The sequence below is a fragment of the Buteo buteo genome, chromosome 2, assembly GCF_964188355.1.
Source record: "Buteo buteo chromosome 2, bButBut1.hap1.1, whole genome shotgun sequence".
NCBI classification, from domain to species: Eukaryota; Metazoa; Chordata; class Aves; order Accipitriformes; family Accipitridae; genus Buteo; species Buteo buteo.
In genome coordinates this window covers 73,191,950-73,334,150 of record NC_134172.1, presented here as the reverse complement: position 1 = coordinate 73,334,150, position 142,201 = coordinate 73,191,950, and the positions used below count along the sequence as shown (strand labels likewise).

Below are 142,201 nucleotides of genomic sequence, written 5' to 3'. Positions count from 1 at the left end.
TCCCCCCCCTTTCCAATCTCAGCAGTCAAAGCTTAAAATGTCTACATTGAAGCTGATCCAGGGATTTAGCAGCTTCTGGCTTCACGGTCATTAAAATAACAGGGCTAGTTAATAAGAGGTGAATGGGGTCCCAATGGAGCGTGAAGCGGGGACTGCAGCTAATCTGTAGGAGCCAAGCAGGCGGACCGCGACCAGTGGAGCCGGAGGGGGGGGGGGGGGAAGGACGACGACACGGGGGGACACAGCCGCTTTGGGAGAGATCAGAACCCGGGGGCACCTCACGGAGGGGGTGTGGGAGATGCTCCCGCGAAAGGGGGGGACGTGGGAAGCACTGCCCGGCTTCTCCCCCCCCCCCCCCAAAGCAGCTGCTACCTGCCGGCCGGCTCCTCCGCATCTCCCGGAGCGGAGCCTCGCAGCCCGGACCGGTCCGACAGGCTGGGGCACTCGGTACCGCGCTCCCGCCGGCGGGCTGGGGGCTGCCCGCTTCGGCCTTCGGCTCCGGCTTCTCCTGCCCAGCTCCGCCGGGGGGGACACCCCGCTCTCGTACGGGGGACACCCCGCTGCACCGGGCGGCTGGGGGAGGCGAGGTCGTTTCTGCCAGCCCCTTTTATTTAAGAGTTCAAAAGACTCGGAGGAGGGAGAATTAAAATTCGTACCTCCAAAGGAAGGGGGAAAAAAAAAAAAAAAAAGCAAACCGCGGGCCTTCGGGAAGGGGCAAATCCCGCCAGGCGGGGAGGCAGGAGAGCCGGGCGCCGGCTAGAAGCGAGCGGGGAGGGAGGGAGGGCAGCGCGGCTCGGGGGGGCGGCGGAGCTCCGCGCTGCCCCACGCCGGACCCCCCCCCACTCCCGACCCCCTCTCCCCGCGTTTCTCACCTCGCAGTCCTCTTCGTACTTGACGTTATCAGCTAGTTTCCACAACATGGCGTCCAGCGTCCAAACCAGGTGTGCGGGTGCCGAAAACAAGACGAGAGCTCAGCCCCCCCCCCCCACGGAGCGGTAAAATCCACGTCGGCGCTGGGGAAGAGGAGCTACCCCCCGGACGGAGCTCTAGTTGGCAGGCATGAAGGCAGATGACGGACTAAACCTCCCCGCTAATGGTCACTCGGGTTTTTTTCCCCTGCCCAGACGCCCTTAATGGCAACAGGATTATCATAACTCCTCCCCAGGGATGGCTCCGGAGCCGCGGCCGCCAGCCACTCAGGAGGGAGCGCGCAGCTTCAAGCCACTCCTTCCGCGCTGCGCTCCGCGCCCGCGGAAGGCTGGGGAGGCACCACGGAGCCGAACCCCCCCACACCCCACCCCACCCCCTTCAGCGCCCCCGGAGCTCTCTGTCCCACGGGAAAGGGGTCATGCGTGGGCACCCCCCCCCCCCGCACCCACACTGCGAGGAGGCTGCCCCAAAAAGCCCCCCGACGTGTTGGATTTTTTTTTGAGGGAGGGGGGAGCGGTGTCGGGTGTTTCCTCTCCCCCCCCCTCAGGCGTGGGAGGACTTTGCTAAAACCCGCGTGGGGAGGCGCAGCGCCGGTGCCCCCCCCACACACACTCGGCGGGTCCCGGCGGCTTCTGGGCGAAATAAAACTCGGGAAAAGTCCTCGTTGCAAAAGCGAGAAAGTCCGAGCGCCAGCCTGAGCTCGATTTGCATAATTGTCAAGAGTTTGAATTACTGATAACAACTTGCAAGCTACCAATGTTTAAGGTATAATTTACTTAATTATCCAACAAGATTATTGCAGTTGTGTGGAATCCCTGGTGGGTAAAGCAGCACTGATTCAGCGTCCCCGATTCGGAGCTGTGTGAATTGTGCCACTGGTTCCTCGCATCGTTATTATTTTATTATTTTTTTTTTAACGAAAATCCCGCCCGCCTAATCTTTTCGCGCAAACTTGGGGTTGGGGAAGCAGGTGGGAGGTGAGACAGGCATTTTCGGACGCCGTGAGCACACTTTCATCTTAGCTTAGAAAATCCTTCCCTGCCAAATTGCTACCTTTCTGCAGCCATTTGATCTATGCAGTTATGCGTGTCAGACAAAATGAACATCGTTTTCAAAAGCAACGACTTCTCCCAGTGTTTTAAGGTGCATCCGGATCACTGCTCATTTACATGAGAGGAGCAAGTGTTTGTTTATTGTGGCAGGGACAAAAGATGACCCTGGACAGTGCTGGCTGCGGAGATCTCGGCTATCTCAGTGCCCGGGGACGAGCAGCCCGAGAGCTGTTATTAAAGGCCCGAGATAGACCCACGTCTCGAGATTTAAACCAGTTCATTCTTCCCTCGCTTTTTTTTCCTAGGGATTAAGGAACAAAAATAACAAGAAAAATTAAAAAAAAAAAAAAAGCAACCACAAAAAAACCAACCCAAACGCAAAAAAAAAAAAAAAAAGAAAAACACCCAAAACCTCCATCTGACTAAATGAATGATCTAAAAATAAAACCGAGGAGGACGGGGGTGCTGGAAATAACTGTTGGAGGTGTTATCTGCCTTATCTAGCAGGCAGGTGCTGATTTGCAGCAGTTGCATTAAGCCCATCATCAGCAGGGACTCCGCATTATCATTTTTGGTGGAGTCTCTATTTATTTTTTTTAAACGACGGTGTTTTTCTTCCAGGGATGTTTCTTTGAAATGCAGTTCGCAGCGATTATTAGCGAGTGTGCTTGCGCTGCTCCTGGCGTCATTAAGACTAGGAATCTAAATAATAAAAGACAGGGGGAGCTTAAAGTTCATTTGTATTAAAGGGACAAGATGGATTTAGAAAGAAACGAGGAAGGGAACCGTCGAGCTTCCCAGGTTTGGGATCAGCTCTTTTTCCTTCCAGGGAGACCCTGTATTGTAGCAAATTTTTATCATAACCTCAGAAGCCAGATTTTCCTTCTGCTCGGAAACGTCACGCTGAGGGGCGACCGTGATTTTCTCATTCTTGAGAACTGTCAAGGTCTGAACACCTTGGGTTTGTTTCTTTTGGTGGCCAAAACCACGAAGACGAATTCAGTTTCATTATTTGTCGTATATATAAATAATATTTACAAACAGAGGCGCGGAAGAGGATGAGGGATTTATAAGAAATTACCTGAACAAGGCGACCAAAATAAGCACTTGGCTTCCTAGAAAACAAACCAAGAAAGCAGAGAAGAGGCTAAACACTTCAAGTTTTTGAGACAAACTTTCCCGCACGTCCACTTGCTCCTCGGTCTCTGTTGGCAGCAGCAGCAGCTGCCAGGGACCGGCACAGGGCTCCGGGGGGAGCAAAGGGCCGGCCAGGGCAAGGCAAGGCGAGGGGGCTGCCCACCGCCCCCCCGAGGGGGTCCCCGGCCCCCAGCGGTTCCCTCCGCGCCCCGGCGGCCGCCGGGCAGGTGATGCCGGGGCCGAGCGAGGCTCCTGCCCCGGGTGCTTCTGTCGGGGGATGCTTTGAGTAAATATCTGGACAGGTCGGGCCTTTTCTTGGGGGGGGGGGGGGGGGGGAATAATACTTTTTGAGGGTCTCCCTCTCCGAAGCCTGGCTTCCCGCAATCCTCTATACGCAAAGTGGCAGGGAAGGGGGCGGGCTGGGGGCCACCTGCAAAGGACACCGGCGGCTGTGCCCTCCCACGCCCGGCGAAATTCTCCCTTTCCAGGGAACTGCCGGGCACAGGAAAGGAGCAGGGAGCCAGGGCTGCTGCCAGGGCACGGTACCTCCCCGGACACTCCCTTTGAGACGCGGGTCAGAGCTGCGCAGGAACCGAGGAGCAGCCAGGGAGGTGGCTCCTGACAGGTGGCAGCTTTATTTACTTATTAAAAAAAAATAATAAAAAAAATATGGTGCCCTTACTTTGGGGACATCCCCTGTTTCCAAGGAGAAGTGGTTTCTTGCTTGTTGGGGGCTTAGCTCCCCCGCACACCTCTCTTTTTACGAGGATGCAGTTTCCCATGGGGGACCCATAAAGCACCCCCCAGGTGTGAACACGCTCTCGGGAGGGGAGCCAGAGCCCACTGCCGAGCCTCTGTCACATTCAGTAGTTTTCCTATTTGGCAGCAATTAAAAGAGAGCGTGGGGATGCTAATTAGTTACATCCCGCTTCCTCTCAAAAAATTATTTAAACACACACATATCTGTATCATTAATGAGACTGCAGCAACCTGTCCGGATTGTCGCCTCGGCTCCTGCAGAGCTTTTACAAAGAGGAGCTGCTGCCCCGGCGGCCCCGGGAGGTTTCCCGTGTAACTTCCACACCGCGGGGAGGGGCGGAAAGCGGCGTGTCCCACCCGTTCCTGTGTGTGTGTCCCCCCCCCAACCCCATCCTCACCCCACGCAGCAGAACTCACCCAGGCTGCCGCAGCCCGGAGGGGCAGCACCCCACGCTCCCCCCCCATCCCACCACCACCACCACCCTCCAGCCCAAAGCCTGGGGGTGCGGAGGGGGGGTCCCCGGGGGGGGGACGGGACACACACGGGGGACCAGTGCAGAGGTACGTACTTGCCAGTCGATCCTCCCCAGCAGAGCCATGGGGCGTGCGGCGCCGGCAGCTGCCTCCGTGGCGGAGCCGCCGACACCTGGGCGCGGAGCGGGGCGCGCCTGCGCACCCCACCCGTGCCCTCCCGCCCCGGCTTGGCCTCCCCCTTTCCCAAACCTCGGCCCCCAGAGGCCTTTCCCCCAGCCCCGGGGGACGAGGACACGGGGACACGGTCCCGCCGCCGCGGGGCTTCGCTCTCCGTGGCCGCCTCGCAGGGTCCTTCCCGCCCCCCCCCGGCGGCAGAGCCGGGAGGTTTTAAGGAGGTTTTTTTGCCGCTGCCCCGCCGGTTCTCCTCCCTTAACGGCGTCCCCCGGGGGAGACGGAGCCCCGGCGGGGGCTGTGGGAGTGCCGGCCCCAGCACTTCGCCCCCCATCCCGGTCCGCAGCTTGTCGTCTCCCCCCCCAGCAGAGAAAGCGAAGATGACGGGGAGCGCAGAGGGGATGCGCCGTCAAACATTCTTCACCTGCCCCGCTCCCTGCCAGCCCCTGCTTCTGCAACAGGCGAGAAGAAAGCGTGCCCACACCGCGGCTAGTTTTTTTTGTTGTTGTTCCCCAACCTATTAATTTGCTTAATAAACACGATTCCAGCTATGTTTTCTGCCTGCTCCTTCCCGATGGAGCTGGAGAAGCGGAGTCCTCTGGCCATAGCGTGCCGTGAGCCTGCAGCGGAGAGGACGTGTTTAGCAATTCACGGGCAGAAGTGACAGACTTTGACACTAGGCGCTTTCGGGCCCTGGGTTAGATCCTGCATGGCATGTGGCAGAGGTTCAGCAGCGATGTGCAGCTGCCTCGGGCTCCCGCAAAGGAGTTTCTCTGGCTTTTGTACACGAGAAGTTTTGTCGAGCTGGATGGTTTGCGGCAGGAGACGGATACCTGGGAGGGAGGGAGCTCACACCAGCCTGCCTGCAGCCACAGCGTGGGACAGGGGTGAGGAAGACCAAAATTCCCAGCCTGTCCCTGTTCTTGAGGCAGGGGGTGACCACAAATGTGACTGCAGCTGCATTTACCTCCATCTCCTCATTCATAAAACAAGGGTAATGATCCCAGTGCTGGCGAAAGCTGGGTTCCTATCAGATGGGGCCAACGGAGAAGTGGGAGCCGTGGTCCCCAAGACCTTTGCATCTCTGCCCAGTGATCCTGAGGTACCTCCCCAGGGCTCTGACATTTTGCCTGCAGTGGTGTGATCACTCCACTCTGGAGAGATGCTCTGATTTTTTTTATTCCTTCCATTTTATGTCCATTAGGAGCAGCAGTGCCATGAACTTCATTGCTGTTAGCCAGAACGTTGCTCCAAAGGATGCCGTTGCTGGACTGTGTGTAATTGAACTCAGTTCGTTAGTGCAGGAAGCAGACTCCACATCAAATAAAAAAAACAAGAACCAAGATCAGAAAACAAAACCAGTCAAAACACCACAATGCTAAATGTGAAATCAGGATTCATATATTTAGTTAGACTCTTTTCTGAAAGCAAAAAGATAAACAGGCTCTTGGCACAATATACATAATTCATACTTTAAAAAATAAAGCCTTGGTGCATTATACGTTCCTACAGCTAATTGCTCATACTACAACAAGAAAAAAAAAGCCCCAGTACCACAAAAAGAAAGAATCCCATAGGCTAAACCAGCAGAAAAGCAAGTATTTCAAATACAGACACAGAAATGAGCTGAAAAAACATTGCTCAGCCCAGTTCGGGCTGTAGGTAATAAAAATCCTTCAATATGAGTCTCCAGTTCCTTTTGCCCCTTTAGAAAAGGGAGCAGGCATTATCACTGAGCTATACTTGCACTGTAAAAACATCTGCCATGAGATGCTCTCTTTATCCTTTTCTCTGCTTTCAGGGTATATGCAGCCTACACGACACCTGAAACGATGCACTGTGTTTTAAGAAAACAACTGCTGGGCCACAACGGTGATGGTTTGGGGAAGATTCTTCCACTGACGGAGATGGGCACCAGGTACAAAAGGACTTTTCCATCCCCAGCTTTGAGGGGTCCTGCAGCCTGTGCACCGTCAGGGAATCAGTCAAGTGTGGTTTTTTAAATATCCACTTCTCCATGTACATGCATACATACACACGGACATGCACAAGCTTAAAATCCTAATAGATAAAGAATCTAAATGCTTTCAAAGATGATTTTTGAGCACAATGTAAAGGAGTTCAGCAGAGATGCAGACGGTACCTGTACAGTAGGAAAGGAATTTACAGAACAGTCAGATGCCTTATTTCTAGTTACCTTTCACTCTTCAGTCATCTTAAAGGCATGATGAAATCAGTAAACTGACCTCGATGTCAGGGAAATGGGTCGTGTGAGTTGAGGCTGAGGATTTTCCCTGTAGGCAATTTAAGTAAGTAAAGAAAACAAATTCAGTTACTCTTTTGCTTCCATAGTCCAGTCTCTTGAAACCTCCTAATCCCTCTAAACAGCCAGCCTTCCCTGGAGTCCTCCATCAAAGCTTGGCTGGACAAAATCTGACATGTATCACATATGGGGAAAAGCTCAGAGGGACAAAAAATTTAGAGACTAACATAAAACTCTCAAACTCTTTGGCCTTTTTATTACTTAGCAGCATACAAGGACACTCTCTTCCCTTCCATGTCCCCGTTAAAAGATTACCGCAGGTGTTTGCTTAATTGCGATGCATTGGAAAATACAGAGGGTTTGGTGGCACCACATTTCCTCCTTTGTGGTGTTTCTCCATTGCTGGTATGCTGGTGAGCTGGAACTCTATTAATTACATGGCAAGATGAAGCAGAGCTGTTGGGGGAAAAAAAATTGAACTGCTGGCAAAAATTACATCAGTCAAAATTCTACACCTAATGCACTCTGTCATTTATGATCATGCTAATAAGGCACCAGTGAAGGGCTGTCAGCATTATAAAATATCAGGTGCCAGCAAATACCTCCAAATTCTTCCAAACCTGCTCCAAGCTGCCTTCTCAAGGACTTGATTTTGCAGGTGTATCTGCAGAGACAGTCCAGGATGATGTTGCACAGTTACTGTAGCAAATATATGGAGGGTCTGGAGTTTTTTTAACAGATCTATTTTTCCCGTGCAAAATTATTTACAAAACTTCATGCAGCACTACTGCTTCAAAGGCACAAAGGAGATACTCTGAAGTGAAAAAATTTGCACTACTTAGAAGCCTCTTACCTATGTTCAGCTAATTGCATGCACGTATGATTGCAGAAGGACACAGACATGGGCTGTCCAGATGATTTTTCTTTTACTAAAAACCTGCACTCTTTGCCATTCAGTAATAAAATGGAGGCAATACATCTTAATTTTGGGGCTTCCAACTTTTCCTCTGTCATCCCTTTTCCTCTCTACTTGCGGGCATGCACCCACGCTCCAAGATGTGCCATCATTGCTGTTGTTAACAGTTTTGCACAGGAACACCATTGTGATCAGGCAGCTATGGCTCTCCGAGCCTGATCCCTTTTTTTTTTGCCTATGCTACATTTCTACCTGCTGGAGTAGTGAAAAGCGCCCAGTATGTATCAGTCCAGAGAAGGCGAAGTGCTGTATCAAAGGTATTTGCTAGATTTTCAACCTCTGCCATAGCTGTTTCAGGAAAGAGCCAAGAGTTCCTGTCCCATGGAATTAGGAGCTACAGTCCAGACCCCACCAGGTAACACAGTTCAAGCAGCTTTAAATCTCCTACTACTCGTACAAAAGTCTGTCACTGGAAAGCACTAAGTTATCATCTACCAATGCAAATGGATTAAAAAAGCAGCTGTCAGTAACTTGGTAGCAGCAGTTTTATGCTGCATGAGATGTCTTTTGCCCACACCACTGCACCAGACGTGGTCCATCACCCTGTCACCAAAACAAATTTACAAAACCTCCAAAGCTGACTCTAACCACATGCTTGGACTAACTCAGAAGATGGGGAGCTGTAGGTCCACACCTGTTCCACATCAAATTTACGCTGTTAGACGACTTGGTGGTCCAGAGAGCTGAGATTAATGACCCTGGGAGCACAGTCTGGGACAGAAGCTGAGGGAAGCCTCGGAGGGGACATGAGAATAGCTGCTCCCTCCCTCCGGGGCACAGGGAAGTTTTGCTTTGGGGAGCCATGGGCCAAGGGTCTGTCGAGGAACGAGAGGGAACTTGGAGGGCAGTTTTTAGAGTTGAGAGTCGTATCGGTGCAAGACAGATGGTTGCCTTTGAAAGCCAGCCCTGATGCTGAGAGGAGAGGAACGAGGCCACCACTTCCTTGTGCTGGGCTGCATTAGAATTGAAAACAATCACAGCAGCGAAACAAAACCAGCTCAGCTGAACAGATGCAAATCCAGCGGCAGACACGGGCTCAAACCAGGTCAGGCTGCACCCATGCAAATTACGGGTTACCCCAGAGCGCGCCGTGTCCACGCCGAGGGTGTGTGCTGGTGCGCTGCCAGAATGACCTGAACTCCAGCCTGGGTCCAGGCTGTCGGACAATGCTTGCCCCGGGGGGGAGAGCCCGACAAACTGCCCCGTGCCTGCACGGCAAGGCTTGCTCGCCCCTCGCCAAGTGCCAAATGCATCTCTCCTTGGAGGCTTTGCCCATACAGCTACACAGCAAAGCTGCAGAGAGAAGACTAACTAGCCCGAGGGGAGATTTGCCAGTACAGCTAGCCCGATAAAGCACTCCTCTTGTGTAAACACAGAATACACCAGCTAAAGTGCTCTTCTGTCAGCATAGCTTATCCCAGCATAGTTTTGCCAAAGGAATCCGCACTTGCGTTTCAGCGAGACTGTAAATCTGTTGTAGCGTGGTTAAGAACCGCTCAAAGCAACATCACCGCAAACAGCACAAATCTCTTCACCAGTTCAAGTTTGTTCCAAGGTTTCCAAAGCACAGTGTTGTTCTGGTGGGGCAGGTATCATCTGCTTTTTCTTAGCCAGCCTATAAAGCCACCGCAGCCACCACGGTGGCCAGCAAAACATGGCCATGAGGCCAAAGCCCCCCCAGAGCCACCAGTTCCCTGGGAGCACCCAGGCTCCTGTCCATGCCCAGGGCACCAGTTGCCACTTAGGCCTGTGGCGTCTTCCAGCAAAGCAAGCCAAACCTCAGCAATGCCTTCTGGAGCCCAAACCTGGCCCTGCTTAATAATGGTGGCGTGTCAAGAGACACAGGGAGGCTTTGCCATGGATGGGAGGGAGGGATGAGTTCACGCTTCGCTGCCACAGCTGTTGGCCACTGGTGGCTTCCTGGGGGACTGAGCAAAAGAGCCCGGACTCTTGACTTGTCTAGACAAAACTCTTCACTAAGTGGGGAGGGGAAGGGTCTGAGTACTTGCTTTTTTAAATCCTGAGCCCTCCCTTCCTAAAATCCATGCCTCAGCTTCTCTGGAGAGCGTGTTATGCCCGTGAGCCTGGTCAGTAGCGAGGACCGTACCTGCATGCAAGCGGGGGGGAATTTACATCTTCAGCAGTCGCAGACCGGCCGGACGTCTGCCACGCTCTGCTGGTCTTCGCCAGCTCTGCACTACCTATGCACGTAGGCAGCACGCCGTCTTCCTGTCCCAAAAGCTTGGGGATGCGGTATTTCTTTGTTTATAGTGCGGAAGCAGGAAACGTGGAAATGTAAAGCATATCTACAAGCTACAAACACCTCCAGCTCACCCAGCCCCTGCCCCAAGCTGGCCAGATGTGATCCGGCAGCTCCAGGAGCTCTTGCAGCACCCGAGACACCAATTCCCTACCGGAGCAGGCACACTGGCTCCGGCAGAGCAATGGCTGGCGGCCTCCCAAACCCGCTGACACATCGAGCCAGTTCAGAGCAGGCACAGAGAAAGCCTGGGTCTCTGCAGACATGCCCAAAGGGTCTTGCTCAACGCAGGAAGGCTGCGACGGCAAAGAGCCGGTGCCGGCTCTGCCGAGACCTGGGCTGCGACCGCAGCCTCATCTCGTCCCTCGGCCGTGGAAAGTCCCTGGGCAGAGGCTGTGGGCTGTATCACGCCGCTTAAGCTCTGCAAATGGATTGTGGCACATGGCTCCCCAGGCACACAGCTCGCCGGCGGGACTGGACCATGCCAGAGACCTTTAGGCTCCAGTCTCAGGACAGTCTACCTGAAGCATGCAATTGATGCTCCTTGTAATTTTACTGGAGCTGGTGCCATTGCAAATGCCATTCTTATCTACCTAAGTACAGATCCTCTCTTGAATTGTTAACAATGTTATGTAGCAATTTGTTACATAAGCTCATTAAGTTTTCTAATGTATCTATGTTAATAGGAACATAAATATGGAAATCTTAATTTCAAACCTGTTTCTGAAAGCATTAGCTGGAAAACTAGTCTGAGAATAAGCAAACATGACCCAGGAATACCCAGGGATTTATTCAGGGTTTAGGTATCACTGTGACAGATAGAGCAGGCATCGGGGTGTCAGGATGCCCAGGTTATGCTCCTCGCTGATCGGCTCTGTGACCCTTCAAAAGCATACTCTCAACAGAAAAACTTCAGTTACTTTGCACCGCCCTTAGCCACACGACAGTGACAGGCTACTTTTATTTCTAGTATTTTTTCTCTTATTGCAGGTGCATGATTAACACAGATAAAAGGACTTTGGTTCTCCAAAGGCAACAGTGACATTGACTGCAGCCCAGGTATCCCTCCAAAATGAATTAAAATGGCAAAATGCATTAATAAGGGGTTTAGCTGTATTTCATCCATATTAATTTTCTGCATCATTTACAGTAATAAATGCTTTTTCAGTGTATTCATGTTTGGCTTGACCCATTTAATTTGGTGGTGTAACATGGGAGAGAACATTTACACATCTCCTGATCCTGCCCCAAAAGGAACAGACCAGTTACTGAGCTCTCAGACCAGGCTCATCTGCTCTGGTCCCTCCACGATAGCTTCACCAGGAGCAGCTGTATAAGCTGTATTCATTATATAGGCACACGAGATACATTTATACGGCTATTGATACATCACCACAACACTCTCAGTGCCTGCAGATGGAAGTTAACGTTAAATTACAATGGTATGAAGTTAGCTGCTCTGTATTAATTCTCTGTGTAAGGCTGTGCTGCCAGAAGATGCCAAATCCAGGCTGAAGGCATCTGGGTGCCAGATGAGCAATTCCATGTCCACATGGAAACAAATTCCCTCTGATGGTTCAATTTTATTATTTTTTTTTTAAGAGGTGAATTTGCTGGGGTAGCGGTGAAGCGCGTACTAGAGCACGACAAAGCATCGTGCTGTCGTACGTGCTCCACCTCAGCAGAGATAAATTTGTCCTTGCATTCCTGATGCTCATCAGATGCGTGGTGCTGGATGCCGTGGCAGTGTGTTCGGATTCACTTGCAGCAAATGTGGCCTCAGGCTGCTCTTCTGCGGGCAGCTGCACCAATGCAGCTCACCAGTGCCAAGGGGGGCGAGGGGGGGCTTCCTCTTTCACCTCTTCCTTCTCCTTTTTTTTGGGCTCCCAGCAGCAGGATCCAGCTCCTGGCGCTTGTGTGTTGGACCCCTCCAAGTATTGTTTCTGTTGTGTGAATTTTCTGCCAGATTAGTGACTTAAAGAGGCCCGTGGAGACCAGCAGCCAGCTCCAGCCTTCAAGCCCTCTTAGTCCACAACCGTTTCAGCATTGCTTTTCCACGGCAGCCTCCCAGGACGCTAAAATGCCCTTCCCTCTCCCATTCCCTTCCTTGTCAGGTAGAGAGGGAGGCTGTTTCTAAAACTCAGCCTTTTTCACAAGCCTTTTGACGTGCCACAAACACTATAAAAACCCCTTGGGTAGGGTGCGTCCCTCCTGAAAGATATTTATGTATTTTTATACGTGTAGGGCGCATGGTTGGTGGCAGGCTGTCGTGCCCGGCGGTGGGTGAAGGGCTGGGGATTTCTCCTGCTCTCTCTCAGCCCCTGCCAGGCCAAGAAGACCCCTTGGCTCAGCCCAGCCTGGTGTTGATTCAAGCCAAGGATTCATCGTCCCAGCCCGAAATGGGTGACGGGGAGGGAATGGGCCGTTGGGAGCCCTTTTCATCCTTCTCAGCTTTTCTAAGCTCTTTCTGACACCGTGGCACTGGTTGGCAATACCTGACCTTTAAACCCAGCCAGCTGTAGCCCATTTGCTTGTGAAAACTTTCTACTGGGTGTAGGGGAGGGCATCCCACTGCCAGCCTTTCACATGCAGATGCTGCCAAGTGCTCCGCAGCCCCCACCTCGCCAAACGGCCCTCTTGGGTCATTGAGACGGATTGGGAAATATTTCAAGTTGTTAATTAGGCAATAATGACCAGTGGGAAGGGCATTTCCTGGCTGTTAACCGGAGACTCCTGACCTGGAGGTCAGTATCAGTCACCCAGGAATTATTAAAACACGGAGGAGGAGAAAAACAGGCCAAGAAGAGCAAATCCCTCAGCTTTTTGAGGGTGAGGAGTGCTTCTCCATTGCACAACCCGGCAGGGAAAGGGCCCGTACCTGCGCCTCACCTGTACCTGGGCTCAGGCTGCAGCTCCCCGCGGCGTTCTGCTCTCTGCCCCTCTCTTCCAGTTACTTTCATTTCCCAATTCATCCCTGCGGTCATGAAGAAATGGGACATTCAATATTCAAGGATTGGGTGGTTTTTTTAATTTTTTCTTAATACGGCTAAAACGCGAAGACAGAATTAGCAATAAACTGGGCTCCTGCTGGGCCTGTGCGTACTAATCCCTCCCCACTTCTAAAGGGAAGATTTACACCTACTCTTCTGGTTTAAAATTGGGACCTTTCTCCCATTTAACCCCGGTGCTTGCTCTGCTCTCCCTTACAGGTGGCTGCATTTCAGTACAATGGCTTCGTCGGGTTAATTAAACTACTGTGAATTACTGTATTTCCTAAGGGGTGACCATACGAAATACTGCGTGTGTGTTTCTACAGAGAGAAGCACCCAAGTGCAAACTACCTCTGGTTAGAGGGTTGCCAGCAACGCACTAACCTTTTCAGCCTGGCCCTGGGCCAGAACGCGCGGGCCAGGTCTGAAGGACAAGTAGCAACAAAAATTAACATCCCCATTGCCCTACTTATCCACACAGAATTTGGCAAAGGAACACCGCTCCAAATACACTTAGAAGCGAATGAAGAGCCAGAAGGGAGAAAAGAACCAGTCGAACTGTCGTGGGGTGTGAAACCCCCTCTTTTCCTTGCAGGGAGGATGCTCTTGCTGCCTGGGAGGTGGCCCAGTCACTTGTATTGATGCTTTGAGTCACCAGCTCGTACAACAGCAAAGGGCCAGAAGCCTGACACTGCGGCTGGGGGAGCCTCCCTCCCTCCTCCAGCCCCTTCGAATTTTTCTAGGCAAAACTCCTTACGATTGTACCTTGGTAAACACAGGCACTAAAAAGAAAAGAAATAAGAAAAGCTTATGAGCATGTGTGTAATTGTTAAAGGCAGAGCTGCTGCAGCTGTTTGCTCGTGTGTTAAGTTGTCTAGAAAGATTTGCCCATTCCTGAGGACCTCCATGGGTGACTGCTCTGAGACCCCTTCAGACTAGTAGTAGTAAGCGGTCATACACAGGCTATTAAGTTCTAGATAGGATATTTTGAATTCACATGCTTAAGCCAAAGTAGCTTTCATGGTCAAGACTAGCTTTTGGCTAAGGAAACAGTGGGAAAATAATGATATAGAGGAAATTGTCAGGTTCAGAGCTTTGAACATTTGGACTTTTGGGGGAAAAAACCCCCCAAACTTACCCAAAAGCTCGGCCCAAAGTTAACAGTCTTTTTTTTGTTGACCTATCCTTGGCAGATCTGCAAACAGGCAAGGATTACTGCACCCTGCTAGAAGCAGGTAGAATGGGGCAGCACAGAAACTCCATCCTCAGCAACCTCGGTGAGAAGATGACAACCCATGGATCCTGCAGCACCCTCAGATTTGGCCTGCAGCCTTACCTACAACATTCCTGAATTTTTCCCATGCTCCCAAACTAAGCTACAAGCTTGGACAAAGAAAGAGATATGAACTGGGAGAAAGTCTCACCTCCATTACAAAACAAGCAGGTTAGCACTGGGTACCACAGCAGCTCCCTACCTGTGGACAATTGGACATGTGTCCCTCGGAAGTTTCTCATCAACTAGTAGCCAAAAATAATATGGAAAAATTAACCCATTCAAGCAAGCAGATTTTTTTTTATGTAGTATTTCCTATTCCTTTTTGCCTGAGGTATGCTCTGAACAGCCCTGTTTAATACGCGCCGTATCCAAATGATCTGTCAGATCATCTCACCTGGATGCGGGCACGAGTCAGGGTGTTCCTCTCCTTTCCTGTCCAGCTTCATCTCCCATTCCCAGAAAAAGCAGGTAAGTCCTGTTATCCTGTCTGGTGAACCCTGATTATTTACTGTGATTTTTCAAGCCAATCATGATATGTTGGTCCCAGAAATACTAGAATATGAGTGGCTTTTCTGGAACACTTCTTGGGGATCAAAATTCACTCACTTATTTTCCCCGGGTGATATTATTCCCCTGGGTGGGTGTGTTAAACCAGCAACACCAGCAGGAGAATTAAAGGACCTGTTATACTCTGGTGCAAGGAGGTTTTCCCATTCTTCATGAGGAGGATAAAGCTCTTGAAACTTATTAGGAATCATACAAAGCAGGATTTCTATGCGGCCTAGATTGATGAGCTAAATTATGCTACCTTTTAAAAAAATTAAAAAAAAAATCACAAAGCGATCCACACCCAGCACAAATCAGGGGACTAAAGGCTTTTAACAGACAGTTGCTGCTTGTGAATTCTTTAAAAAATATTCCATCCTGTCTCTACAAAAGGTTGGTGAGGAATTTACAAATGTCCTAATCCCCCTCTAATCCTTTAAAATGCCGAGCTGTGATCGCACATGCTGTTTTGTGATTATGTGTCTTCAAGGGCTTGTTTAGATACTTATTAAGAGATCCCAACTCATTTTTGTCATAGAAAGCCAAAATTGCTTGATATGTTTTCATTGCAATTCACATTCTTCTGAAAAGAAACATCAGGTCTGCTTGGAAAGGCAAACCATCCCCATCCCGTCCCGTGCCACTGCCACAGCCTTTGGGGACCACCAGGAGAATTTCTCCATGGAGGAGGCCACGTACTTCAAGGCTGTTGAAGAGACAAGCAGAGAAATGCTCCTCTCCTTGCTCTCCGCCTCAGCTGCTTCTGCTTTGCAAGTGGGGATAGCAATGGCGCATCTAATTTTTTAAAACGTTTTAAGACCTACATAGAAAAAGCTCTAGAGAAAGGCACAGCGTATTATTAACGTTGTTTGGTGGTGCCTTTAGCAAGAACTTAATGGAGACTATGGCTGTTTTAAGTTGTGTGTGATATTTCTATGTGCGCAGATAACCAGGGCAGAGCTGACTCTTAACTGCTCATATGTGTTTAATTAGAGCTGCATTTTTAATCCTTTTAATTTGTATCTCTTTCTTAATAACCTCAACTTGGCAAAGGTTGAAAAGGAATAAGTTTCATTTGAATATTGGGTAAAACTTGGTAACAGCAGAGCAGATTGTTTAGCAAAAAGGTTACAGCATGTTCTTTAAAGACTATGGGTAACAGTTTGGCTCCATTAAACTCTGTAGCTAGCTAAGCCTAGGTTTTCATCCTTTGAAAATCATTTCAGAGAAGCTTAATAAAAAGACACTTGAGCTCAGTGTATCATCCAAGCTTGCTATGGGAAGTTTAACTATATCAATGGGGTGTTATTTGCCTGTAATCTCAAGGCAAGTAAGATCACAGCAACATTGATTAGTTTTTGCAGCACAGTTCTGAAATCTTAATGCAATCATGTTATAAATTCATATTTAACTTTTGCCCAAAAGGAGAAAAAGTCATTGCAGACTATTGCAATACCTGCTGATGAAAGGAAACATCCTCAGAGGTTAAAAAACCCTACAGGAATGCTCCAAGCTGAATTAGTGAAAATAGTTTCAATAATCTCCAAATCTTGAACCCAGAGCTAATAGAGAGGCATGACCCTATTTCACAAGCACTTGCTGCTTTGTTTCAGATAAATTTGAAATTTCGTTTCAGAAGAAAAGACTTGTCATTAAATACAGTGTAACTTTAAGAGGAGAGCAAATAAAATCAGCAAGTTTTAGTTGTAAATACTATCATGAATTTTACCCAACGTACTGGTGGACCTCAGCCCCTGTCAATATCATAGGAAGACAGACCAGCTTCCTCAGCGAGAAGACTTCTGGTTTAGAAGGAACAAGGCAAAGAAATCACATAAAAACACAGATAAAACCACAGTGCCTTTCAAAGTGACATTTCAGATGTATTGTGTGGCATAATCTGTTTCTTGACACTTTTGCTGTGCCATCAAAATCCAACATTTTGGTGTTAAACATGACCACACTGGAGAACTGTCTGCGCTCTTCAGACGACAACCGTTCAAGCTCCATCTAGAATACACAATATTTGCTGGTTTCGGTGTATCTGACTAACTACTAATGGAGGCCAGTTCTCAGCACATTTAACTCTGGTGATCTCCAGACACTTTCCAGGGGATGCTAGGGATCACCACAGAGTGAATAAAAGTTCATTTTTCTTTGTTATCATGCACAGGTCACTTAGAAATAGCCCATGAACCCCAGAGGCTGCTGTAGCTGGCTGGAAAGCAGCAGTGTAGCTTAAAAAAAGGCCAAGTGTAAAAGCAATGGCTTAATTTGTGCTCTGGCAAATCGCAACATCCTTATCCTCAGGACAACTATCATACCAACAGCAGCAACACAAGCTTACAAATAACGTCATTTTTCATTTCTGAAGAGGTAAGGAGATAGCCCAGTTCATAGACAATCCTCAACCCAAGTCGCTGCGCTGAAGCTGCTCACCACTCCTTCACTTTTGCTATGATTCAATATGAATTCTTACTCCGGATGCAGAAGGCTTACTATTACTTTCAGACAGCGTTCCCTCCCCTGTGAGTGCCAATGCCTATACTTAAATTAAATATAAAGGCATGTCTCTGCATGAAACTTGTTGCAGCTGTTGCATATCTGCATTAAGTGATCTTCAACAGTCATTGTGTGAGCAGCATGTCTGCACCACTTTGATTCTCTCTGACTACTCCAATTTTGCCTCGGATTGTTGTGGCCACATAGCACTGGGATGTTTTGAAATCAATAATCGGTGCTCTGGTCAAACTTCTTGCTCAACATTGCTCCATGTCTGTGCTCTCCGTGTTTGATGGGATATTTCATGCTGGGTATTATATGATACTTCCCAGAAGGCATCAGAGTTCTCAGACAAAATTATATAGTTTTCATAACTCCTTTTGTTCATCCCATCGCTCAGTTGTTTTCATATGGACCATTTTCTGACATTGTTGAAGAAGAAGGATAATCCTTGTAATCATGAAATGCCACCATCCTAGAAAAGCATGCAAAGCTTACCACACCAGTGGAGGGTTGCAATGTCTTTGTGCAGAGGAATATAGGGCTATTGATACTTGCAAATACCCTGCTTCCACTTCTCTGAGAAAAAAAGCTAACTAACATGATAGTGAGAGTTCAGCTGTCGAGGAGAACCTTTTATCAAAGAGATAAACCTCAGAGGGAGATTTTCACAAGATGACACGCTGCTACAACACGGATAGAGGCTGGGACAATTAATATACTTTCTTAGGAGGTAGCAGATAGTACGATCCCATCTGATGTCCTCGTGCTGGAGTGCAAAATAGTTGTGTGACAGACACAGAACCTTCAAAATTACACATTTACATGTGCAGGGGGCTCAGAGCTCTGTTCTGCCTTTCTAAGTACAGGTGGTGGTAGTTTGCCTGATCCTTCTGGAGTGAAACAGCAAAGGATTTCGTTATTCTGGTTGTTTGGCAGTGGAGAAGTAGTCCATCTCTGCCACAGTTGCACTGACAAGCATATCCCCAAGAGAAGTATCCAGTGCAGAGGTAAAACTGACAGCAACGTGGGCTGTTCCTCCATCACACCGGCACTTGCTCCTAAGGACGTGCCTACGTCCTTTCTGCTGTTCACCTTTTCCACTGTACTTCCAAAATCTGTACTGCAACTATCTAGCCTTGTAAGTGATACGAATTGTTTGAATACCTACCTCCTTTGAATTCCTTTTCTGGCAATATTATTTAGACTAGCATTCAAGCCAACATTATCAACTACAGCTGAGTCAGAACACGATGGCAGCTGTTAGGGAAGAAACACGAGAGGATGACATCTATTCACTCGCTCAGCCAACAATGCTAAACCCACTGCCTTTTCTCAGGTTGGTTTGGTTGGTTGGTTGTTTTTTTAAAGTAACTCAGTGCTGGAAACTCTCACAGAGACAGCCTGGCTTCTCCTAGTAACAGCAAATTCTGCAAACTTCCCAAAGTTTGACCTGGAACTGCCCTGACTGAGCAGCACCTCTACCCGAGCGGTGACAGTGCCTCGCAAGCACCGCAGAGCAGGGGCAGGCGCACAGCTCCGGTGAGCCAGCGAACCAGCCAGAGCAAACACGGGAAGGGATCTGCAAGTGCTCCACATCTCCAAGAGATACACAAACTCCTACTTTACTGCTAAATCAGCACAGGTGAAGCCCGTTTCCAAAGCAGACTGATAACACGCACGCAAAGACGTTAGAGTTTGCATCAAGCATTGCTTCCAGATGCAAACCTCTTCAGTTTGAGTGAACACAAAACAACCTACAACACCGGGAATGGAAGCTAATCACCACTGACTGCGAGAGGTATGGGCAGTCCCAGAAAAAATGCAAGCTGCTTTCAGTGGCAACGTGACTTCCATCAGGATGGCACGCTGCTAGAGTACACGGCCCTTCCAGGATTGTGCCGTGCCACCTCGTAGCAGAAGGCTGTTTGCTCAGACCTCTAATGCCAAGAGAAGATGGAAACAAAATTTACCAGACTGTACCATGACCAGTTGTATCACACGTGGTTAACATGAAGGAAGGTGATAAAAGCAGAGCAAGTGCCTCCCTCATGCCAAACTGCCTGAAATGGTCTGAAACCGTGCGCTGATGCCAACAGCTTTAGTAGGATGTCAACCTGGCAAGCAAGCCAGATCATTGTGCCATCTTCTCAAAAAATCCTTCTCTGCCTTTGATATGTTAATCCTGCATAAGGCAAATTCTCCCATTAGAATATAGTCCATTCTGGTCTCCATGCAATCTGCATTATCCAGTTCAAAGTTAAATTAAAAATCCCAACCTGTGTGAATGTTGCAATCACATTATGAAATCTGTAAATCTATTTTTAATGTCTTAATGCTGCTCTAGTTGAACAAGGCAAATAGACTGCTGCATTGCATTTGCTTTACGCTTTTTTAGATTCTCATGCACTAGTTAAATATTCACTCTGCAGTGTTTGCATTTCCAGTACTGCAAGACCCTAAAATAGAAGACAAGTTTTTCTTTCCCTCTTTTGTTTTTAAAATTCCAACTACGGGCAACTTGACTTGGGGATCTCTCCAAATCAAACGTGGAGTGCTAAACATTGCAAGGAGAGCTGCTGAAAATGTTTCAATGCAATACAGATGCCAGAAAATATGATTTAAATCCCAAATATGCCACTATTTGCAGTGTTTTTAGGGGTCACAGAACCAAATATTTAACTTCAAATTTAAGATATATTAAATGTTAATTCTGTGAGTAGTTTGTTTTTAAGAAAGAAAATATTTGAACGTAGCTGGAACAACTCAAGCAATGGGCCCAGCTCAACTATCCTAAATCAACATTTTACAGAACATTACTTTGGGGAGTAGTTTGCGCTTTTTATTCTGATCTGGAATGGAAACAAGCTCTGAAGCACTGCAATTTTCTGTGGAACAAACCCTCTATTTTCTGACCAACTCTTTTTGGAAAAAATCAGTGTATTACAGTCAAATAAATCCTGCTGTTTTCACTTGAGTCATTCTATTAGAAGACAAGCAATGTCTCTCCACTGTCTTCTCCCTCTAGAAATGTTTTCCTGCTTTTCGCAGTCCATCTCTTTATTGCTACTACTATTTCTCCACTCATAATTACGATGCATTCCCTAGTATTAAGGGCATACAAACTACATACGCATGAAAACAGCTGAAAAAGGAAAGGACAACAGATTTATCCTGTGATGACAGATTCTTCAGGGCAGACACTACAGCAAACTTCACTATAGCTACCCAGATCTTTCTGCAGTCTGGACCCCTGTGCAATGCTATAACGTCATCTACTTACTGTTACACGGAGTTACGGGACATCAGTGCGTATTTCTGTAGGTGACAGAAGGGGAAGCTTTAGCAATATTGTCCTTATCTATGGCCATTTATTGAGCTTGGGAAATGGAGATGACTTACAGCACGGTTAGGGAGTTTCAGAGACTTTGGGCGGCAGGGAAAGCCACCAAGAACGTTTAGAAGGGAAGAAGTTCGGCTTTGGATGCGCGGAGATGTCACCGCGGGCTCCGCTCCGCGCTGCCCGGCTGGGCGGGGCTGGGCGGGGCAGGGCGGGGCGGGGCGGGGCTGCCGCCGTCCTCAGGGGCTCCGCTCCTCCCGGCGCCCGCAGCCGTTACCGGATCCGACCCCGGCCGGTCTCTGGGCTGTACTTTTGGTGCCACCGTATGGATAACACGACCAAGTGCAGCTCGGGTTTAGTCGCTGCGGAATTTTGGCGCAAAGCCGGAGGAAGGGGGAAAAAAAAACCCAAACAAAAAACCAAAAAAACCAACCCAACCCAACCCCAAATTCTTCAGGAATAGGTACACTGCAGTGACCAAAGCTCCTGCGGTTCCAGCTCAGCAATTCGTACTTCAATTCGAAGTTGATGCGTTTTACAGCACCAGATCTCCCACCCAGGGATGCGGCAGATGCGCCTATGCCCGCTCCCTGCTTGGGAGGCGGCATTCGCACCCGAGCACACCCTCCTATACATTTACAGGTACTTGTTCTCAGGTAGTTGGTGTGCGTGACACTAAATCTTCACCCATTCAGTCGAATTCCAGCTCTTTCCTGCGGTTTTTAAACGTAGGAGTGCCGGGATGGTTCTGCCTATCGACCTTGCCCTGCGCAGCGGGCGGCAGCCGCTGCAGCCAGTCCGACGGGTATGTTTGAGAGTGTTTAATGATTCCTTAAAGAATGGAAACATGCAAACCAAATGAGCTATGAGTAGCTTAAATCTCAATGGGGAAGTAAATGGCTACAGCTTAAGAGATCCAACCAGCCCAGCATGCCCGCTGCTGACCACAATTCAAATGCAAGCAGATTCTGTTTCACCGAGTTAAACAAGAGTGCTTGTTCAAATATTAGGAAAGCCGAGAAAAAACGTTCTTGGAGAAACAAATCCTGCTGTGCTGGATCAGCTCCAGGGACTAAGTAATCCGGGATTCTGTCCTAGGAGTCACCAGCACCAAAAATCTCGGAGAAAGGTGCGAGATACAGGCACCTCATCTCATCTCCGAACCGCAGGGATGTTAACAGTTCAGGGGAACATTTACAATAAATATATAAGAACTAGGTAGCCTTAAGTGGGCACGGTGAAGGATTAGAGTTCAACTTCCTAAGCTTGAACAGATAATGCAGTTTTAATGATCGAGTTTTCGTCTTCGTTAGTGTAATTTATTGGCCTCAGTCAGATCCCAGCAAGGAAGAGGAGAGCCAGCTTCAAAGGACAGTTATGGGCTTACTAAAAATACATGTCATCACATCAGGAATACCACGTTTTCACAAGTAACACATAATGCAAAGCCTGACTGGCAGCTGCTGCTCGAACAGGCTGGGAGCTGGGACATGGCACTCTCAGCACTGGATGTGGGGGGGAATCGTTGGGGGTGAGAAGAGCATAGGCAGGTATTGCGGTTGGCCTCGGCCACTGCTAATCATCATTTCCATTCATAAGCATAAAAGAGTCAAGTATTCCCACCCCCCCCCACCCCCCACTGCCATTTAAAAAGTATCTGACCTAATTATTACTATCCCTGTTGTGTAAATTCAGCACTTTGTCAGTCTGAATAAATGTACATTAGCCTTAACATGAGTTAAACAAGTTTAAACAATGAAGGAAGCTTTGTAAAGCTCCCTTGCTTTTTAACTTATTTGACACCACACTAAAGAGCCCATTTAGACTGAAGAGTTCAGCACATTTTGGGACCCATTAAATACCCAGGTTGAGACTAGATATTCCCTTTTTCTTTTTTTAATTTGTCCTACCTAGTTGCTAAAGTCAGCATAATTGAGCAATAAGCTGCTTTGCATTTCTTTAGCTTTGTAGGCAAGTTGAAGAAAGCTACACCCATCCCGTTCAATGCAGCCCTTTCAATGCTAATAGGGCAAACCCCACTTATCACTGCAAAGTGGATACTAAGTGATTCCTCAGAATTACTTTTAATTAAAAAAGAGGAAACTCATGGCATTAAAATGTGACATCCATGACTATTAAGAAAATTTACACTGTCGAATTGTTTCTATTTTAGGCTAACAACCCACTTCTTCCCAGAGTCAAGTCAGCCTTTGACAACCCACGAAAAAGCATTCCTCTTCTGTTTACAAATTACTGACATCTTTAAGTCTTAAGACATCCTCATGCAGTGGAGAAATAACTTACATGGGAAAGAAGGGAGTGAAAGATTGGACATCCATCCAAGATCACAGAAGGAAGAGGGAAACACCTTCATACCAGTAACATGGAAAAGCCAGAGATTGAACGTCTTGATGTTCTCCGCTGTGGATACAACTCTGCTGTTTAAAAACCACCACGCAGGAAGCAAAGTAAATAATTCGTACAGTGACAAGCTACGAGCCTGTCCTGACTCAAACTGCCATCAAATTCAGGACGTGGCCTGGAAGATGGAGAATGTTCAGCTGGGTGAGGCAGCCTCTCTTGCCTGCATAACAAATGCAAATCAGCCCCAAAGAGCTAACAGCTGCAAAACCAGAGCATTGATCACCCTCATCATTCCCTATTCCCTGCTCTCCGGACCACCATCAAGCAAAGCACTGTCGGATTTCTGTAGGCAGCAGAAAGGAGGAGGCACATGAGAAGGAACAAGGGAAAAACTGGGGGGAAAAAGTAGCAGTGTGGTCTGACAGATGAACGCTTCTAGAAGGGGAAGAGGTTGTTTTTCACAAACTCACTCCCTTAACTTTTGAGAAAACCTCTTAGACATGTCACAAATACTACACCAAGGTTGAGTTCTGCTGGATATGTTACAAAGAGCTGGTAGGGCAACATTTTAAAAAGAGAATTTTGTTTTACTCGATGTCATAGTGAAATCGGTTCTTCCCTAAAAAAGATCTGTGGTCAATCTGCAAATTGAATTCTGTCACTGACCTGTAAGAGATGTTTTAATCCACATGAAGTTAAATGTTTGACAAAACCACAGCTATGAAATTGTACCTCCACAGTAACTGGGCAGTTGGATGGATATTTAGATTAAAGTCCTGGCTTATAGGCAGAATTCCCATCAATTGCCGATGGATTAGAATTCCGCTCCACTTGCTCATTTTGAAGGTTGATAAAGTTTAAAACACAAAAAACCCAACTCAATTATAATTTCTAGCTGTCAGGAAGGAATTATGTCAGTTCCGTCTTACAGAAGGAAATCTGCGCTGTCTAGCAGTAATCAGTTCCATATTTGTGAAGCCTTCCAACAAAACACTTTTTGTCTATGATTTGTATTCATCTTAGGACATACTGATTTCAGACCCTCTGTGGATTGTAACGTATAAACAGCCCTTTTATTTTTAAATGCAACTAAGAAACTATTTGGCAGGGTCACCGCAGTTCTGAATCTGGAGCAAAATATGCCAACTGCAACTGGCGTCTAGGCTGCAAAGCAAGCAAGACAGGACACTTAAAGACAATTGTGTTCGTTCAGTTTAGCTAAGAATAGGACATTAATAAGAAATATTTTACTCTAACAAGCATCATGTTTTAAAGGGAACTTTAAGCTTTTTTTAGTCAATTTGACAGGCATGTGATGATCTCATGGCATGGACGTTGGAGACTGAAGCAGAGAGGTTCCAAGATTCCACTAAAATCTCCCAACCATCTTTGCAAACCACATGCATATTCCCACTGCATGCCTCTCAAACTTTATTCCCATTAGAGAGAAGATAGTTCTATGATTACTTCTAAAAAAATAGTCGAGGGAAATAAAATTTAACATATCCTTATAGAATGAACTCTGTCCCTCGAAGCTTACTATTCACTAACTACAGTTTTATCAGCAGGACGTCACTAAATACCAGTCTTTCCAGAACAGATATTACGCCTTCCTCCTCTTCAACTCTGCCTTCCCAATGGCTGTTGGGGGTACTGCTTTTTGTTGGAAGGCTTTTAGTCTAATTTTCTAGAGATTCAGGGCTGCTACACCCTCACTTGTACCAGCAACGTTATAAAACATTGTTTAATTTCAACTAAGATTCACAGAGATATAAAACCCTTGAAGGCACACCATTTTTAGAGGTCTTGGGGGGAAAAAAAAAGCCTAGAGAGACAAGACTTCCAACAGCAATGCCCTTACAAAGGGACAGGCTGCAGAACTGCCACTACCTGCCAGCAGGCTGATCAGCACACACCTCCTGCCTAACTGCGAGTAAAAACACATAGGAAGGAGCCGACGGTACCAGCAACATGGTGAGGTCAGGAGATGCGCAAAGAATGGAGGTACTAGAGGTTAGGGAGTAAAGGAGGGAAGTCCCCTTTTACTGCGGCGTGCAGGAGCCAGGAAAGAGCAATCCACCCCAAACCCACCTTTGCCAGCTCCAGGATGCTTGGCGTGCAAGGCTCAAGGTGTGCCAAGTTCACTGTTCTCCGCGAAGACAAAAAGCCACAGCGTCAGCACCTCCGGTCCTCTTCGCACATCAGCGCGTGGCACAGGCGAACACAAGGTGGTTTATGGGCTGCAGCAGGGCGTCGTAGCTGCTGCGCTGCGTCTGAGGCTACAGATACTGTTACGGATCACTGGGGACAACGGGAAAAGGTAGTTTTTGGATATCCCGTGAAACAACATGAAATACCATATCCAATTTGGTGTGATCAGGGAATAAAGCTGCAGTATTGAACGCTGATCTCCGCTGAGTCCGAATGTGTGAACACCCTCAGGTTTTCAGTTTTAGAGGTACCAGTATCGAAAGGACTGAATGTTCTGCAAGTGTGCAGAAAGACAGACAGCTCACAGGACTGTAAACCAGGATATATAACTTTACAGTCCCTTTTCACTAGTGCGTATCTGGGCCAGGTTTCATGACCAGCATTTGATTATGGGGCTATGGGAAGGAAGTTGGTGAATTTCAGTCCAGTTCCCAGTAGGCAGGTTCCACACCACAAAACATGTCCCCCTATTATACAACTGACACTAACTGAATCCTTTTTAAGCTCTTCAGAAGAGAGGCCAAGGCTTGAACATCATGGAAACAAAACTAACTGTTCTGTGAACTCAGAAGAGAGACACATGGGTGCAACGCTGTGGGAGACTTATGTGGCATCTCAAAAAATATAGGTTTCAGATTCTAAGACTTCTGCAGTCTTCAACTTTCACCAACATTCAAATTCACCTACATTAAAAGAAAATTAAATTGCCCTCCCCCACAAAAAGCAAACCACAACAAAGCAAACATCCTCCAGCAAACTATTCTCTTGAATCTATTAAAACTTGCCAAGTCAACGTTCCAGTCTCAACTGCCTAACCCAGCCTGCCAACAACAGAAGTGTCAGTTTTTTGCTCCTCTATTTTACATTAACAAAAGTCAATTGTGGCGATGAATTGCATCACATGCCAACAATATATCACATTCCTTCACAGCTGTTTTTTGTAACGGGAAGGAAAAGACCTCATCAGTCACTGACAACACTTCTATAAACCATAGGCATGTTAAGAACTCCATCCACAAAGTCAGGATGGTAAATTACCAAACAAAATCCTAACAAAGTGGCACAGCATGAACTATCAACTCCAGATAATAAACCCAAGTGTATATGAAGCATCTGTACATTATACCAAATCACGGTAGTCATTAACTTGTTTTAATAGAGGAACAGCTCAGATTGAAAGGAAAAAAAAAAAGTCACTATTACACCCCAATGAGCAGGGAAGCCTGTTAGCAAGTCAGCAGGCTGGACTTTGCCTAACATTATCAAGAAAAGGGAATCAAAACTGCATATTATGTTTTCTCATATTCTTTAGCAAAGTAATAGTTAAATCAAAAGCATTATGTTAATTCCCCTTAGGAATTATAACTGATTTAAATAGAAGAAAAATGCACTCCTATAAAACATTAATAAGACTTTTAACATGTATTGTTAAAACAGAATTAGACTGCAAATAAAGGGCCTACTATAGTATATCTTTCAGTGCAGTGATTTCATTATCTGTAACTAAGAACTAATAGAGGATAATAACGAAGAGGAAAAGAATACCGAATGGGGAGAACAAAGCTGAATACTAGACATGCACACAAAACGTGGCTGAATGCTTCCTGGAAGCTCAAGTAAACCTCAAACTGTCTGATGTGATGTATATATGCATTCACATGTTTGGAAAACAAAAATGCTTACCACTATATAAATTCTACAACAAGCCAATTTTTAATTATACCTATCAAAATAATAATAAAATTCTAGCAATTGCATTAACATGCTTGAATCATGGAGACTACCTACGCAAATATAAACACAATATTTGAATCTCCAATTAACTATTGCCAATTATAAATGGGGACACTTTTAAAAATAAGTTATGAGGATAATTAATAATTTTCACACACAAAGGTAACAATGTAACATCATGCAGTGGTTTTAAAAGCCTCCTACTTTCCGCATTTCTATTCTGGTTAGTTTGTGCCAAGATTATAAAAGCTTATTTTAATTTTAAAAGAGGAAGAGAAGAAGGAGAAAAGCTTCCATCCCTCCCTCTGGTCATTTCATGTAGATATTATTGGATTCAAATATTCAGCCACCAAATCATTGCTATGGAACATTAACATTTTAAAAGGATTCCTGCATTTGGAAAAAAAAGCTAAGAATGAAGGGGCCAAAGGAAAGCCCATAAAAAGTTATTCTGTTCTAACACCAACAAAATAAGCATTTGTATATCTGTTCAACTGAACATGAAGTGTTATGGTCATATGACAAGAGCAAGTTTTATTTAAATCAACGTCACAGGGATAAAAAGCATAAATATAAAAGCAAGACTGAGTGACATACTGTGCTTAGCATCTTTCTGTAACAAGCAATTAAGTCAAAGAGTTGTTTGCTGTTAAGAATTTTATGTCAGAAAATAAAACAATGTGTACTACAGTGTTGTAAAAGCAGCACATTTCAGTTGCCCACAAAGTGAAAGAGAAACGTTCTCAGAAACTAACTCCAGCCTTGCAGCGTTCCCTCCATCAGTCACCAATGGGTTTGACTCGCATGACACTGGTGCTCAATCCTTTCTCCCTAAAAAGCCAGTTAAGATCTGCCTGCTCCTATTCTGTCATCACCTGTTTTTCTCTCACCCTGTGCAAATGCTCGTATTTTCATGTAAGCTGCTGAATTCAAAATGGAAAATTGCTCCTTCAGAGATGTACACAGAACCTTACCGTTTCAGCAGAAAGAGTAAGGAAACTCATACTTTTGTTCCACTGTATTCTGACCCTCTGACAAAAGAAAGCAAGCTTTGACCCGATACTTCTAACTTTAAAACACACACCCACAAAGAAAATTCCTAAAACCTTTTTGGGAAGAAAACAGCCTTACTATTACAGGCTCATTTTTATAGATAATGGTTTAGAAATGAATACTCTGCTATTAAAAATAGGCTACAACAATATGTACAAGAATGTTGTACAAACATTTTAATTATTATGCTTTCATATATTCCATCTAAAGGTAAATTACTTGAAAATACCTACAGAACCTTTAAGAAACATATACTAGTTTTACTGAGTGCCCGGTTAGCTAGTAAAAAAGAAAAGCATTATTGCTCTTTTTACTGTCAGAAAGTTTCAAAAGGTTTGAATTTCTGTACTAATACGTTGAAAACTATAATTACAGTTGTGGCAAATAGCAATAGAAGACGACAGTAGGCAGATCCTTCTACCCTCACTCCTACTACTGAGGATGCTAGCTAGCGTGACTAAGAATGACAGCATCTAACTGGGAGAAGAAAAGAAAAATTTTTGTGCAAATAATCCATCATTTTAGAATTATATCAGCTGATACAACATGGGTTCTGGTGATCTATTTTTTATTTAACAGAAACTGCGACTAACACAAGTTCATTAGCTATTCACAAGTTTATAAACAACTTATGAACTGAACAATTCCACATAACATCAGATTACAACAAAAGTTCTGTATCAGAGTTGTACAGAAAAAGCCTTAGGGAAGGAAAGAAGTAATGAATGTTACAATCAGGCTCATCATTGTTTCAGAAATAGTATGCTGTGTGAGTAATCCAATTGGAACACTCTTCCTTTGAACGTTTTGCTGAGCTGTGTGATGTAAAAATAGATTTGTACGCCTCAGATTTCTCCTCACTGTCTGCAATGGATCTCTTCGTAGTAGTAGAAGAAGCCTTATTGACTTTTCCTGGTACAGATGAATTTCCATTATCTGATAGAGAAAAAGGAATAGAATGAAGCATGCACAACAGCTTACAATTAGTAAGTATTTAGATAAAGATGGAAAAAAGTATTTAAAAAATGTGTACACAGATGAAGTATATACACTTCTTCAGGGCTATTGCAAATAAATCCCATGATTATACTCGACAGTAAACATGTTCCTAACAGCAAACATGTTCCTAGCTTTTAGAATTTATGCTCAAAATGCATTTAGAAATCTTGGAGAGAGAGGAATTCTTTCCTACTTGTGTAAATCCCTTGCACTGTAATTTAGTATTGACAACATTTATTCCTCTAAGTGAAAAATGGCTCTGAACTCTAGTCTTAAGAAAGAAACATGAAAGTATTCCACCACCCTGAAGTATTGTTTAGAAATTAGCTATCAAATGACAAAAGCTAAACTTGTGACATATTGTCCGTAGGGAATCTATCTCCTCCCTTTATTCTTTGCAAAGTCATTTATGACCAATAACAATGGTCTGCTTCATTTTCCATCTGGGACAGGAAAATGCCCATCCCTCTGTTTCTGATACTCTCTCAGTGTATTATACCTACTGCTACAAACCCGCCCCCCTCCTTTCTAACAACTATTTAATCTTGTCCAAAGTTGAAGGACAGTATTTTAAAAAGCATGTGCCAAGTCTCTTGTGCAAAGAAATTAATACATAGATGTCCGCAGAAACTCTACACATTTAGTTTAACTTGGGCACAATGGCATGTAAAGAGCTAGTAGAGAGCCTGTCTGAAAATGCACTTAACTGATTTCTGCATGTAGTCATAGGAATTATATGTGCAATCCTAACCATCATAGATCAGACCCTTTTTATATTTGGAGAATGCTGCTTTTAATGCCACCAATAGTTGTCTGGAAAGAATTACCAAACACTGGATTTGAAAGAATGAATATGTATGCTGCAAGTCCAGAAACCTTAGGGTGCCATGTTCACAAATTAACTCCTATGCTACTGGCATTCCTCAGCCCACGGATTTTCCTTTTATTTTCCCTCTCAGTCTCTTGCTGGTCAATATAACTGCTGCCAGAAACACAAACCCATGACCTGACATTTCAAAAAGCATATTTTTCTTTTACACTCTTGAAAAAGAAAAATACATCAAACATTATTAGAATTACTAGGTTCCTAAATGTCCGAGAGCAATTATAATCGTCTGGAATGAAGTATTTTTAAAAGTCTATCCTTTAAGAAAACAGACAGTAGGGGGCAGGTAAGGCATTTCTGACGGAAATTCTCCCAGCTTCTCACATAGTCTGTCTACAGTTCATCATTTAACTATTCTCAGATTCTTCAAACAAATTATATTGACTTTTTCTGTGGCTGTAATGTACACGATTGAATACTTCACAGAGAAACCTCTGACTGACTTTTAAAGCGTACCCATTCTTATAGTTCCGTATGAAAACATCAGTATGAATCGGAAACATTAAATAACATAATGTATATTACATAAAGAGAGGGCACCATCCATTGGACTAGATGATTGCCAAGTTTACTCATAGCTGCACGACTTCTGTAGCTACATGTACCTACATTAGTACATCCTGAAGTTATATTCCACTGCTCCCAGTGACACACAGCAAATTAGCAACTAAAACGGAGGACTAGAAGTCAAGACATCAGCTTGGGATATTTTTATACACTTCATTGAAATAAACTGCCATAACAGATTTCTTGACCATTTGTACTTCAGGAAAACAACTACTAATTTTCCTCACACTACCTCCTAGTCAATAAAACAGATATACCAAACCCTTGACTATATCACTGTGTGAATAAGAATCCCTAATCTCATTCATTCAAATTGGTTCCCACCAACTTAAAGCAATATTGGAATGACATAAACAAGTACATCTGGCTTGTTTCACAGTGACAAAAAATGTAACATGGTGAAAAGTGTTTTATTATTTCTATTAGTTACCTGCATCACTACAGCACTTGCCAGTCACAAGCATGAACACAGACCCTGTTGTTTTAGGTATTTTGTGGAAGTATAACAATAAGTCAGTCCCTACTCTCAGAGTACAGGATGATGGATAGCAGATGGGACAAAGGCAAACTGGGTAGAATAAGGAGAAAACGGACAAACTGGAGCCCTCACAGTTTCTCTACGTCAGTTTTGTAGATTTGCAGATTGTAAAGCAAAGCTCTGTTTTATTAAAAAGTTAAATTGACTACAACTTCTATTGAACAAGGAGATTTGTGCATGTTCATGAGGCAGCTTCCTACTCCAGCTTGGAAAGACAGCCTTTTAGGACAGACTTTTGAAAGAGGGGATTCTTTGAAAAAGTAAGCTCCCTTGAAGACAGGAGTTGACCTTTTATTACTGAGAAAGATTAAAAAAAGGAAGTGAGAGGGTAACTTCTGAAAACTATAGTTCAAAACAGCCAGAGAAGGATCTCTCCTACAATATTTTCCAAAGCAGAACTATTTGTTCACATTTTTCACATTTAGATTAAAGAATAAACACCAACCTGAACTTTTGGTGAAGATAATCTGCCTCTTTTCCCCAGAGCTGGAACTGATACAATCCTTTCCATTCTTAGCCTTTGATGGACCTGGAGACTCTATGTAAGAAACAAAATGAAATAATGAATCTGTTTCATGACTCAGAAGGCTGCACACAATTTGTAACTGTGACATTACCTTCAGCGGTATCTTGCTGAGAAGCTGATTCTGCTGGCTTACATTTCTTTGATTTCTGAAACAACACAAGCAGAAATCTGGTAACGTACTGAAAGGATAAACAATTCCCAACTTGTATTTGATAGACACACAATTCCATTTAGTACATTTTTATGTCTTATACAGTTGAACTCCTCCTTTCATAATATTGCTCCACACTTTTGGTATTATTTCTACATGGAAAAATAATAACTTTGGTAACCTTAAAGGTACCTTAAAGAAAATCGTGCAGGCCAAAACCAAACTATCTGGATACGGTATTTTAGTTTGTATACTTTGCAGGGGGAGTGTGTGTTATCATCATTAAGGTAACCTGATACACTGAACCCACACAGCAGGACAGTAAATTGCACGACATTAAACAGGACACAGTTAACTCTAATCAATAAAGATGTTTTTCAATAAAAAATTCAGAATGATCTTGCATCTCATATCCACTTTATTTTATTTAGTTAAGAAAAAAATCCCTCCTGGGTACCTTTCAATAACTGGGCCTTTTGTTGCAGGATTGCTTGGGAAGAAAAGATGCCAATAGTTAATCCAAAATTCTTAAAAACATCTGTGGACCAGATTTTCCAAGTTAATTTATGTTTGTCTAGATTAAAAAAAAACAAAACAAAACAAAACCCCCAAACAACAGCAACAAGAATCCCATTACTGGCTCTGATTATATAAATGCCAAACTGAAAAATAAAAGATGTATTAAAACAGTCATTGGTGTTATTATCACAAAAGATGACTCTGTATACATTCAGAATGGTGTAGGTATTTCAAGAAAGCTACATAAACTGAAAAAAAAAAAGTGTTATAAAAATTAGGAGAACCCATGCTGCCTAGCATATGATTCATGCTTCAGGAAAAAAATGTCGTACCACATGTTGCTGCAAAGCTTAGCCAGAAGGTGGCGGCAAAGGGTTACTAGTCTAAAAGCAAACTTGGCTCTCATGGTGCCCTTCATTGGACATGAAAGACCTCTTTTCAGGGTGCTTCCACCTTATGTTATTATGGGTGGATTTACAAAGAAAAGCTACCTCCCTCTATCTGAATTATGAGATGTTTGTAAATATATGTATGCATATATATTATACATAATGCCTATATATTATACATATTTAATCATGGGCATATATGGCATAGTTGAGCTTGAATAAGTTTTTATACTAGTGCTAGCTGCATCTTCCTTATGCTTTGTCTCATTGGTATAAAGAAAAGGAGTTTGTGCTTCCTGCTCCAAATACAGTAGGTCCACTTAGACTGCTCCCCTAGCTGAAAGGAGGAACTGAGGAAGAGGTTGGAACAACAGTGCCAACAGATCCCAAACTAGAAATTGTCTTCTGGTGCTGGGACTGGAGCTCACAGATCTCACATTAGAATGAATGGTGCCAGTGACAGCAGAGGAGACTGGTTCTAGCTGCAAAAAGATCAGCTGGTGCAGCAAGGCAAGGCAGTATTAAAAAAAAAATAAAAATCAGAACTTAAGGATGAAATGCAAGAGGTCTGCTGAGAGATTTGCAAATACTGTACCTGCCTGTAATGTAAGTCTCCACTAAACTAACAAAAAATATTTGCATATTCAACTAAGGCATACAGATACCTAAGATCAAGGCATGACTTCCTTTTGTCTGCCACCACAAGGGACCGCCGACACCGCAAGAAACAGAAGTGCTCAGCACAATTCATAGAATCATAGAATCATTTAGGTTGGAAAAGACCTTCAAGGTCATCAAGTCCAACCATCATCCATGCCCACTAAACCATGTCCTGAAGTACCCCCTCTACTCGCTTTTTGAATACCTCCAGGGATGGTGACTCAACCACTTCCCTGGGCAGCCTATCCCAATGTCTGACAACCCTCTCAGTAAAAAAATTTTTCCTAATATCTAACCTAAATCTCCCTTGCCTCAGCTTGGGGCCATTTCCTCTTGTCCTATCTCCAGCCACCTGACAGAAGAGACCAGCACCCACCTCACTACAACCCCCTTCAGGTAGTTGTAGAGAGTGATAAGGTCTCCCCTCAGCCTCCTCTTCTCCAGACTAAACAGCCCCAGCTCCCTCAGCCGCTCCTCATCAGACTTGTGCTCCAGGCCCCTCACCAGCTCGGTTGCCCTCCTCTGGACACGCTCCAGCACCTCCACGTCTTTCCTGTAGTGAGGGGCCCAAAACTGAACACAGCACTCGAGGTGCGGCCTCACCAGTGCCCAGTACAGAGGAACAACCACCTCCCTGCTCCTGCTGGCCACACTATTTCTGATACAGGCCAGGATGCCGTTGGCCTTCTTGGCCACCTGGGCACGCTGCCGGATCATATTCAGCCGGCTGTCGACCAGCACGGCCAGGCCTTTCTCTGCCGGGCAGCTTTCCAGCCGCTTTTCCCCAAGCCTGTAGCATTGCATGGGGTTGTTGTGACCCAAGTGCAGGACCCGGCACTTGGCCCTCTTGAACCTCATACAGTTGGCCTTGGCCCACCGATCCAGCCTGTCCAGATCCCTCTGTAGAGCCTTCCCACCCTCAAGCAGATCGACCCTGCCTCCCAACTTGGTGTCATCTGCAAACTTGCTGAGGGTGCACTCAATCCCCTCATCCAAATCATCGATAAAGATATTGAACAGGGCCCAACACCGAGCCCTGGAGAACAACACCACTTGTGACCCGCCGCCAACTGGATTTCACCCCATTCACCACAACCCTCTGGGCTCGGCCATCCAGCCCGTTTTTCACCCAGTGAAGAGCGCACTTGTTCAAGCCATGAGACGCCAGGTTCTCAAGGAGTATGCCATGAGAGACAGTGTCAAAGGCCTTGCTGAAGTCCAGGTAGACAACATCCACAGCCTTTCCCTCATCCACTAGGCGGGTCACCCGGTCATAGAAGGAGATCAGGTTGGTCAAGCAGGACCTGCCTTTCATAAACCCATGCTGACTGGGCCTGATCCCCTTCTTATCCTGGACTTGCCATGTGAGCGCTCTCAAGACAAACCGTTCCATAATCTTCCCCAGTACCGAGGTCAGGCTGACAGGCCTGTGGTTCCCCGGATCCTCCCTCCAACCCTTCTCGTAAATGGGAGTCACATTGGCAAGCCTCTAGTCCTCTGGGACCTCCCCTGTTGACCAGGATCGCTGATAGATGACAGAGAGTGGACTGGGAAGGACCTCTGCCAGTTCCCTCAGTACTCTTGGATGGATCCCATCAGGTCCCATAGATTTGTGAGTGTCCAGATGGTGTAGTAGGTCAATTAGGTGGCATTTCTTTATTGCACAGAAGCTGGGGACAGCACAAGCTTTCAGAGTTTTCCAAATTATCTGAACCAAAGCTATAGGTGCTTTGTTAGGGCCACCTTCCTAATGAAAATCAAGTGCAAACAACCACTATTCTGGGGGCTGATTACTCATCTGCTGAGATCGGCAATATTCTATCATCAAATTATCTTTAAAATTCTTTCAAACATTTAATTAGAGAATACTGAAAAAAAAAAAAAAGAAAAAAACCAACCCCAAAACATCTGAAGAGACAGCATAAGATTTACAGTATTTCTCTTATGCCAGAAGCTCTAGGACACAAAGTGCAGAGGCTATGAACAGAGAGGAAACAGAACAGCAGGATTTCTATAGGTAACCATCCTTTTGTTGTATTGCCCAGGCCCAATGATGCTGTCTTGGCACAGATGAATAAAGACCCAATGATGAGAAGGAATCATATGCTCGCTGGTAAGTAAACAAGTATTCGTTTCAAAATAATCTAGGAAAACATTTGTATGCTATCTAATCCTACAGGCAGACAAAATCAAGCGCAGTAATAGGGGCGAGATGATCAACCTCCACCTAAAGTCTCAGTTGCTGGAAGTGTCAGACAATGATGATTCATGCTCTTGAGATTCAACTAAATCTGTCTGCACTCTGGATTGAGTCACCACTACAGTTTTTGCTTACTTTGTCATCCTCCAGAACAGCAATGCCAGTTCAGAAAAAAATAGCAATGCTGAAAAACATCCCATGTGCAGAACTGTCATTGACAGTACAGTACCACAGAACAAGTACTACTTCACAGAGTAGTAGTATACAGTAGAGTATATAGTAGAGCTGCAACAACTTTATTTCCATGGCATTTTGCATAAAAACAAAACAACAAAAAAAGAGAAATGAAAAGACCTCAACAGTACGGTGGAAATTAGCATCGCCAGTAATCACTCAGGAAATGACAACATTTCCAAACAGTGGTCTTTCAGAATCAGACCAGGAACCTACATATCCCAATACTGTGTTTCTGACAGTGGCCAGTAGAGGATACTTGGAGATCAAAAAACTAATAACCTGCCATCACAATAAAACAGGAACTACCATATGAAATACAGGGAAGACTTTGCTCAATACTAGAATTGACTAACACAAGCTCTTTGATTCAAAAAAACCCTAAAATACAGCTGTCACACTGTCCATTTTACCCATAGCATTGAATTTGGTGATTTTCAGAGCACTATGCACTGCTGGCTAGTCAAAAAAAGTTTCAGTACATACAGCTTAAATATGCCATTAGCAAATATGCACACAATCTCATTAAAAGTAGCACTGAAGTACAACACAGCTTACTGAATAAATGCTCCAGTCTGCATAAAGATTAGCAAAGCTATGCGATCTAAGAGCAGACTGCATTACAGACAAGAGTTCTTTTAATTTTAAACAATGTATAAAAAGATTACCTTTTCTAATTTACTTTTAAGTCTTCTATCTTCCATTCTTTTCTTCAATACTTCCACATCTTCTTTATTACCGTTAAGGATAATTACATCTTCCTCTTGAAAGGGAACACCACACTTCAAGGAAAAAAAAAAAAAAAGCACAAAACTAGTATTTTTTTTCCAAGATCTTTATGCTGTTGAACCTTTTTTAGAATTAACACTGTGTGTAAGCTCTCCAAGGAGCTCTCCAATCCTTTCCCTTGGTGCTGTGTCTTTTCCAATAGTTCTTTCTCTTTTAATACTGTTTAATATGTCTTGTCACCTAAAACATTGAAGGGAAAAATCTCAGTTGTTTTTACCACTGAGCAAAATAATACTGATTGACAGCATCCCTCTTCATGAAAAGGAAAATACTCAGCGTCCTAGTGAATTGCGAACTTTTGGTAACCACATTTAAAAGCAGCTTGCATATCAATCTGTGCAGCAAATTCTAAAAGAATTTCAGAAATATGAAAATACTTTGTTCTTCTTCAAAGCCCTATTCCATGCAATAGGGCTATGGAAATTGCATATTTATATCACTACCAGTCCCTTATAAACAGCACTCTTAACTAATTCTTTCTCTTTAAAGAAAAGGTCCCATTGTATATTTTCTGTTCATGGGTTCCTTGTTTTACTAGCATAAAATGTACAGTGACTAGATTAAAAAAGTAGTCCTAACTAGAATCTACTCAATTTTCTGAACCCCATAGCTAAGAAACAAAACTGATTTTTTAAGTTACAAATGCATTTGATTAAGATTCAAGCATTATGCCATTCTACTCTAGAATTTGTCTTTCAACTTAGTAATACAAGAAACAACAACTGATAGGAGCAGTTCCTTTACACTGACTAGGAACACCACCAAAGTTGTTACTCCTCTATGTGTAGAACAAACAGCACCAGGAAAATTTTCTCCCAAACAGCTAGACAGGAAAACCTCTTTTGTTTGGGTTGGGATTTTTTTTTTTATTATTTTTTAAATTACTATGGGGATAAAAAGGTATCATAAAAGTGGCATTATTCATTAACCCAGCCTTCCCATCTCATTGTCCTTCATCTGATTTACTGAACACTACCAAGTTTCAAAGTACATTTATAAATTAATCTGGATAATGCATGTAATGTACTTCATGTAATTCCACATTTGTTTTCTGGTTGAAGATGCAGATGTTTCACTGCGCACATTTTCAATCATTTGGTGAAGCTAGCACATTGACTGTTTTCTTTTCTAAGATCTCAATTTCCTTAATTTCCTTTTTTTGTTGTTATTTTGTTAAATCCAGAAGAAGCTTTCTGTTAATCTGCAAGATTAGTTTATAATCCCGCCTCTGTTATTACTCTTCTGTTTTCTAAACAAAGGTTTAGAAAGGTTACGTATGTATTTGCAGTAGGAATTAAACAAATGAAAGGACATACGGACAGTACTTCGACTACAGTCTGCTCAAGTGATGAACACAGTTTAAAAAATGAATCTGAACCCAAGTGGTCAGAGACATTATGAAGGAGAAGCAAGGGTTATAGAGATGCATATTAAGTATGTCAGGCAGAATAAGTCACACACGAGAAATGGGTGAGTAGCCCAAATTTTTCCATTGCTACTCAATGAGCTAGTGTTAGAAATACCAGCTTGGTATGGTATGATCTCAGACACTTGCGAGTGAGAAGTCTAGAAAATCAAGACAGATAATCCATCTTCATACTGCGGCAGGAGTGACTGGCAGCTGTCTTGATTCTGAAGCAGCCCTACACATTCATTTCTAGTGGGATGTTTTCCAAATACAGCATGAAAGACCAGCACCCTCCTACAGGCCAGTGATTTAAAAAGTAATTTCTGCAATAATTTTTTAAAAGATATTCTGTTAAGCATACAAAAATAAGTGGAAATTTCCTCCAAGTAAAAGTTTATGTCAAAGGACTCTAATTTCAATAAATGTTGCATTTTGAAAAAAGCAAACAAATCCAGGTTCCCATCTGGAAAACACAGGTGGAACTGTTCTAAAATGAAAAGTATTTACAAGAAATGGGGAAATAAATACAGTGTCCTCTTTCCATTCACTGAAACAGATAATTTTTTGCCATGACAACAGCCAGATTATATTACAGGAGACCAAACCCTTCTAAACATACCTTAAGTACAGCAAGTTACAGGCATAGAACCAACTCCACATTCCCAGGTGTCACTAACTCCAGTAGGTATGATTTGTTGTTGCATCATACATGTGAATCAAACATTTTTTAACTGTTGATACTGTTGGATACAAAGCTTTAATTCTGATTTTTTAAAAAGCTCAGTAACCCTTCATGCAAAAAAGGGAAGATTTCTATCTCAACGTTTTGAAATACTGAGATAAAAAGCAGAAGGAAATTTCAGTTTTGCAATTTCAGTAGGGTTGTTCCTTCACATTACGGTGTTCTGGGGCAAATTTTGTTTTATGATTATCACAGGGTCTCCCATTGCTGTACCTTGTTTATAGTGGGACTTTAAATACATACAAAGGTACTTGTTGTAGTTCCTTGATGTTTTTGCAGCACCTAGCAGTTTTTGCAGCATAAGACATTCCTAAATGAGATTGAACTTTAAAATTACTTTGAAACAGACAAAAGCACTGGAACAGCAGCTGGCAGATCTGAATGCAAGATTCAATCTGTAATTAGCGTGGGACATTAACCAAAGGAGATGCTGGACAAGCGGCTTGATTTTTGTCTAAAAGCCCTTTCAGGGTCCAATTATAAAAGCATGTTTAAAACTGCTTATATCTAAATGGCTTCACATGCTTGCATCAATAATTATTTAAAGGGTGTGCAGGTATGATCAAAAAGTCTTCAAAATCTGATACTCAGAATTATGCACCCTACATATCCCATGTGTATGTACATAAATACACATACAAAACAGCTTTACAAAAAACCAAAACCAAGAACCCAAAGAATTAAAATCATTAGAACAATAAAGGTATTATGAGCTGTAAAAGACATATTAGCTTAGGTGTAAATATGATCTTTTAAACAGACTAGCAAAAGAAATAGTGAAATCACTTTTCCCAATAATGAAGACCTTTTAAATTTCAAGTAATTTTAATATAGTAGGATAGCTTCTTATCTTTCTTAGAGAATAAAATACAAGAGGTTTTTTAGTAATAATGAAATCTTGGTTTAAGATGATTTCCTGAATTCTAAAGTTCATTGTTCTTCTTAAGTTTCAGCTACATAAGAATATGGTTGTACTGTATTTCTTGCTGTAAACTACTTTTGACAGTAATTTTTTTTTTTTTGTACAGCATCTGAAATGTAGTTCCATGACTACTCCAGTCTTAATATAATACAAATAAACAACAAACATGTTTTCATATCTAAATATCTACATCAATGTTACAGTTAAATGTCTTATGAGAAACCTGAAACCTCTTTCCCAAATTATCAACAGTAAGTTAACTCCTGCAGTCCTCCTAAATATGACCACTACTAGGAAATGCATAATGACATGAATTCTTTTCCAAAACAATTCCCACCAGATTATGGAACATCTATGACCACAACCTGACTGTCCCTCTTTAAACAGGTTAGTATTTAGAAAGAGGATTGAACAGACATCCTATTCAACCAAGGACCATATCGGCATTCATCTACCAGCCACACAAGCTCGTATATTAAAGATTGTCTCTTGTAACAGTTAACTAAAAACATGTTTTAAGAGAGGTACTCTTCCAGAGGTTTATTCATTATAAGTTCAGTACTGTAAGATTTGATGAACACAATTTTTGACATTGCCACCCTACTCAGACATACAATAAGTCAAAGAGTAAATGATAACTTGGGAAGAGTGGAAAGTCTCCTACACACTAATTCACAGAATGTGAACTTTTACTCAGAAGTTGTAGCACCTACTACAAAAACACTGTCCAAGCAGAAGCCTCTATTTACAGAGCTTCCCTTACAGTCAGTGATCATTTTGTATCTGCCATACCTGCAGCTGTGCCTTAATTTACTTTGAGGTTTTTTTCTATTTATTTCTGACCAGCACACTGTTTTCATCTGAATGCGTCCAAAATACAACAGCCTTCTTACTCATTTCTAGAACCCCAAAGCTTCCTAATTCCAGTAAGTTTAAGCTGCTAACTTTTCACTTATTAAAAACCCCAAGAACCTTTATAACAGTAGTAACACAGTAAACATTCAGTTTCGGAAGAAGATATTTCATTTATTATCTTTTAAACTTCCAGCTACTAGAAATGACCTGAGGCAATTCTTTGCTATACTTATTTGCTGCAAATTGGAAAGTTTCAGCAGGCAAACAGTTAAGAACTGGGGGAGGAGGAGGAGGAGGAGGAGGAGGAGGAGGAAGAGGAGGAGAGGGCTCGTTTCCTTTCCAGTTCTCATCATCCAGCATGCTCCGTTAGCAGTGCAGAGGTTAAAGCCTGTGAGGTAAAGCAATACTATTTATAATCATCAGCAATATACTCTACATATTTGAAAGTCTGATTTCAGCCCTTTAAAGGCTGTCTCAGAGTGGCAACAGAATTTGGAGAAGCTCAAGTTTTCTCTCATTATTGTGAAGCAGAGGACATTTCTGAAGCCAAACAGCATTACTGCAGAATAAATATGCTAAGCATTGCAGGAAGCCAGACGAAGTCTTAAATGAAAACATTCACGTTAATGTTTAACCCCTTTCACTTATGCAACATCTCCACACAAGCGACAGAATGAAAAATGCTGTCTGAATTCTGCTGAAGGACAATGGGACTCTCTATTTTTATTATGCTGCCGTCTCCTGGCTAATTTTGTATAAGGTAAGACTGAATAAATTAGATTGTATGTAGGACTTCAGGTTTTTGCTTTATCTTTATTAAAACACAAACACATTTTAATTTTTGTAAAGTGACAAATATTTTCACTTCGGAAAGACCATTTCACTTAAAAAAATACTCAAATCTGCAATTTTTTCTTTTTTACTTTGTCATAGACGTACAGTAGGATGGAGGTCATTACTACTACTGTTGTTTGTATTATAAAAATCACAATACTTATAAATACTTGTTATGCTCTGTTGCAAGCAACTTAATTTTTTTACAGCCCTATAACTTAAGGGTTTAAATAGCTTTCATAGTATTTGTTTTAAATTGTTATGAGGTCAAATACACAAGGAAAAAAAAAACATAACAGGAAAACAAAAAATAGCAAAGATGAACAGCTAAACCTCCATATATCTGTTGAATATATATCAGTAAATGCCAATGCAATACTTTTAAGTAAGAATGATTTAAAATTTCTAAGGCAGTATTAATTTGGTCCGATGATAAATTTTTTTCTTTTACTTGATCCATGTCACAACACAGAAGCACGCTCGGCATACCTACTCAGGCTTAAGCAAAAAGCAAAGCAAAGTAAAAAGCAGTTAAAAGCGCTGATTTTAACATTAATTTTCTAAAGGACTGAATTAGTATTCACTTGTTCATAAAATGTCTACACTAATGCCTCCATAAACACCTGTCAGACAAAAAAAAAAAGACATAAAAAGATTTGGAAATAAGGCGTTAATGCCTTTTAACCATTTTATTAGAAGATGAAGTATTCCCAAGTCATTTGTTTCACTGAATTATGAAGTCATACAGACTAAATTTTATAATATTAAGCAAATAGAAGGAGTACAGACAAAACAGAATATTTAGAGGTGCAATGATGCAGTCCAAAATCCTATGGCAGGAAGAAACAGTGAATTGTAAAATGATTTGTTACTATGAAATGCACAGCAAAGTATATAGCTAATGGCGTCTTGATGACCTGAGATATTTCTTCACAGGCTTATTTTCAGGCATAAACATAATTCCACTTTTCTCTAGAGTTTATCTTTTTAATTGAGGTGGAGGAGCTTAGGCTTACAAAAACAATTTTCTGTTAATATCCATAAATGCAGCCACAAAGGTGCTTGAAAATCCCTACAAACAGGTTGTTTTTCAAAGAACGTCAAACACTACTCTCAGCACTCCTAAAATTAAGACAACTTCATCCTCCAGATTCAGAAAACCTACCCATAACATAGAAAAGGTTGAGTTTCAGAGAGACATTCCGATAACAATAAATGCCTATAACAACACCCCTGCATAATAAAGCTAAAAGGCAAGACTGGGTTATGCCTGGACAGTGGATCTTCTCAACAGTATGACATCTTGCTCTTCAAGGGCAGGAGGAAATACGGTAGCACAGTCCTTGACAGCAGACAATAGCGTAGGGGCTAGAGGCTTCTTCTAAGTGGCAAATTTCATACACAATGGGACTAACAGCTGCAATTCTAGGTCTAAATCCGATAAAATACTACCAGAAAGCCAATGCTTTCATTCTGTAATATACCCTGAGGCTATAAGATGTCAAATTCTGTTCTTGTAGGCAAGACTTCATCATTTAGTCATTCCCCAAAAACATGTTAACACTGGAGAAGGAATTGTTTCTTCTTACCTGATAATGGGGTGTTTGTGTACTTTTATGCTACCATATAAAAATAGCTTCTAGATGCCACACAGTTCGATAGGAAAAATCCATAGTAAACACTTAACAACCCAAAACCTATTATTGGAAGGGTAATAAAAATTTAAGTGTATGAAACAGATTGTAGCTTGGTTCCCTAGGGAACTATCCTTTGCAACCTGTCCACAAAGATGTATTTAAGGAAAAAACCTGATGAGTGCACTCATTCTGTACAGATGTTCTATATTCTAAGCAGGTATAAAGTCCCAAATATTTCTATAGCTGCCCAGTGTCTTCAGTGTAATTCTTATGTCCAGAATGAACCTTCCCCATGACATACCATAGAGATCTCATCACGTTCACTAATTCAGAACAACCTCAATGCTCCTCCGGTAATTATTCACCCAGAATAAAACAGTTTTTCTGACTCCAGGTCCACAAACATCAGTGCTTCCCTAACAGACACTCCCTCTCCCCAACTTCCGCTATAGGGTACATAAGGGCCCTTATGCAAATCTATTCTCAGGTCTGGTAGTCAGCTTCAGCAAGCTACAGCACTCGCGTATTTCATTTTTACTGCGAAAATCCTGGCTATCACCTTTCTATGGCATTCCTTTTCTCCTCCATTCCACACAATATTGAAAGGTTGACATGGATTTGATTTGCTGAAGCTTTTCGTTCAAATGGATGACAGACTCACATCAAGCTTGTTTATGCAGTAAATGTATCCCTTAGGAGCTGTGAAGAAAAAAATATCCTCCTGGGACCTGATTTCCTAATATTTTTCTTTGGCCTGTGCATTCAATGCAGACTGAAGAGCACTGCTGACAGAACACACAAGCAAAATGGATGAACCCTCCACCTAACATACAACTCTACTTTCTGGAATGCTAAGTGGAAAAGAGGCATTCTTCCAGCATGAAATGCAGTGCTTACCAGTAAGGACAATAAGATAAATACATTCTTTCCCAAGAGCCTAATACGATTTTTAAATTGTGATAATATAGAGTATCCATTCTCTTGGTTCAAATTCTGTATGCTTAGTGCTTTTTAAATTCTGTGCCTCATTTCTACTTTAACTATAGTGCCTTCTTTATTTTCAAGCTTCTAAGACAGATGCATACTGAGTTTTCATTAAAAAAGTATTTTCCATTTCTTTCTAATGAAAACCAAGAGCCTTCTAACCACAATAGCATTCCTATAAAGAAACTACCTTTATAAAAATATGCTTGTTCTCTGTTCCTATGTAAAACCAAATATGTTGTGATGTTGACAGCTGCAAAGCATGAACTACAGGTGAAATACAAATTTTGTTAAAACCAAATTCATTAAATAAGAGAAAATTAATTTTCTTTAAAATAAAAATAAAATCTTTCTTAATTTAACTGTTACGCTTAATGGCAGTTGATGGACCCTTCCTCCAGCCCTGATATTTTCTCTAGGAAGTTCTATACCAAATGCTTCAAGGATAAAGACTTCATGTAATTGCTGTGGGATTCAGGACTGCTGCACTCATTCTTCTGACTTTTCAACAAGGTATACATAACATAACAAAAAAAAAAATCACAATGGAAAAAAGCCTTTGTTGATAGTGATGTAAATACACAGGTAACTCTTAATGCTAATACTGGCAGTAGTGTAGTTATCTCAGGCTATGCACACATGCTAAAAATAAGAAATGAGCGTTGTCCACATGTTCCGTTTTCCAAAGCACTAATACAAAGATGTCAGAGGAAAAAAAAAAAGAAAAAAAAAATCTCTCAAAGAGTTAGAAGCATTTACTGACTTTATAAGGATAAAAACCAGTGAATTTTGTGGATTACGTTTTAGTCTCTTCTTTTTGTTTATTTAATACACTTTCTGCTGATTTAATTTACTGAATTCTGGTCCTCTGGCAGAACTTAAGGTTTCCAAGGCCTTAAGGAAATATCAGCAGCAGCCACCCCTCAGCACACAGTGCTCACACACCTTTCCTATTCTAAAGCTAGCCCTTGACCAACCTATGGCACTGTGTCACCTACTGGCACATACATTGCCTCAAAGTAGAAGAAACTTCTATCTGATGGGCTAGGCCCCCACTTGCTTAAGTAATGAAGTGTACAAAGCCATTTTGGGTTCTTTGGATAATTTTGTTTGTCCTAGAAAGACTGCTTTGTGGCTCTGCAAGTACCATTTTCGGTGGCTGAGTACACTGCAGCATGAGCAGGAGTACAGAGAGTTCCTCCTGGTAACTGGGAAGAGAGTAATCTCAACATTCATAAATGCATCACTAACATGTAATCTATTAAAAAGTCAAAAAGGTTCTCTCCCTCTCTTTATCTCACTTTTCCTTTCAGATAATCTGAATGCTTAATTGAACTATGATGAGAAGACAGTATCTGGAAAATAAAAGATGAACCCACTTGATGCAACAAAATCAGGATTTTTAGTGTGCATTGCTGTCTGTATGTTCATCTACACTTTTATCTACCTAAAGGATACGCTTTCTGAAGAGCCAAATGAACAAAAATTTAATGCAAATACAGCAGAGTGTGGTTTTTACCCAGATGAACTTTGTTCAGCTCTTTTTATGGGGAAAACTGCTGCCTTTAAAATTGGAAACTTTTGTCAGAATACCCACCAACCTAAACCACTCAGCTGCATTCAGACTTCATGCAACTGCTCCATGGTTTTGAAGACTCTGCATTTCATCACAAGACCACTGTCAGATGAAGAGGGAAATTTCTCATTGGCATACATTATCACAATTCACAAGGAGCTGGAAATGTTTGTAAAGCTGCTAAGAGCTATTTATATGCCTCAGAATATTTACTGCATACATGTTGATGAAAAGTCACCAAAAGATTATAAAGCTGCTGTACAAAACATTGTTAATTGCTTTGAAAATATTTTTATTTCCTCAAAAAGAGAAAGTGTTGTTTATGCAGGATTTTCAAGATTACAAGCCGATATTAATTGCATGAGAGATCTAGTTCGTTCCAAAATTCAGTGGAATTATGTTATTAATCTATGTGGTCAAGATTATCCCATTAAAACAAACAGAGATATTATACAATACATCAAAAGTAAATGGAATGGTAAAAATATGACTCCTGGGGTAGTCCAACCACTTCACATGAAACACAGGACAGAGGTTAGTTACAGAGAATATGTACATTCTGGAATGTCATACGTGTATCCAACAAAGAATATAAAAGCTAAACCTCCATATAATTTGACAATATATTTTGGTAGTGCCTATTACATACTCACTAAAGAATTTGTAGAGTTTATATTGACTGATGCACGTGCAAAAGGTTTGCTTGAATGGTCAAGAGACACGTACAGTCCGGATGAACACTACTGGGTCACACTGAATCGTTTAAATGGTAAGATGTATGTTATTTCTACTATGAATAACCCCTGGACCAACAGCATTGTAAGGTCTCTGACACGGAGAGCTACTGAGCTCCAGTTCAGAGCTTAACACCACCACCTAATTGAGTTGCATTGCATAAATATAGTAATTTCTCCAGCCTTGATGCTGCCGTTTCAAAAAGTCACATCTCCTGATGGCTGAGAAACAAAGCTTGACTCCAGAAAAGTACTACTTATGGCGCAGACCATTAGCTACAAGGCTAGAAAAATGTTGATTTAAAAAGAGTACCATTTTTTTGCTACATGAAAGCTCACGGTCTCAAGGAATAAAAAAAGCAATAAAACTGAGAATGATGCCTGTTCATATGATGTAAATATCTGTAAATAAATACTTAATGTGGCTACATTTAAAAAGTCTTCAGCAGTGAAAATTTTCCCTGTAATAAGTAGAAAGAAATCTTATCAGAACCTTGTTTTTAAAGATGCTCCAGGGGCTACACCCAATGCAGACTGGGAAGGAAACATACGGGCCATTAAATGGAAAGATCAAGAAGGAACCACACACAAAGGCTGCAAAGGTAATGTGAATTTTGATCATGAATTCAAATTTGATTCATTGACTAGCATTCATTGCAAATTATATATTATGCTTTAAACTAGCTATGAAATGTGCCTCAGTGGTCATATATATTTTATTTTGGGAGTATCAAGTAAAACAGCAAGCCACCCTACTACATTACTCCACTGTATACAATCTAAATAGCTTCCGATATATTCTTGCATAGTTTGTCACAGTATCCATATACTGACAACCGTTCTTTCAACTTCCAATTACCAATGCATTAACTTGACTGATCAGTTTTCAGTGAAGAGTAGGGGGTTTACTTGACAAGCATGTTTGTCACTTTCATCAACCCTGGGTTAAATCTCTTCAATTTAAAGAAGGTAAGATAAAAAGAAGATAGAGATAAAAAAGGAGAATAGTGCTGACCATGTGTAAAGCATGCAAAAAAAAAAATTTAAAATATGTAACTGTATAAACTCAGCACAGTGAAGTACTGCACGATTACAGAGGTATCCAAATAGAAGTAGGAGATCAGAACTTCAGCATGCCCAACTACAAGACACAATATTAAGCAGAGCAACATGTCAATGAAGCAGCTGGAGGTAACATGCATTCACTTGTGTAAAATATAAAATCAAGCCCTCACCTTTATCTTTAAAATCTAGCTTTATCCTCCAGATATATTTCAATGATCTTGTATGTGAAATCAAAAGGTAATTTTTGTTAGTAACACTACAGAGTGAAACTGGTTTTTTAAATGATTCTGTTCAGCTTTCTGCTGTTTTCAGATACCTTCAATTTGTCTTTGCAGGTCATTACATCAGAGACATTTGTGTCTATGGACTAGGGGATTTGCAGTGGATTATTGAATCACCTCATCTGTTTGCCAACAAATTTGAGCCTGCAACATATCCACTTGTTACGGACTGCCTAGAGAGACGCTACAGGCTTAAAGTACTGCACCAGGCAAAAGTCCCAATTGAAGATCACTGGCGTTTTCAGGAAGAGAACTACTTCAACATGAAGCTGAATGTTTGAGCTTAACTAACATCTAAACAAGTGTTCAAAACACTGATAGAAACCATTAACGTTTTTAGCCATAGACTTCACTCTATGCATTACAGCATGAGAGTAAGCACAATACTGTACTACCAGTCTGCCAGTGAAATAAAGTTTTTATTTATTACAATAAGATAAAGAGCAACAACTACTGATGGGTTGATTCTCAAAGAAAATGACATGCCTAAGTCTATAATTTATTGAAGACATGGGGGAAGTTCATAACCAAGTGACTTATTTAACTGGAAAAATACATATTCCTCATGTCTGCAGCCAGAAAAAGGACTAACTGGTATGAAAATAATAAAATGGAAGCAATGACTGAACAAAGATAAAATATGAAGAACACAAGTTAATTAAAGTTATGTCTAGTGTATGTCTTATGAAATAGATTATCTTGAGTAATGGAAGTTCATGCTAAAATTTCAGAGCTTGTAGATAAGCAAGTGAAAACCAGTTTCAGACAGTCCATTTCACTGTTTGTTTTCTTGTTGTGTTTTTTTTTTTCCATGGCCAGCTGCATTTCTAATTTCATTGTGTAGCATGGCAACATCACTCTTGCACTACTCAGGCTTTGCTCCTAATGAAAAGGGTATGTGTGCCATGAACAGTAGCAGGGATCCTGCAATGCATGTTTACCTTTAAGTCCCTGTTTCTGAGTGTCTGCAGAGGTTTAGGGCAAGGAGACATGGGAAATTTGAGGCCAGGGAACAAAGGAAAACTGAGTGAAAAGCCACCTTTCAATCCCAGTGTACCTGACTGAGGGAAAACAGAACTTCCCTGAACCTTGCAACAGTCTGCAGCAATCAGAGAGAACGCCTAGCAGCAACCAGGACAAGCATCTCATTTCCCAAACCCTCTGCAGACCAAATGCAGCACTCACTGGTCTCACCGTATGCCTTTCAACACAACACAGCACAAACACAGGCAAAACCAGGGAACAGTAATAAAAGAACAAGGATCCAGCCCTTTTCCAGGCAAGAGTTGCTCTTTCCTCTTCAGGACTCTTACAACCAAAAAGACTGGGGGAATATAAGGGAACAGAGAGGATATAGGTGGTAGTTTTTCATACAATATGACAACTCTTCCACGGGATTAAATAAATGTCTTACAAGACCATCTCTACAACCTGTCTCCAGAGGTCTTTAGTTAGGTGCTACTGACAGAAAGAGACTAGGAGAAACCTGAATTGTGAGATTTCAGACTGTTCATCCATCCTCCTTTAGAAGTATGTTAGCAAGAATGCAGATGGAAGTTTCATTCCAGTAAACCCAAATAAACTCCCAATTATTTTGCATGAACTCTGATGGGAACTAATAAGATATATCTTGTTACTTATAAGCTGACTTGGTTAGAAACTACAAATTATAAATAAATGTCTAGGAGCAATTTAAATGTAAGCTTCAATATGCACCCAAAATATCACTCAGTTTTTACAAGAAAACTGACTTACAGATTTAAGTGTTTTTCCCCCAAAAAATCAAATGAATCAACAAATGACCTAACAATAGAACATGAAAGTTTCTTATTACAAACTTATTCCCAGGTTCCTGGAACTGTACTGCTCATTTTCCCACACGAGTTTCTTGGAAACATAATTTCTTTCAAATGAACTTTAACCTAAAGACAGACCATCTGGTCCCTATTTATTTACAGAAACTTACAAATGCAACCCAAAGGCCTGTACTCAGTTTCATGTACAATCCAGGACTTATCTTGTGGCTAAATATTGCTGGACATGCTTTTTTTATGGAGGAAAATAAAGGGGAAAAAAAAAGGCAAGAAAAAAAAAGGCCATGCAGCATGCTCACACCGAGTTTGTTGACAGTCCCTCTGAAAACCATTACTGAAGCTAATGGGTCTCTGTCATGTATTAATCATAGCAATATTCATAATTAATTTATCTCCAAACCACACCCAATCCACTGTAGGGCATTGCCAGCATTTATCCACTCCATGTTCTCTTTTAAAACGTGAATGGAACGTTCCTTGTTACAATCATTGCAGCAAATCCAGTATGTAGCTTTCACCTTTCGTCACCATCACACAGAACTATTGTTGTGTATCGCTTCTGAATTGAATTAAAAGGATAAATTCAATAGCAAGGTGCTAAATAACATGGGTTTGTTTTGGAGAAACTGAACCAGTCAAACTGGGGAAAAAAAATCTGCACAAAAAGCCCTCTTAAAATACAATTTAGGTATGACTTTACCCACATCAATCCAGGAAAATCATTGGAATGTGATCCTCCTTCCTTAAAGGATTTAGTATTTTAAACAAAATTTTACACACATAAAACCCCCAGGAAAATCATAATTAAACCACTTCATTCTCAATCATTAAGAAACAGTATTCTACTCATTGTTCTGAGTGACCATAACCACGTTATATTCTTGAATGATTTTTTACTTCTAACAACAGTAAAAAATTAAGTAATAAAACTGCAGAAGCTGAGAGCATTTAAACATACATAAAAAGCGTTCATTAAGTTCTGTATGCGTTACCATGTTATGAGTAGATCGATCACAACTTTTAGATCTCAGCAACCAATGTTTACTAACTTTTGGTGACTGTTGATCTAAGAGCATATAGTGTCAATGTGACCTTGTTCAAAGAAACACTATGCTCTATAACATACTGCACACACATTAACTGTATCTGAAAGATGTATGCACAATTTCTATTTCAAAAAGCCCAAGGCACATGTTTAATAGCTCTGTATCTAAGTTAAACATTTGATCAAGTGTTTTATATGGCACAGACTTTAATAGTTAGGATACTATTTCAAGTGTGTATTAGAGTCTGTTGACTCTGAAAACAATTGCAAAATAAATTTTAAAGGGATACAAGAAATTACATTTTTAAAATGTAATCTTGTCCTTAACTTCCAGAATGACTACCCGAACTCCCAGAAGGACTTCCACCACAGATTCAATAACCACTACCCTGTCTCCAAACTACCTCTAGCGTACTATTACACCAGCAGTTACTTCTCAGACAGGAGAGTCAACATAAAAAAAATGGGTAATGGTGCCTTTTTCAACCTCCCAAAAGTGAAGTTAAATAGGTGGCATACACTGCTAGGTGATTCTTTTATTCCATCATTTCTAAAAGCATAGTTTTTGTCAAATAGCAGACTTCCAAACAAGCAGGCACCAAAGATTGCCTATGCAAGAATCAGGAAGCCAGTTAGAACAGAAGTTCCAAAACATTTGATTTGTGCCCCACCAAAATCTACAGACCAACATAGATTAGCACTAACTTATAACCTTCAAGATATCAAGTACAAAAACAATGAGTAGAAATGGTCTTGCTTGTTCTTTTAATTTTAGTAGTCTGTTGGAGAATTAAACACAACAATAGGTGAGAACATCCTACTCAAAAGTGCAAAGTTTAAACTGACAGTTTTCACATCACATATAATTCCTCCTGAAGAACAGGAAGCAGAAGGCAGCAGAAAACTCCTGATCTTCAGGGCTTCTGCTACATCACCAAACTCTGTTATCTGAAAGCAAAGTTGTTTCTCTGCCTGCCGATTTAAAGTCCTATGCTGCACATTTTAGCATGTGACTTAATACTGATAGTTCAAATTTTCTCTTCTTACTGTACAAAACCTCAAAAATATGGCTCAAATGAAATACACTTGTGTAAAAAGGTATTGGAAGTTTTATTTGTATTCATTGTAAACAGTTGCTGTGTTTTAGACAAAGCTCTTTTTCAACTCTTTTCAGCCTAAATAGTTAGAAGCTTCAAAATTTGTCCCAAACACTTCATCTAACAAGCTCGCTCTCCAACATAAACCTCCACTAAAAAATTCTCATTGGTCTTTCAAAAAATCTTTGGCCAGGAAGTTTTATATTTTGGCAAGACAGTTCAAAGCATTTACCATTCGGGCAGTAAGAGACAATTTCTCTCTCTCAACTTTGCTACAGTGTCTGACTGTTTGTTTGCCTTAAGAGTTTTCACATTCTAATGCTATTTTTAAACTTGAATCCTTCAGTATACTGCTACTTAAGATGTGAAGCAAGAAAGAACAGTTTACTTCCAAGGGAAGCAAGTCACTTAAAAACAGGCCTCACACATTAACTACAGTTGCGTTACTAAAAGTCCTCCATCCATGACAGTTTCCTCTCACATTCTTGTGTCTTTCCCCAGTACCAGTACAGTCTTTTTAACAATTCCAGTAAAAGCAGATAAATATATGGGGATTTAATACTGTCAGCTCTTCATGTAAAGTTTCTGTTGAGGCAAAGTATGGTTTTTTGAAAGAGAACTCTGATAGAAAGACTGCTTCATCCTCCCTGTACCTAGACTCCATAATGCCTTTCAAAATCTAGTACTACAGCAAGTACTGTTGAGATAAACCAAGGAATGCTGAATTCTTCATCTATTTCCTTGAATTAGACAAAATCTGCATATGCATTCAATTTTTCCTAAACACTTATTTCATGATCTGCATATCACTGCACAAACAGATTGCTCTACTTCTTGTATGAGCTGCCACAGAAAAAACTGCGAAGAAGATCAAGCAGTGAGACAACTGTCTGTGGGACTTCTCACAAAGTGGTAAGCATTCCCATGAGCCAAGCCAGAAGGCATGGAAAGGAAGCAATCCTCTGCTCTGAGCACAGGAAAGTAATTTTGTACAGTTTCATGAAGCACAACATATTGTGATATGCATCTTGTAGTATGTAAATACACATTCATTATCTAGTTCAGATAATCTAGTTTGAAGTATATGAGCATGAAGGTGAGGACTGCAGAACTGTTGTTTGGGCTGCTGGATATCTGTATTCTCTGGTGAATGTTTTCACTGCACCATTACAGCATCTGTTTGACAAAGTCTTTTGGGAAGCCGTTGCTGTTTACAATTTAGCAGACTATCAAGATTGCTCTGTAGGCTCACGGGCAAAATTAATGCACAATAGCAGCTTGTTTTGAAAGAGCTTTCCTGAATTTCACAGTAGTGGGGAAAAGAACTGCCACACAGCTCCTAGATTGACACTTCTCCAAGTTTACATCCGTGCTATAAAACTTGTCCCCTGGGATGAAGTGAAAACACAGATGCTGCTAGCTGAAGAGAGACTGAATACACAGCGTAAACAAGCAAATACAGCATTGTTCTTTTTGAACTCCTCTCATCACGTCATTCTCCAAAGTCACGTAACAATGCCTCCGCACACGCAGACATGGCAGGGCACACAGGGCTTGGCATCTGGGCACACACTGGCAGACAGAAGGTGGCAAGGCCATGAAAAAAAAAAAAATGCTGTGGCCCACATGGATCCCACAGGTTGCATTTCGGTTCAAAAAACATATTGTAATTCTTAAAATACAGTAGTTAGCACCAGTAGAAACATATGTATGGCAATCCACAACATTCAAACATTCTGTAGTTTAGAAATTTTTTGCATTTTCAAAAAACACGTACCAGAAGAAGATTCTATTTATTAATAAACAATTTCTAATCTTAGCATATGTACAATACACAACACTTCATTTTCCTCCTTCTTCATTAGTTCTAGTTCATTTCACTGCATGCCCCATTGGTACATAAAGATAGAATGTGCTGGGGGAATGCTGCTAATTAATGCTTTGGATATAAACAAACTGTTAGCTACCAGAAAGCATGGCAACCAGTTCCTCACGATCCTATTCAGAAGAGTTCTGGTCCCCTTCTTGATTTTGAATACAGAATGAGAACATTATCAGTATATACCCAAAAATCTACCAAATCACTCTTCGACCTTAATCAAAGGAAATCTGGACTAAAACACATTCTCCCAGCTGGTTACCATTGTCTTTGTGCACCAAAATCCAATAATGAAATGATGACAGACTAGACTGTGTTATTATCCACCTCATTATCCTTCTGAATACTGTGAAGAATTCACATATATGTGAAAATAGTTGCTTGCAAATATGAGGCTATGATAAATACTGATTATTAAAAAATCCAGAAAACACATGGTATTCATTTAGTTTTTATAAGATTACCAGACTGGCCAAACCATGGACAAAACTTTTAATTCCTGCATTTAATAATCAAGTTACATCCACCTATTAACAAAAATTTAGATGAAAACAAAAAAACTCATTAAAAATAAATTAGTATCTGCCAACAGCAAAGCAGAGCCATTAGGACTAAACTGGTATTCTACAGAACAAAATTAGCACTGAAAGTAGCAATATGAGGCTAAACCTAATTAACAATATTCCACATCACCTGCAACAACTTACCAAGAAAGTTTTTCCTTCACAGGTCTTGTTTAATACAAATGTTCTATCCAATATCAGGGTGTTTGCTGAAAAATAACTCTGTCTAAAAGTGGCAACTATACCACAAACCTCACTGGTAATAAATAAAAGTAGTGATAGGAAAAAAAAAGAGTATTTGCAACTTTTATCATTGCCCCTAGCTACAAAGAAACTGATATAATGAGATCAAACCAGCACTGTAAAATGAAATGCAGTCAATTTCTACAATAATTCATGTAATTGCTGAAAATTCTATGAAGAGTTGCTCCCCCCCCACCCCCAAAAGACGACAGTGTCCTTTAAAAATACAGGGATCAAAACATAAGCTGAAAATGTAATCAGTTTCAACACATAGAGCAACATTGATAAAACACAAACCACATGCTTTCAGGAAAAAAAACCCAACCAAACCAAACTAAATACCCAAAACCCCAAACCAAAAACAATCACCCTTTTTTTAAACTGAAATTATAACCAAATATTTGAAAAAATGAAATTTCTAAAGTAGTTACTGCAAAATCAAACTGTCTTTGAGAACAAAAATACTCATATTTACAACTACTTAGTAACACGTTTTTATTTAAAAAGGCCATACAGAATTACTTCAGGCCATCATAAAACAAAACTTTTACAAGTTCCATTTCAATTTGCATCTTCACGTAAAAAAAAACATTTTACTATAGTGGGTGTGAATGCAATTGTACACACAAGTATGTACCTGTATCTATATATCTATCTGTGAAGGTCATACATGACCTCACTGCTACTTAAGCTGAAGAAAAACTCACCTTGTGACAAACTTCTGATTTAATTTCTTTGAGAGCACGTTCAGAGAACACACAGCCACAGTTTCTCAAGAAGCAAAACCTTCAAAGAAAAGACATACAATCATTTTTAAGAAACCCGGTATCTAAAAGATGTATGCGCAGTTCTGATTTGTCACAGAAACAACACTGCAATGGGCTAGCAGGACACAGCCAACTTTCTCCTTACAAATTCTTGCAGCTAATCAAGGTATCAGCACCTTTAAGTAGGCATTATGTATGAATTGAATGAAAAATATTGTGTACATTAAACCACAACACGTATTTTGTTATTTTATTCTCTGTATAATTCAGTGTAGTTTTATGACAATCTCTCAAGGGGATCTTAGCAAAACAGAAGCTCTTGAGATGTTTTTGTACATTTGCTACAGGTCCACACAGGCTTCTCTGGAATCATCACCATGATCTGTTTTATTACAAAGTTACACTATTTGAATGGTTCCACCTTGCACCAAGCTTATTGGTTTCACTTACTCTGACTCAAGCTCTCCAGCAAAGCTGTAACAAGCGACCTTAGCCTGAGTCTGTTCTCCCACATCTCTTCTGTCCACATAGAAGATTCTTGCAAGACTATGTGAAGCAATTACGTGCAGGGTTCATGTAACTTCCCTTTCCTGAGAGGTACTGTTAATCCTTTCCTGTCCGTCACCCTCAACTGAACTGAAAAATACTAAGGTGGCTCTGGTGAAAATAGGTTTACTTTTCAGGTTGTCTCTTTGATTCCACCTGAATATCTCCCAGCTAATCACTCTCTGAAGAAAGAAATACTTTGCAACTATTAAGCTGCGAACCCAGCCTCTTCTCACTCATCAGGGTTAACATGCATAGAAAAAGAAATTGCTAATTTGCCCAAACCAGGATGCAAAGAAATGTCCTTCCTCAGCCCAATAAAAACGAGATAGTATTGCAGGATTAGAAGAGATATACAATCCATCTCCATTCTGATCCTAACACAGGGAGAGGTAGAATTGCTTGATGTGACACAAAGGGAGGCCTCATCCAATCTCCCGTGGTTTAGCCCCCAAACAACTTTTAGTCACTTTTTCTCTGCAAACATAGCCCTCTGCTCTTGATTATACACATAAATTCATTTAGGAAAGGGTTAACTTTTTATCTTTCCTCTAGAACATGAAATGAAAGGACCCTTAGTAGTGTCCTGAACTCCCTCCTTCTGAAATGAGGACAAATATTCCCCAGAAGGGCTTGAGTAAGTACATGATTTGCAACATTATCGATTCAAGCATTTTTACCTGCTCTATATTCAGTTTAGCATAGTACTTGCTTCCAAGAGCAAAATCCAGAAGCTTACTGACCTATGTCTTCCATTCATTTCCAATCCCACCACAGGGCATATAAAGCGTGCAGACTGGATGTCATCATATTTGTCACCTTTTATACTCTCTTTGTCACCACTCCAAGCTGGATTATCTGCAAGGTTTAGTTCTGTTACATTCTGAAAAATACAAATGCAAGCCTTAAGCTGTTTACTAATGATTTTTCAGCCATAACATTCCCTAAGATTTTTTCATTGTGATTTACTATTTTTAACACTTTTAGTATATAGTGAGAACACAAACAGATTGAGGTTTTGTAGCATCTTTTACTTTTCATGATGCTCTTTAATATAAGAGACAACCTGTTTACCTTAATGCTCTTGATATGTAATGCAGCTTCCACAGGAGCTTTATCAGCTGACTTGTCCAACAGAAATTCAATGATAGCATCTTTATTATACAATCTGTAACATAAAATTCTTAGTATCATATTTGATACTCATAACATTCTTTTATTTAGAAATTAGTACCTTTTAATATAGCGGTCTATATGGAAACATTCATACCTGCCTAACTCACAAGCTACAATTGGCCGACGTAATTTCTCTTGACTCAGAGCACAGTAGTACCATCTTGCCACCAACTCAGCATTTTTGTCAACCTGAAGGAAAAAAAATACTCGTGATTTTAAAATAGCTTGTATATTTGCAAATTTTTTGAACATAAAATTCAAGTAATACTTGAAGCATTAATCAAATCCCCAGGTCTTACCCAACCTACTTTCTGCATTCAAAGCTAATCTGTAAAATAACTTTAGCAAAACCTTTTAGCAAAATTCATGACCAGTTCTGAGGGTCTACCTCTATCTATTGAAAACATTTCTGCACCTCAGGACCCATCTTCCTAACTCTAACTCAGTTTTCTTATTTTTTGCCACTTCCACCTGTCCCCTTCCCTCTTTATTCTTTTTTGCTCTTCACATGTTCTCCACTACCCTCTTCTCTCTAGTTCTACATCTCATCCCTGCTTGTGTCAACTACCAGTTCCACTCCCTGCAAGGAACAAGATAACAAGAAAAGCTAACCTAGGGATGTCAGGATGCTACCTGAACCTCCAGCCTAAAACCCATGAATTTTATGACAGATTAAGCCATAAAAGAAAGGCCAAGGTTCACAGCTACCCTGATAGCCAGGTGTGGGGAAGAAGTGGATTTTATTTACTTGTTTTACATCAGCAAGTATAATTTGCCTAAGTTTTCTGCCACTTCCTGCAAGATTTTTCCCAATCTTCATACACCTATCCACACACGTGACACCACTGAATACCCATTACCCTAAAACATTCTAAAAAGAGAGCCCAAGCAACATTCAGGATGCAAGCAGATGGAATGTAGAAATGGCCAACGGTCTGGTCACACTATTAAACGACCTATGAAGAGTGTTACCGGCAGACACCATAACCCTAGGTGAAGGAGGCCGCTAAACCCCATGCGTGCAGCAGAACGACTTAGGTCCAAAAAAGCCCTCCAGAAAACAACGGGATCTCCACTACAGCTGCCGGCAGTGCCACAGATAAGTCACCCTGCGGCGGTACCGGCAGGCCCGGTGCCGCGCAGAAGGGTGTTCTCCCCTATGCTGCCAGCAGCCGGACCACCATGCCCAGCTCGCAGGCACTACGTGACGGGCAGGGCTAACCAGGCCTCCGCGGGGCCTCTCTCTCTCCCCCCCCGGGCCACGGGCCCACGGTGAGGGCCCAGGCTCACAAAGCCGCTCCGACGGCCCCCGGCCGCGCTCCCCGCAGCCCCCTCCGACCTTCTCGACTTTGCGGGGCCCCTTGACCAGCTCGTGCCGCTTGGGGATGGTGCCGCCATCGCATCCCATCTCGCCGCCCGCAGCGCTACGCTTCCGCGTCCGCCCCCCCTCACACGCCGCACACTTCCGGAGGAGGAGTGAAGTACTTCCGGCGTGCCCTGAGAGCGTCATCGCTGTGCCATAGCAACCAGCAGGCTGGGGGCGTGGCTACCAGCGCACGGGCGGGAGGGGCGGGGCAGGGCGGGCGAGTCCATCGGGCCGGTGCCGGAGGGGCGCGGAACGTGCCACTGCGCGCAGGAGGATCCGCAGCGCCCCCACCCGGCGCCTCTCCCCTGCCTGCCCATCACCCGGCCCCGCCACGGCCGCAAGAAAATTTCCTTTTTTTGTGAGGAAAACCCCCCACGGGACACCCACTTTGGGGGATTTGTGGCCAAATGAGGTGTTCCCGAGTTGGGCCGGGGGCTGCCTCCCGCTGAGAAGAAGCCTCTCGCCCTTCCCGCCCTCCGCCTGGGCGGTTGAGGCAGGAGGGGGCGACGGCAGGTTACGAACACTCGGAAACGCCGGGAGCGAGTTTAATACAAAACATACAAAGCCAACGGGAAATGCGGTTACTGCACTTAACCGTGCGAACAGTAATATTTACAAATGTCGACGTTTAAATAACGGTGTAAAACATGGTGACTGCCAAGTGAAAATAAAACCGAGAGGAAGATGAGGGAGCTGGTTTTTCCACAGACCACTAAAGCGTGTGCACTGTTGCAGTGCAAATTAGCTCTAACTACTCACAAAATTGTCCATTTTCAGGGCAAAGACAGAGGTACAACACTGCCAAGAAAGGCCAGGCTTTGAAATTTCAGATAAAAACTTTTAAATAAATTAATTATGAAGAATACAGATAACACGGGCGTACAAACGATCTACCTGTGTGGTTACAGGGCCTGCATCGTTGTATTGCAGATCCAGCAAACGTGGGGATAAAGTTAACGAGCTACAGACCAACAGAGTAAGGACCGCTCTGAGAAGCCCTGGGCAGCCTCGCCAGCACGGGTGCTCCAGGTGCCCAGCAAGAAATAACGTCACCTTTCCAGTTTGTAGGAAGAGCTTGTCCAAAGCCTCTGCACATTCAGCGACTAAAACTGTTTCACTTGGAGCAATGCTCCGAACGGCTTCAGGATGCGACAGAGGACGACTGAGACGTGCTGCTCCCCGTGGATTTATCAGGAGCCAGGAGTCCTCCAAGTCAGTTTTCCTCTGTGCTCAGATACGGGGTGAAGCATTTCCCATTAACATCTAGGCTACACGTAGTACCTGCCAGATTTTGTCCCATAGTATATTTATCGCAGTTATACATTAAAAACAAAAGTTGGCTTTGCAGCTGTTTAAAAAAAAATTGTAATTACAGATTTTGAGTAAAGTCCTCAGGAAACAATTGATGATGGGATATCATAAGTTACAGAACATTGTACAGCAAAATTTAAAAAGAGACTTTACATACCCGAACAGGAAAAAAAAAAAAAAAAGGAAAATATACTTATCTGACCTATATAGAAATTAAAAAATAAGAAATCAGCCAGATAATAAAGTAATTTGGCTCTAATACACAGCAAACATTCCTGCTCAGCCACTAAGATGATGACATTTCCAGGCAGGATCTGAACAATGGAGAGGTACAGATTTAATTCTACAGATCCTCTTCTGCATATGCTGTTGTGTGGATCTTCACCTGCTAAAGGTGCACCAGCACCCAGGGAACTGCCCGGCATGAGTTCTTAGAGGTGACTGAAAGTTGGTGTCGCTGAGCTGCTTTTGCCCCCCTTGGCTGCCACATGCCAAAGGAGCAACAACAATGGAGAATTTGTAAAAACAGCAAAGTGTCTTTCATTCCATCATTGCTCTAAACTGCTGTGTGTACTTAGACAGCTCCTCAGTTTGATCCTGAAGTTCCCTCATAGCATCTTCGTTTGGATATTGTATTGCAGCATTTTTGGTGGCAAGAGCCAGATTCTTCAAGAGGCTGCAAAACCGGCTGCTGCTGTGGAGAACATCGCTCCGAGCATCTCTTTCTTGAGTTTCCTGGCAGAGAGAATCCACTAACTTTTGTCCCACCATAATGATCAATTTGCTGTGGGATATGAAGACTTCAGGTGGCTGGTTGTTGCTCAGACTATTAGTAAATACACCAATTGCCTTGTGAAGTGCACTGAAACACAGCTTACAGTGTTCTGGGAGAGCGATTTTCCTTGCAGAGTCCTGCTTGCTTTGATTTACAGTCTTTTTTGCAGATGGCAAAACCTGGAAAAAGGTTAAAAAAAAATAGACTCAGGTTGGTGGCACACTGATTGTTTCTTTATTTGCTCTACCCTATATTCTTCACGTTTCTTCACTTACAGGAAGTTTTGTTAGTTAATAGTCTCCAACTTGCTCCAGCCCAGGAGTCTTTTAGAATCATTTCTCCTTCCATAAAGTACTGGACTTCAGAGTGGTATTTTCTCCCAATTGCCTTTTTTCCCTAAACAAATTCCACTGAATGTGATTTTAATAATGAGTAGCACACAAAGTGCTGTAGCTAAACACCATCCTTTATACAGTCTGGATTTCAAGCTTTCAGATAGTACAAAACATTCAGACTCGATCTGTAATGGTGCTGACTTCATGAGGGTTATGAATGATTAAAACCGTACGATAACAAGAGAGTCAATCCTTTTACCAGTGCATGACAAGATATTTTGAAGTACTAACTCTCCCAGCCTTATCCCAAATGATACACAAAGGCAAGTAAATAAATAGTATGACTTTAAACTAGAGTGGTTTGTTACATTTGAGGAAAATAGATGTTTTGCATGGGCTTTCAGCAGTAATTCTAAGAACTAGTTCTGGTAAAACAAACTATGACAAAACAAGCAAGCATGGAAATTTTAGCAAGCATGAAAACCAGGAACTAGAAATCCTCATAAGTAAGAGTTTTCAAAATCAGAAATACCTTTGGTTTTGAATCCGTACTTTTCTTTGCTACTTCTTTACCTGAAATGATTTTCTGCGCCTGTTACAAATCAAAATGAAAGCAAAGTTGAAATGGTTTACATAAAATATTTAAATATAAATGTGTTTTTTCTCTTATTTCAGGGGTAAACAACTCCTTGCTATGCAGCCTTCATGTTACTATGGACAGCAATGGTACATTTATTAGAAACAACTGTAGTTTTTTTCCTACTAAAAATTTAGTGTGTGATCCTGCAAGATCTAAGACTGAAAACAACATCAACAAAACATAACATTTCTCAAATTCTAAGGACAAGCCAGCATTTCTTTATGAAACGAAGAGAGTTATATTCTTACTAGACATTTCAGTAAGTCTAAGGAGAATGATTCTAACAAACATCCAAAATTATTCTAACAAATGTTATAATTCACAGTAAGAGTTTAATTTGTGAAATCAAAATCTTTTACAAAAGCATGCTTTCCAATATATCTCAAGTTAGAAAGTTATCATTTCTTGCATAGTCGTATCAGAGTCAAACAAACAAAATGTACTGGCAAGAAGAGAACTACTAGTCAGAAGAAACAAGTTGCTAACCCCCAGCTAAAAGTGGTTTCTCAAATGAATTTAAACAGGCAAGCTAAAATTTTTTTCTCAGTGCTGGCTGCCTGGGTAAATTCTCAAATGCCAGTTCTCTTTATTACTTAAAATTACTGATCATTCTACATGTGCCATCTAGGACTCACAAAATCCTGAATTCATGTGAAGTCTGAAAAATAGGAAGTAGTGCAAACTGAATTTGGCACTAGTGCAAAGATAAAATAGTGCTATTAGCTTAATATCTGCAAATGATCAAGAACATAGATGGTAAAATCCAGTTATACTAACCTGTAACTGAACATAATCACAGTCCTCAGTAGCATCTTCTTTTGGTTTCTCAGGAGAGACCTGACTTTGGTTAGGTTTATCAGGAGTATTTCTTTGCAGCAAATCTATTTCTACTCTTCTTGGCACTGTGATTTGTTTTGCCATTTTGTATTCTGGGTTCACTTTTGATTGCTTCATTTCTTGTTCCTTCTCATTCTTTCTGAAGAGGAGCTTTCCATTGGCAATGATGATGGATACAAACCTCTTGATATCATCTGGAATCGTGCGGGCTACCATAACAAAGCGATCAAGGTCATCTGGGTTGTTCTGAGGTTTCCTGAGGACCAAAGCCTCTAGTGACCAGTTGCAGTTGTTTAGAGCTTCTCTTGTTTCTGTCAAAATTTTGAATGAGTTCATAAGAATTTCCAGCTGTTTTTTAATTCTGGTCTGAAGGTTGTTATCAGTGAGGTAAGAGGCATTTACCTTCACAAGTTGAGCAAAGGCCAAGAATTCTCCCACTGATACTTTTATGTGATCGATTGCCCTATGGATTTCTTCAATGCTTTTCTCTAGGTGTTCTTGTAATCTCCATTTACTACTCACAAAGATCATTAAACTTGCAACCGAGCTGGATACACTGTGCTGCAGTCTAGTCAGTGTCTCTATGGCTACTTCAAGGTCCAGTTTAATTTCTTTGGCAGGCTCTTCTGATGTTGACATAGAAAAAGACTCAGCAGAAGAGTTTGAGGATGTAGAGAGTGTACTGCTTCTGCTATCCACACTAGAAACAGATAATCTGTCTTGTTCTAATTTGACATCTCTTGAGAGCTGCGGAGGAGCACTGTATGCTTGGTCTCCAGAACTATCGCTGTGTTTTTCCATCTCTTTCTTGGACTGCACAGCAGTGGGCAAACCTTTTGGAATATCATAAACATTCTCTTCAGAGATCTGATTCTCAGCCTTTGGAGCCAGGAGACTTGGGGGTACATCACAGCTACCGTTTTGTGGCAAAAGGAGCACATCCCGTGAGGATGGAACATCATAAAGATGGATATCTGGAAATGTTAATTTCCGTTGTGTTGGTGGAATATCATATAACTGTGGATTTACAACTTTGGCTTCAGTACTTGTTGTCAGCGCCTTGTACCTAGCTGGTGGTATATCGTACAGCACCTGGTTCTCTAATGAATGGCCAGAAGGGTTTTGTTTTAATCCTGTTTTTTCAGGTGATACTGGAATATCATAAATCCATTCTGACTTTCGAGGATTTGGCAAGGTATTGTAATGGCCCCAGCACTTTTTCTGAGATTCATTTTCTGAAACATCAGATTCTCTTTTGGGAGGGACGTCATATAACTGCAACAGAGCACACAGGATTCATAAACCATGTTTTTAAACAAAAAAAAGAGAAACAAAACTGAATTCTCAGAGCATGTAAACGCATGCAACTCCAGTAATGTCAATGGAACTGCACCGCAAAAAGGCTAGCCCATAAATTTTAATTTTCTTTCTGAAATGCACAAGCTGCACATATGAAGGTTAAAATATTTTGCGCACAGGTGATTAAATTGTACAGCAGTGTTCTCAGTTAGTGAAATTCTATAGGCTGTTCCCTGGCTCCTTTGGGGTGGGAAACTCATAGTTTTCTGGAATGGCTACAAGTGAAATGCCAGTTTATTAGTAGGCAACGTTAAATACTCAGTTGTACAGAATGAAGGAGGCAAGACTTCAACAGCCTCTGCGTAAGAAAACACTTGATTTTTCCGGTATCCCCACCTCCATTCGTATGCATACCATGACAAAAAAATAAATCACCAACAGACACCGCTGACTATTCTCAAATAACTGCAATGAGTTTAAATTTTTACTTGATACAGGTTTGCTAAGATAGATACAGATCTTGCCCAGTGCCTTAAAAATACATGTGTGTACAGCTGAAGCCTAAGCTGGAAAACACAAATGCAGGACCACTTCTTGCATAAGAAAATCCAGACTAATACTAATTGGCACTTCAGGAGAGATTGTACTTGGATGCTTTACAAGCATAAAGCACAAGCATGAGGGAGTGCAAGGAACTATAGGAGTGTGCAGCAGCAAGAAACAACTGAAGGTACTGTTATGTAACAAAAATTTTAAAAACAACTGGCCAGGTCAGACTTCCCTGGTTGCAGAAAATGTGCATGAGAAGGGGAGCCCAGACAAGGGTGTTTCAGACCAAAGCCAGAATTTTCCAAATTGCCCATGAACAAAGAATTCTAAGAAAATTTGATTTTTGGAAACAACGATAAACCGTGTCTCTGCAAGGAAATCTGCTCCCCGGCTGTTGCAGCTTGTCAGTACAATCGCTAACAGCCATGAAGATGTCAGGAATGCCAGCTTCAATGAGTAACTGCTCATATGCCAGCACCCCAGTTCTGGGTAGCACCAGTCCTACTGTCACTGCTGAACAGGCTTTGTGCAAGACTGGTTTCTCCAGTCGTGGGGCAGCTGTGAACCTACAGCACTTCTCTTTAAATCCACAAAAACAGGAAGCCTCAGATTTCCTGTGCTGGGATGGTCTGCCCCAAGATCCTGCACCTCAGCCCTAGGCATGTGTGCTAAGGAGCATGTCAAAATTCTCTTGGATCCTAAAACCATTCAGGAAACCTGAAACATTTGGCACTCAACAAATTAAGAGTTTCCATCAAGGCATTTTCTTTGTTGTGATATTTGAGATCAGCCCTTTCTTCAAGGAAGGTACTTGTCAAACAGCGGGGAAGAGATGGGAAGCCTGACCACCCCCCTGCTCCCAAAAGCCAGGAGTGCTCCACTCCCAAAAAAGGCACAGGGAAGTGCTGCATGGAACGGGGACAGTTAGTTTCTATCTGCTTAAATATTACAAACAGACATTCAAGAATGTAGGGTATTGAGTCTGCTTTTCATGCTGTCATAAAAAGAAGTTAAGGCAAGAGATCCTGTTGCCTGCAGTCTAAAAAGCAAATGCAAACCCAGTGGTAGTTATAGTCCTGGCAGGTACCCTGACTATCCAGGAGCTGGGTAGTACTTGTCTCTTTAATATGAAGGACAAAGTACTGCACCGAAGATGCGCTGGTCTCGTCCCCATGATCACCTTGAGGGAGGTTCAGCACACATGCCCAACGTCATAGTAATGAGAGATTATTCTCTTGTGTCCAAAAAACCTTACTTACGTTGCCCACTAGTGAGTCTTTCCGGATAACAGCTCCTGCCTTTTCTGGGCTGGATGGGATGTTGTAAAGCTGCTTCTGCTCTTCCTGGAAACACTCAGTGGATCTGACCAGCACAGAGCCCTTTCGTGTGGTGGGTGGAGTGGCACTCCTCTGGTCAAAGGGAAAAAAAAACAGGTTGACTTCAATCCTTTTTAGAGCCCACTGAAGACTTTGGTGGTATCAAAGGCTTTTGGGTCATATACTGCATCACTCCTGGTTTGGACAGCGTGGGTCAAACTCAACCTGACAGAGAGCTGCTGGAGCACCTTCCCGCAGCGCTGCACACGAGGGCGGTGGGCACTTGGTGGTGCGAGGCAGCCGCCACCTACACGCCTGGCTTTGGGTCTGAGCAGGGATCACCCCGCTTATACAGAGTGGGCAACACAAAGAAGTTTGTGGATAACTTGATAATAAGTGAATTGGAGTGGGCTCAACCCCGCGCTGCTAGGAGCTGCCAGGGAGCGTAAGGTGCTCAGGGAGGCTCTGTGGACGTGCTCCGGTCCCACACACACCTACGCGTGGTAGGTGACGGGATGGGGCTGGGGCCTGGCATCTGTCCCATCCTGGTGACCTGCACAGGCTGCAGTGAGATGTAGAGGAAACGTGGTGACATTCACGCTCCCTAGGGAAGGATGGTATCAAGAGCAAGATCGTGTAACAGGACACTTCAGCGGTAGATGCAATCATGTGTTGCCCTTACCCTGAATGGGTCATGGTTACATGATCTAATCCCTTGCATGTTGTTGCCCAGTAGGTGGGTGGGGTAGGTGACATTTAGTTTCTTTTTGAACATGCACTAGTGACTCTTCTAGAAACATCTTGAAATCTTCCTGATCAAATGACACACAGACAAAGCAAATTTTCCAATGGATAAACCAAGGCAGAGTGGCTGACACTCTTGGTACTGAGAATTCATCTTTTCTCTGGAACTCATTAATAGTAAAACTGAAAACATTTATTAGAAACGTACCAAATTTAAGACACATTTCTCTGAATGTCTAACAAATTCAAAAGAAAACTGCTTTAGATCTTGAACTTCCCTAAAAATATATGGTTTTCTGCCAAATTTTACAATAAGCAAACAGGGAAAAACTAGAATTTACCTTAAAATCTATTCTGAGGTCCTACAGGGTCCCAACTGCATGGGGGGACCATGGCAGGACTCACCTGCGTGAGTAAGGACTCCCGGCGCTGTGTGGATGGAACATCATACACCTCACTCCTGATATTTGGGACTGAAGCCCGGCATGCTCTTGGGAGAGTAAGCAGGTGCTTTTAGGGAGGAAAAAACACAATAATGAGAAAGCTGGAGTGAGCAGTAAACTCAGGACATCTTTGAAAACTCAGTTAGCTGAATAGGCCACCGTTAGAGTAATCACTCTTAAGTAATTAAAAACCTTTCAGCTTTTCATTGATGGTGATAGACAGGAACTGACCTTACAAGCAGGCATGGTATTTTTTCCCCATAATTCTCCTTTGATAGCATTTCTGCTTTATTTCAGATAAGATAAGAAATGGCACATATAAATCAACCTGCTTTACCAACCAAGGGAAGGAAAAGATTTGCAGAAAATCCAGCTTCAGTTATCACTTAAATCTTTATACTGTCCAAAAGCAGAACCACTAAAAAAAGAAAGGGGGGAATTTCTACTTCTCCAGTCTCACAGAGCCATTAGGTCAAGCCTTATTTATGGGGAGTACTAGCAGCAAGAAGGTACAGGCTGAGATGCATTATTCAGTAGTTATAAAAGACTGACTCATTTGGTAAGGGTAAACATAGTTACCTTAATGTCCTGTCCAGCTCCATAAACAGAGAAGACGGATATGGGAATTACATTATTTAGGTCAATTGCAGACTAGTTCTCCTGTTTGCTTTAAACATCATTTTAAGAGCTATGACCAGATCTGTGGGACAATTAGTTAAGATGCCAAAGTATGAATGTTGGGAAAGGACTTTTTTAACAACAACCCCCAAAACATGGAGTTTTGCTCAATTAGCATGGGTTTAGCCTGGCTTTCCACAGCTGGTTTATAAATGGAGTATTGTAAACTACTGGCCCACAGAAACACCACCATGTTACAATAAATTATTTAAAATTGGAGGTAGCATTCTCCATCAGGTAAGTGATCGTTGCAGTGATAGTGTAGTGTAGCCTAAATTTAGGGGAAATATGGTAGAGGAACAAGACTCCAGCTTTACAACTGCTTGCTTCATCTTTGCAAAAGCTCTTAGCTCTCATCTAAAGAAAGGGAACGAGGAATGAACATAAATCCCCTTAGTGCTCTGTGATATGAGCCCATCTTGCTTGCAAACAGGGGCAGAAAAGAAGAGACTTTCCTGAGTAGAAAGGGTAAAAGATAAGTGGTATCAGGAAAGCCATCCTTAGCCCAGGTCTGTTTTCAGATGGACAAATCTTACTCAGCATACAGCAAAACCAAAACTCACCGAATATCACATCTTACTATTTTTTAAAGTACTTTCAGTCACAGTAAAGCAAGGAGGTGCCCTGTGTCTTAAGCAGAAGTGACAAGGCTTTTCTAACAGGGTGAAAGCACACAGATTTTGAGGGATTTAGTTTTGGTTTATTGCTTTCAATCAGCTCCCTCAAAGACTTAGAGTGGCTTAACCCAGCTGCTCAGAGGACAGCTGAGTATGCCAGGAACTTTGCCAGTTGTCCCATAGGATCTACGCAGGGCGTTCTGGAGCGCTGCAGTTTGTTCTGCACTCACACAGGCTGTTCACCCCTGAGCCTCCGCATGCATCTGTGTATGGCTTGTAACCACCTCGGTACAGTTGGTGTAGTAACAGCTGTGATGTTGTGCAGGAGGCAGTTCAAGCAAATCTGAACTTCTAAATAATAAAAACAGGCTAGGACATTTTTTTTTCCTTTTTTTTATTTCCTCTGTTAAACAAGCTTAGGTATATAAACTCACAAAATGACAGAGACAGGAACAGCCAAGGAGCTCTTCTGTTGGGCCATTCATTCAGATAAAGAATAATAGATGACATTCTCAGCCTGATTTGCTGGCACAACACAGACAATTTCTATCAATCTCACATTCAATTTGCAAATGCCTTCTTTAGGCTTAGGAATGTGGAGACAACAGATCACAGCAAGTGCAAAAGGGTCTTTCGTAGCTATTACTCAGTTTGAGCTTGCAGTTATGGTAACTGTACACAAAGGCTGAATGTGCAGCTGCAGTGCTGAAAATTAGGTTTCAGTCACCAGAGATGCACCAATCTCATCCATTTTCCAGCACCCATTTGCCACACAGAAGGAACCAGTACTTTGGTTTCCGTAACTGTCCTTTTTGGCACAATGGGATGAAAGCTGACTGAGTCCCATAAATCAAATGATCATTAAATCTGCCTAAAAGGCCATACAGTTCAGGGCTGAATTTCTTTCCTTTTCCATTTTAAATTAACATTTCTAACGTGAATTTCATACATGGAACAAAGAGCCACCCAGTTCTGAAGAGCTCATGGGACTGAACAAAAACTTGCACTTCAACTCCCTCCCCACCCGCTCTATTTACCTTTCATTATAAAAGATTCCCCATTCATTTTATGCTGCAGAAAGCACGAGTTTTTGATGTTAAGACATTTGATGCAACATTTAGTCAAACTACGAGTTCCACGTACATGTTTCATTTGAATGCCAAACACAAAGAGCAGGCAGAAAGAAGAGGCCAGGCCAGGCAGCTGTAACGAAACCCTGGAAAACCTGGTTTGCAATTCTCCTCCTTAACTGGAGGGACTGGCGGCTGCTCTCATCCCCTACACCCTGGTCACTGTTTCAGCAGCAGCAAAAACAGGCTGGGAGAGAAATTGGTTCAGACCACACAACCAAGCCCTGTGCCCTCCAGCATGTCTAAAGTAGGTGCTGCTGGTTTGTGCAAGTGTAGTGACAACCTTGAGTAGCAGAAGAAAAAGGTAGCAGCACTCTGAGCTTGCTGAGGCACTGGAAATAGTAGAAACTAGACCAAAGGCAGCAATCACACAGCAAAGGGTGATTTGTTTGTTTGTTTTTTAATTACAAACTATGTTCCTGTGCAGATGGATGCAAAGACCCCACATATGGCCAGAGGACTCTGGATGGATGCATGCTCTAGACCATCAGAAGAGCAAGTTCTGTGTCTTGTTATTTTAACTTTGGGGTAGGTTTGTAAACCATTTCTAGATTCTTCCAAACAAATGGTATATTCTTTTACTTCCTGCCCTATTTTACAGCTGCTTTAAACTGTCAAAAAAAGTGAGGGACTACAGAATATAGAGACTCTCATCTGTTGCCCAGAGCAGCATTTCTCACATAATGCTATAAATTGTAGTAGAATTGATGGCAGTTTCCTAAACACCATTTATTAGAATGGCTTTGCTGCAAATTCCACTGAAGTGCTCAGGCCAATAGCCTTTGTTATTTTCCCACTCCCAATGATTGTTTTAATAACAACATTAGTTACTGTTATGGCTGTTTATATTCTTACCTGGTTTGTTGAGCTTTGGGTCCTTTCACTGAGCAGCTGTGCAGCCAAGGCTGGTACACGATATATTCCTTGGGCAGGTAGGGTAGAAACCTTAGCTGGAGATTTAACCCACCCCTCCATCTTCTCATAGGTAGACGATGACACAGTAGGCTTGGGGACGGAGGGAACCTGGTAGATGTTTTGTTGGCCTGCTGGTGACTCCGCAGAGTTGCTCCGGGTGGAAGGAGGCAGCAGGACAGCCTGAGAGGCGGCAAGGAGCTGGAGGCGATTCGCGGGGGCCAGGCCCTGCCTGCCATGGAGGGAGCATTTCCACCAGCCCTCGCTGCCAATGACGTTTTGGTCCAGAACTGTCAGGATGTCTCCTTTGCGGAAGGCCAGCTCATCGGAGCACTCTGCCTTGTTGTCATACAGCGCCTTCGCCAAGGTATTCTGGAGAGAGGAAAAACACCAGCATTGCACAGTTACACCAACAAGTGTTAATTAACTGTTTCTGGTTTGGTGTTTATCTCCACCTTAATTTCAATTTAATTCAAGTCCACCCGTTTTCATATTAAACAACATTTCTCAGAGCATTGGTTTCAGAGAGTTAAATGTTTGCAGCCTGTGTCTGCTATGTTCAGTGCAGTAAAGAAATAGGTAATAATAATACTGCAATGTATTTCCTCATCACCTTTTCCCCTGATGCTCTTGAAGAGCACTGCTAACATTCACTACTTAGACTTACTACATATGAACATCCCTATATGAAAAATAGGTGGGTTTCCCCATTGGCATTCTGTGAATTGTCTGAAGCTGCAGAGAAAATGCATCAACCATCCAAAAATAAAACTCATGCTTTCCTGCCTGCTACCCAATTTATCCGAGGACTTCAACTGCACATGAAAAGGCTAATTATTGCTTACCTGGAGGGGGAAAAAAACCCAAAACAAAAAACAAACCCCAACCTTGCTTATTTTCCTTTAAACTTTTTCTTTTCTCAGAGCCTTATGAAGACAGACTTCTCAGTAATGTCAGTGCTAAGGGGGTTAATAAGTGCCAAGTGGCAACACTGGTGGCAGAAATACTGAAGAGCAGCAGTGGGCTGCAGTACTTGTGACGACCAGACTCCAGCTAGCTGTGTCCATGTCCACCGCAGTGTGAAGAGTTGGATCCTACTGATTTAGAGCATCCCAGGCTAAGATTTATGGGACACATTAGCTCAGGGAAAAATGTAATTGTGCACACAGTGACACCAAGCAAATAGCTCTGCTGTCTGCTAAGTCTTCACAGCAGGTCAGTGCATTCATGAGCTTATCTTCAGGTAAGCACACCTGAAACAGCGTCTGTGTTTCTCTCCGTCACACAGACGTCACCTGTATCTGAATACTGTCATCTCCAGTATATCTTGCAGCATCTTCATAGAGTGCTCTTACTGTAGTTTTTTTTAGACCGGAAACCAAGGAGGAGTAGAGTAAGCAACTTTCCTGAGTTCACAGGAAATCTGTGAGATAGCAAAAATTCATATTTCCCAGCTTCTTCACCACAGGGTAGCCCTACCTGTCTCGGCTGAAGCCTACAAATTTCTGGCAATCATGAGTGTGTAGGTCACCACATTGTTTTTTTTAGTGTATTTATTTAGGGCATTTGCTTACTCATTACAAGATGACAGTTAAAAGAATGGAAAGTAGTAGCAGCAGGTAGCTTTATTCACTCAAGGCTTTTGTGCAAAGGGTAGAGCGAGCTGTGGACATAGTGTTTTTCAGTAGAAGATACTATTTGGTTTCAGCTTTAAAATGAGACTGACTGCTTCCCAGTCAGTGGGACACTGGCTGTGTTTCGGCATTAGTTTCTTATCAGAAAGTGCAAGTAATGTCCAAAGAGATAGTACCCAAATAGGAAACGTGATGCCTTTTATTTTTGTCCAGAGCATTTGCTGAAAAGCAACAGCTGGCTTGAAGTTGCAGCAGAAGAAAACCAATTTGTCAGCTCAGCTGATGAAAATGGCCTGTTGTTAGCAGCACACATTTCTTTGTCAGGGTGGCCATGAACAATGGCCTTTTTATGATACATGGGCTTGTCCATCAGCAGCTGCCAGAGATGGACAACAGTCCCATTTACCTTATGTCGTAGCCTGGTTAAAACAGTCTTCTTGCCTTGAACATTGGAGTCCACTTTCTATTTGGACAATGCCAAATGCTCTGAACCACCTGTGTTGAAGTCAGTCCTGAAGGAATCCCACCACAGAGCGCAGCCTGGGGTGGGCTTGGGCTTCACGCATTATTGCAATTGTTAAGAAAAAAGAAGAAAGAAGGAAACAGCCAACTTTTCCTATTATTCATCAGCAACTCTTAACATTTGACCCCTTGTTGTTGAATGCTGTACAGACACACTGAAAGACAGACCCTCTTCTTCAGCCTGAAGAGAATGGGCAGAGGGACACTCTCCCTCTTTTGCAAACAGGCAACTGAAATGTGAAGAGCCTTATCCAGGCACACGCAGGAAATCAGTGGCAGAGCCAGGAAGCCTGCACTCAGGAACTGAGCCCCTGCCCAGTGCATTAGACAACAAGACTGTCCTTCCTAGTTGCACCAACACAAATAAGAGGAAACGTTGGTTCGCGGTATGGTTTTAAAAGGCACCTAAATGTTGACATTTCCCGACGTAAGTCTTTCTTGTGGAAATACCATGCTAAACACATTGTTGGGCCTAATTCTATTATCAACCAATGTACAAAACAACGCAAATTTATTTTCAAATCTCATTTGTTTTAGAGTAAATATGATGATTTTCACTAGGTCAGGATTTGGCCTGTAGACATCAGTGAGAATTTCTGCAAATAGTAACTGTAGACTACAACCTAAGTTATGCAGAGTGAGGAGATAATCCTCCCGCTCAGCAACATTTAAACATGACTGCGACATGTATTAGCAGGATAAATTATTCCAACTATTCTCTCATCTCTTTTCCTAAACATTGCTATGTCTGCTTTGCTGCAAAACGAGTGAACCATGAGAACAGCCAGGTCAGTGAAAGCTACAAGGAGGTCTATGCTCCATTCAACAGCCAAGCTATTCCACAGAAAGGCTGTCAAAACGCAGCTGACCAACACTTCATTTGGCAAAGTCAGATGAGTATATTCAGGGGCACCCCCACTAAATAAAAAGTTAAATTTTAAACTTACACCATGAAAGTCAAACCTTTTCAACAGAGGGGTCTCCACGCTTGAAGCATAGCACACATTCCTTTGGTTTTGCCAGTAAAGCTGTGCAAACATCCAAGGGCAAGTAGCCCACAGCGAGATACCAATTCAAAGCTGAACACAGTGGTTCAAATTGTGAAAGGTGGTCTCCAATTTGTAGAGCTCAAATTAGGGCATGTGGGCTCACCCCTGTGGTCAACACAAATACCCAGGCACCTTTGAAATCATCTCAATTGCAAGCCAAGCAGGAGATTAAAAAAAAAATAATAAAAATCATAGGACACTTTGGGAAACCTGACCTAGCTAGAACAACAAATCTGTTCATAGATTACCTAATATGCCATCCTTAGGGATGGAACTGAAAAATTTAAGACCTTAACTAGAGAAGTCATGGAGACAGGCCCCAACCTCCAAGACTATAGAACATGAATGAACTGGAAGATTATCAGACCTCTGCAGGTCAGCGGAGCTCTCAAACAGGAGGGGGGAGTGGGAAAAAGAAAAAAAAAAAAAAAAGACAGAAGAGCAAAGTTTCTTCTATCTGAGGCAGCGCTAAATTAAATTTCAAGTTTCAGGGCACACAGTCAGTACTATGGAGTTGGAGAGCAAATCTTTTCCATCCACTCTCAGTTTCAGTATTGCATAAGTGCACAGCAACGTAATTCGATTTTTCATTATTTTCTGTCAGGAGTACCAGCCCATCACTGGCATAATAGGCTAGCCACTGGTACAGATACAATTCCAGGTGACAGTGAAAGGCATTAGTGATCTAACTGGCTTGCAGCCCTTGGTGATATTTTTCAGTGCATTTTAAAAAGGGTAGAGAAACTTAGGAAGGTATTTCAATGAAGAATTCTTATCCTTTTGACTTGGAACTAGTCTCTGAAGGAATTTATAAGAGGTAGAAACAAATGTAACAGAGTATATTAGTATTTGTAACTAGCAAACTACAGGAAGGTAGGTCCCAGGCAAAACTCTTTCAAAAGACAGCCTCTTGTTGCAGTGTGATATGAGGATGAAAAAAGAAAAAAAAAAATCCAAACCACTAAGACAAAAAAAAAACCCAACCACCAACATCTTCCCTGAACAGACTCTTCTGTGTAATTTCAGCACCCACAGCCTGGCAGAAAGTTGCAGCAGTACATTGAAAAACCAATACGAGCAGCACCACACCACTGAAGTAACTAATTTCTGCTGAATTCTAATCTCCACAAAAACACAGAAGAAGCAACATTTTCACAAGGTGTAAAAACAACATGTCAAACACGTCTGCCTTTCTATTTTGTTCTGTGTTCTCCTTTGCTCCTCTATTTATTTACAGGTCTAGTAAGTCCCCTTTATTTCTTGTTTCCTTTCCAAGGAGTCTGGTGCTCACCCAGCTTCTCAGGACCCGACTGCACCAGGTGTGGAAGAGACTGTGAGGCATTTCTTTTATGCAGTGTTATCTCCAAAGGAATGTAGGCAATACTGTTCATATAAGCTCCATTAGTTTTTAGGAGTCCCAGCTGTGGATTCAACAAGTATTAGCCCAGAATGCTGAAGCAAATGTTGAAGATCAGTCTAATACTGGTAAAACAAACTATTAAACTCACAGCAACACCTAGTATCACAGGTGCTGATGCATTTAGCTATTTTATAGGATATACATACAAGCAAGCATTGAACTAGCTAGCTTTGGTACTGGAAAGTGCTGTAGTTCTGACAGCAAAGAGCTTGCTATAGGTTAGCTGATTTTCTAGTAGAGTTTGAAGAGGTACTGAATCCATAGCACTAGAAAAAACCTGCTGGAGCTACTGAGCTGGGTCAGTTATGAAAGCTAGATTGGTTATATCCATGTTCCACTGAAATTAAACTCCTAGCAATACTCCCATGAGGAGGGTATGGCCACGCTGAGTAGACCAAAGCACTGCAAGGTTGGGTAAGGAACCACCACTCTCCCATCTGTGCCCTGTCCCTTACCAGCATCCAGCCCACAGCCAGCTCCGCGTCCTACAGGCTCCATCTGCTCACGTTAAGAAATGCCAGATCTCTCATTTTTTGAGACACTTTTAAGAGACCTCATCCCAGCCAACTGATTTTGCTCCTACTGTTATTGTAATCACAATTTTATAGACAAAAGTTACAGGAGGTTTATGGCAGGTGAGCGCTTGATCCAGCATCACAGATAGACTTGGTAGACCGTAGCCATCTCCAGTTATGTGGCTCTGGCTCATCTAATGTGGGGCTATTTGTCAGAAATGGGGCCCTATCTACACTTTCAGCTGTCTAGGACATATGTGAAGAATCACTGTGGCAGCCCCTTTCTATCATGTAAGCAGAAGCATCTCTGACCTGCCATTAACTATAAACACGTACTGCATTCCCAGGATCGCAGAGACCTTACAGGATGCTTAGCTAGGAGGAGGCTGTGCTTTGGGGCCAATGGGATCTGCATTTTTTCTTTATTACCAGAGGAGCGGAAACTGGCTGTCTAACACTATCATCCACAAAATGCCATCTAGGGCCAGCTGTGTAGAGTTCTTTGTTATTTTAGGCAATCTCGTTAATGTGTCCTTACAATAACCAACATGTAATAAGTACTAACACAACACAGATGAGATCAAAGTGTTTTTCCTTCTTGGACATTTGTTGCTTCTTCCTCATCAGCAGCCTGAAAAAAAAAATCTCCTAAGACAAAGAACATCTTAAAAGCCAGTTCATTGTCCCATGAGAAAGCACCTCAGCAGACAGTGCTGTTGCTCTCCTCTCACCGAGAGATTTTAACAAGAAGATGACAGAGCACAGACCTAGAAAACAGAGGTTGCATCCTCTGCAACCTCTTCCTGAGACATTGTTCTCCCCTACACAGAGTCCATGACCTTGTTAGAGGGATGCAAATTACTCACATATATTGAGCCAACCATACTGAACGGATTTACAGTACAAGACCTCTGGTAACACAGGTTCAGTTAACTTAGGTGTGAGGAAAAGTTCTTGTGTAGCAGGAAGTATGTCTCCTTTTACTGGAGTGTAGATCAGATGTTAAGATGGTAACTCTCCCTACAAATTGGACTTTACATCTTTGTTTGCGTATCCTCGTCCAGCAATGCTCCCACTATAAAACCTAACAGCCCTTGGGAGTCTTCAGAATGAAAGCTGTTAACTCATGTTTATTAATGAAGAGAGGGAAGATTTTAAGCAAGAGTTGGTAAAGCTGATAATTGTACAAAATTATACATTTCTTATTATAAAAGTCTATAACCTTAAAATGGGAGTACTCACATAGACTGGTATCTGTGCTTGATATACACGATAAATATCTGTGCTAAGGTAAAAGACCCCCACTATTACTAAAATCTCCTGATCCCTCTCCTATCCCAGTCCCTATCCTCAGCCTACAGTACTATGCAACAGAAAAAAAACCCACCCTCATAAAATATATGAGAATGTTTCTAGAAAAATCCTTCACAATTATCAAATGATAAATTGAGCATCTTCCCTGCAAGACTCAGCAAATCATTTCTCTACTCCCCTCCCTTCCCACTCAGTTTGTATTTGGAAACTCCAGCTCACTACTATGTACTATTTCACATGATACGTAGGTACTGTAGTACTTCACAGCATTTCAAAGTAAAAAAAAATAATTCATCTATTGTCTTAAATCTGCTTCTTAAAAAAAACTTACTAAAATAATCAAAAAAAAGGTAGTTTTAATCACAGGAGTTTCTTTTGTGGATGAAGACATATTTTTAGCTGCATTTTGCACATTAAAAAAATTGTAAGCACTTTTACTGCAGGAAAATGGGACTTAAAATATTCGAGGAGAAGGAAAAGATGCAGCTAAAGGCAGCGGGTTGTGTTTGCTAAACAGTTACGTGCATGCATCAATGACACCCTCTGACATGTTTACAGAACTGTTTCCAGTTAATCTCTCCACCTCAGAACAAAGCTGAAGAAATAAACATTCTCCATTGCCCTGTTAGCTGGGAACACGCTCCCCAGAGGAGTCTCGTTTAAATAGTAGACCAAGTTGAGTCAATTTAAGTTTTGCCCAATTCAGTTAATTGTAGGCAGAGTTCACATGGGCAACATACACAGAAGAAAGAAGAATTTACCTGAAATGCTCAGATCTTTTGTCTACATACATGTGCCTTCCTTCTAGGTGCGGGGTTTGCACGTCCCACTTGATGTGCGATGTTTTCTCTGACTTGCAGTAGATCCTTCTACTGTATTTTTTGTTTTGTTTGCATGGTTTGGAAAATAAGTGTTCTGGTTATACAGAAGTTTCAGATCTTTTTATACAAGTTTCAACAAGGAATGGATATCAGGACTTGCTATTATTGCCTATTCAAAGGGTTAATTGATTTTTTTTTTGAGGGTGGAACCAGGTGCTAATCATCAGGTTTTAAATTCTGAATGGTCAAATCAATTTTTGATAAAATAAAGAACAACCAGTTTTTATACTTCAGGCAGAACCACATTGATGAAGTTGTGCAGCTTCACATTAGTCAGTGATGTAGGGGTGGGAATTACAAGCTGGTTCTGTTAATTCTCTCCAAACTCTCTTTTCTCCATAAATGTAGTTAGTCAAATTCTAGCTGTGTTAAAACCAACAGAAACCCCCACTGTTTTCAGTGTGATCAGGATTTCATTCCCATTCACAGCATTTTCGCACGTGTGGTCTCATGCCCAAGTTAACAGAAAAATAAACTGATATTTAAAAACGAATATGTATGTATTTCTGGGTTTTGGTTCCTCCTACTATCCAAAGATGTTTTCCCATATGCACCAAATTAATTTACTTTTTTCACTTTTCTAAACCTTTTAGTATCTTAATTGTATTTCATTATAATGTTTATTTCCAAACATGGGTTTAATGACAAGTACAATTTTCTCCTTCTGCCTCCGAAGCGATAGATGCTTCACAGAGACTCATCAGAGCCGGGTGCTCGCTCTCTTTCCTCTGCCTGCCCAGGGAACAGGCAAAAAATTCCTAGGAGAAGTTGTCAGGAGCAAATTACAAATTTTTCATTTCCAGGGACTGCTACATAGTCTTCCTCCTGGGTGCACAAGCGTGACGGGATGCTCTCCCTGCATCCCATCTGACCTGTGCCAGAGTTTCTGCTGATTCCCTGGATGTGGCAGAAGTGACAGCAACCGAAAAGGCAGAGGCTCAGGGGTGGGTGTTCTCCGATTCATAATGAATCAGCAGCAACACCACAACTCCCAAAGGCTGCTGCTTCCTCCAGCTCTCTCATTGCAGTTATTTGCCCCAAAACATTAATTCTTTAAGACCACCCTTTTGGACAAAGTTGCATTTATCCAAAATTTTAGTATTTTTCTGGGGAAAAAAAGTGGATGATTTTTCACCTGCCCTAATCACCAGCCTGCATCACTGCTCCCATGCGACAGCTGTACATCGCCTGTCCCCCATCATTACCACAGGGCACATGGTGACCAGGCAGACCCTGCCCAGAGTCACAGCTGCCAGAAATCAGCTGTAATGTCAGGCTGAACGATTCAGCTAGTTTCACAGCCAAAAAGAAATCCTGCTTAGCACAAAGCAAGCTAATGCTAAGTGTCTGCATGTGCAGTGTGCTGGAAGTCTGGGCAAAACATCAACATATGACTATAAAATGGATTCGATTCAGCCACTTATTCCCCCGTCCTCCCAGAGCAGAGCAGTATTTCCTAAAAATGAACACTGTCACCACTCCTTTCCTCTTTCGAGCTTCGGTTCTTTCTGCAAAGAGCCCTGCAGGACGTGGTCAATCGTTATCCTAGAGTGCAGGCTTTCCCAGGCTCACATAACTCGAAATTACTTGACACTTTCTTTATCAAAGAGTGACTCAAGTTGTTAAAACATTTCCATTACTAATTTTCTAGTAATCAGTGCAAAACCCATAATCTTTTCCGAGATAATGTATGGCTCAAGGGTTAATCATTTAGCTCATTATTTCCAAGAAAATATGTAAAGCAATGGGTATCCTAATGGCCAGGCAGGGTCATTCATGGTAACTTTTTTAATAAGACATACTATTGCCTCATATGGATGGTACAAAACCTTACCCTTCTTAACCATACTGTTGTTCTTGATAAAACATTTTTTTCAGCTTAAGTTGGATTGTATTTTAAAAACTAAGACTGTGTGCTCTGTTAATAATGTGCAAATGAGATCAACAGCATGCTTTGAAAAGGGATTCTGCCAGATACAGATTTTACACTACATACACTTCCACTACAAATGAAATACGTGGAGCCATTAAATTAACTGCAACAGAAATAAAATAATCTCATACTTACATTGACCTTCATTTTGTTGTCTCCTATTTCCCTGTTACTCCATCACCTAAGGAGGAGGATGAGATCTCACCCAGTCCAGCCCAGTGGATCAGGCAGAGCACTGGAGGGTCTGGCTGGAAGCCTGAAGAGCAAACACCCAGCCTCCTTACCCCTCCTGCTGTATTCAGGGGGAGCCCCAAAGGGGAACAGCTATTGGGAACGAAGGGAGCTAATTACGTAGCAAAATTATCTCCACGGTGCAATTGGCCTGCAGCTGCTGATGCTAATGAGGGCCTGGTGCAGGACACACAGATGTCCCTCCTGCAGACGCCCCTGGGGAAATGCCTTTTCTGCTTTGCAACTGCATCTTAGCAGGAAAACACAGGGCAGTGGGGCTGAGCCAGAAAGCAAGGGTTGGATTTTGAAGCGGTTTTGCACCTTTTGCAGCGTCATTTTCTACTCCTGATTTTTTTTTTTTGTATTTAAAAAGTGGTTTGATACTCTTTGAAATTTTCATGCTTAGGTCTCTAGAAAACTAATCTCCTTTGTAGTTACAGAAATCCCTGCAAAATAATCTCACTCTTCAGAGCTAGAAAACCTGAGGAGGAAAGCTAAACATTAACTGCAGCTGAAGGGTTTTGTGTCTTTGATTATTTTTAAAAATTCTTTAATATTATTTAACAACAGTGTTATTTAGCATTATTCATAGTTGCTATTTGCTCAGCAACAGCTCTGCCCAGGTTACGCTTATGCAAATGCACAGGTTTTACAGCTTTGTACTTGTGAGCATCTTGGGGTTTGCAAACTTCTGCTGGTTTTGCCTTTGTATATGCTGCCTTTTCTCTGGCAAAAGCCTTTTCCTTCCTCTTTCCACAGTAGCTTCAAGATGAAATTAGACACTCGCTCCCAAACCCACAATCACGGAACTAGAAAAGCAATGCGTCTTGAATAGAAATGCTGAATTGAAAATGCTTTCTCAACAAAATCTACACCTTTGGGCTGGGACTCGGAGCAGACAAGCAGCTAATGCAGTTGTCCAAATGAGAAAGAATTCCTGGCACAAAGCAGTTCATTTGAATGCCTGCAGGGTTTTTCTTTTTTCTCTTCTCTTCTCTTCTCTTCTCTTCTCTTCTCTTCTCTTCTCTCTTCTCTTCTCTTCTCTTCTCTTCTCTCTTCTCTTCTCTCTTCTCTTCTCTCTTCTCTTCTCTCTTCTCTTCTCTCTTCTCTTCTCTCTTCTCTTCTCTCTTCTCTTCTCTCTTCTCTTCTCTCTTCTCTTCTCTCTTCTCTTCTCTCTTCTCTTCTCTCTTCTCTTCTCTCTTCTCTTCTCTCTTCTCTTCTCTCTTCTCTTCTCTCTTCTCTTCTCTTCTCTCTTCTCTTCTCTTCTCTCTTCTCTTCTCTTCTCTCTTCTCTTCTCTTCTCTCTTCTCTTCTCTTCTCTCTTCTCTTCTCTTCTCTCTTCTCTTCTCTTCTCTCTTCTCTTCTCTTCTCTCTTCTCTTCTCTTTTCTCTTCTCTTCTCTTCTCTTCCTCTTTTACAACCAGCAGTTTTACTAGTTTCAACACTCCACGCAGAAGATAGAGAACAGCCATTCACTTGCTACCCTGGAATTTTTCAGGTGCTACCAGCATTTGAAATGATCCAGAAATACAAGTAACAAAGCCACAACTTGTGGCCATGAAGCTACTTTCAAATACAATTAAATGTTCTCTTGAATTAATCCCAGACAGGATCCCTGCCATGCCAGGGCAGGGACACCCTCCACAGATCCTGGGTGACCCACGCTGGGGCAAGGACCCCCCAAGAGGCTGTGGCCGTGGGTGTCCCATGCCGGGGCAAGGACAGAGGCACAGAAAAGTGGAGGAAAAGGGGCAATAATCACAGAGGAGCAGCAGCGGCAGCCAGAGAGCTTTTCCCCCAGCCCCAACCGCCTGTGCTGCCATCACCTCCTTGAAGGAACTGGGGCAGACTGAGTGTACCCCCCACAAAAATAAGACAAGTTGAGAATAGGAAGGGGGAGGAAAGTTGTTTACTTAAGTGCTTGCTTAATTGTTCATGGTTTATTTTTTTGCAATCACCCGAACTAGTGATTAAAAGTTTGTGTTAACTGGCAATAAATTACTTGAGGTGAAAATTCCCTGCGTCAAGACCATTTTGTGCATGACAGAACTAAAGTTTTACCTCTTAAGATTTCCCACGAAAAGCTGGGCATCGAGTCCACTTCCACCCAACCGTATCCCTGAGAATAGCCCCACAGTTATTGTCTGAAGCCCAGGAAAATGGAGGCTTCATCGTTCTCTCCAGTATTTCTGCTTGGCTGTTCAAGTAACTCCTTGCTCAATATATTAGCTCTAGCAAATCCTATTTTGAAACCCACTATTTGCTCCCAGAGGGTTTGAGGTGGAGACTGGGCGGTGACAGCAGGCACCCTGGAGCCACAGGGCTGTAGGTGCAGGCATCCCCAGGTGCAGAGGAGCTCACAGAAACAAATCTCGAGTCGTTCTCCATGCACTTGTTTGTGGACAAGATGGGAATACGTGAACTGGGCATTTTGGAAGGAGAGACAAACTTCAGATCAGCTTAATGGGTGTTTAAAAAACGCTCCTATTTTTTCTTTGGTGACAGCACAGAAAATGTTATCAAACAGTACGAGAACTATTTCCCAAGCGCAGCCTGTCATGGTAACTGTGTTTTAGATTGCACCAAGACGTGCAATGTTTCCTGTGCAGACTATGCCGCAGGTGTACACGCAACAAGAAAGAAGTGACATCATCTCTTTGGCTGCACTCCTATACTGAATTCATTTTCAGAAACGGTTTTCCTTGTGAAGGTAGAATAATTGTGGCACAGTGATAATTGCAAAGCGTTACCTGTCACAGTAAAGCTACTGATGGTTGGCACATGGTGCTTCAAGAAATCCAGATGATGGTAGAAAAACCATGTCCTCGGTATTTTTGTATTAAGTATAATGTTCAATTACTGTAATAAACAGTACTGCCAGGGTAGTAGGAACCTTATAAACAGTTCATAAATTATATAGCAGAAATAAATTTGACTTTCAGTTGTTACTCAGCTGAATTTGACTGGGCGTGCTATGGCTGTGTCTAAAGATCTCACAGCAGAATGGGAAATCAGCTTGCTACCACTACATTTATTTAGCCATTGGCAATCCATTTAAGAAAACTGAAAATATCATACCTAGAAATAGAAACTCTCTTCTCTATATAGAAATTAAAAATGTCCTGCATCAATTTCTGATGACTTAATGTGAAAAATAGTCATCTTTCCATGCCTCAATGGAAAATTTTGAGTGCAAAAGGGTGACTCATCGAGCTAGTACCAAGGTTTTTTTCCCCCAATATATTTTGTATCAGATTTCCAGGAGGCAGTTTATTTACAGTAAACACTGAGATCATTACCCTGGATGAAAATAATAATTCCCTTACACTGCTTATTACACTTGCAGACAGTAGGACAATCAAGGCACTGACTTTGAATCAAGACTTCAGCATTCTCTAACTCTTATAGCTACAACAGGTTATCTTCTCTATGTATATATATAAAATTACACTAGATACAATATGAATACAAAAAAAAGTGTAAAAAACCTTATAGATTAGTTCCAGTCTTTCAAAAGAAACAAATATAGTCCTTCAGAATTTCTTTTGTTTTGTGTGTAATGTAGGGAAATTATCTATCATGCAACAGGTCACCTGGACTATCACTGAAAGTCTTTGACAATATAACCGTGTCTCTAATGTTACTACAGGATAGCAGTAAGACAGGTGGAACCTCGAAGTTACGTATTTTTTTTTTGTTATTTGGGAATTCTGCCTTATTCAGAGTCCTCCCCAAGACAACATTTCTTCCAGTTAATAGTTTTGTCGCAACAAAAAGCGCAGGGAGACCTTAGGTACATAAGCATCCTAAGACGACTTCCATCCACCTCGAGAATACCAAACATTTCCAACATCACCAAGCATCAGGCTGAATTCAACCATCAAACCCTACTCTAGGACCCTTTTTTCTTAATTGTTTATATGCTGTACTCAAAAAAAACAGACATACCTTTGCAGATCTGTCGATTCTTATGTTTTTATCCATTGTTGTCATTCACCAGCAGCGTCACTTTGAGCAATACAGGTAGTTACGGCACGATGAAGAGACTTCAGCTTTGCTCTACCCCTAAAAGCATTTAGGATTTTGTAGAAAAGATTCTCATGAACGATAATTTCTGTGGCAACAGATAAGATTAGAAAGAACAGAATGCAAAACAGAAAAACGCTGTTAGCGTATGAAAATGAGAAAAAAAGTCTGTCTGCAAGTGGAATTTTCCTTGATCTCTCTGTCACCAACTTGTCGCAATTAACCGCAGTCAGAAGTCTCACCCTTCTGTTTTGCTACATGTTCCTGTATTTCCTCTTTTAGAAATGTAATGAATACAAGAATACTATGTACCACAAGGGGCTGCACAATGCTTGATAGAAATAAGACTGCCACAATCATATCAGTTCGGGATTTTGAAGCCAACATTTTTCACACCTTTCAAAGTTGTCTCAACTTTTAAGGCACCAATACCATTTTTTGTTATAAAGGGGCTTTGCAAAAACCTTATGTATTACTAATCCACACCTGGGGGTGAATGCTGTGTGAAAGACTCCTCCTGGCTGCACCAAGGCTTAAATGCGTACGCAAGGAAACGCATGGGCTTCGGCTCCTGTCCTGCAATATCCTACCTAGCAAGTAGAGCAGCTGTGCTGCCACATGTTTGAAGGGTCCCTTACAGCCACACAGAGAATTTCCTAACCTGAACTTCAAAACTACTTTTCCTTTATTGCACTTAAGTGTTTCCTGGGATTCAGTCTCACAGGGCAGCTCTGGTGGAGAGACAGCCTGTGTGTCCAGGAAATATTTATCCCAGACCAGTACCCCCTCTGAAGTAGAAAGTTTGAAATCTGTTCCAATGGGTGGCAAACAAGCCTCATTCCAGAAGTGGCCTTTTAGGAAAGACTGTCCCTAGCACCAATTACTGCCAACTCAGCGTGCCAAGGAATGCTGAAGGCCAGAAGATACGAACCCGTAACTGTGCTTTGCTTTCACGTCGGCACGGCTTGTTGGCCTAACGCGTTAGCTCTGGCATCACCTTGCCACATTTCCATGATAGCTTCTTCCAAGGAGAGGCGGGAGCAGGTTACATGTCAGACCTTTAGGTGATGGAGACTTTCTTGAGCAGGTGATAAATCCTGAGTATGACAGTGCTTCTCTGAGTGGAGCAGCTCACTGGGATGTAGCTACCAAGAGGTAGACTGCAAAACTTGTGAAGGGCAAGCGGCTGCACTGGAATTTTAATTGATTGAATACAGCTTCTAGGTGTGAAGTGTCTCTGACTGTAGCAGTAAACATGATCACATGGAAAAAGTTTAGTTTAGATTCTTCCAGACCTGCACAGTGAAAAGACGTATTCCCCTTCAATCAAATGCAAATCTAACAGGAAGACTACGTGTGTGCACAACATTGTTCTTCAAGATGCAGCTACGGCTCCTCTCTGCTGTACTTCCTCGCGTGCTTGCTCTGAATGCTCTATAGCTGCCTTGCCCCCTCTCATTCTCATCCCCCATCAACCACCTTCACCTACCAGAGTACCACTGGCATGGTGTAGTACTGAACTATTTCACCCTGGGGTTGCGTCATCTGCCTAAATAGCATGAGTTAAGTTTCTTCCAGCCCTTATTTTTTGAACAGAAAAACTCCAAACTTCTGGCCTCAAGCAACATGAAAAGAAAGGTCCCAATGTCAGGATGTTTTTGTGTTATCAGAATAAAACTCTATTTCTACACTGCAAGTTAAGACCACAGAATTAAGGAAGCTCGAGGTGAAGGCTAGCATGCTGCAAACTTATCAACCACAGCAGCGGTTTAATACATAAACACCAAAATAACATTTTAGAAATAGAAGAGTCCAAACACCAGTAGCAAATGTGTTACTTATGGACAGCTTCTTTAACAGAACTGGAACAAACGTAGCACTTCAAGAAAAATTGCTACTGCTATCCATTTAGCAGGCTGGCTGTAATAGCAGAGGGCTGCTGTTGCTGAGCAAGTACAGCACACATTAATAACTGTGTGTCAGGACTTCCCTTTTGCCTCCCACCAAGCTCTGGTTCTCCTTGTTTCTCCACCAAAAAAGGCACCAGAACTGCTATCTCATGCCTCCATGTTTCTAAAGTTTTAGAAACTTGAAGGGAGGCAGAGGAGGGGCAAAGAGGATTGCTAAGCCAAGAAATATTTTGCATAGCAGTAGCTTTTAAGAGAAAATTAAATTTCATTCTCTACCTCTTTTAAAAAAAACATCCCACATTCTATACTGTAAATCTATAGTTGTATCCAATTCAGATGTAACACAACAAACAAATCCATCAAGCTTTAACATGTCCCCAAAGATACAGCCTTCCAATATTCATTTTTCCTTTGTTATATAGAAAACTAATACATTTCCTTCTTTATATATTAAATAACTTTTAAAAAGGTAATCTTTATTTAAATACAGAGAAAACCTGTACCCTCATCAGCCCTTGACAAGACACTTCATCAGTGGTAATGGAAAGTTAATCCAGCAGTAAGAACAATCTTACATTTAAAAATCCTCATGAAAGCAAGTGCTGAAATATTGACTAAAGGAAGCCTCACAAATGTGAAGTCCAAGAGCACTGTACAAGGATGCTTGAATGAACACATTTAAAACTTTGCACAGGCAACTGTGTAAAAATAAGTAGTGGATTTTCAAAGTTAAAGAAGGGTTAAAAGCAGAGTTTCTTAATCATCTGTACTTCTGTTCAATAGGATGAGGTCTGGGAAAACCAGACTATTAGAGATAATGAGGAAAAGAAACAGTGAGTCTGGGTTTTTGAATAATTAAAAAAAAAAAAGAATGTAATTCAAGTGCTGTGTAACAGACATAGAATGAAAATTTCTCAATGAAATGAAGCCAAGTGACATTTCTGAGGTACTTATACAAAAATTAATATGCACAACAGTTTCTGTCTTTGAGAAGATACTAAAGGTCTCTATGGCAAAATTATTGTCATTTTCACATGCTGCAGCACTGTCATATTTTACAACTGCAATGTGGATATTCCTTGAAAATACTATGAATTTACTTTGAAGTCCCACATGCTAAGATAAATTCAAAAGAAGAAGAGATTTCAGGTCTGAGCTTTAATACCAGAACTAGAACACCAGTTCAAGAATTCATCCAAACAATTTAAAATTCTGTTTCAAATTCTTATGGCACGAGTCTGGCTCAGAACTGAAGGTCCACTTGGCCAATTAGGAAAAAAAAAAAAAAATCCACCAAAAAAACCCCAGACTAAAAGATACAAAACAGAGCTTTACAAAGAATGAATCAGAACTGAAGGCAGCTTAAGGCTTCATTAAAATATTTGCCAAGTTCTGCTGTTACTTGTGTAATCCATTCTTTAAACAGACTTCAGTGGGATTGCACAGATACAATGCAGAGCAAAACTGGCTCATACTGCCCAGTTTGAGCAAGATACAGTCACATTAACTTTTGCGGGATTTAGAAAGACAGGAGAACAAGTTTAATCCTTCTTGCAAGGATCATTTTATTCTCCCTCACACACTCCTTGAGTACAATTAGAGATGACTTACAAAAATTAATGCCACACACACTAATAAAAAAATTAGCGTGGGGCACAACTTAGTCTCAGTATTTTGATATTTTTCTGCCACGTTTGACAGAATTAAAGAACAGACACAGCACGGCTTTCATCTAGGCATCTGTTGGCAGTACAATCAATACACGACGATATAACGAATCTGGATAATCACTGTTTTATAAAGCTGTCCTTAGTCTGTCGTTGACCTTCTGTACCAAAATCTAGCCCTGTAGTCATCACTGCAGGTCATGAAGCCAGGATTGGTAGGAGAATGGACAATACAACGGACAATGCTGTTGTGCCCAAGAGAAAGAAGATTTCTCCGTTCAGCAGTTCTTGAATCCCAGCAGCAGAGACTTATGGTCCTTTCATCTGGAAGCAGCACATAATCTTCCGTGTGGTTGAAGACAGCTTGTGTCCTGTGTACTTGTCGTCCACTCAAACCAGCTCCTAAATATATGCAGCAAAATATTAAACCAAAAAGGATCAGTTTTAGGAAGTTTCCAAAGACCTAAGGGTAAACCTCCCATAAGCATCAATTTCTGCAGTCTACGAAGGAGCCTTATTTTCTCAGTTAGTCTACCACTTCTGCATAACAAGAGGTTAATCAGTAATGAATATTCTTTTGTAGTTATATACACGGTATATTCTAAAATTTCTTAGAGGACAGAAAGATTAACTACTTCATGTCAGTCAAGTCCAGCCACTAAGTATAAGTGCAATCACTTAACTTTAAGAGCACTTTTGCCTTCTGTTTTTTTGTACGAGCCTTACAGCTGTAACCAAGGGGAAAGACCGCTGAGAGTGGAATACACAGATTCTCATTATCAATGGCAACTTTTGGTTTTAAGGTATATATCATAAGGCACATTGTATGACCTGCCTTGGCCACACCTTCCCTCCATACCCTTCAAATAAAAACGTGTGTTTCACATACAATCATTTACTTTGCAACGCAAAATACCGGGTAGGATGCAGGTGTGTGCAAAAGTTTATCAAGGAGGTGCTGCACCCTGCTGGTTGAGAGCAAAATAGAGCTAGCGTACAAAAAAGGACCGTACACATCCCAAAAACCGATATGCAAAGTTTTCAACATTCTCTCCTCTTTCATGCTATGACTCCTAATGCTTAAGCACACTACTGCTTAGACCTGAAAAATTCCCCCATCACAGCTGCTATCATATGCAAAGCTTCTACATCCTTCACCATTTCTTAAGTCCTGCTGAGATCAAAGCACGGCATTGTCAGCATGCTCCGAGTGTGACTACCTTGCACACAATTGCACCCTTACAAAAAAAAAAAAAAAAAAAAAAAAAAAGACACCCCCCCCAAACCAGCTGTAGCTATTTTTCAGAATATTGCCGTGGCTTACTAGAGCCATCTTTTGCACAAGAGTCTAATGGTTAAAACAACTGCCCCAAAGTATGTTCAGTTCCCCCTGTCTGGGTGGGTACTCTGCAAGAAAGTGGCCTACTCTAGCCAGAAATACATTAGGTGTTGGTTTTGACCCTTCCAGTTTAAACTGTGCCCCTAGTCTAGCAATAAATAGAGAAGTCACAAAATCAAAATGATCACTAGTAAGAAAAGTGATGATGCTGTTTTGTTTTAATAATCACTGTTTCTAAAACACACTGAATTAGAACTAGAGAACAAAACCCTCTGCACAAATGTCCTAATCCTTAGGGCAGTGTTCCCTTTTACTTTTCCCTAATTTAGTTGTAACTTCCCTCCAAAGCAATGAAGTAATCATGTCAGAAAAGTCTCCAATATCTACTCAGACTAAATACGTTTACAGTGACTGACATACAAGAATCACAGCTTCTCTTCTGGAATTAGTCTATGTTAAGTGTTTTCAAAAATTTGGGGCAATTTATCCTCAAAGCAGCCGTCTGCCATTGCCTTTAAGAATTACTATTCTTCTGACAGCATTACCACCCCTGCCGTGGGTCAGTACCTGAAAAAGAAGGTACTTGGAAGGTCACCTGCCACATACCTGTGTATTTTACCAGTGTTCGACCAGTGGATATCTCCCATAGTTTAGCTACAGAGTCTTTTCCACTTGACAAGATGTACTTTGAATTTTTGGAAAAAATAGCAGAACAGACTTCAGCTCCATCATGTGCCTTCTCAAAAGTAGTGATACAGCGATTTGAAACACCATCCCACAGTTTGATGCATCCATCCTTACTTCCTGTCACATACATGTTTGCACTTGCGTTGTAATTTACTGAACATATAGCATCAGTGTGCTGATCTTGAGGATTGCAAGACACAAAACACTGGAAAGTATTGATATCATACAGTCGTAAAGTAGGGTGCTGGGTACCAACAAGTATGAAATCTCCAGAAGGGTGAAAAGAAATTGAGCGCAACATCTCTGCTTCCTGTTTGATCAAAAATACATAATTGGTGTAAGAAAGAAAAAAAAACCAAAACGGAAGTGTCAATTCTGGTGGCATTAAAGTGCTAAAAAACTAGTTAAACTATCAGTTAGCACAATGTGTTGTGTTTTTGAAAAATGGAAAATGCTTCCTACAGGATTAAAACAACAGGCTACCTTTAAACGTATTGCAGTTTTTGTCCTAGAGCAGCTTGCAGTGCCTGCTCACTTTTAGCATACTGCACAAGTGACAGGAGGCTTTGTCAGCCAGGCACATCCCCCAAAGCCCACCACCACATAATCCCAACTCTCCTCCAAAACAAAGATAATATAATGGACTTCAAAGTTACCCATATTAGATTTGGTCTAGATTAACCAACAGCAGACAGGCACTAGATTCAGAGTATAAATATCCATTACACGCAAACTCTTTTAACACCTAATTACCATAATGTCTGCAAATTTTGTAGCTGCATACTCCTACACACCTAACCACTTATAAACTCAGACACAATTCAGCTCACTGATACCTCAGTACTTATACATTCATGCTTTGGTTGCTCTGAACTGATATTGTATCTAACCTGTATATATTTGAAGGCTCTTTTGGCAGAAGGTTTTGAATAATCAAACAATTTAAGTGTGTAGTCCCTTGAACCAGATGCTAGGATCTGTTCTGTTGGATGAAAAGCTAAACACGTAACTTCATCCACATGATCATACAGAGTCCGAATAACAGGGTGATTTTCCATGTTTTGCTGTGCTGTCTCATTCATCATTACCTACAAAGAAGATTCAACAATTTAGAGCGTTAGAAAGCAGAACATGCTTTTGACAGGAAAAGTAAGTTTTATGCTTGCCAGAGTGGTCAAACAGCAGCTACCTTTCTGACATGTGACTAGGCATATAATCACTATTATCTTAATTATTTGAAGGCCAATTATATATTGTTATAAGATCCCTTTATCTTTACAAAGGTCAGCTGACTTGCTCAAGGACAAACTAGTTTCTGTATCAGAGAACTGGTGCAAGAAAATGTATCACCTTCGTAAACAGTCCAAATCAAAATACTGTATTGCCGTAAGAATTAAGAGAAGCTGTACCAACTGGGAAAACTGCAGCTTTTACTCACGCAGGATACTGCCAAGAGTGTGGTGTGCACTCTCTGCACTGCCCCCCCCCTTTTAAATTGCTACCTGATAACTGTATTGGAGAAAAAATGAAGCAAATAAATATGTATTCTGTGCAACAGTTCTGAAACTGGAGGCTGTAGGGGTCAAAAGTATAAGTGGGTTCAAAAATTAACTTTGTTCATACAATATAGCAGTTATCAGCAACTAGTAGAAGCAAATTCTGGCTCAATTCTCTAGACTGCTGCCAGAAGTTACACAGGTATACTTGCCCTATTTCTTCTTCCTTTTCTTCAAGGGTACTTTATGAGCCGCTGTTGGGAGTAGCAAATATGGCGAGACAGATATTTAGTCCAACCCACTGAGCCAGCCACAAGGCACAGACATGGCATGAAACAGACAGCACCTCAAGAATTCACAAAGTGGTTACTATTCAAGTCATGTTTTACCTCAATAGGCATAGCACTTTTGGCCAACATTCTCTCTGTATCAAGAATTTTTATTGAGGCATCAGCAGATCCTGTTGCTATTAACTGTCCATCTCTGCTATATGTAGCTACACGACACGGTCCTTTATGAGATGTGACATAACAAGTCTCATATTCAGAAGCCTCAGGAGACATGGTCTGTACATCTGCATCAAATTCCAAGTCAATTCCTGTGCCTGGAGCTACTGTATCTGACCGTCCAATTGCATATTGAACAGCACTGTCATCGTTCTCCATTCCTGAAAAGAGAGAATTTGATGCACTTAAACCAGGTTAACCTCCTTAGACAGATAGGCTGTGGCCAGATCTATGCTAGAGGCTTCCGTAACAGCTATGAGTCAGATTTTAAGAGAGGCAGCCCCTGTTGAACAAAGCTAAGCTAGCAGAGCAGATTTAGTTATACAGCAGTACTTCTCGTGAGAAATGAGAGGTACTTTGGCTACGCCAGAGCAGAATAAAGCTCTTAAAATTAACTGTGGAAATACAGCCAGCAAATATTGTACAATGTTAAGTACTGAGAAATGCACTGACAATCAGTTATTGAAGCCATCAACAGGCCTCTAGTCAGCTTTTCAGAGGGAGAAACAAGCCCCAACCCTGTTACATGAGATTTAAAGTAAAAAACTGAAGCATTTACCAATTCTTTTCCTTTCTGTTTTATTGCATTGAAGGAAAAAAAACCTACTCCACAACCAACTATCCCAGCATTGCAAATGAAAGTTTTTACTCCTCTTCACACCCACTCTACAGATTTTTTTTTTTTTTTTTTAATTTACTTTCAGGATGCATCTACAGAACACAGAAAGTTCGGCACTGGAATTGGTAACAAGGGAGACGCAAGAATTTTCAGCTATGTGCCCAACTGTGATCATCAACCAATCAAATGTAATGGAAAAGTTTTTGTTGCTTTCATCTACAAATTGCAAGTCTGGTATTCTTATTTCAAACAGACACAAGGCTTCACATATTTATACCCTTGGAACTCAACTAGTTCAGGCAGCAGAACCAGTTCAGTTACAATACATGATGTTACGGGTAGACCTCTTCCAGTAACTTAGCTTGTTTCAACAGCAGCTCAAGTATTTTGACTACGTACTGCGGCACAGATGTACTTTCAGAGAGAAAGATACACAGAGAGAGAACAGGAGATACCTCTGCTGAGACCCTAGACCGTGCAGCTTATTTTCTTGAGACTGATATATGAAGGGTAGCGAAGATTGCGAACGTAAGGGCTTGCTCCCTTTCCAATACTGTCAGGAAGAATTATAAAAAAAATATTTCTAAAGTTGGCAGAGAACTGTGTGGGTCAATTTTCTATTAGGTCTGTGGACTCAGTGATCCCGTATACTGGAGCCTATTTTTAGATGGTTGCCAGTCACCCAGGACCCTGAGCAGGTATTCTAACATGTCACAGAAGTTCAAACAAACAGATTTTGACGACACTCAGTGATCTCTTTTGCTTTTAATGCATACTAAAGACTGAAACGCAGAGCCAGAATGCCCTTCAAAAAAAGCCATGGAGGCAAAGGGCTGTATCTAAATATACAAAGTCTTGTGCTATTACTAGACATAATGTTTGCATAAAAGATGTCTTTTCAGTAACACTAACCTCTTAATTCACAAGGATTTAAGCTAGGGATTTAGAAACTAGACTTTTACGTTAGCTTTTTCTTCCAGCTTACCTAACTTAATTAGGTGCAGCAGTTGTTCAGATGGTGCACAGACTGATTGTGGTTTTATTTCATTTATCAAGCCATTGGCAATATTTATGTATCCATCATACAGCAGCTGACTAATTATCAGTTTATAAAGTTGCTGACGATCTTTCAAACTGACTTTTGTTCTATACATTGTGAGCAAGGAATGCCTTGGAGGGGCCTGAAAGAAAGAAGAAAAATCACATACAAGAGAGTTGCACGAAACAACCACAACCTTCAAATAAAGCACATCCTGCTGCATTTCAGCGCAGACATGAAATACTACCACATTTTAGGTACAAATCACAGACATAGAAATGAAAGGATTAAATAAAAGGGAAAAACCTGTTGCACTTGTTTGCTGTCGAAATGAAAACCTCGCCAATAAATAGAACATGAACCGTATTAAGGAGCAACAGAGAAGACCGAAATAACGCGGCATTAGTTAGCAAAATGATTCTGCCCGTAGCTTTCCCTCAGCCTCGCCAGAGCGGGCGGACCTGGGCACCAGGGAGGCGATGAAGATAAAACGTGCCGAGAAGTCAAGCGGCCGGCCGCCCTCACCCAGCCCCAACCCGCTCCCTCCCTTCCATCCGGGCAGACCGCATCCTCCCCCCGTCCGGCAGATGCCGGTCACCCGCCCGTACACCCTCTCCCAGCCCCGGGCTGCGAGACCAATAACCGGGCAGGGAGGGGGCGTGGGGGAAAGGGACTGAATGAGGGCGGGGAGTGCTTAGCCGCAGCACGGCGGTCACAGAAAACGGGCTTCCAAGGCCGGGGGCGGGGGACAGGCAGCTTCGGGCGGGGGCTGCCGACGGCGAGACCCGGCCCGGGCAGCAGAGCCCACAGCGGAGAGACAGCGCGGAGCGGCCCCGGTACCTACCGACCCTTCCTTCTGCCTCCCTCGCTCTCCCCCTAAAATGGCGACCGGAGCCCTGAGCGCATCGATTGGCGGCGGCGGTAGGGGAGGAGGCGGCGGCGGCGGCCGGGACCGAAGAATGCTCCTCCGCGAAGGCTGCTGCATCGAGCGCCCGCAAATCGATTGGAGGCGACTCTTGAAGGAGAGAATGGCAGCATCACATGACCGTGACACCCCGCGCCCGCGCCCGGGCACTGGCAGGCCCCGCTGCGTCACGTGACGGGTGACGCGCCGAGGGAGCCCCCGAGCGGCCGGGAGGGGCAGGGCCGGGGGGGGGGGGAACGGGGCCGGGGGGGGGGGGGGGGCGGCGCGCCGGGCCGGGCCGGGCGGAGCAGGGAGGCACGGCGGCTCGCTGCCGCGTCCGGGGGTCCCTCTCCCCCTCCCGGGCAGGTCGGGGCCTTGGTCGAGGCCGGCAGAGCCGCGCTCAGGGCGGGGATGCGGGCGGCAGGCCCCGCTGGCTGAGCAGCCCCGGGGAGCGGCGGGGGGGGGGGCCGGCTCCCTGCAGGAGGGCGGCTGATGGAGGCGGGGAGGGGGGACGGGACGGGACAAGGACCGGGGTTCTTTTTGTGTCCCAGCTGCAAAGCTCCGAAACGCTGCTTCCGCTGAGACACCGGGATCCCCAAACACGGGGAGGTGAACGGGCTGTGAAATAACAAGTTGCTAGCGCTGCCGCTCAGCGCTGCAGGCCTCCCCGGCGATTTCGGCCGCTCGGGCAGCACAGTCGCAAACATCTCGCACTGCCAGACCGCACGGTCTCTCGGCAGGCTGAGAGCCTGTCCCGGGAGCGCACCACCACCCTCCCAAAAGCCCTACTCACGTCAGCCTCAAGAAACGGCAGTCGAAGTGGACGCGGGTCAAGGAGGGGGGATGCCATGCTACCCATGCCCCGTGGCAGCTGACGTCTGTCACATGCTGCAGCGACACGACGACCTGACATCTTCTTTTTACCTATCCTGTATCACTTGTAAACACCAACACACACACCAGGGTCGCCTTCGCACTTGTTTTCAGCACCGCAGAGACAGTTAAAAGTTGCCTTCGATCGCGGTTCTTCAGAGGCCCGAAGTACTGAACCGAGTTTCGGCTGCCGCTTGTCACTCAGCGGCCGAGGTCCCCCTCACGGGCGTGAGCAGGACCACTCAGGCAGCCGGCAACCGAGACAGCACGGCAGCCTCCCGCTCCTCTCGCGCCGCCGCTCACGAACCGCACTCACAGATTGTCCTCCGCCGGTGCCGTCCCGCCGCTCGGCGTCTCCTCGAGAACCTGCGCGGTTTTGGAAGCCGCCGCGGGGTCGCGGCTGCTGCGACACGAGGGGTCCGCGAAGGTACCTCGGGCCAAGCGTCCCCCGGTGCGCTGTGGCGGGGCCGGCGTCCCCTTGGCGCTCGTCCTCGAGAGCCGAGGGCACGTGGAGCGCCGCCCTGGGCCACGCGTGCGGGCGAGCGCGAGGCAGAGGCCTGCTTCGCCCCTCCGCCCGTCCTCCCGCTCCTCGGAGCCGCCGCCTGCCACCCGGGGCACCTTACCTCGCCGGCTAGGACACAATGGCCCCCGGCCCCACTCGCGCTCGGCTCCACGCGAGGTGGCAGCACCGCCTCTCCCTCGCTCGGGGCCCGGGTCGGCGGGTGCGTGTGTGGAGGAGGAGAGGGAAGAGGCTGGTGCCTCGCAGAATGCGGGACTAACCTGGCGCCCTTCCCCCGCCGGCGGCGGCGCGCTCCGAGGCCTCGGCGGCTGTGAGGAAGGGATGGTAGTTGTAGCGTTGCCACAGGTGGGTGGTCTGGGCGTACGCGATTTGCGTAACGGAAGACCCGGCCAGGCAGGGACTTTGCGGAGAAAAGTGTGTAAGCGGGGCGCCGATCCACGCAGTTGGAGTACGGAAGGAGGCAGCGGCGGAGAGACGGTACGTAAAATACGCATGTAGCGCAAACACCGCCCTGGGGGCGGGCGGGTTGGCCCTACTCGGGATACGCAGCAGGGCTGCCGTTGCGCATGCGCCCCAGGGGCCGGCGGCGACGAGGCTCGGCCTCGCGACGAGCGGAGCGCGGGGAGAGCCAATCGGCGGGCGGGCCGGTTGAAAAGCGGCCAATCAGCGCGCGCGGGCGGCGGGAGAGGGGCCAATGGCGAAAGGCGGTAGTTTAAAGGGTATTTAAGGGAGGGCGGTTTGAATTCAAACAGCCGCGGTTGTCCGGAGGGAGCGGAGGCCGGGGGTGAGCGGGCGGGCTCCGCGGGCAGGGCCGCGGCCTGGGGGACGCTGCTGGCCGGAGGTGGTTGGGGGCGGCAGGGACCGGCCCGGCCCGGGCGGTGGAATGCTGCGAGGGCAGGCTGGCCGGCCGTTGCGGGGCAGGGGAGTGAGGCGGTGGGATGCGGCGGGGCCCTGCCTCGGGGCCTGCCGGCCTTCGAATTGGGGGGTGGGGACGGTTTTGAAGAAGAGGTCCAGGGCGTAGTGGTTTTTGTGGAACTGACCCCTGGTCGCTGTGTCTCATCCGTAGGCTAAGCTGTATGTAGCTGATCTTCTCGGGCACTATGGACAAGAATACGAAAGAGAACCATTCTGGATACCCCGGTCGCGCTGCGAAGGTAAATGACTTATTAGGCTGGTAGGTGCGTGTCTCCTGATCGCGCAAGAGCTGCAGGTTTCAAACAGCTGTACTAAATAGCAAAAAGGGGAAAAACTGTCTTGAACAAATGTGCAGGAAACAATTGCCAATTTTGTCTTTCAGTAGCTCTCTCTTGGAGAGTACAGTGGCCAGGGCTTACTTTTTTTTTTAATAACTGATATTAGTATGTTATACCTGAATTGGGAAATCCTCCTTGTATTTTAAGTATAACATCCTTTAAGGAGAGAGCAAATATGTGTAGTCAGCTTATTCCAGATATGGCTCCCACAAGCAAGCACCATGTTAATATCACTATTGACATGCCCATGCAGTGGTATTCGAGATCACCCTGATTACGTATTTTTTCTATATAGAAACACAGGCACATTCTCACTATTTTAACTTAAAACCAAGTAAGTCCTGGTAAAGCTTCAGAATAGCATAAGCAAAGCTTATTTTTAACCAAGCCGTAAGTACATTATTTTTAGTGAACTGAACCAGAAGACTAAATAATATCTAGGGGAAGAAAAAAGTCTAAATTGTTGCATAGGTATCATTAGAGGGTCAAAAATGTGAGAAGCTAATCATTAGCATTTGAACTTGACTATAGGCAAAGTATCCCAGAACAACTAAGAATTTCTTAAATATAAGCCTCAACTACCTTCCCTTGCTGGAAACAAAAGATTAAAAGCAGATTGCTGAACCTTACTAAATAAACTTGCATTTTTTCACTGAACTCCTGTTGCAGTGCAAGGTATATCAAGATGAAGAGCATTAAAGGAAGCAATGACTCAAAGCAGTGTATGTTTTTATAGTAAAGATCTGCTGTCATAATACCTTTGGTGGTTGTTCTTCAGATGTGTGTGGAAAAGCCCTGCTAGCTATAAATAAGTATGCTGTTGTACAAAACTTAACTTTTTCTTATCAATGTAGAAATTTAAGAATGTTTTCATTCATAAAACATAAGATCAGAATACCTTAACATCTCCTGTTAATGTGCTTTGTGTTTTTTTCCTGCTCTAGTGAATGGGGCCATAATGCTATTCTACAATTAATACATAATCTTTTCTTTTTGAAGATTCCTAATCCCATTGGCGATGGCCCAAAACGTGTCCCCGTGCCTCAGCATTCTGCCCAGAGCCGGTTGCTGAACAGCGGAGTTCAAGCACAACGTGTTCTGTGTCCTTCAAACTTTGCCCAGCGAGTTCCTGTGCAATCACAAAAATCTGTACTGTCAAACCAAAAACTGTCTAATAACCAGACAACACAGCAGCCCCGACCAAAATTTCTGGTCCAAGCGACTGCTAGGCCTCAAGTTCCAAGCAAGCATAATGAAAAACCTCAACAGGCTCCAGTACCTGGTAATTCTGAAGATGATGTACCTGTATTTATACAGTTGTGACACTTGGGATGCTTCTATTCTATGAAGCAGAGTGCAGTGCAGAAAACCTAAAGCTGATGCTGATGATGTGGGACAGTCTTGTAGAGAAGTACTTGGTTGTGCCCTGACAGAGAGTAGCAGCATATACTTCAGTGTAGATGTTACTGCACTATCCATGTTGCCAGGTTTACCCATTTAGAGACTATATGGGTGTTTAAAAATTTCCAGATGTTCACTAGTCAGTTGTGAGTTAATGTAATTGGCACTCATACATCACAGTTTTTCCTCTATTCAAGTTAATCTCTTATACACAGGAACACTGTATTTTTGGGGGGGAAGCTTAATTTTTTTAAGAAAGCTTTTAAAATTATGTTTTGATAGCACTGATAACTGCTATGCTGCTTTGCCAATAGTAAGTTATGCTAGGTTGTTTAAAATGTCATTGAATGTATTCTAAGAACTGTTTCAGATACTGCACAGAGGTTAGATTTGCTCCCATGTGAATTTTTGTATTGTGTTCATGGGTCCGGTTCATAAAGCTGATCTAGTTCTCTATACACAGCAAAAAATTCTGAAGCAGAAAGCACCTCTAAAAAGAAAAATGAAGAGACGGCTAAAAAGAAAAATGAAGAGACTAAAAAGTAAGTTTTATGCCTAAATTGTTCTGGCTGAGTCCTGTTGCAGTAGGCTTGTTTTTAGCTTCTAGGACTTTGTGCTGCAACTAAGCTACAGCTAAGCAGAAGGCTGCTTGAGCACCTTGGTTGTGGAGACCAGCGGCCCTACACTTCACAGAGACAACATGAAACTCCAGGAAAGCTTACTTTGACCCGATAATTCTCAGGAACAAGGACTTCCTGTAATCTAAAGAAAACTTTTGGCTAAATGAGTAATAGCTATTCCCATGAGAGAACACTGATAGCCACTGCTCCAATCACAAGGTGTACACTTGAAAACAAAGCCTCCTTCAGGTGTGCAAGAGACTGGAGTCTAAATAAGGAGGAAGTTAGGTTTGTAGTATGGCTACCTTAAACAGTTCTGTCATGCACTAGTAATAGGTCTGTATTAAGTGTATTGAAATGAGCCTGGCTTGGTATAGGGAGTCTCGATTTTGTAGCAGTGTGGTTGATATTAGTATCTCTGTGCATATGTTTTTTAGGAAGGAAGAGACTAGCTTTCAGAACTTTCTTTGAACAGTCTCAATGCATATTTTATTCTCTTGGTGTTGTCTTAAAGACCAAAATCTAGTTCAGATTACCAAGTATCTATTGAACAGAGACATTAGAGATTGTAAATGTAGGAGTCAAAGCCCACACAAGTATCTAGCTTTTGTAACTTTCTCTTTCCTCTTGCAGAAGGCAATGGTCTCTTGATGATTTTGAAATTGGTCGTCCTCTGGGGAAAGGAAAATTTGGAAATGTGTACCTGGCACGTGAAAAGCAGAGCAAATTTATTCTTGCGCTGAAAGTGCTCTTTAAAACACAACTTGAGGAAGCTGGTGTAGAACATCAACTACGAAGAGAAGTTGAAATACAGTCTCATCTTAGGTAAAGTTTAGTGACGAATTACACTCTTTGCTTTGTGTTCAAATAAACAAAGTAACCTTGCTTATGATAACATAACCTGTTGAAGAAAAGTGTCTTTTTAAACACATGACACCTTGGAAGTGCTAGTTAGGATTCTTCCCTTTCTGCACCAAGATTTACCTTTGTCTACCTTGCAATGAAGTAACTTCTATTAACAATTCTTCCCATTACAAAAAACCCCTCGTCTGCTGCTTGGATTTACGTGGCTGACTGCAATTTCTCAAGAGTCTGAGCTTGTTTCTGGTTTTCTGCTTCCTGGAAAATAAGCCTGTCCTGGTTTCAGCTGGGATAGAGTTAACTGTCTTCCTAGTAGCTGGTACAGTGCTATGTTTTGAGTTCAGTATGTGAAGAATGTTGATAACACTGATGTTTTCAGTTGTTGCTTAGTAGTGTTTAGAATATAGTCAAGGATTTTTCAGCTTCTCGTGCCCAGCCAGCAAGAAAGCTGGAGGGGTACAAGAAGTTGGCACAGGACACAGCCAGGGCAGCTGACCCAAACTGGCCAACAGTGTATTCCATGCCATGTGACATCCCATTTAGTATAGGAACTGGGAAGTAGGGGCAGGGAATTGCCGCTTGGGGACTAGCTGGGTGTCAGTCGGCAGGTGGTGAGCAATTGCCCTGCGTATCATTTGTACATTCCAATCCTTTTATTACTACTGTTGTCATTTTATTGTTGTTGTTATCACTATCATTGTTAGTTTCTTCTTTTCTGTTCTATTGAACCGTTCTTATCTCAACCCATGAGTTTTACTACTTTTTTCCTGATTTTCTTCCCCATCCCACTGGATGGGGGGGAGTGAGTGAGCGGCTGCGTGGTGCTTAGTTGCTGGCTGGGATTAAACCACGACAAAGCCTAGCTTGCTGAAGAAAAATAGTTTTTGCAGAAATTGTTTAAAGTGTTTAAGCTTAAATTCCAAAACTTGTAGGAATTGGCGCCTTCAATGGTAATCTACTCTTCCAGCTGCTATAGAAAGGTGTGTTCAAGAAGATATGAATTAGCCAAACTCTTGGCTAGCTGCTTGCTAGTAGGGAGTTTAACCTGCTGCTTTGATAAACACCATCTATCTGCTGTGAAGCTCTCTTAATGGATACGTTGTGAGCCGAAGGAACACTTACAAGATGTTGAAGTTCCCATGCTTGCCTTGAAAGGGTGGAGGCAGAAAAGGGAAATTAAAGTTACATGGACAAATATCTTGTTCAGAAGAATATTTAAATCTTTTTGCAGGCACCCCAACATTCTCAGATTATATGGCTACTTCCACGATGTTACAAGAGTCTACCTTATTCTAGAGTATGCACCTCGTGGAGAAGTCTACAAAGAACTTCAGAAGCTTACCAAGTTTGATGAGCAAAGAACTGCTACTGTAGGTTGTTCTAGCTTCTTATACATTATTTGCTCTTCGTATCTGGAATATCTGCAGCATAAAGCTAGCTCTTCAGTTAAAGTTCTGTGAAACTGAGATTCCTTAGATGCTAGTTTGCTTGTGCACTTGTAACAAGGAATAAGTTGGGAAGAAAAATTACTGCACAGCACAAATATAACTATGTTCAGCATTGCTTAATATTGTAAGTGCTTGGTCGCTTCAGGCAGAGTCTGTATTGCCAGACTACAAGGGTTTAAGGAATAATGGCTTTAACTTAAACTTCTATTATGCCTAGAAAAGGCTACACTGTAGCCAGATAAGCTAGAGTGACAATGTCTTTAAAGATTTGTTCTCTTTCTAAATACAGTACGTAACAGAATTAGCAGATGCCCTATCATACTGTCATTCAAAGAGTGTGATTCACCGAGACATCAAGCCAGAAAACTTGCTGCTTGGCTCAAATGGCGAGTTAAAAATTGCTGACTTTGGATGGTCTGTGCATGCTCCATCTTCTAGGTGAGGATGCAATATGTATCTTACGCAGTGAAATACTTCTGTAGTGAAAATGTTAGCTTTCTTGTCACACTTGCAATTGTGGAATGGAGGTAAATATGAACTTCCTAAAATACTGGGAAAAAATTCTTTAAGAACAGGGTCACTGCAGCAAAGGTCTTATAGTCAACTGGTGTAGCAGAGAGGGAGTGTTATCCTCTTTTTTCAACTTGTATAGTTCAAAACTTGCTGAACCTGAAACAAGTGAAGAAGGTTGGTGTACTGTTGTAGGGTTATAGTAGTCCCTGAGATGACAGACCAGCACTTGTGTTCAAGCATCACACTAGGAATATACTTAAGACATTTCCTCAATTAGTCTGAATTGCACCTGACAAAGGAAGACTATTGATCTAGCAAGTGGGATGAAAAAAGGAAGGATAAGACTGAATGCAGTGACTGAGATGCTTTAAAGCAAAAGTAGAAAACTTATTGCTGGAACTTCTTTACCAGGTATTCTGGTGGTGCTGACTCTACCCAGGGTAGACTGCACTGAGGTACAGATGATTGCCAGCATTAGTTTCTGTCTGGCTCTTGAAATGGATCTTATAATTGCCATAATCAGCAAATTATTAACTTAGACTTTTCTTCAGGAGAACAACTCTCTGTGGGACACTTGACTACTTGCCTCCTGAAATGATTGAGGGAAGAACACATGATGAAAAGGTGGATATTTGGAGCCTGGGAGTTCTGTGCTATGAATTCCTTGTAGGGAAACCACCTTTTGAAGCAGAAACATATCAGGAAACCTACAGAGCTATTTCCAAGGTATGTGCCAACACTTATTTGGAATAGTTGAATTGTTCTGTCTTTCAGTTCTATTGTCTTACTGAAGTTTAACAAATGGTCATTTTGAAGAATGGCATGTATCATAACTAGAACTGTAGCAAGACACAATGATATATGTAAAACTAGATCCCTAAGATACCTTGCCTTACTTCCTTGCTTCTACCCTGTTTCTGCCTGCATCTGAACTTCTACCTCTTTCATAAAGCAACTAATCTTCTCTGCATCTTTCCTTTTCCAATTTATAAAATGAATATCTAACATTCAAGGTATTACGACAAATACATAAGCTGAACTTTTCCTGCTGCATACCCTAGAAAAGTTCCAGCAAGCTGATCTTGTTTGAAGTACATTGAAATATACACTAGCTTAAGGTTCTCACTACTTGTAGAAGTTGTTTTCTTTGGGATTATGATGGAATTACTTAATCTCCTATCAATAGGTGTAAGGTGCATAGCCCACAAGGCTGACATAGCTTTCCTTTCCAGATCTGCCTTGGCTTGGTTATTACCAAAGAACTTTTGCATTATCTTTAGTGTTGTTCTTCCTTAGGTGGAATTCAAGTTTCCTCCATTTGTAACAGAAGGTGCAAGGGATTTAATTTCAAAGCTTCTGAAGCATAACCCGTTCTGTCGACTGCCCTTGAAGGATGTACTTCTTCATCCCTGGATTACAGCAAACTCTACAAAGATGCCCAACAGCAGAAAGAGTGATGTTGCTGCCCCATCCAGAACACAGTCATAGCAGGGGTAACCTCATGGGATCAACAAGAGGAGTCTTGTACTGTGACTACTGTAATACTTACGATATGAAAAGCAGGTCTTGGAATCTAATGGCAATTGGAATGCAAGTCTTTGGATTGGCAGTCTCCTTAAACTCTAATTAGAATGTAAAGTTATTTGACTTCTAGCTGGAGGTTGTGGAATACTTAATATACTTGAAATCCAGTTGCATGTGGGCCAGGTTTGTTGATGTAAGTATTAAGCTGTTCAAGGCTCTTATGATGTGGTCTGTCCTGGTAATGGTTCATTGTTCTAACAACATGAGGAAGTTGTCGTTCTAGCTTATTGGACAGTGCAATATCCTGGAGATACCTGCCTCCTAACTTACTGGGCTGCTAAGGGTATCATAACTGTGGTGTAATCTGAAACTGAGTAAGGTGAATGCATTTCTCCAAGTGTCCAAAAATGATGTGTGCATTATTTTTGTCTCTATTTTGTCTTAAATGTGAGCACTCAACTTTTAAAATAAAGACTTGTTATATACTGCCACCAGCATGGTAACATTCCTTATGGCATTATCACTTCCACTGGCTGTCTCTCTAACCACTTGTCTTAACCATCAGTAGAGCTTGACTCCTCATCTATGTTCACAAAATAAGTTTGCTTTCCATCCCAGGATGCTGGTATAAAGTTCTTGCTCTAAGTGCTGGTACCACAAAGTATGTGTGGTCACTTACAATTCTGCAGTCACAACACACGATGACAAGGTAAGTACCAAATGTGTTGCTACTTACCTTATGGGTTTTCTACAACCCTTGAAACCTAGGCCTGCTTCTTTCTTCCTTTTCTTTATGCAGTTATTCAAAGACAACATGGTCTGAAAGCACTTCTAAGAGAAAGGTCTGGAAAGTATTGTTATCAAACAGGATATGTAACAGGAACTAATGTTAATGTCTGGTGTTGTAAGGTGTTACTCCTTAAAAGGTAGCAAGGGTCAGGCAACTTGCCACCAAAACATACAAACCAACTATTCTTCCAGTAAAACACTTCAAGCAAACTAAGAGAAAGCAATTTATTTTATTTTCATTATAAGACTTTAAGGTCATCTTCACTATTTTACAAACCACTTTAAAAAATGATCCTTTTACAAGCAAGGATTCTAGAATTCAAAATATATTCTCAAATTAATTTAAAACATACTTTGCAAAAAACTTCATCTAAATAAATTGCCAGTAGTTTATATAGCCATATTTATCTTAATAGGTAATCTCAATTCTGGTCATAATTTAAATGAAGCTCTGTTTCTTTACTGCAAGAAAATTTCTAGTTAGTGCTGGTGACTTACTTTTAATAACATTTAGGTGCATTTGCTTTAAATGACTCCTGCTTTAGAGAAAGATTTTTTTTTTGAAAAAGAAAATGAATATTCAAGCTTTTTCTATCAACTGCAGGACAAAATGTACTTATCAGAAATGACTGATTAAATGAAGAAAACAAGGATGCCTTGTGACTATTCTGGAATTCTTTTGTTATCCTTGGTAACAGTACTTGCCCTAAACTGATACAAAGAGAGAGGGCATGTAGAAAAAAACCCACAGGCTTCTGTGAACAGGAAAAAAAATAAGCCCAAGTAAAACTTACACTTAATAAATACTGACTGCCCACTTGAAATTTAAAAGACTCTAGCTGTTCTAGAATGTAGAAGGTCCCAGAAAGCTACAGTAGTATTGGCTGCGTGTTGTCATAATGTGGTAACCCTTCAACTGTGTGCAGTTTTTACCTATCAAACACTCAGCAATAAGCTTCCATCCATGTAACAGGTATAATAACACAGAGCAGTCAAGGATAAAGGCAGAGCTTCCTTGAGGGACAAGCTGATTTGAAACTTGTGCTCTAATTGGAGCTGGCTTAGCAGCAAGCTGAAGCTAGTACCCTAGACAAGCTGCCAGTTTCAGCAGCCATACTGCAAAGCAGGCATGAAATGGGCAAAGTCCAGTATGTTGTGGTTGGTGTTTTTTTTTTAATAAGCAGCTAGTCAAAATGAGCTTGACAGCCCTTCCTTCTGCACACATGGGTACATGAAGCAGCAGAATGTTTGCTCCATAGTTTAACAAGCAAGCCAAGCAGCTGTGCATGATATAAGCTCTGTTAGTGACACAGCTTACAGCTCTCATGGAAGCAGGTCACACTGCAAGGCCGATTCTCAGTATGCTGTGCTCCTAAGGTCAGTATTTTGAGCAGTGTTTAACTATGTAATGCATCTTTATATATGCTACGTATGGCTGTGTTTGCATTATACATCAAGCCTCTATCTTGCATTTGTACCTACTCACTGCTGCAACTGTTTCCATCTTAAGATGCTAAACCCTCATCTGTGCTAACAGCACAGCCCCCTGAGACCAAGCCCTTACCAATGGGTTCTTTGTTTTCAGGTGGCAATCTCTAGTATCTGCTTGCTTCCACAGAGCAGAGGAGGTAAACTACCCCTCTTCCAGTTTTCCCTGTCTTAGAGAAAACCTCTGATTAACCAAGGGGTAGCAATAATACAGAGGTACAAGGATGTATGTGGCTGTGACTCATCTTCCTAGAGCACAAATGCTGCTTGCTCACTAGCGAGCCTGAGAATCCTCAGTGCATCCAACCAGGCTATGGATTGGACTTTCTGAATGGGAAAGGAGTTAAGGTGCAATTTAATGTTATGGCTGAGTAGAGTTAATAGGTTGCTTGTAACAACAGAAATTACTTGCTCCTCTTTCCCTCCCTCAGCCAACTCTCATCCTAACCACATGATTCCTTCCTCTTAATTCACTATATTTCAGGAAAAAAAAAATTACTGTCATCACCAGGGTAATTTCCTGCTATTTTACTTTAATCAGATTCCTGCATGAACAGATCTGTCAGAGCCACCTTGGGGTAAGTGTAAGCACAAAGACCGAGCAAGACAATGTAAGAAGAGCAGACCTGGAAGGAGGAACAGGTCCAAAAGACTGATAGCTCGAGCCAGATCTCTCTCACAGAAGCACAGTTCTAAGTCTGAAACTCGGGTTTACCACAGAATGTTACATTGACCATCTAGTTTTGGGATCTGGTCTTCAGGTTAACTGAAAGGTGGTATGTGACTATAATGCATATGCAACCACATTCTAATAGGAACAGTGTCCAAATAAGGAAATGAAAAGCACCTCTAACTGGTACATTCAACAGTCTGTCAGACAAGAGCATAAGAATTGTTCTTGAGAAGCTACGAATTGTAATGTCTGGACTTCAGGTGCAGATTTGAGTTTCATCCACAGGAGCAGAAAGCTGGTAGGGTTAGTTTTCAGATTAAAAAAAAAAGTCTCCAGTACAAAGCCAGATCTCAATAGATTAAAAACCCACAGATACCTTGCCTCTGACTTGATGATCTTTGGAATATGTTCACATAGGAGGTAATTCTGGTTACACTGATTTCAGTAGACTCAGGATTCCTTCTGAGTCTATAGGCATGAAAAAAAAAAAAAGGACTTCAGTAAGGCCAGTTCCTAGCCTATAAACAAAGCACATTTGCAAACAATAAAATCTTGAAACATGGAAGCACCACAAAGGAGCTGTAGTTTCAGAACAGTGCATCACCTATTCTGGCTAAAACAATTATCACTGTGTAATAATTAAGCATACAGGTACTGCTACTTAAGTTAGTTCAGCGTGTGTGTGGTGCTGCAAGAGGGGGCTCTAATACATGCCTTTTATAACAAAGAAACACTCACCTACCACCTTAGATTCCAATATACACACTTACCAAAAGAACCATTCATACAGTAGGATATTGTTTATTCCACAGACTATCAGGAAGAGAATCTTAGTCTGTTTCCCAACTACACTAATAAACTAACATGGCCACTCTATTTTGACAAGAGAAATGTTAAAGCCCAAAAAGCTAGATTATAAAGACCCAGAACTGTGTGTTCTAAAGAGACTGCTCATTGTCAAGCATTTATATTACCACTTGCAGTGGAAACCAGATACCATTTTAACAGGTTTTTCTGAAGAAGAGGTGGCAAAAGGGAAAGAAGGACAGCACTTTTCACAGTGTAACATTTACCTGAAAGAACAAGTAAGAAATGCAAGAGGAGGTCAGCATTAACATGAATCCAAGTAAGTCTTTTAAAAAACTTTAGCAATCCGAAAAGCTACATGGATATAGAACATTTAAAAAGAGTAAAAACCAGTAAGAAATCATGGATTTGGGGCAGGAGGTTTGAAGAAACCAATCTTCCGGCAGTATCGGACAATAAATGGCACAGAAACCACAGTGATGCTGATTCGTACTGGAGCAAACAATTTGTGAACTGCATATGCCAGCACAAATGTGCTTGTACCAGCAGCCATTTTAGATTGTAATGATGACTCACTGAAACCAAGTTTGAAGAGAACTGCAGTCATATCCACACCACTAGGGAAAAAGAAAACAAGATTTCTTTAGTTTATTTCAAGGTTGCATGCTAAAAAATATACAGTGCTATTTTTTTCAGTGAATTTAATATGGCACACTTCCAACTCTGGAATTTATGTTCAAATTAGATGTTTAATAAAAAAAATTAATTATTTCAGCTTTTACAGCTTAAGTTACTTCTGTAGCAACAACACATGCAATATTTTCAGGTGCACATTTTTTTACTTAAATTGACAAGTTCCCTGTGAAGTCAAGTCTCTTCTTAGTTTTACAGCTGTATAGCTGCAGCATGTGCATGGAGAATACTCGGCCCCATGCTCAACCTTTGGAGATAAAATGATTTATTTCTTTACTTTTGAATTTTAAAAAAGTTAGAAATTTGTGAATTTGTGTTGGAAATTCATCTTCCCAAAATTTGCAATAAAGCCTACTCTGTGTCTTGATGAAATTTATCACATATAGATCAACCCAAACCAAATAAGGTACCTGTTGTTAGGCTTAGAGTGTTCTAACAGAGGAGTACAAAGCTGCTAAAATGACAAGTATCTTATCTAAAATCTAGCAAGCGAAGGAAGTATTATGGATCTCAAATAAGCATTATCCACCAAATCCATCAATATTTTTCTACAGCCATAGCAGCTTTCATCAAGGTTCCTATGTTTGGAGTAATTTTCCAAAATAAGTTGTTACTGCAACCCCCTTCACTTGCCAGTATAATATCTTGTAACTGGGAGTTAAATCATACCTGAAGGAAAAAAATTTCATTGTCACCCTGTGCCATGATGTAGTAAATTAGAGAAATCGGGCATTCATATCCCCACTGAAGGCAAAAGTAAGTGGCAGGGAATGTTTTGAGAAACAATGTGTTTCCCCATCTCCTCAGTTGAAATACCTCATGCTCAACAGACATATTTATAACTGATGCATTCCCACCAGAAGCTACATACACAATTTCCCACCTGACTCCTATACGGTTATCTAGTGTTTTCTTTTTTTAATCTAATCCTGTTTTAGTGGCCATTGCCTTCTGCAGTTCGACTACAGAAAGTGAGTTCAACACCAACAAAAACAAATTTATCTCTAAGCTCCAGCACTTTTATATGGCTCTATCTCTGCAGACCATACTACTGTTTGAGAAGAAAAGATATCTCTGCAGAACAAAAATAAATTCTCTCATTTGGTTAGTTACTCTGGTGCAGTCTCTACTCTGTTGTTTTCACCTGACCACCATGGATTGTGAACCTATGCAAGAAGACCATGTACATCTATCTTCTCTCATACCTCATCAGGCATGGATCTAATCTCCATTATAAATGGATCCATCTATACGCCAAATTCAGAAGATTACTGTGTATAGATGAAACAGGCATAGAGTACATGTCTCCTTCCAGAAATAAGCACAATGGTAAGATATTTTTCTTGGCTAAACCACTACCTAGAGGCTACAGACAACTGTACAAACCTCACCTTGACACAGCCAGGTAGAAAATTCCTAGAGATACTAATGAAATTCCAACATGGAATGAAACCCCTACAGCACCGTATTCTTTAAAAACTTGTTTCAGCTGCTGGGATTTGTTGAGTTTCTTGTTTTCACCACTGGGATCCGTGACTGCCTTTTCGGGGGAACCATCTGCATCCTAAAAAGAAAACAATTAAAAATGTTTATTAGCATTAAGCACAATATCATATTCCAGTCAGTTGAGCCAATCTGAAATAATGAAAGAAGTGGCTTGCATACAGTGCTGTTCAGCATGCTTTGGGAAGATAGTAACATGCTTTTGCTCTTTCACATCATGATAGCAGATGCCTGTGGCAGAGCCCATGCACACTCCCCTTTCCCAACTATTCATATCAAAGGGATGCACTGAGCTTGGTACAAGTTCTTACACAATGCAAGTTTCATCATTAAAAAGAGTTATTATAGTCCCAGTCTTCCACTTGATCCAAATGTATGCCAAGGCACACCCACACAGTTGCTTGAGAGATGACACTGAGGTGCCAAAGAGATCTTTGCTTACACCCACTGCTCAGCTTTGTACAGTGCATTCTTATAAGAGCTTTTTGTTCAAGGGCTAAGCAGCTGATGGCACTGGAAGCCTACATGATACCACTCTGATGCTGGCTTACTAACAACTTACTGATATAAGAGGTCCAACATTTAAGTTCCTGTAAATCACCCTCTGTAGATCAGCTGAAAAAACGAAGAACCAGGGAACTGCTACTGTTGACAGCAACAAACAATACTGTTGCCACAGTACAGACAGTAACTATACAGACATGCCAGTGCTGGTGTAAATAGCCTAACTTCACTGAAAATGTTTGTCACAGTAAAATTTATTGATAGCTTTTTATCTCAGTAAATTTAAAATGCAGAACTTCATACTAAAAATATACCCCAAAGCAATCTGATAGTCCAATGCCGGCAAAGAAGGGCATATATGCTGCTAGTAACAAGACAGCTGTTGGATACCTCCTCATACTTGCCATAGAAGAAATACTAACTGGAGAAAGAAAATGTTTCCACACAGACCTCAGGATTTTTCTCTAATTAGTGAGCGGCTGTCAGGAAAGATTAGAAGAGTCCTTTCTTTTCAGCTGAATTCAGCAGCAGTCATGACAATATGACAGCCACACTAAAGGCCGCTGCTGCCCACAGGACAGGTACAGCTACTGAGTGCCTGGCACCACTTTGTCCTACCGTGGATTGGTTTCAAGGCACACAAATTAGAAGAAAAATACTTTTGATTAATCTTTGGGCTTGCTGAGATTGTAAATTAGGATACAAGACAGGCTCCTCTTACAACACTCATGGTAGGATGAACTCGCTTTAATCAGTGATTTTAACCAGACCAACCATATGAACCATACCACCCCCTCAAAATCCCCAAACCCTATGTTTGCTGCTGTTTTTCTTTTTTAATCATAATTTGTGTTACTCTGCATTTCATTTTGACAGGAAATCACGCTGATCCATAAATACGTATTTAGGGAATCGTGTAGCTAAACTTACTCTGATTCTTGTATTTTTTAAATTTTCAAACATAATGGATAAAGTTAGATTTTTTTTAATTATTTTTTTGGCTCATGAGCCAAAGCCATAGTTGAATACAAACTGAAACTTGACTAAGAAAGAAAAATGCCCAGTAGAAAAAGAAATCCTTTATTGCTTAAACCAAGCAGTTTTAATACTAGAAGGTAAATGAGGAAAAAATGTTCAGATATATATTTTTTTAAGCAAGCTCATTATCTAACTATGAATCCATTCTTTTGCTTAATCTAATTACTTTCAGCCACTGGATGTAATCAGATTCCATACATAGCTGTACTACATTGCTGCTACTTCACCATGTTTCAGTACTCATTCTCCTACTCTTCAGTTTTGTTATAGGAAAGGGGAGTTTGGGGGGAGGAGGGAAGAATTCTGTTTTAACTCCCAGCTGTAAAATTTAAATACTGAGTTATTGAATGGAACGAGTTGAATAAACTGAACAAAATTGGCTCGTAATACCTTCTGCCAGAAGCTGTCCTAACAATGCAATCAACATCACATGCTTAGTCAAGAATAGTCATTTATTCAACGGTGTGATTTTCTTAAAAGCTAAGCATGGTTTGAATGGTATTTTAAGATTTAATAGCTTGTAGTGAAATTTTCATCCAAAGAAAGATGATCATTATCTATTTAAGGAGCCAAACATGAAGATTTTCTTCAGATAGCTGCCATGAAAACAGGAGCTGACAACCTACAGAGATACATAAGCCTCAGAGGAACTCTGGGTCTTACAGCCATGCTTGCAAGATGGATCATAAGGATTGAAAAGTACCTTGTTCTCACCATCCAAGTACATTTTAATTCACTCATGCTCTCAGGCTCACATGCCAGGCAATTTCTGAATGGTATCGAAGCAAAGTGTTAAAAAAAGTACCACTTCAGCAGATATTATTTGGACTATCAGTACGGTCATGTCCTGAATAACGTACAACTTGGCAAAGAAAACTACCTATTTTCCATATAATGCTGCTACAATATTTCTGCTAGAAAGCCAATTTTATTCACATAATTTAGGCAAAGACTCAGCTTCTGGATGAGCTAAGGCATGGAAACAAATCTGAAACATCATGTTATGCTTTGCAATGAGGCTACAGGAATTAACCTGCAAATTAAGATGTAGAAATTAAGATGTAAATGAGGCTTTGTATGGAAAGGTCATGTTCACAATCTTGGCCCAAGCAGCTGGAAAGCAGGTCCCTGTCTCCTACAGAAACCCAGCATAAACATGATTTAATAACCTACTGCAGTGTAAACAACAGTTAGGTGTAAGGCCATCATTTGCTGTTCTTCCTGAGTCAATTCAAACACAAAACAAGGAGTGGTACAAAATCAGAAAAATCTTTCCTTCCCATCTCCACAGAAATCAACCGAACGGTGAAAGCACAACGAAACACGTAATTAAGCGGGTGCACGTTCGTATTTTATCTCTCGGCTAACGAAAAGGCGCAGTCAGACTCTGCAGGCACGCCGCCAGCCTGCCACCCGCTGCCATCTGCAAGGGGGCTGAACCCCCTGGCACTTCTAGAAAACCCTTTCAAGCCACCGCCACCTGAACACCCGGGCTTCTCGGTGTCTGCGCGAATTACTGAAACCCCCTTTTTGTTTAATCCTTCATGACTCACCCGAAGTGCTCAAACTCAAAACACCCCCCCCCCCCGGGTGCAGCGCAAGCCAGCCGAACCCCTGATCTTGAACACACCCCCAAAAAGCTGGAAAACGCTTCCAGAACAGGACAATTTGGGCTTTAATCAAAGCTACCACCCGCTCCCCACCAAGACAACTCCCTCCAGAGGCGGGCCCTGAGGCCGCGCTACCCCCTCACACACCTCAGTACCTCACAGGGGGCTCCTAGACACCACCCCCGCCCACCTACCTACCTTGGCGGAGCTACCGGCGGCGGATCGCAGCGTTACCAGGGGCAGCGGCGGGCTGAGGCCAACCCGATCGAGGCGGGGACCGCAGCCCAAGGCGCGGGGGACGGCGGGGAGCGGGAGGGGACGCGGGGGGCTGCGCGGAACGGCCGGCGGCCGCAGCGGGCCCAGGCGCACCAGGCGGTACATAGCAACGGCGCGAGAACAGCGCAGGCACAACTCTGCGCGCCGAGCGGGGCGGGCGACCAGACCTGACAAGCCGAACACCAGCCCCGCCCGGCGGCCGGCGCCCTCCCTCCTTAAAGGGGCAGCGTCCTTAAGGACGCTGCCCCTTTAAGGAGGGAGGGCGCCGGCCGCCGGGCGGGGCTGGCGGTTTATTTGCGGGAGGGCGGCTGCAGGTGTCGCCGGCCGCTGAGGGGGAGCGAGCGGTGCGCGCTTTTAGTCTGAGGGAAAAAAGTCTCTAAGGGCGGTGTGTTGCCACTTGGGACGGTGTGAGGCAGTCCCCTGCCTCGTCTTGGCGGGCTAAACCCCCTCCAGCGCTCTTTTGGAAGGAGCTGTAGGAGCGTATCCACAGCAGCTTTATGGTGTGGCCTCCCAGGTAGCTCGCTACGAGGGGAGAATTGCCTTTTCAGTGTCCTCGGTGGTATTTAGGCCTGTCAGCACGGAGGGAAGGTGATGCCTGTCGTTTCTCAGAGTGTACGTTGAAGCGGATAGGTGGTTAAAATGTCGTGGCTGCTGCAGTTCTGGTGCATGGGCTTACAGTACAGGCAGTTTACTTAATTACTGACTTCATTTTGTAGAGCTCTAGTAATTTGCCAAGATTTCATGGTGCAGGGCAGAGTGCAAATGCAGAGTTTTTCCAGTCCCAAAGGGTTCATAGCATCTCCGAGACCAGAAGAGGCCTTCCAACAAACACTGAGAAGGTCTCACATTTATAGCCTTGTTTCTCTATTAAAACCACAACAGGAAAAGTAGGAATTAAAAATACCATTGAAGTCTAACATCACTGTGGGAGAATTGTAGATGTTGGGCATGTGTGTGGGATATTCCTTGCAGGTGAATCCCAGTGCCCTGTGGAGCTCTGGGAGTCGTTATTTTGACCTATTTCGACCGGTAGGGTTTTGGTTGATGAGCAAGATCTGTCCACGCTGGGTAATTTTCAGGATCAGTGCATAGCCGTGGTGATTTCTAGACGTTTTGTGGTGTTTCAACCATTCAGTGTTAATGCTACTGAACATGGTTTAATATCTGCAAGTTGACCACTATCCTGCACAATGTCAAGGCTTTTCATAACTGTAATTGCTGCAGTTTTCTGAACTGGTGGCTTCTTGCCATCACAGACAAGGCTGCTCATTGCGGGGCAAAGGGTAGATATTGGACTAACTATATTAACGTACTGAAACAATGTGTCTGAATGCTAAGTTCCAGCAATTAAATACTTGTCTTTTCCTAGTTGCTAAGCCTTTCCTCTTCAGGCACGTTGTTGTTTTTACAGTGATGTAAGCATGCAGGGCTGAGTACAATAGCAGAATTGTGTCAGATAAATAGGAGGTTTTTCCCTCCGGAAGAGCTTGCAGTTTAGGAGCACAAGCTGGAACTGCACAGGACAACACTGAATGGTACAATGCTGAAATGGTGTGGTGGGTGGCTCTTGTTAAGTGCAGTGCACAACAGAACAGATGGGTTTCAAGGAGTATCTTGGAGGAAGAGAGGGGGAGAGCTTTACATGCATTAAAATAGAGTCTGTTCTGGGCATAAAAAACAGCACTGCCAGTTCTAGGGTTTTACACTTCCTTCAGTTCTTGCTTCATAAGTCTAGTCTCTCTCTGAATGCTTTGTAGAAGAATAGTTTCTCGGAACACAATTTCACATATTTATTATGTTTATTACTGTTCCAAAGCAATTTGTTAATGTGTTTTCTGTGACTATAGACCAGCACCACCTGAGCAGACAGATGATATTAACGTGGCAATGCTCTAATCATAGCACACTACAATTTTGTCAATTTTTTTCTGCATTATGAAAAATCCCAGGAGTTAATTCTGATCTCAGTAAAGAAGTTGTCAGTCAAGTTCCACTGGCATGGACCGCCACAGGGCTCTGCACATATACACTGGACATTTCCCTGTGTTTGGCTGGCAGCGTCATTGCATGGTAGAGATCACAGAGCTGCTGTCCTGTGGCATATGTATTATGCTGCTGCTGGACATCTAGAAATCTTGGGCAAGTGCAGAAAAGAGCAGGAGGTCAGTTAATGAGGCATAAAAGCATTAGGGTTGGCAGTTTTATATGTACAGTCTGGCTGTCTGCTGTCTCCAAAATATCCATGGGAGATATTGCTTAGAAGCAGGAAGGAACAATATGATAAACAACAAATGATATAAGCTTATTGAAAAACAAGCAAACACCTGGGCTTAAGATACTTTCATGTGAAGATAGTTTACAAGTGCAGGGAAAAAGACATTAGCTCTATCCTCACTGTAACTAACACAAAAGGGAGAAGGTACAACTTTCAAAGACAGCTCAAGAAAATGCTTCCGCACAGACACACATATGTGTTATCCTGGATATGCAGGTGTCTCTGTAATATGTATAACAACGTCTACTCCTTGCATATCACTATATTTACCTCTCCTTGCCTGCAACAGTAGGACTTGGGGCCATCTTCCATTTGCAAGTTCCACGAAGTTGTTATTTACTGCCTGAAATCTTCAGGCATTGCCAGGACATCTAGAACCTCAATGGCTTTCTTGTAGTGAGGGGTCCAAGACCAAACACAGTATTCAAGGTGCAGCCTCACCAGTGCCGAGTACAGGGGGACAATTGCTTCCCTAGTCCTGCTGGCCACACTATTTCTGATACAAGCCAGGATGCCATGGGCCTTCTTGGCCACCTGGGCACACTGCTGGCTCATATTCAGCTGGCTGTTGACCAGCTCCCCCAGATCCTTTTCTGCCGGGCAGCTTTCCAGCCGCTTTTCCCCAAGCCTGTAGCGTTGCATGGGGTTGTTGTGACCCAAGTGCAGGACCTGGCACTGAGCCTTGTTGAACCTCATACAATTGGCCTCGGCCCATCGATCCAGCCTGTCCAGATCCCTCTGTAGAGCCTTCCTACCCTCAAACAGATCAACACTCCCACCCAACTTGGTGTTGACTGCAAACTTACTGAGGGTACACTCAATCCCCTCGTCCAGATCATTGATAAAGATATTAAACAGAACTGACCCCAATACTGAGCCCTGGGGAACATCACTTGTGACTGGTAGCCAACTGGACTTAACTCTGTTTACCACCACTCTTCAGGCCCAGCCATCCAGCCAGTTTTTTACCCAGTGAAGAGTGCACCCGTCCAAGCCGTGAGCAACCAGTTTCTCCAGGAGAATGCTGTGGGAAACAGTGTCAAAGGCTTTACTGAAGTCTAGGTAGACAACATCCACAGCCTTTCCCTCATCCACTAAGTGGGTCACCCCGTCATAGAAGGAGATCAGGTTAGTGAAGCAGGACCTGCCTTTCATAAACCCGTGCTGACTGGGCCCGATCACCTGGTTGTCCTGTATGTGCCACATGGTGGCACTCAAGATGATCTGCTCCATAACCTTTCCCAGCACCCAGATCAGACTGACAGTAGTTCCCCAGATCCTCCTTCTAGACCTTCTTGTAGATGGGCGTCACATTTGCTAACCTAATTTGTGGGGTGAGTGGGAGAACAAGGCTTTAGACCTAACAAAGAACTGCCTTGAACTTGTATTTACTAGCTGTTAGCGTGCTAGATCCCATGGGAAGATGTGACCTTGTATCCACCAGTGTGGGCGCAATAGCATTTGAATGTGAAGGAGAGATTCACTTTTTGGTGACTGAATTTCTCTATGACACTCATACAGTGCATTTGTCTTTCATGTAAATTGAGATGATTGCTATTGTTAGTGAGCAGGACTGACTAGTAATTTTCATTTTTCTAAAATTAACTCAAATTGTCCTATTGCTCTTTGATAATTAGAATATCAGTCTTTAAAACGTGTCCACTTTCCAAGCAAAACTTTAATAATTTATCTTATATAAATGTACTTCTTTCTCTGTCATGCATTTTCTCACAAGCATTCATGTATCTAAATGTTTTGGTATCTATGCTAAATATAAGATAAACTGAAAAAGTGGATGCTACAAAATGCTAAAATATTTACAGATCTCAAAAGTGTGTTCAGCAGTCCTGAAACAAGAGCATGTTGAGATGTGAACCCCAAATCAAGATGGCTTAGGCATCTATTATTTAAAAATAGACTCAGATTGATGATGCACTTGATTCACTGCATTTGTGTCCTGTCTGAACCACCACTTCATCTCTCAGCCTGTTGCTATGTAGATTTACTATTATTTTCCTTTTGTAATTTTCCAATAGCCAAATAGTGCTGCTCTGGTTTTGCGTTATTCATGCTATTATTGCATAGTTACTGTTTATCATCAGTAAGAGTAAAGCTGGGAATTAAGATTAGAGTCTGCCAAAGAGGCAGTAAGTAAAATGTTGCCAGAAGATGCAATTGGATTCCCATGAGGCAAAGGCTTTTCCATAATGACCATTCTTGTGTAATTTGTCAGAAATGTTTGTCATGCTTTTATCAGAGCATTTATAATGAAGTAGCATAGGGGATACCCTTTATCAAGATATCTATTATAAACCCCTTACATAACACTCTCCCTTCCATAATTTGACTTTTTGAAGTCAAAATCTGTCTTCATTTTACAGCGCTGTAGGAACAGTGACAGAACTGAAGTATGCTATAACATGCAATTTCTGCAACTAGAAATCCATGTTGCAGAATTGTTCAATCTGGGGTTTGGCAAGAGTGCCAGCTAAGTACTGCCATTGATGCTTGTGGGACTCTGCAGTGAGCTAGTTCAGGAGTTAAGTTCATTTGTAAGGACACATGTAATTAGTAATTCAGTAACAGCTTACTTTTAATAATGTCTTAGTCAAACTACAGTCATGTTTTGATAATGAAGAAATGTTAGAAGTCTTCTAAGTTTTATAAACTGCATGAGAGCAAATTCATTACATGTTTTGCAAATCATTTAATCTACAAATAATTCAGGGATCGTGAATGTGATAGTTCCAAAATATAATGCCTTCTAATGGACAAGTAGGAATTGGTTCCTGTATGAGAGGGGGATGCAATTGCTTATGCGTGATGGAAGCTGTATCATCTAGTATTATTACAAATGCAGTGATGCCATGTACATAAATATAATGAGAGAAGTTGGGAACTGATCATGAACCTCATTCAGAAAAGAAGCTAAAGTAAATTTTTTTATATTATAGTAAATTAAGGGCATGGCATGTGAACTAGTTTTAAGTGGCCTAGTTCTTTAGTACATTGGCTTTTTCACATCATGTTCCAAGGGTGCTTAAATTATGAAGATGAGATAATGTGGGTAGTTGATAAGATGAACATGATTTAAAATGATATCAGGAAAAGAATATCAGGAAATTTTATTTCCTTGAAATTAAAATGTATATCTGTGCAAAGTATAACACAATGCCTGTTTATTATTTGAGGAATCCATATGCAGTTTATAAACATACTTAGTAGGAAATTTCTGTGTCATGAATGCTTGAGTACATGCAGGTAACTTTCAGGGACATCTTCTTTCTCAAGCAAAACCAGTGGAAAATCATTAAAACTTGGTATCTTGTATTCAAATGGGAGAAGACTGCACTGCTAGGATAGCTAAATCCAAAGGAAGCCAGCAGATATATTTTTGTCTGTGAGAGGAATTTAGGGTGAGAAAAATCTCCAAACAGGACAACAAAGAAGGAATTACTTGCTTTACTTACCTGCAAGTCCTTGAAGAATGGGACTGTGTGGCCCTGTGTCATTTCAGTGCTCTGGAGAAGTGTGGCAACTTCCACTGCAGAGCTCTGGTCATCCGAGGAAGGGGAGGTATGGCTTCAACCCAAATCCTTCCAAAAGCTAATCTGGCAATTTATATGATGATTTGTGGGAGCCTCTGCACAAAGATGAATTTCACCTACTAAGCAGGTCTTGCTCTTTGACCCTGTAGTCTTGTTGAGAAAAATGGGTGCAAAGTAAAAATGGAAGAAAAAAGAAGTGAAAACATCCATATTGCTTGTATTTATGTGACCTGCTGCTGATTTCACGTGCCCGTCCTTGGCATGCATGTGAGTGAGCAGACTGTTGCCATCGAGCAATGAAGGTCCCTCTCTTTCTCATGGAGGAAGCATAGTTCTTTCAGGATCTTTGTGTCTTAGTTGATACAACAAGTCAGCGAGCAATTCTTGCCACAAGAGTCCTCTCCAGTAATCTTCTGATGAGATGTTTTTTCAGTTGGATGGTGTGCTGTATAGCCATTTGGATGTGTCAGTGAAAATCGCATCTGATGTCTCCTGCTGGGTGCAGGGTTGATAGCCCCAGCAAAGCAAGAAGGTTATTTTTTCACAGAACAGATAAACTACAGGGAGTGGCAGCAGAAGCAGCTTCCTTGGCACCCACTAATGTGTTTCACCCTAATGTGGAGGGTAACTCAGTCTCCATGTCCAAACAGCTCTTGGCCTTTTTGCCCTAGCTCTGCGTAATAATCCTGCACTGAGGACACACACAACTTACTTCTATGAAGTCACCTTTCAGTAACTTAACCTGGGTTACATTTGAAGCAGTAATAATTGCTGTGCCCACTGCTAGTTCTTGAGATGTTATCACGTACCCATTCACAATTTGGAAGACAGGCTTTAACATTTAACTCAAGTCACATTTTTTGGTATCCAGCAAAGTTTCCATTCCTCATGTCTGTGAAGAAGTTACCATCTTCTACCCTTAGATTGATATTTATTTTGCAGTGAAGTGCAAACAATTCATTCAGGTAACTGGGGTTTGGTATTTGGATAAGATTTCAGATGGCTATTTAATTTATCATTCAGTGCAACCCACTCTGAGAAGAGGTGTCTGCTTTAGACCTGTACCTGTGGAAAAAAGCTATCAAACTTTTAAAACAGATGAAGTCAACTAGCCCAGCAAAAGTGCAGTGTCTTGTGCTGATGACTGTAACACAGAAAGGGATGCAAAATGGTGCTATTTAGTGAATTCTTTTTAATGTCTGCTGCTATTAAAATGGGTAAAGTGGTATTTTGTGAAAAATTATGGGGCCAAATTTGGAAGCTGAATGTTTAAACTGCTTTGCCTCCTCAAGCTATTCTACACCTCTTTGTGGCAGGTATACCTGCCCTCATAAAGACCGAAACTCCTTGACCGCTGAAAGAAAAGAGTTCTAGAAGCTGCAGTTTGGGGGTCAAGCTGCCCTGCCGCGTGGAGACTGTGGTCACATACACACCTCAGTCGAGGGATAGGAAAGGCAAGGCCCTTTGGTTGACAGACAAAGCCCACAGCCAATGAAGCACCTCGGTCGAGAGATGTTTCTAGATCACTGACCATGTGTGACCACAGATCAGATTCGACTAAGTTATAAATGGAGTCTCGTCGGAGGGCAAATTGAGTCAATCCTCCTCAGAGCAGCAGGTCTGCAGCTGGGGACTCTCCCCTTAGGTTGGGCTGCTGGCTAAGGAAACTTCTTGATGTTGACAGCCCTTGCCTTATTGGGCGAGTGATTGCGCATTTTGGGTCATCGTTCTAAAGCTTGGGAATTCTGAAGTTGGCTGTGTAGTGTTGGTTCTGTTTGACAGGCATCCAAACCTGTTACTAATGTTTTTTGGACTGCTAAACAATTTTGATGAGAATAAATCTCATTTTGAGTAGCTGCCTCATCTGTTTTGAGAGACTCCATGACACTCTTCTGATTCCCATGGACTTTCAGATCCACATAGAGTCCTTTAGCTTTTATTTTTCCATTTGTCTCACTGCTGTGCTATTCATAATTTAGCTTCATGAGAACTTAGGAAAAATTAGGTGAGAGACATGTTTTGTGTTTGTTTTTCTAAATGTTCAGCGATTTCAAATTGTTTTCACAAATAAAAAAGCAGGTTGTCCTCTTCCCCTTCAGGCTTAAAAGCTATGTAAATAGTTGATAACATTCTGTTGTAGCAGCCCATGACTCAGATTCTCAAGTGCAAATTTTCCTGCCCTTTACTCCTTACCAATATTGCTATAAAACAAATTGTCAGCCTATTTGGATGAAACAAGTAACAGTCAAGGCCAGATTCCCTCTTTTCTACCTCTCACTGCATAATGCCATAATAGGATTCTGGCCAAACAAGTCAGTGCGATGCAATATTCAATCTGCAGTGTACTCAGAAAAGGCTGATGTGAATTACTAAACACAGTCATTAGCCCCTATTTGTATGAGGTTACTGGAAATTGTTACCACATCTTTCAGCTGGTTATGCTGCTGCACTGGGACACATCCTTTCAAAGTGAGTGACGCACCCAGTCTGTACTCTAATACATGCAAGAGAGTTTACCTTGCAGCTTTTGAATATACACCTTTAATTTGCCAAAGAAGTTCTGATGTGATTGGCCCTAAGGAAAAAAACCCTGTAAACTTCCTTAAAGGCATGGGTAAAGGGGCCAAGGTGGTCCTTAACTTCTGTCTGCTCTGCAGAGCCAGCACTTAGGAGCAGTGCAACAAGAGAGCCTTTTGCAGATAAGGTCCCCATGCTTGTACCTTATCTCTGTTCTTGCATCAGAAGAACTGCTTCAGTAATTTTCCTGACACCAGAAGAGGAGCAGGTGCAGGAGGAGACTGTGCCTTCATTTGGTGTCTTCTGCTCTTCTTTTCAGACAGAATTTGAGATACACCCAAAATTGTAACTACATTGAATGACCAAACCTTAAATAATAATAGTACTTGCATTGATACAAGCATTTAATAGATGAGAGTAGCTTGTAATATGAGCCCATAGCTAGAAAGCATTGTAGATGCTTGTAGATGCTACTGTTGCATCTAACCTATCACTTACAAAAGATTTGTGTCATATTTTCAAGTGTGGTTGGGTAAAGTAGGACCACTTATAAAGAGAGTAATTCTGTATAGGGTTGTCAGCTTTGAGATCTTAAAAAATAAGGAGCCTTTTCTTGGGCTCTGGGCATGTGATCACCCTGTTACTAGCCGTATTACTGGTGCCACGTTACTGTACCTGGTTCTGATCTTGCACTATGGTCATGCTTGTTATATGATCTCAGTAGGAGAAAAGAAAAGAGCCTGTTCTTTGTCTCTGGGCATGTGACCACCCTGCGACTTGTCATGCTCTTCTTGTGACACTAGTTAGCTGGCACAAGCACCCATCCCTCATGAGTCAACAAGCGCAAACGCAGATATTCTGTCTGTATGAGTGAAGTCTTTTAACACGTCTAGCAGCTGTTGCTTGAGAGCAGGCATTGTAGGAACTTGTTTGAGACCACAGTCCAACATATAAAGACTTTCTTTGGCAAATTATCTGCAATAGCAAGAAGACAGAATGGAGGGATATTGCTTGTTCACTGATAGATATTTCTCCCCTGTCAAGCACATGCCTTACAAAGTTTAGTCAATGGATGGCACTGCTGACTTTTCACAGCTGGGCTAGTTTTGGGAGCTGGCTTGTGCAAAGCATTTATGACTCAGTTTAAACCATGTGTGAAAACTTGCTATTGCAAAGTGGTTACTTCAATAGTAGTCATGCACCCAACTCCCTTGGAACAAAGAGGGAGTAGATGTTGTGGGCCATTGAGGAGATCTATTAAGGAAACTGAGTCCCCAGCTGGTCCTCATTCATCACTCCCTAGTTCTCATCAGGAAAAGGCTTGCTGCACCTCATCCTGCGTGGAGGCAGAAAACAGAGTGGGATTTTTTTTTATTGAGAAGGCCTACAGCACATTTTACTGATAGGAGCTCAATCTGCTTCAGCTCTGAGATAACCAGAAGTCATGTAACTGTTCTATGCTGAGCTAATGAGCTCTGCTGAGAAAAAACTGTATTATTTCAGGCCCGATGGTATGCTAATGTGGTTACCTGACTTCTAATAAAACTTGGAGCTGCTGCCAAGTATGAGCGTATCTGCTGGGAATAGGGACAGGTATTGACTAAATTGCTGAATGTTTTTAACTGCTGCAGAAGGTTCTTTACTTGTTCTTCAGATGTGCATCCAGTTGCCAAAATATGCTTTCAAAAACCACTGTATAAAATCTGCTCCAGTAGCAAGTCTGGAGGAAGGAGGGCTCTGCAGGTATCCTCAGCACTAGGGAAAGAGGGAGGAAAGCCATTCTGCTGTATTACTTCCCATTATTCATTATTTCTTATTAATAATGAATAAGACATTCTTTATTATTTGTTATCCTATGGTATAGTACATGAGAATTCACTTATTCAGGGATTTAGCAAGTTTATCTGTTTATTACTCCTTCTCTCTTGAGCTTGCTGGGATGAATTCTTAATTACACTGTTGTAAACCCAGAATTTATAAAATGGGAGAGAAGAACAAGGATATATAGCAATGTGAATTTAAATGGGTAATCAGAAAGGAGAGCTGAAAAATTGGAAAAAAATAAGGATCTTGGATGTTGTACAAAGGTTATTAAGCATTCAAAGAAAAGAAGAAACAAACAAACAAACAAAAACCAAAAGGGAAAGGTTAGAAGAAAAGCTGTTTATTAACAGATCCTCTTATTCCAGAAGCTTGGATGAGTTTTAAAAAATAACCTGATTCCAAAAGCTCCTAAAGAAACGCAACCTGATAACACTCTTTTTTAGCTGGATGAATAGTGTTGCAATAGTATAAACCTGACATAAATCAGAGAGTGATCTGTGCCTTAATTATCAACCAGTCTGCCATAACAGCAGATCCAGTCCTATGGAAACCCCAAAGTGGTTTCCATGGTACATCATCCCCCACATACTAATAGGTCACTTGCCTTCTAGAAATACTTTCAAGATAATTAAGAAAAATAATAAATTGGTAGACCATTTCACTTCTAATTGGGGGTCAGACATATTGAACCCTTGAAAATCTGAAGGTTTTGCTAATAATCAGAAACAACCAGCATTCTGTGGTGCTACCTGGTTTTTTTTAGTTGTTTGTGAAGTGTCAGATTTTTAGTGGATGCAACATGCACCACAGATAACCAAGAGACTATGGTTTTGGGGAAGCTGTTCTGCTGCCAAAGTGAAACTGAATTTTGCTGGCCTGAAAATAAGGTATTTCTCATCCTTGAGGTTACAAAACCTAATTTTGCCTGTTACTAGAAAAGCCTTCATCTGCCTCTGACAGGATTGCAGGCAAAGTAACTGTACTGGAGAAAAAGATCTAACGATACACATTGTCTGCTAAAAACTTCACTAGGTTAAGCAGTTCTGTTTTGTACTGACTCATGAAGTAAATAAACATCAGTGTTTATCAATTGCTGGTAATGGTCCATATGAATTCAGCTTTTTGATGCAGCCTTTTTGATCTGGAGTTGTTCCTGGATAATGATTGAACCCACAAACATTAGGCGTGTGGTTGTAAGCAGTTTCCATGGGAATAGCATTAAAAGCTATTTAAAGAATGAAAGAAAAATGAACACATCCTTTGTAGATTTTTATGCCAAAATAATTGATCCTAAAAGCTAGTGTGAAGCAGTTCACACACTGACACAATGGTGCACAGAGGTGTTTAATTCTGCTTTTGCTAGGGGTGAAGTATTTATAATTACTTGTGACAGGTGAACACTGTGCAGACAGAAGTTATATGAACATTTATAATTCTGCTCTATCTTCACTTTATGTGCAGAGGAACTGTATTGATGAACACTGCAGTCTTTCCTAAGCCAGTATTTGATATTAGTATTTAATTTGCAGTGAACAGAAAGAGCTCGGGCTTAGTTCAGATTATTTTCTTCTTTTTTGTTATGAGAATGAAGTCAGGAATTTAGGAGGAAAAGAAAAGATAAACTCTTTGGTCTTTTTTGAAGTTGAGGAGATGTCACTGGAATAACAAACTAGGGCATTCAGCACTCACAGATATCCTAGAATAATAAACCAGCACATAAACTGACAGTGAACAAAAAGGGGGAAAACCGACCTGTGCAGCCCTTCTGAGTAACTCTGCTTTTACAGTGGGTAACCGCAGGGTGCAAGGAAGGGAAAGAAGAGGGTGGGAACAGGGGGCAGAATCGATTCGAGAAGCAGAATCTTGTTACAGGCTGCCAGGGGATAGTGGCTAACAGAAAATGTAAATTATTAATTCAACATCTGAAAAATGCCTTGTCAGTGTCATTTTGAATTGGATCACTGTTGCTCCAGTGCAGTATCATCATCAGTGCCAGATATGATGAAACTAATAGAAACTAGGAATGTTAATTATGAACCAGGTCAGCCGTCTTTTACTATTAGTGACAGTGTCATCCAGCTGCGATACCTGAATAGACTTTCTCACACGCCGTTGGCTGACACTAATTTTTAGGAGCTGATAGGCCCCAGATCAATAACATACCTAATGCGTTTTCTGAGCCACCTACAAGCACGTGTACACATGTGAGATTGGAAGGAAATAGTCCTAAGTTTATGATACCCCGTTCTCTTACAGCTAGTTCCCTTGGAATAGGATGTTCTCCTCAGGTACCAGAGGGTGCAGGTCCAGGACTGCTTCTGCAGAGGTGCAGCTTTGGCTGTGCCCAGCTTCCACACACCAGCCACGCAGGCAGCATCTCCTGCCTGCTCGTTTGGACTGTTCTGCATTGGGCACCTCTATCAGACTGAAACTGGGTCAGGGAAAATTCACTCATTTCAGGAATTTTCCCTTTTATGATGGAAGAGATATAAAAATGTGACCCTTGAAGCACATGCTAACATTTGCCTCGGTAAGGGCTGCCAGCAGGGCAATTAGGGCCTGACCTTGCGGCAAACTCATCATTTGCTGCAAGAGATGCTTAAAAAACCTTGGGACATTTCAGATCTTTATTTAGAGGAATGAGGAGATAATCAGTTCACAGGATGTACTTCAGTGGACAATACCAATCAAATTGAAATTCTAAGCTGTGTATTCATGCTCAGAAATAGATTCTTTTTTAAATGATGTGAAATGCTAGCTGGAAAAATGGTTTCCATCTAGGTTAACAATAGGAGCTCTTGCATAAGCCACTGGAGCTTAAAAAAAATGCTTAAAAATAATTTCCTGAAATCTTCTAAATGGAACTGACGAAAGATAAAATTTGGAATAATTTCCTCTGGAACCTACATTACGTTTAACTTGTTATCAACATCTGAATTGCATTTCTGAGGCAGCAACCATACGTGCTCACAAATTAGGACCCGTATTTTATTTTTGTAGTTAGAAATGCTCCAGATGAAGGAAGGAACCTTTGTTATTAGGAAAAATACTTAATGATCATTAAAAACCCCCACCTTGTCCAGCTTGCTGTTTCCTGGTGTAGACTACCAGGTGCCAACTTTATGTTTTTCTTCTGCAGTTGGAGCATTTATATATTAGTAGGGTACAGGAATGTTCAGCAGGGAAGATACTCAACTTTCTGGAAATTCGTTGAAGAACATGGAACACTGCCAAATATTTTTCTTTTCTAAATAAATATTTGTACATTTAATAAATATTACAGAATTTGTAACATTACCATCCCCATATCTGCCCTAATATGAAAGGACCTGAAGGTTGCACATTTCCATGCTCACAGGTTAAGATCCTTGGCAGCTAGAAAACAAAACTAGATGAATAGCCTGTAATGAATACTGGGTTTTTTTTGTGTGTGACTATGAGGAAAAGTCTGGTTAACAGATTTGTCTTCTGATTTCAGAAGGATTCAGATTTTTCCCTCACTTTCTCAAACCATAGTGTAAGACTACTGTGTGCTCTCAGGCAGGTGTTTCATTGTACCTCAGAAGAATTTGGTGACTTTTTGCACATTTCTTGAAGTACGTAAGATAAAAATAACTATATTCGTGAGCAAGTACTTTATAGCAGTATTTGGGGCTCTGTAAAAAAAGAAACAATACTTGTCCACTGTTGTAAAATATTTTGAACTTAGTTGCTTCCTCATTCATATGAAATTTTATTCTTATTTAAAAAAACAAGTTGGCTTTATAATGTGCACTCTGGGCTGTTCATAGTGCTGAGTTGCTTTTAACCTGCTGCTTTAACAAGGGGATGTGGGACAGTTTCTTGCTGGCCAGCTGCTTCAGGGAATTAATTCAACATGCAGATCCTGAGCTTTAATGAAAGACTAATTATCTGGTAGTGGCTGAGCCTCAGAAGCCTGACTGTACCTTCAGGCTTTTGACTCAAGCCTCTACGGAACAGCTGCCACTTTCACGCTGTGTTTTATCTGTTGAGGTCCTGGCTTAGACACACACACTCTTGTTACTAGCAGGCCCAGAAGGTGAAGGAGAAAAACATCAATTTCCTTTAAAATTCACTTGGAGTTCAGTGCAAACTTTAGGAGATATAGTTGCTAATGACCTAGAGGTGATTTATCCATTATCAGATAATCTGACTTTAGCTGAAATTATTTAAATACAGTGAGTTGAAGCCAAAAAAACAACCTCCCAGAACAGAGACAACTTCATGTAGAAATGAGCAGTATTTTAAGTTAATTGAATGCTTTCAAAATCAAATGAATCTGGCTGCTTTGTACTGCTCAGTGGAAGCAAAGCAGAAGGAAATTCTGATTTACCATGCATTTAGGTGGGCTTTCCAGCTTCGTTGCTAACAGATACAAAGTAGCAGGCTAAGGCTGGTATATCTGGCTGTTAGTTTTAATCTAGTTTTTCCTCTTTTTTCCATTTAAATATAGTAATTATGGAAAGAACATTTCTTGGACTTGTTTTAATGTTTAAAATGAGCAGCTGCCACCTAACATGGCTTGACATCTATTGATTTTAAATGTTGTTTCTGTTTCATCAGTTGTATCCTGATTAAAATGGCATGGAGCATCTTCTGATGTTTGATGTTAGAACTTAAGTTTTGTAAAATGTCTTGGGTTTCAACATTCGATAAACCAAGAAGCAGAGAGAGCTAGTAGCCTGAGTGCTGAGGGCAGTTAGCAAAATCTGATGACTGGTGCAACAGCTTTAAATGGAAATTACTAGATTTTATGTGGCTTTGGACCCTGACATTTATTTTCAAGGATTTCTCACTTTCTTTCTCTTTTGGCTTTAGATAGACATGTTTTATTTAATGGATTTGTCAGCTTTCCCATCCTGTCAGAAATCAGACAGCCACTCATTTATAATGGAATAAGTAAGGCGAAGAAATTGTTTACATATTCTGTGCACCTAAAATATCTTGAGGGAGGAAACAAGTTGAGTGTCTGATCCTGCAACTCTCTTCACAGCAAAGCTCATATTAAGCCCTAGCTTTTCTGTGAAGAAGTCATGGTCTTACAGAGTATTAATAAATAAATCATCTTTTCATGTTACAGAGCTGACATTAATGGATGAGAAGTTTCCTGTCTCACTTGATGTATCTAGATGAGAATGTAGCCTGGAAAGTACTCTTAAAACTACTTCTGCTTCCTAGCTTCAGATACTGCTGAAGGTAATTCTTATCATCTTAGTTATTTTTGTATTTATAAAGGAATACATTGATGAGAAACTTTATAAGCTTTTGGAAGAACCAGTGTTTATTTTAATATAATGCTTTTTTCCCAGGAATTTGACATCGCTCTTTTACATGTTCTGGCTCCGAATGACCCTCAAACTGAAGTTAAATATTACTGATGAATTCTCCCTTGTATCACTTGTAGATCATTTGTTTCTTTGTCTATTGTGTTTGATTTTCATCCTGCATTGATGAAAACTTCCACTAGCTCTCTAAGGGTGGCTACCTCAGTACCAAACTAACAAACAGAAGCTTCTTCTCATTTCACATATTTGCTGTTTTTTTAAGTTAAGCAGCCATAAAAGAATACACAAGTAGGATATAACTGTAGAATGATGACTCCCTGCCTTTTCCACATCCATTTTTTGTACCCTTCTCTCATTTTCTGTGCTGCTTGTACTTTTGTACCCTATGATGACAAAACTGACCTCAGCAGGTTGCCAGTTCTGGAAAAGTGCTTAAAAATCACTTGCATGACTAACTAGAGAGAAATTTATGCCAGTGACTCCTTGATTACCAGCCTGTCTGTACAAAACAACAGCCTCTTTAATGCTGGGGCACGCTGAATTTTGGTGCCCTGGTTGTGGCAGGGAAGAATCAGAAGAGATTTTGAAGAGGGATCCTTCCCATGAAGAGAGATCAGTCCATGGCCATGGAGAGAGAAGGCAGAAGGGAATTTCACTAAACTTGAAAAGGTGACTGTTTCTATGAATAATGGGTGAAGTTAACCTAAGAGATGAGGAGGAAAGAAGAAAGAAATATTCTCTGGATTTCTTCCACCCACCCTGACCCCACCAACAGGGCTGTTTTTTTGTACTTTCCTTTTTAGAAAGTATCTGTGATTTTAAAGAAACAAAACAACCCACAACAAAAAAACATACAAAACTTCTCAACTAACCCCCTCTACTAAAACACCTACTTTCTTGCTGTTACGCTTTTCTAGGGCTGAGATTAACTGTGCAGCCGAAAACTTGGGGGAGATCTATGTGGGTTTGAGAATTTGAAGGGCTGAATTGTAGAAGGATTCAGACTGGAATCTGCTCAGGACAGTGCACTCCAGGGACCAGAAACCACATCCAGGCTCTGCCCAGGCCACAGCAGGGCTGTTTACAACAGCCAGGGGCTATCCAGAGAGGACTGAGTCAAGAGGTGACAAGAGTGGGTGAGCAGAATGAAAACAGAATAGCTGCTAAATGACTCAGTGCTGCAGTCAGTATGCGCACGGAACATCGGGCATCATGTCATTTCAGTCATACAAATAACTCGGCAGTCCTATAATGATGAGATGTATTACCGTATAATTGCATAGCTAATTTGGCAGCAAGATTAAATTAATTCCTTAATGGAAAGGTCTGCAAGATACACTAGTCTTTTATGTTGTGTTTCCCTCAATTAATCTGGAAGGTAGCCAGATAAACAACTTGTGATAATAATGGTGTAGTTGTTCTCTGTCAAATCTTGAATGTTAGAAAAAGTCCAGCTTTCCTGTACCGCAGGCAGACATAGTCGTCACTCTCCTCTATTCCACCAGGTGGAGAAGGTCACCAGTGCGACCGAGCAGAAAGGGGGATGCCGAGCAAACTGTGCAAAACAAGGCTGCTCCTGATCAAGAAACCCTTCGTTTTATTTTGAGCCCAAACCTGCCCTTTTTTAAAAATGAAAAATGCACTGATCAGCAGAAGTTTCAAATACAACATGTTATTTTCTAAGGGAGGAAGATGACTTTCACATCCAAAGCAAACACCATTTCACAGCCCTCTCCCAAAGTAATGTTGCTTATTACCAACACTTAATAGACTTTCCCAGCTATAATTCTGAAAGATGGGTAAAATCTTTAACCCACTTGTATAGATGGAGAAGCAAATAAAGGCTAAGCAGCTTTCTTGGGATACACTATAGATCTGTAGTAAAGACAGTGAATCACCCAAATTTGAGTTGCAGCTAATGAGAATAGAAGCACCAGCACAGGAAAACTGACAAAATAAATCATAATCCTGTATGGATTTACAGTGAGTGAAAACATGTATCATGAGCAGTCCTCAAACTGAGATGCCTAATTAGGTGGCAGTACACTATTTACTTTTGCCATTTGAATTGTGGGCAGAGATTGTACCCACTGAAAGAATGTCCTTTGAAAACTTTGCCATGTTGTCTGATAAACCAAGTGGGGGCTGGAGGCTTATGAAGTGATGAAGGCTTGGCTTTGTTGTTGAGATTGGGTGTTGAGCAGGGCAGCCCTACAGAAGACCCAATCCTAAAGCTATTCTGCAGGTACAAGTGTGGGATTCTGGATGCTGGACTGAAGACATATCAACATATCAACACTGGCAGGAGCAGACAGATGTGAGGTACCTCTGGTTATGTTAACCGTCCAACTGCAAGTGCAGGATCATTTGCACCAGGCTTTTCTGAGCTGGCAGGACATGAAGCTGCCTGGATGCTGGGTGATCTAGCTATCCTAGCCCAGGGTCAGGGTTCATTAGCTAAAACACGACATGAAGCTAGTGCTGTGCCAGTTCCATACATAGAGCATCTCTGTAAGGTTGCATATCCACTTGCAGTATGGCAGATCCTCAAGGCTCAGGCCAGTGCTCTCCACAGGGAGCTTACAGGTTTACACATCAAAGTTCTCTTCCAGGTTTCACTGTCTTGAGAGAAATGCTTGATCTCAGTTACCTCAGTATACTTAGCTGTAGGATAGATTTTACTGTAACAACTTAGAGTAGTCCAGCTGGATAGTTTAAGGATTAAGTGAAGGATTAAGTGTTACATGAAGCAACAGATGAACCATAAGAATGTCTGATTTTGAAGTATAATCCTGCCTTTTGATACAGGTTGGCTCAAACTTCAAAAGCTTGGCTGTGGGAAACTGGACCTTAACCCTACTCCTAGACTTTCTGAATGTGTCCTGTTTACTGAAGGTCTGAATCCCTTTAGCATCTATCTGCATTCTTCTTGTCTATATCTTACCTTCTGCGCAAATCTCAAGAACTGAGAACATGATAGTTAGAGCATGATAGTTTTAGGTTGTATCAAGATGAACTCTGTACTTTCAATCTATTACAATGTTTGATCTTTCTGACCCCAAATCAAAGCTATTTTCTGAAACATTACCATGGTGATGCACAACATGGTGTATTGTCATTGTCAGTGCTTTTAGAGCTTTAGTGAAATGCTTTTGAGCTGAAGAAGAAGATGTTTATGAAATAATAGTATGTTATGTTGGAGATTGACTTGTAATGGGTTGCTATATAAAATATTTAATAGAATCTCTAAAATTATGTCAAGGCAAGTTACCAGAAAATTAAAAACACCTAAGTATATAGAGCTGCAAACATAGATGTTAGTGTGAGTACAACCAAGCCTCTCCTTTCAAAGCACTGAAGGAAGACATGTTTGCTAGCAAATTGAGTAATTGTTTCTGAAAATTGGCAGCTATCCAGTTTCTGGGTAAGCCTTCAGTATTACTTATTCCTAAGAAACTTCTTTGGATTCACAGAGTGCTTACTATGGTGAAGCTAACAGATATGTTTTTGATGAATACATTTTTCCATTTGAATTGTGAGAGCAGTAACCTTTAGTCATACACAGACAAGATCATTTCAATTCTAGACTTAGTCCAGCAAAATTGCTTGATTCAGAATCTGATCTGTGCATTGGCTTAATTATTTTTGTGTTTTTTTTTTTTTTTCCATTGTGATGAATGTTATGGGATGATCAGATTGTGAAGTTTATTTTACATGTATGGTAAATTCATCTTAGGTCTGATGAATTTATTTCTCCTCTGTTCTCCCCTGCTCTTTAAAAATATGCAGGATTTCTTTTATTGCATTTTAAAACACCCTTTGTAAACATCATATTCTGTAGATCTAATCCCATCTTCCCTGAAAACCAGCAACAGTGTTTGATGTGAAATCCTGACCGTATTCAGGCTTCAGCAGGAATCTTAAACCATTAACAGGTAGTTCAGACTCCACTCAGTGCAAATGAGGGCCAAACCCCATTCATTTTCCTAGGTTAGGCAAGAATCCTAAAGCTCTGTTGCCGAGATATGCAAGAATTGACTGATCTCGCTTGGATCTGTGTGTCTGCTCTGATTTAGGCTGGTAAAAGTGCAGTCAATGCTATATATTTTACCTTGTATATCATTAATGTTAACATATTTTTCATTTCCTCTCAAAATTCATTAATGAGGATAGAACCATTACATTTACATACATCAATGACTATGCAGTTATGTTAACTGGATTGTTAGAAACATCAATATTACTTCAAAGTAGGTCTAATTATATACTGCTTCCCATATTGGGTGTTATTTCTGTCTGAATTGTAATGTGGCTAAATTATTATTTTAATTAAGCTGATAAGTTCATTCTCATTTATCTCCTTCATTCTGATTTATTTCATTCAGAAACCTTTTAAATCTACATAGCTGTCCCACTCTGAGAAGCCTCCCACTGAAGTTCAAGCAATACAGTGCTATTCTTCGCAAGGGCAGAGTTATTGGAAACTGGGAGGAGGAAGAGAATGGGACAGGATATTTTAAGTCATAGAACTGAAATTCCTGAGTGAATTTGGGCATTACTCAAGCAGTTTAAGTTAATGGAAATCAATGCAAATCAGTTCAGCTTTGCATCCAGAAGCCAAATAAGTGAGTTGAACTAGCAGACTTGAGCTTGCTTGTGCTAACAGTCACCCTGATTAGCTGCCTTTTTCCAGCAGATCCTTACCAAGTCTGGAAAAATTATTTTCCAAGGATTTTTATTTTCCATTATATATGTCATTTCCTGAGACTGATGTTCTAGTTGGTAATGGCTGTCTGTCCTGAAGGAGGCACCTGACATATTCGGGAGGCCATTTCCTAGATAATGGGAAAGATTACACAAGTTCTTTCAGAATTAACTAGAGCTCTTGGTGGTGGGCTCTTGCCACAGAAGTGGTGAGGCTGACAAGGCACTCCTGCTAGTTCTTATCCTCTTCTTGTCATATGAATAAGGGCTCCATGTGGTCGGTAGGGAACAAAGAATGAAGCTGAGTGCCAGAAGACTCTCCAATCAACACATAGTGTGTTTGTCTTATCTAAAGAGGTGACTCAGCTCTTCATTTCCACATCTATTTATAAGGCTTATTAACATGTTGTTTACTAAGTAATAACAAAAAAAATGGCAGTACAGCAATCTAAAGAACAAATTAGGAATTATGGGAATTGTGGCTGAGCATTAGAGCTCACTTGGTCACTTGCTTGGACTGTACCCAACCACCTTCCCACATTGCACATCTTCTAGTTAGACTGTAAGTACTATGATTGTACTTGTTAAGCTAAAGCTTTGCAGACATAGTTATGGGTAAAGGACAGCTCTTGTACATAACTGCTGTTTGGGCCATGTAGAGCTTCATGTGCTATTAACTGGAGGCAGGTTACCAGAGGTGATGCTGGGTGGTCTACCTGTGATAGGACTGCAGATTTAAAGGGCAGTGGCTTTATGTGTTACTGTTGTACTGGGTTGGTGCTACTCTGCTTTGTAACACCGACAAAATGCTTCAAACATTGCTGATTGCTTCTGAGCTTTGCCAGCGTTCTTTTCTTTTTGGCTCTGATGTCTGGAGTACCCACTAGCAATACACTATGGAAAAGTGACACAGCTACACTGGCTTTCCCTTCCACACTCCGTGTCTGACCTTTGCACATGCAGTAGGAAAAAAGGAGGAAAAATGTGTTTAGCAATTAACTTCTTAATTCTCAGTGAACCGCTAGCTTACGGGTTAACTACCAGCAACAATAATGTGTTAAATAAATCAATAAATGGATTAAATACTGCATTGCTTGTATATGAAAAAAAGCTTCAGATAAACAAAGAGTTTTTTGGTTTAGGCTGGATATCTTGAGCCTGGTCCTGCTTCCAGGTTAGTTATAGCCAGGTACTCTGTGGTTATAGGCTGTCTTCTCCCGCTACTGCATGGGGGTTGCACCATTCTCCAGACAAGCCAGTCTTTATTTCTGGCTTCCTCCTTGCTTGAATGTGAGCTGTGCACTAGCTCTAGCTCCCCATCTCTTTGCAGTCTGGATACAATGCAGAGTAATTTAATTAAGGATGCTCTGTGGGGAAAAGAGAAGGCTGCAGCAGCCAGGGGACAGCACATAAAGGCAGAGCATCAGCTGCAGCTAAGTGATCAATTGTATTGCAAAAAAAATAATGGATACTGTGACAAGTTGGAAAAAAGTCAGTTTATACAAATGCACACGGATTCCATGTTATGCTCAGAATCAGGACACAGCACATTCTTTTATGGGCTATTGCAGCAGGCAGTATGAGTGTTGTTCTATCTTTGTGTATTGCTTTGTTTTTCTAACTGGGCCATGACATTTAATGAAACTGATTTTCCCCCCCTCATTAATGCAAAATATTTAAACAGTATCTAGCATTGCTTTTAGAGGCTTTGCTGATAAGCTTTGCTGATCACTTTTGTTGCTCTTAGCAGGACTGGTTAGCCTCAGTAAGAGAAAAAGGATGGTCTGATCATTTCTATTTGAGTTTAGAAACTGCAGGGCTCCTGTAGAATAATCTACAGTCCTGTTTAGAGATCTGATTTTCCCACATGTTGTACAAGGAGCTTTGCTGTCTTGCCAGCTAGTGGCTAGCACCCTGGATGCAGAGCCATCTTGAAGAAAACCTTGGGTAGAAGTGCCCAGAAGAAGTGTGTACATATGTTCCACCTTGGCATGTATTAACCTCTTTTCTTCTTAAGACTTTTATCTCTGTGGGTGGCGCAGGGTAGTGGGTCAGAGGATTAACAAGTCTCCATATTATTACTTCACTTCTCTTGTAAAAATTCCTAATACCCTGAGGCTTTTAGAGGGAGAAAAGGCCTCATAACTTGACCTTGGTTTCAAATAGACAGAAAATCAAAGGTCCACATTCTTCTCCCCACACTTACTGTGGCAGTTTCAGGGCAACTATTATTGCACTGATGCTAGTGGAAAGAAACCTACTTCAGAGTTGCCCATTGCAATGGGAATTTTGAGACTGTTGTAAAGCTTAAATTATTTTAGAAGTGAAGTACTGCATGCTGTTTCATTAGCTGGCTTAAAAAACTATAAATCCAAACCCATTCTAATGTTAATTGCACTGAACTACATACTGGGCTAATTGCAAAGCTTTTAGCTATGTTGGTTGTCCATGCGCTCCCTACTTCCCTGGCCAGGAGTCCCAAATTACATATAATGGAAAAAATTAAAGCAATAAATGGTTACTGCAAGTGGCTTAGATTGCAGTCTGCCATAACATCTACGTCATCTGCACAGGAAACAAAAAACGTTATTTTCTGGAACGTTTCCATTCATCTAAAAGACATTGGGAAGGCCTAGCACTTGACTTTTACATGAAAAATTATTTATCTTTAGATGCTACAAAACAGAAAAAGGCTGTTTTCTTAGAATGTATTCATGCTTCTGAAGGACATCAGAAAGCTGTACTTAAGGACTGTAGATTAGATAGTAAAAACCCTGAGCAAAATAACAGAAATTCCTTAGTTTTGGTTGCTAACATTTTAAGTACCATGTCCTGATACAGTAAAGTGGTACACTATAGTGTCACTTTATAGTGAGTGGGCTTGTCACTGGAAGAGAACAAAGACAAGGACTCCTCCTGGTTCTCTCTCTCAAGTCCTCAAAGGAGGAGACTCACATAAGTGACAAGGCCACAAAGCTACTTTTTGTTGAGGCCTCTGCTGATGCAAGATAAGCTGGAAGGTTTTCAGAGCAATAGGAGACACGTAACCACCTCTCTTTTTCTTTGGTATAGGATGACACACATACTGCCTAGATGTAGTCTGCAGAACAGGTCCGGACACATTCCAAAACTCCACCAAAACTGAGCTCTGGCACGGTATGAACGAGGTCATCCAGGGTTGGTCAGGCTGGAATGTCTTCAGTACATTTTATGTGCACCTGGCAGTGCGAATACCCACCCGATTTTCTTGTTGTGGAAGTCAATTACTTGCGCTGTGCAACAGAACTGAATGGCTGCAAATATTTACCCACCTTTAGTTTTTCCATGATTATTGAAGTAGTACTTGACTTGAAGCTGCCATGAAGAATCATGTTTTCACCATAATGAAAAACAATCTACACAAATGATTTTTCTTTGCTTGTTTCTATTTCCTACATGCTGGTAATGAACTGTGTAATCTGGCACCGGGTAGACACTCCAAACCAAGTTTTTCTGCAGGAAACCAGAAAAGTTTGCTGTGAGTTATATTCAAAGATGCTGCATCCTCAGCACCTGTGAGGTGAGCAGAACAGTCCCTGCTGGAGGTCTGTGCTTTACCGACTGCGTCAGCATAACCAGAATGAATGTATTTATGGCGCTCAGCAGGTATCTGAAAACAAGTTTTCCTTGAAAACACTGTGCTATATTATGTCCTTCAATTACCTCCTACTGCTGAAACTGCTGGGAGAAACATCTTTGCCACTGATAGTAGAGGTGTTAAAATCAAACAAACACTCCAGGATTTTGCTTCAGTAGGTCCTAGAAAAGAAGGGAACCAAGTCTTCATGGTTCTTTGAATTTTTGGCCTCTCCTGACTATTCTACTCTGTAGTTACGTCCTTATCCCTGTAGCGTAGAAGTATCTTCATAAAACATGAATTTATCTCCTGGGTGAGAAGGAAACAGAGTGAGAAGAAAGGGAAGCATTAAGAAGTCTACTACAAGGGAGTGTATGTGCTTTTCATGCTCATTCGTGATCTATAGCCTGCAACTGTCCCTATCTATATTATAACTGTATCCAGTCCTGATATGAAACTGCTGGTCTTTGACATGAGCTGTATCATGGCATGACATGAGCTCTGACATGAGCCGCATCTTTGACATGAGCTGCACCATCAATGATAGACTGGGAACAGTCGTGCTTTCCAAATAGGATATAAACCATTGGAACGACAGCTGTCAGGGTGCAGTTCATGATGTCAAAGACAATCAAAAGCCTTGGGAAGGGGCAGGGAAATGGTTAATTCCTCAGTTTCTGAAGGGGCTAGAGAGGCCTGTTGCTTTGTGCGTCTCCATTTGCTCTAGTTACTGCAACAGGAACTCTCTTCTAGCTCCTCTCGAAGTGAGCTGTCTTGAACCCTTATGGAAAACTGATAATCAAATTGGGCTGATCTTTAACTGATCAGTCTACCAAATGATGTCATTGGGAGTGTTGCAGAATACCCACCCCCCCTCCCCAAACCACAAAAAACCCCAACCCCCTCTTTCCCCTCCAAACCCCTGAATGCATTGTAGCTCCTGCCATTGTTCTGCAATGGCAGTTGGAACAAGATATTAAGGAAAACAGGTCTCTTACAACAAATTCAGCCTGAAATATTCACCAGCTATGACACAGGCTTTCCTTTTTTAAATTACCAGTGTCCTGAAGGTCAGATCCTGCACATCCACTTGACAGTTCTGCTGGTCTCCCCATTCTACACTATTCTCAGGCTTTACTGGTTGGTAGCTGTAATCACAAAGTCCTTCTGCATTGTTTATTTTAAAAAGCATCATATCATTTGGGAAACAGTGTACAAAGTCTGGTTTTGTCTACAGAAATGGCAGTATCTTTCCAGTCTTTCTTCCTTTAATTATCAGGAGAAAAAAAATCCCTTTCAAGTGCATCATGGCAAACCTTTAACTGTAGCATTCGCTACATATCAAGGTGCCACGCTTAGATCACTGGTCGGCCCGGACCAGGGAAAGAGACAGATAACACACGCAGTGTGAGCGCCAACTTCCGCCTTTTATTGCGCAGTTAATTCCTTTTATACTAACAAGGGGAGGTGGGGTTACAGGTACATCACAAGGCTGCGACTAACCCTCTAACTTTCCGTGACAACGCGAGATCTTCCGAACGCCGACCCCTACATTAACAGCAGCTCTGAGACGAGAGTGTTATCAGGTTGGTGCAGTCTGAGTAAATTGGAGTGAGCTTGGATGACCTCTTCCCATTGTTCAGAAACAACACCATGAGCCTCACATCTGGGTTTTTTTTTACTTTGCAGGAGCACCCCAGAGAGAAGATGATCATCTATTGTCAAAAAATAACACATTTTCTAACACAAACAGTGGAATTAGAAGCACAAATCTGGAATTATGGCAGCATGTTATAAACAAGAGCAGCCAGGAGACAGCCAATGCACAAATTGTTGCTTCCTGAAGAAAGTACAGGAAAGGTACTATTTGTATCAACCAAGAGAGTAAAAGCTGCATGAAAAGGAATTACTGATGAGTATAAGAAATGCTGATGCATTGAAAATGTCTTTGCTCTCATTCATTCTCCATGGACCCTTCCTTCAACGTACTTGGCAATCAGCTGCAGGCAGTTTAGTTTTATTCTGAGAAAACAGTTGTAGATACTTACATTTTATCAGCAAAATTCAAAAGAGTCTATAGGGAAATGGGCCACCTGTTCTGCTGTTGTGTCTTCTAGCTGGTCCCACTCCCACTGGTCAGTGTTTTTGGGAGGGCTCTTCTGCCAGTGAGACTTACAGAAGCAGTCAGCAGACTGAGCCCTCTGAAAAGCATACTGACAGTTTTTGGGAGCAGTGACATTTTTAGTAGTGAACTTGCTGTTTAGATGCTTAGATGGGAGCTGATCTCTTTTGAAAAATCTGGCTCAGCAAAGTCTAAATGGCAAGATTCCCGATGCTCTAGTGTCACCTGGTTTGAATCATGGCACCCTAGTTTTATGTGTTGCTCTAAACTCTTGCTCCTGTCTTTTGCTGTCTTGGACAGTCGCAGGTGGTTAAACGATGTGAGTCCATGTCACCGCTGGAGCCTAACTTGTTTGTAGGTAGAGTTTCCTTTTCTTCATGGAAGTTGCTGTGCTGCTCAGTATGGGCAGAGTGCGAAGGGAGGCAGCTGACTGCCTCGCTCTGTAGCAGAGCAGGTCAATCCCAAATTCAGGCAAAGGAGCAGCCCCAGACTGAGTTTTCAGAAATAACTTGTTGAACAAGATTCTTTGGCCATGGGATGGAGAGGCCCCTGACAGCGAGGCACAAGAGCACTGACCATGATAATTTTTCTGGAGAGGATTTTTGATCATTAGGATTTTCCCCTTGATTAATAATTCACCCTTTTGGGATTAGGTGACATTCTTAAGCATTTTTGTTACTGTTGTTGAAGGTTATTTGGAGGTCTGAAGCTGGTCAGTGTAATGAGTCAGGGCTTGAAGCATTTACTTATACAGAATGGAAAAAGACCCTGCCAGTGTCTCACAGTGTGGTGTCAAGAAAGCCTTAATTTTCATGTGCTTGACAGTAAGGGGTAATTGATTTGTAGTTTGTCTTGAGTTTGTGGTTTGTTTGGTTTTTTTTTTAATAGATTTTAATAGATACTTCTCTAATTGTCATTTAATGTACACTGTTGCATCCAATGATTATCTTTTTCCACTTGAATGACTCTTCCCATGGTGGTGTCTAATTGTTTAAAACTGAGTTTTTTGTCAAAGCCAGATTCATGGTGGCTCCATAACCTTCCTCCCTTGAAAGATAGTAATTATTCAACCAAAATATATACACTTCGGTTATTATGTCAACATACCCACTTCCTGCTGGGTATTAAACTGTATTATTCCTGGAGTCTGGACTGGGAATATGATTAATAACAGGTTCTGATACAGAAGTTAGCAAATGAAGGCAGAGTAATAGTAATTTTTCATTTGAATCACAGACAAATTGGCTGTTTTGCAGTACTCGTCTATGGCAATTATATGTTGTTTGGCTTCCTAATGCTGATTTCCTTCCACAGTTTATTAGCATGAATGTCAGGGAAACACTAGCATATTGGTTTTGTCTATAAACACTTCTGGCCAGGTGGAGAAGGCAGCCCTGTCTGAACTGCTGATTAGATCTGTTTGAATTCAGGCACTCCTGCAAGATAGTGCTTTTGCTGAATGCCTCTGATCCTGCCCATGGTGTGGCACAGCAAGCTGCTCGCAGCATCAACCTGCTTGTGGTGGCCATCTGTGAATGGCCTGATTTCTGACAATCTGGGGAAAAGATGTGCAAACCTTCTGCAGATGTAGTACATACCGAAAGCTAGATCATCCTTCTCTGGCTTGCCCAAGTCACCCCACTGAGCTTAAACTGCAGGTTTCTGCTCTGCTGTGGAGCAGTGCCAAGCTGCTTGAAAGGCTTGTCACTTTTTTGTTATGCCAAAATAGGATGTTGAGCTCTTCAGAAATGCTGACTGCTGAGTTAGATTTGCAATCAAACTTCAGCTGGATTTGCACAGGGGATGCTTAGCAGTTCACATTCTGTGGTGCTTATGGTCAAGATCCTATACTCTTCCAGAACTCAGTGTTCCCAGCTCTCTGAAGAAGTTTGGCCCCAGCATGTCTTTAAATGTACAGATGAAGTAAAAGGGAGAATAAAAAAAAGAATTGCTTTTGTTTTCTAATTTCTCCATTGGAACAGTTGTATTTTGTAGTTCCACAAAGTAAGATGATAAAAATTGAAAGGGCAGTTGGATTAAGTTGACAGAGGGTCTAGAAGAGAACCGTTAAGATTTAAGCTTCCCACAAGAAGTAGATACTGTTAATCTTTCTAAGTAAATTGTAGATTGCTTTGTGCCAGTTTGTCTTAAAATGACCATTGTAAATCTGTGGATCTCATTTGTTTTTCAGATTTTAATTTGAACTAGCTAGATGTAAGACAGGCAGCAGAACAGAGGATGCTTAAATTCTTACTAAAAGAACACAAACAAACAACACTTTCATACATGCAAAGAACGAACATGACTGCAAAAACCAGTTAATTCCAGATTTTCTATGAATTGTCAGTGACTGATTGAAAGTGTGCCTTCATAAGGAAAATGAATATATAGCTTATACATATACATATATAAATGCACAGATATATATGTAAATATACATATATAATTCATGATGATGGGAAAGTTCTTAACAAACTGCTATTTTTTACTGTGAACTACTAATTGTAGGATGTGAAAGTACATATTTTAGCTACATAGACACCACAAAGGTATAGCCAATGTGGGTCTGATTACATAGGTGCTGACACAATGGGCAAGGCACTGTTGTATTCACTCTGTAAACAAAAAGATTTTTGAAAATGAATTTATTACAACATTAACATGATCATACTAAGCAATATTTTTCAAACAAATACATATTTTGTAATGACAATTTCTCATTAAGATATGTTTCTAGACTTTTCCTCCCTTACAGAAATTACTTTTTGCTTTTAACACATGCTCATTCATTATGCAGCTGGCTTAATGATCTTGTATTCATTGCTGTATCAACGTGGGAACTGTATTCTTAGTTAGTTCCATCTTTTCCTTTATTTAGAAAATCTGATTGCTCAAAGTTCTTTCATGTGGTGGTTTTGATCATGGAGAGCTTTCACTCATCATTTACAGAGTTGTCTTAATGTACTTATCTCTTCAGGAAAAGTAATGTTAAAACCTTGTGTTGAATGTTCTGCTCTTACCAGCTTCCAATAAAACAGGAAAGTGGGTAGCATATCAGTGAATTAATTTTCTAAATAGCAATATTTGTGCATATGCCTAGGAAGCGATTTGCCTTTTCTGATTAGTAATTATACAACAAATTGGGAGTAACTGTCACATTAGAAGTAAAGTATTACTTCAGTATATCAGAATAATTTTTAATTAAGGAGAGCTACCAAAGGGACAGCGTTTAAGAAAACAAAACACAAAACTGTCACATAACTCCAGCTATCCCAGAAAATTCTGTTCCCTGAGCTGTCTCTTGGCTGTTACAATCTGGAAAATACTGTTCCCTGAACTAAATATGCTCCCTGCCAACTTTACTAGCTTCAGTATTTGACATTAATTAAGAAATGGTCCCCTACATCTTTTCCAATCTCTTCCCTAAGCTTTACAGAACCCTCAAACATGAAAACTTTTAAGCAGCATGTTTTGGTGGCTAAATAAGAAATCCTGTTCGTTTAGGAGGGGGCAACAGCAGGGAAGTAAGCAAAAGATGCTTCTGCCTACGGTACCAATTAAGCCGTATTCTGGTCTGTAAGCCAGCAACAAGGGAAAAACAAAGCCTCATACTGTAGTTTTCCTTAAGCAAAGCAAATCAAAACTGTCCAGTACCATATTCAATAACTCTTCACATATTGCTTTTCAGATAATAATTGAGCTGGTTTTGAATATTTCTCACACATTTGGACTGACAGTAATTTCACTACTCTTAGATTCTGGCAAGGAGCTGCACTTAGGTCAAAAAATGATATTTAAGTTCTAGTATATCTGAGAAATAATTAGTTCCGTTTTGATTACCCTGTCTCATTAACAGGGAGAGCATTGATTTTTCACTGTACTTGTGTTGTATGGAATTTAGACTGTGGATATTTCACTCTAAGTAACATTGTTATTTGATCTTGGTTGCCTTAAATGTCTGTATTTTGTAGGCTTTAAATTTTAAAGGATATTATTGGCTTAATTGTCATTTAACCCTTACAAGTACAATATGTGTTTAGTTAACACAATTTAAGAATACCTAAATAGAGAGGCAAAGCTACAGGTCAAAATTTTCATGTATCTCTTGGAGGTTTTCTCCTTCTGTCCATTTGGGAGTCAGCAGAGGTTAGGACTAATTCTCATCAAGCCAGCTGGAAGCTGTTGTTCCTGGATAAAATAATATAAAGTCTCCTTGCTAGCAGCACTGGGTGGAGGCAAGTGTTCCCTTGTCTCATTTGTATGATTGCCTTTGGAAATATATGAAACTGCTAAGTGCATAGTTTTTCATCAGTCAGCAAAGTAGGTATTTTAATACAAGAGAAAAAAATCTTCACAATGTGAAGTCATAGTGACATGTCAGCTCCTAGTGACACTACACAATAAATAATCAGAGGTGGTAGAAATCTAACCTCAAACAGCTTGAATTAATATTATATGAGATGAGAGAAGAAAACAATAACTTGAAACTCTGAGAACATGTTTTCCATTTGGCAAATTCATTTTTAAAAAGAATATTTGGTAACTTAGGTGTGTCCCATCTGATTCCATGTATGTGTGATTTAATTTCA

The 142,201-nt window shown here is 41.9% G+C and overlaps 7 protein-coding genes and 1 long non-coding RNA gene across 18 annotated transcripts in view; 2 read left to right on the top strand and 6 right to left on the bottom strand.

Annotated features, from left to right (window-relative positions):
* Window positions 1-1,103, bottom strand: part of TFAP2C (transcription factor AP-2 gamma) — a 10,325-nt gene extending 9,222 nt beyond the window's left edge. The window contains exon 1 of the mRNA XM_075019862.1: window positions 873-1,103. Within this exon, the coding sequence (XP_074875963.1) occupies window positions 873-920 (48 nt within the window). The 5' untranslated portion in view covers window positions 921-1,103. The remainder of the gene's footprint in view (window positions 1-872) is intronic.
* Window positions 1,104-1,739: 636 nt separating this feature from the next.
* On the bottom strand, window positions 1,740-4,526 carry LOC142026654 (uncharacterized). Its single transcript, XR_012648876.1, has 3 exons — window positions 4,448-4,526; window positions 3,064-3,097; window positions 1,740-2,283 (listed from the first exon to the last, which is right to left on the bottom strand). It is a non-coding gene; the product is annotated as an uncharacterized LOC142026654 (long non-coding RNA).
* A 24,114-nt stretch (window positions 4,527-28,640) lies between these two features.
* On the bottom strand, window positions 28,641-58,140 carry RTF2 (replication termination factor 2). Its single transcript, XM_075019849.1, has 9 exons — window positions 58,004-58,140; window positions 56,759-56,853; window positions 56,563-56,656; window positions 56,232-56,371; window positions 54,883-54,961; window positions 36,376-36,489; window positions 31,646-31,700; window positions 31,474-31,566; window positions 28,641-28,974 (listed from the first exon to the last, which is right to left on the bottom strand). Exons 1-9 carry the CDS (start codon window positions 58,070-58,072, stop codon window positions 28,790-28,792), a joined length of 924 nt encoding a protein of 307 aa, XP_074875950.1. The 5' UTR covers window positions 58,073-58,140; the 3' UTR covers window positions 28,641-28,789.
* Window positions 40,744-48,476, top strand: LOC142026624 (putative beta-1,3-galactosyl-O-glycosyl-glycoprotein beta-1,6-N-acetylglucosaminyltransferase 7). 4 transcript variants are annotated; one of them, XM_075019828.1, is made up of 6 exons: window positions 40,744-41,183; window positions 43,666-43,793; window positions 44,298-44,391; window positions 45,192-46,223; window positions 46,695-46,790; window positions 47,589-48,476. In XM_075019828.1, exons 4-6 carry the CDS (start codon window positions 45,248-45,250, stop codon window positions 47,813-47,815), a joined length of 1,299 nt encoding a protein of 432 aa, XP_074875929.1. In that variant the 5' UTR covers window positions 40,744-41,183; window positions 43,666-43,793; window positions 44,298-44,391; window positions 45,192-45,247; the 3' UTR covers window positions 47,816-48,476. The 4 variants fall into 4 exon arrangements, with proteins under 4 accessions (XP_074875929.1, XP_074875918.1, XP_074875910.1 ...); XM_075019817.1 differs by having other exon boundaries at window positions 44,260-44,391; XM_075019809.1 differs by having other exon boundaries at window positions 43,666-44,391.
* A 429-nt stretch (window positions 58,141-58,569) lies between the features above and the next one.
* CASS4 (Cas scaffold protein family member 4) lies at window positions 58,570-84,203 on the bottom strand. Of its 2 annotated transcripts, XM_075019789.1 has the most exons (8): window positions 84,071-84,203; window positions 83,062-83,227; window positions 69,560-69,988; window positions 66,242-66,346; window positions 65,036-65,185; window positions 61,869-63,203; window positions 60,984-61,043; window positions 58,570-60,295 (listed from the first exon to the last, which is right to left on the bottom strand). In XM_075019789.1, the coding sequence occupies exons 2-8, from the start codon at window positions 83,104-83,106 to the stop codon at window positions 59,882-59,884; spliced, it is 2,538 nt and encodes an 845-aa protein (XP_074875890.1). In that variant the 5' UTR covers window positions 83,107-83,227; window positions 84,071-84,203; the 3' UTR covers window positions 58,570-59,881. The 2 variants fall into 2 exon arrangements, with proteins under 2 accessions (XP_074875890.1, XP_074875898.1); XM_075019797.1 differs by lacking the exons at window positions 83,062-83,227; window positions 84,071-84,203 and adding an exon at window positions 79,020-79,260.
* A 1,301-nt stretch (window positions 84,204-85,504) lies between these two features.
* CSTF1 (cleavage stimulation factor subunit 1) lies at window positions 85,505-95,225 on the bottom strand. 2 transcript variants are annotated; one of them, XM_075019748.1, is made up of 8 exons: window positions 94,960-95,225; window positions 94,100-94,810; window positions 93,247-93,417; window positions 92,349-92,544; window positions 90,628-90,905; window positions 89,633-89,830; window positions 88,662-89,052; window positions 85,505-87,118 (listed from the first exon to the last, which is right to left on the bottom strand). In XM_075019748.1, the coding sequence occupies exons 2-8, from the start codon at window positions 94,217-94,219 to the stop codon at window positions 86,859-86,861; spliced, it is 1,614 nt and encodes a 537-aa protein (XP_074875849.1). In that variant the 5' UTR covers window positions 94,220-94,810; window positions 94,960-95,225; the 3' UTR covers window positions 85,505-86,858. The 2 variants fall into 2 exon arrangements, with proteins under 2 accessions (XP_074875849.1, XP_074875858.1); XM_075019757.1 differs by having other exon boundaries at window positions 94,100-94,635.
* On the top strand, window positions 94,954-103,086 carry AURKA (aurora kinase A). 2 transcript variants are annotated; one of them, XM_075019775.1, is made up of 9 exons: window positions 94,954-95,176; window positions 95,766-95,853; window positions 96,952-97,234; window positions 97,817-97,895; window positions 98,607-98,798; window positions 100,066-100,204; window positions 100,572-100,720; window positions 101,347-101,521; window positions 102,092-103,086. In XM_075019775.1, the coding sequence occupies exons 2-9, from the start codon at window positions 95,800-95,802 to the stop codon at window positions 102,281-102,283; spliced, it is 1,263 nt and encodes a 420-aa protein (XP_074875876.1). In that variant the 5' UTR covers window positions 94,954-95,176; window positions 95,766-95,799; the 3' UTR covers window positions 102,284-103,086. The 2 variants fall into 2 exon arrangements, with proteins under 2 accessions (XP_074875876.1, XP_074875868.1); XM_075019767.1 differs by lacking the exon at window positions 94,954-95,176 and adding an exon at window positions 95,442-95,483 and having other exon boundaries at window positions 102,092-103,085.
* Window positions 103,087-103,319: 233 nt separating this feature from the next.
* FAM210B (family with sequence similarity 210 member B) lies at window positions 103,320-111,820 on the bottom strand. 5 transcript variants are annotated; one of them, XM_075019736.1, is made up of 5 exons: window positions 111,623-111,820; window positions 108,161-108,333; window positions 106,653-106,693; window positions 106,267-106,342; window positions 103,320-105,737 (listed from the first exon to the last, which is right to left on the bottom strand). In XM_075019736.1, coding segments are annotated over exons 1-5 (474 nt in total). In that variant the 5' UTR covers window positions 111,806-111,820; the 3' UTR covers window positions 103,320-105,736. The 5 variants fall into 5 exon arrangements, 3 of the variants coding, with proteins under 3 accessions (XP_074875837.1, XP_074875827.1, XP_074875812.1); XR_012648855.1 differs by having other exon boundaries at window positions 106,267-106,693; XR_012648857.1 differs by lacking the exon at window positions 106,267-106,342 and having other exon boundaries at window positions 106,343-106,693.
* Window positions 111,821-142,201: the final 30,381 nt, after the last annotated feature.

Excerpts from the sequence above, each read along its gene's own strand:
- LOC142026624 (XM_075019836.1), top strand. The coding sequence starts at position 45,248 with ATGAACCCACTTGATGCAACAAAATCAGGATTTTTAGTGTGCATTGCT. Across the intron at positions 46,224-46,694 it reads CACACTGAATCGTTTAAATG|ATGCTCCAGGGGCTACACCC; the intron begins GTAAGATGTATG and ends TTGTTTTTAAAG. Across the intron at positions 46,791-47,588 it reads CACACACAAAGGCTGCAAAG|GTCATTACATCAGAGACATT; the intron begins GTAATGTGAATT and ends TTGTCTTTGCAG.
- RTF2 (XM_075019849.1), bottom strand. The coding sequence starts at position 58,072 with ATGGGATGCGATGGCGGCACCATCCCCAAGCGGCACGAGCTGGTCAAG. Across the intron at positions 36,490-54,882 it reads AATCAGAAGTTTGTCACAAG|TGTGGTGTTCCCTTTCAAGA; the intron begins GTGAGTTTTTCT and ends TTTTCCTTGAAG. Across the intron at positions 31,701-36,375 it reads TTAAAAGTAAATTAGAAAAG|AAATCAAAGAAATGTAAGCC; the intron begins GTAATCTTTTTA and ends GTGTTGTTTCAG.
- CASS4 (XM_075019789.1), bottom strand. The coding sequence starts at position 83,106 with ATGACAACAATGGATAAAAACATAAGAATCGACAGATCTGCAAAG. Across the intron at positions 66,347-69,559 it reads CCCAAAGCTCAACAAACCAG|CACCTGCTTACTCTCCCAAG; the intron begins GTAAGAATATAA and ends CCTCCCTAAAAG. Across the intron at positions 60,296-60,983 it reads GTACGGATTCAAAACCAAAG|GTTTTGCCATCTGCAAAAAA; the intron begins GTATTTCTGATT and ends ACCTTTTTCCAG.
- CSTF1 (XM_075019748.1), bottom strand. The coding sequence starts at position 94,219 with ATGTCAGGTCGTCGTGTCGCTGCAGCATGTGACAGACGTCAGCTGCCA. Across the intron at positions 90,906-92,348 it reads GCTGCACCTAATTAAGTTAG|GAATGGAGAACGATGACAGT; the intron begins GTAAGCTGGAAG and ends CTCTCTTTTCAG. Across the intron at positions 87,119-88,661 it reads AACACTGGTAAAATACACAG|GAGCTGGTTTGAGTGGACGA; the intron begins GTATGTGGCAGG and ends GCATATATTTAG.
- AURKA (XM_075019775.1), top strand. The coding sequence starts at position 95,800 with ATGGACAAGAATACGAAAGAGAACCATTCTGGATACCCCGGTCGCGCT. Across the intron at positions 95,854-96,951 it reads ACCCCGGTCGCGCTGCGAAG|ATTCCTAATCCCATTGGCGA; the intron begins GTAAATGACTTA and ends TTCTTTTTGAAG. Across the intron at positions 101,522-102,091 it reads CCTACAGAGCTATTTCCAAG|GTGGAATTCAAGTTTCCTCC; the intron begins GTATGTGCCAAC and ends GTTCTTCCTTAG.
- FAM210B (XM_075019711.1), bottom strand. The coding sequence starts at position 111,805 with ATGTACCGCCTGGTGCGCCTGGGCCCGCTGCGGCCGCCGGCCGTTCCG. Across the intron at positions 108,334-111,622 it reads CCGCCGGTAGCTCCGCCAAG|GATGCAGATGGTTCCCCCGA; the intron begins GTAGGTAGGTGG and ends TTTTCTTTTTAG. Across the intron at positions 106,694-108,160 it reads TTCTACCTGGCTGTGTCAAG|TGGTGTGGATATGACTGCAG; the intron begins GTGAGGTTTGTA and ends CTTTTTCCCTAG.